The 131,186-nt window shown below is 46.5% G+C and overlaps 2 protein-coding genes, 1 long non-coding RNA gene and 1 pseudogene across 3 annotated transcripts; 2 read left to right on the top strand and 2 right to left on the bottom strand.

Annotated features, from left to right (window-relative positions):
• Window positions 1-19,056: 19,056 nt before the first annotated feature.
• Window positions 19,057-92,375, bottom strand: LOC147584915 (uncharacterized). The gene is made up of 52 exons (XM_086715677.1): window positions 92,179-92,375; window positions 90,058-90,198; window positions 89,809-89,955; window positions 87,906-88,032; window positions 87,069-87,208; window positions 85,242-85,445; window positions 84,478-84,627; window positions 84,089-84,268; window positions 83,262-83,378; window positions 82,581-82,730; window positions 82,173-82,388; window positions 81,067-81,171; window positions 80,366-80,507; window positions 79,836-80,050; window positions 79,371-79,589; window positions 77,848-77,954; window positions 76,536-76,689; window positions 76,270-76,369; window positions 75,656-75,822; window positions 73,505-73,625; window positions 72,895-73,094; window positions 71,548-71,772; window positions 70,449-70,598; window positions 69,763-69,866; window positions 68,741-68,952; window positions 67,779-67,999; window positions 60,588-60,734; window positions 59,786-59,950; window positions 59,181-59,332; window positions 58,686-58,854; window positions 56,453-56,561; window positions 54,755-54,891; window positions 54,105-54,230; window positions 53,831-54,001; window positions 53,507-53,731; window positions 53,133-53,259; window positions 52,102-52,301; window positions 51,224-51,436; window positions 44,801-44,946; window positions 44,160-44,287; window positions 43,285-43,429; window positions 42,014-42,146; window positions 41,538-41,699; window positions 39,231-39,357; window positions 38,712-38,923; window positions 34,723-34,883; window positions 34,439-34,604; window positions 32,197-32,312; window positions 31,277-31,395; window positions 27,522-27,651; window positions 20,930-21,067; window positions 19,057-19,567 (listed from the first exon to the last, which is right to left on the bottom strand). The coding sequence occupies exons 1-52, from the start codon at window positions 92,225-92,227 to the stop codon at window positions 19,319-19,321; spliced, it is 8,136 nt and encodes a 2,711-aa protein (XP_086571803.1). The 5' UTR covers window positions 92,228-92,375; the 3' UTR covers window positions 19,057-19,318.
• LOC147584916 (uncharacterized) lies at window positions 71,331-72,654 on the top strand. The gene is made up of 2 exons (XR_015254473.1): window positions 71,331-71,411; window positions 72,447-72,654. It is a non-coding gene; the product is annotated as an uncharacterized LOC147584916 (long non-coding RNA).
• A 462-nt stretch (window positions 92,376-92,837) lies between the features above and the next one.
• On the bottom strand, window positions 92,838-107,531 carry LOC147584917 (uncharacterized). Its single transcript, XM_086715668.1, has 11 exons — window positions 106,707-107,531; window positions 106,058-106,145; window positions 105,167-105,275; window positions 101,666-101,731; window positions 100,634-100,735; window positions 97,691-97,883; window positions 97,183-97,319; window positions 96,611-96,835; window positions 96,131-96,272; window positions 93,587-93,710; window positions 92,838-93,219 (listed from the first exon to the last, which is right to left on the bottom strand). Exons 1-11 carry the CDS (start codon window positions 106,868-106,870, stop codon window positions 92,974-92,976), a joined length of 1,596 nt encoding a protein of 531 aa, XP_086571794.1. The 5' UTR covers window positions 106,871-107,531; the 3' UTR covers window positions 92,838-92,973.
• Window positions 107,532-122,147: 14,616 nt separating this feature from the next.
• Window positions 122,148-122,817, top strand: LOC112861198 (pleckstrin homology domain-containing family B member 2-like; annotated as a pseudogene).
• Window positions 122,818-131,186: the final 8,369 nt, after the last annotated feature.

Raw genomic sequence — 131,186 nt, forward strand, 5'->3', positions numbered from 1 at the left:
TCCAGTTCTATCCATGTTACTGCAAATGGCATGATTTCATTCTTTCTCATTGCCAAGTAGTATTCCATTGCATATATAAACCACATCTTCTTTATCCATTCATCAGTTGATGCACATTTAGTCTTTCCATAATTTGGCTATTGTGGAAAGTGCTGCTATAAACATTGGGGTACATGTGCCCCTATGAGTCAGCACTACCCTTGGGTAGATTCCTAGCAGTGCTATTGCTGGGTCATAGGGAAGATCTATTTTTAATTTTTTGAGGAACCTCCACACTGTTTTCCAGAGCAGCTGCACCAGTTTGCATTCCCACCAACAGTGCAAGTGGGTTCCCGTTTCTCCGCATCTTCGCCAGCATCTGTAGTTTCCTGATTTGTTAATTTTAGCCACTTTGACCAGTATGAGGTATTCTCTATATTTGAATCTATGTTTTTGTTTGTTTCTTTTTTTTCTTTGGTTTGTTTTGTTTCTTAAATTACACATATGAGTTAAATCATATGTTATGCCTTTCTCTGACTGACTTATTTCACTTAGCATTATACCCTCTAGATCCATCCATGTTGTTGCAAATGATAGGATCTCATCCTTTTCAAGACTGTGTAATATTCTATTGTGTATATACCACATTTTCCTTATCCATTTGTCAGTTGATGGACACTTAGGTTGCTTCCATGTCTTGGCTACTGTAAATAATGCTGCAATGAACACAACGGTGCATGTATCTTTTTGAATTAGTGTTTTCGGATTCTTTGGGTAAATGCCCATTAGTAGAATTACTGCATTGTATAGTAATTCTATAATTTTTTAAGGAACATCCATACTGTTTTCCAGAGTGGCTACACCAGTTTGCATTCCCATCAACAGTGCAATAGGGTTCCTTTTTCTCCACATCCTCACCATTACTCGCTGTTTCTTGTATTGTTGATTTTAGCCATTCTTCTAGGTGTGAGGTGAGATTTTGGATTTCTCTGATGATTAGTGATTTTGAGCATTTTTTTATGTGTATGTTGACTACCTGGATGTCTTCTTTGGAGAAATGTTTGTTCACATCTGCCAGTTTGTTAATTGGATTATTTGGTTTTTGGGGGTTAAGTTGTATAAATTCTCTCTCTCTCTCTCTCTCTATATATATCTAGACCTAGATCTAGATATATAGATATATTTTTTTTAATTTAAATTAAATTTAAATTTTAGTTAGTTAACATACTGTGCAACATTGGTTTCAGGAGTAGAATTCGATGATTCATCACTTACGTACAACACCCAATGCTTATCACAACAAGTGGCCTCCTTAATGTTCATCACCCATCTAGTCCATCTCCCAACCACTCCCTCCATCCACCCACAGTTTGTTCTCTATCATTAAGAATCTCTTGCAGTTTGTTTCCTCTCTCTTCTCTTTTCCCCTTCCTTCTCATATGGTCATTTGTTTTGTTTTTTTAATTCCATATGTGTGAAATCATATGGTATTTGTCTTTCTCTGATTTATTTCACTTAGCATGATACATTCTAGCTCCATTCACATTATTGCAAATGGCAAGATTTCATCCTTTTTGATGGCTGAATAATATTTTGTTGTCTATATATACCACACCTTCTTTATCCATTCATCAGTTGATGGATATTTGGGCTCTCTCCATACTTTGGCTATTGTCGGTAAGGCTGCTATAAACATCAGGGTCCATGTACACTTCAAATTTGTATTTTTGTATCATTTGTGTAAATACCTACTAGTGTAATTGCTGGGTTATAGGGTAGGTCTATTTTTAACTTTTTTAGGAACTTCCATACTGTTTTCCAGAGTGGCTGCACCCATTTCGCATTCCCACCAACAGTGTAAGAGGGTTCCCTTTTCTCCACATTCTCGCCAATACCTGTTGTTTCTTGTGTTGTTAATTTAAACCATTCTGACAGGCGTGAGGTGGTATCTCATTGTGGTTTTTATTTGTATTTCGCTGACAATGACTGATGTTGAGCATCTTTTTTACATGTGTCTGTTAGTCATCTGGATGTCTTCTTTGGAAAAGTGTCTATTCATGTCTTCTGTCCATTTCCTCACTGGATTTTTTTTTGTGTGTGTGTGTGTATTGAGTTTGATAAATTCTTTATAGATTTTGAATACTAACCCTTTATCAGATACGTCATTTACAAATATCTTCTCACATTCCATAGGCTGCCTTTTAGTTTTGTTGTTTCCTTCACCATGCAGAAGATTTTTTTAAAAATTTTTTAATGTTTATTTATTTTTGAGACAAAGAGACAGAGCATGAGTGGGGGAGGGGGAGAGAGAGAGGGAAACACAAAATCCGAAGCAGGCCCAGGCTCTGAACTGTCATCACAGAGTCTGATGTGGGGCTTGAACTCACAGACCATGAGATCATGGCCTGAGACAAAGTAAGACACTTAACTGACTGAGCCACCCAGGTGCCCCCATGCAGAAGTTTTTTATATTGATGAAGTCCCAATAGTTCATGTATACATTTGTTTCCCTTGCCTTCAGTGATGTGTCTAATAAGAAGTTGCTCTGGCCAAGGTCAAAGAGGTTTCTATCTGTGTACTCTAAGATTTTGATGGTTTCCTGTCTCACATTTAGGTCTTTCATCCATTTTGAATTTATTTTTGTGTATGCTGTAAGAAAGTGGTCCAGTTTCATTCTTCTGTATGTTGCCATCCAGTCTCCCCAACACCACTTGTTGAAGAAACTGTCTTTTTTCCATTGGATATTCTTTCCAGTTTTGACAAAGATGAGTTGACCATACAGTTGTGGGTTCATTTCTGGGTTTTCTGTTCTGTTCCATTGATCTATGTGTCTGTTTTTGAGCCAGTACCATACTGTCTTGATGACTACAACTTTGTAATATAGCCTGAAATCTGGAATTGTGATGCCTCCAGTTTTGTTTTTCTTTTTCAGGATTGCTTTGCCTATTCAGGGTCTTTTGTGGTTCCATGCAAATTTTAGGATTGTTTAGTCTAGTTCTGTGAAAAATGCTGGTGGTATTTTGACAGTGATTGCATTAAATGTGTAGATTACTTTAGGTAATACATTTTAACAATGTGTGTTCTTTCAATCCATGAGCATAGAATGTTTTTCCATTTACTTATGTCCTCTTCCATTTCTTTTATAAGTGTTCTATAATTTTCAGAGTATAGATATTTTACCTCTTTAGTTAGGTTTATTCCTAGTTATCTTATTGTTTTTGGTGCACTTACAGATGGGATTGATTCCTTGATTTCTATTTCTGCGGCTCCATTATTGGTGTATAGAAATGCAACAGATTTCTGTGTGTTGATTTTATATCCTGCGACTTTGCTGAATTCATGTATTAGTCCTAGTAATTTTTTGGTGGAGTCTTTCAGGTTTTCTATATAGAGTATTATGTCATCTGCAAACAGTGAAGTTTTGGATTATTTTTATTTATTTTTTGTTGTCTGATTACTGAGGTAAAGACTTTCAGTACTATGTTAAATAGTAATGGTGAGAGTGGTCATCCTTGTCTTATTCCTGACTGTAGGGGAAAGGCTCTCGGTTTGTCTTCCTTGAGGATAATATCAACTGTGGGTCTTTCATAGATGGCCTTTATGATGTTGAGGTATGTTCCATCTATCCCTACTTTGTTAAGGGTTTTATCAAGAACAGATACTGTATTTTGTCAAATGCCTTGCCTTTTCTGCATCTATTGAGAGGATCATGTGGTCTTTATCCCTTCTTTTATCAATGTGGAGTATCATGTTGATTGATTTGTGAATATTGAACCAGCTCTGCCACCCAGGAATCAATTCCATTTTATCCTGGTGAATAATTCTTTTAATGTACTGCTGAATTCGATTTGCTAATATCTTGTTGAGAATTTTTGTATCCATGCTCATCAGGGATATTGGCCTGCAATTCTCCTTTTTAGTGGGGTTTTTGTCCCGTTTTGGAATCAAGTTAACACTGGCTTTGTAGAATAAGTTTGGAAATTTTCCTTCCACTTCTGTTTTTTAGAACAGTTTGAGAAGAATAGGTATTAACTCTTTAAATGTCTGGTAGAGTTCTCCTGGGAAGCCATGTGACCCAGGACTTTTGTTTGTTTGGAGATTTTTGATTACTGATTTAATTTCTTTGCTGGTTATGGGTCTGTTCAAATTATCTATTTCTTCCTGTTTAAATTTTGGTAGTTTGTGAGTTACTAGGTATTTGTTCATTTCTTCCAGATTGCCCAGTTTGCTGGCATATGATTTTTTTCTAGTATCCTTTTATAATTGTTTGTATATCTGTGGTGTTGGTTGTGATCTCTTTCATTTGTGATTTTATCTATTTGGGTCCTTTCTCTTTTCTTTTTAATAAATCTGGCTAAGGGTTTATTAATTTTGTTAATTATTTCAAAGCACCAGCTCTTAGTTTTGTCGATCTGTTCTAATATTTTTGTTTGTTTCTATTCTGCTCTTATCTTTATTGTTTCCCTTCTTCTGCAGGCTTTAGGCTTTTTTTTTTTTTTCATTCCTTTTCTAGCTCTTTTAGGTGTATAGTTAGGTTGTATATTTTGGGATCTTTCTTGCTTCTTGAGATAAGTCTGAATTGCAATATGTTTCTCTCTTTGAAATGCCTTTGCTGCATCCCAAAGGTTTTGGACTGTCGTATTTTCATTTTCATTTGCTTTCATGTATTTTTTATTTTTTATTTAATTTCCTGGTTAACATGTTCATTTTTTAGTTGGATGTTCTTTAACGTACATGTATTTGAGGGCTTTCCGAATTTTTTCTTGTGGTTGATTTCAAGTTTCATAGTGTTGTGATCTGAAAATATGCATGTTATGATCTCATTATTTCTGTTCTTGATGGGGGCTGATTTGTGACCCAGTTTGTGATCTATTCTGGAGAATGTTCCATGTGTACTTGAAAAGAATGTATCCTGCTGCTTGAGGAGGAAATGTTCTGAATATATCTGTTAAGTCCATCTGGTCCATTGTGTCATTCAAAGCCTTTGTTTCATTGTTGAGTTTTTTGCTTAATGATATGTCCATTGTTGTAAGTGGGTGTTAAAGTCCCTTACTATTATTTTATTATTTTGTGTATTATTGTTTCTTTATATTTGTTATTAGTTGATTTATATATTTGAGCTCTTCCACATTGGGAGCATAAATATTTACAATTGTTAAAACTTTTTGATAGATAGACCCCTTAATTTTGATATAGTGCCCTGCTTCCTCTCTTGTTATACTCTTTGTTTTAAAATCTAGTTTGTCTGATGTAAGTATGGCTACTCTGGCTTTCTTTTGACTTCCATTAGCATGATAGATGGTTCTCCATTCCCTAACTTTCAATCTGCAGGTGTCTTTATGTCTAAAATAAGTCTCTTGTAGGCAGCATATAGATGATCTTGTTTTTTAATCCATTTTGATACCTGATGTCTTTTGATTGAAGCATTTAATACATTTACATTTGGAGTAATTATTGAAAGATATGAATTTAGTGTCATTGTGCTACCTGTAAAGTTAGTGTTTCTGGTGATGTTCTCTGATCCTTTCTAGTCTCTGTTACTTTTGGTCTATAAATTCTTTATGTATTTTGGATACTTGCCCCTTATCGGATATGTCATTTGCTATCCTCTCCAATTTAGTAGGTTGTCTTTTTGTTTTGTTGGTTGTTCCTTTTGTTGTACAGGATTTTTTTTATTTTGGTATAGTCCCAATAGTTTATTTTTGCTTTTGTTTCCCTTGCCTCAGCAAACATACCTAGAAAAAATATTGCTATGGCCGATATCAGAAATTACTGTGTTGTTTTCCTCTAGGAGTTTTGTGGTTTCAGGTCTTACATGTAGGTCTTTAATCCATTTTGAGTTTATTTTTATGTATGGTGTAAGAAAGCGGTCCAGTTTCATTCTTTTGCATATAGCTATCCTGTTTTCCTAACACCATTTATTGAAGAGATTGTCATTTTCCCATTGCATATTCTTGCCTCCTTTGTCATAGATTAATTGACCATATAAGGGTGGCTTTATTTCTGTTCTCTCAATTCTGTTCTGTTGATCTATGTGTGTATTTTTATGTCAGTGCCATACTGTCTGTCTGGGAATTTTTATCCCTTGGCAACTCCCTCAAGCTGCTTACTTTTCTATTACTTCTTCATTTCTTCATTTCCCCCACAAATTCTCTGCACACACTAAGCTTTTCAAGAATAGCTTGAATAACAACCAAGCAGGGAAACTATGGCATTTGGTAAGTTGGTGCTGGGAGAGAACACAGCATGATTTTGACATGAGTTGTTTACACTTTGTTAATTGGCCTTTATGTCTTAGATCAACATTGCAGCTCCAGTCTTAAAACTTATTTATGTAGATGTAGATGAGTCAAGATTCACAATCTTTCACAGGAAACTGATCTACTGATGCTTTTAGCTGGTTTGAAAAAATATAAAGGGTTTTAGAAGTCCACCAGCAATTTCAGCAAATCCCTGCCTCTAGAAAAGTTCCAAAAGGCAGTTAGTGGGCTCCTGGTTGACTCAGCTGGAGGAGCATGCGACTCTTGATCTTGGGGTTGTTAGTTTGAGCCCCATGCTTGGTGTAGAGATTGCTTAAAAATAAAATATTAAAAACATTACCAAAAGGCAGTCCAGAATGTTCCATCTTTTATACCTTTTCTCTGTTTAGTGCAGCCATAGAATGAGGCAAATGTCAAGATAAAAGATGAGGGGTCTGGAAATCAATGCTATAGCCAGTGATTTCTAATTAAGAGACACTTCTCACTCTGTCCCAGCAGCTAAGGATGCCCAATACCACCACCACCACTGCTTCTCCTTCCCTTGTCATCATCTTCAGTGTTAGCATCATTGTTTTCAGACCTTTGTGGAGGGATAGAGAGCCAGCTGGATTCAGATAAGCTTGACTAACAGATTTCCACCCAATCCTTTGCTGCCTCTGGGGCCTGTGGCAAGTTATTAAATATCCATGAATTTCAGTGTTTTCATCTTCAGAAATGGGGATGAGAATGACCTCCTTTTTTGTAAATATGAAACAGTGCCTTTCATATTATAGACACAATCGATTTTATTTTCCTCCTTTCACCAAGGAGCTAGGTTGAGAAGATACACACATAAAAATAGAATAAACAAAGCTCATATTGAGTGCCTGATCACTGGTGTAGAGAGGGTCCAGCTGGTGAGGTTTGTTTGCACACCATGGTCTCTTTGGAGCAGCATCTTGGCTGTGTTCTGCTTCAGGTGGGGGGCCCAATATAGGTTCAAGTGGAAGGCATAATTAGGGACAATAATTTGGAAAGTAACCTGATACTATAACCAAAGCCAAAAAGCCACACAAACCTTTTGACCCTAGTAATGCCATCTTAGAAAAACATATTACAATAAAATAATTGAGAAGAAAAAATATTTATTCTTTGTAAAGATATTCATCATAGCACTATTCACAAAAGTAAAACTAGAAAAATCAAATAAAGAATAAAAGGAGAATGGTTCATCAAATTACAATATGTTGCTCTAATACTATATAGGCAAAAAATCAAATTAAGAAGTAACATTCTCCTGTACAGACACAGGGAATGATTATTATAGAAAAAGTAAGTATAAATATCCTTAACCACCTGCACTTTGCCATGAAGGTTCAGAGCTCAGGCAACAAAATCAGCATTCTTATTATCCTCCCTAGGTAAGCAGAGGAGTGGATATTTCCAGACTGATGAAAACTTATTTACAATATAATTTAGAAGTCAAGAGTGGTTTTCTTCAACTTGATGAAAAATAGACTCAGGATGATTGAAATATTGGCCAACTCCAGGTTTGACATGAAGAATACATTCTCATTGTAGTGTAGAAAGCATAATGCACTTTAAAAAAATTTTAACTTCCACTATAGTTAACATACAATGCTTTATTAGTTTCGGGTATACAATACAGTGATTCAACAATTCTATATATTACTCAGTGCTCATCAAGATGAGTGTACTCTTAATCCCCTAGCATAGTGCACTTTTGGTATAAGCAATATAACAGTTTACTTTGGGAAAATGACTTTCTGGTTCCCTTTAGTTTGGTCTGGGCTTCGGCTCATGGCACTGACTCTTCTGGTTTGTTCTAGCTCCTGGTATGAGGATCATACGGTGAATGAGAGGCCTCTCTGGGGAAAGGAATATGCATACGTAGATGCTTACTCTTGGTGATGTTTCCTAGGCTTTTGTCTTCACATATTCCCTAACAGAATTTTGCAAAATTGGTGTGCCTTCCTGGATGTTTAAGTTGATACGTAAACATTTTCATTTTTAGACCTAAATACTTGCGATATATCAATCATCCTATCTTTGAGGAATGTGTGTGCATGTGTGTGTACAATTTGTACATATATAGATTGAAATTATTTTTTCCTGTGACCATAAGCTTCTAAATGATAAAACATTTCTTTTAGATTGATGTATCATTAGAAGCATTTAGGACATATTTGATTGAAACATTAACCTATTGTGGAAGTGCCTTGGTTGGCACCTGGGGTCAGGGTGCAGGAAGACAACAGGACGTCCCCAGGCCTTGCTCTCAGGCAGATGGGATTCAGAACACACTACTTGTGAAGCTTAAGTACCCCCCAAATGGCTCCCCTAAAACTCTCTCTGCCTGTGAGCCTTGAGGTATGTGTGTCTGTGCTGGAGCCTGGGATGTGCATGAGACACCCTTCAGGAGGGATGTGCACTGACTATAAGACTATAAGACTATAAGACTGGGGCAAGTGCAACTCCAGTATTGGCTCCAGCCAACTCCCTAGGCAGCACCTCTATGCCTGAGTGAAGAAGGGGAAGAAGGGAACTCTGTGTGTGACTCTGCTCAGAGCTGGCATCAGTGCTGTTCCTGGCGTCAGTGCTGGTGTCAGTGCTGTTCCATTTTTTCCTCTGCCTAATCCTGGTTCCTGCTCCTCCCCTTCATAATGGTGGTTCCCTAGGAAACATCTTGCACCTTAAACTCTGTCTCAGAGTCTGCTTCTAGAAATGTAGCCTCTGACAATAAAAGTCCCTCTGTGAAGACCCCTGTGGGAAGCCAGGGAGCAGCTTAGAGCACTGGGTCTTAAATAAGAGGCCGAGTCCCCTCCATCCCCTTTCCTGTCCCCATGCCTCCTACACAGGGAATCTGGACAGCCTGATTTTCTGAAACACTTAATGCTTTTGAAGATGTCAGGAACTTATAGCATGACTTATAGATGTCAGGAACAGTATGCTTGTCACATTTAATAAAAATCAAACATCACTTTTTGTGTTGTTCTTTTGGGTGCAATGGGAATAGTGAGGTAGAGTCTCCAGGTAGGACCTCTTCTGTCTCATGTGGGCTGTGGTTAACGTTGTAAGGTGTCCTAAAGAGAGGAGTAGGACTACACTACGACCCAGCAATTGCACTACTAGGTATTTATCCAAGGGATACAGGTGTGCTATTTTGAAGAGACACATGCACCCCAATGTTTATAGCAGCACTATCAACAATAGTCAAAGTATGGAAAGAGCCCAAATTTCCATTGATGGATGAATGGATAAAGAAGATGTGGTATATATATACACAATTGAGTATTACTCAGCAATCAAAAAGAATTAAATCTTGCCATTTGCAACTACGTGGATGGAACTGGAGGGTATTATGCTAAGTGAAATTAGTCAGTCAGAGAAAGACAAATATCATATGACTTCACTCATATGAGGACTTTAAGAGACAAAACAGATGAACATAAGGGAAGGGAAACAAAAATAATATAAAAACAGGGAGGGGGCAAAATATAAGAGACTAATAAATATGGAGAACAAACAGGGTTACTGGAGGGGTTGTGGGAGGGGGGATGGGCTAAACGGGTAAGGGGCACTAAGGAATCTACTCCTGAAATCATTGTTGCACTATATGTTAACTAATTTGGATGTAAATTTAAAAAAATAATAAAATTAAAAAATATATATAGGTATATAAAAGGCAAAGTAAATCCTGAGAAGAGGCAGTAGGACTTGGACAGAGAGATTGGATTCCTTGGGGAGTAATCCATCCCAGGATCTTGAGAAAAGACAGTTTCATCCAGGACAGCTTACTTTGGTACTTTTGGGAGGGAGAGAGGCTTCCCTCTCAACACCCTCTAGAGCTAGCAATCCCGGCACTCCAAAGCTCAGGCCTGAAAGTGGAATCCCTCAATATCAACTGCCACTTTGGTAAGGAGTATCAAGAAGAGAACTTTAAAGTCACTGAAAAAAAAAATTATTGAAACATGAAGTGTCCCAAGCCTCAACTGGGAACCACAAAACTTGGAAAGTTCCTGTGATTCAAAGGAATCCAAGAAAGGGGAACACAGTAAATCTGTCATCTTGTCTAATTCTAAAGCCCAGGCATTACATTTATGAATGAAACTTTTGCTACTTCTCTAGTACTAGGGATACCACTATCAGCTGCTTTACTTTAGACTTCTCCCTTTTTCATACAGGACTAACTCTTTAAGAATATACTCACTAGGCCCCATTCACTGGCCTTTAGGCCATTATAATATTTGGTTAGGTGATTTTAAGCTACTGGAAGAAGAAAGTCCTGTGGGATTCAAAGTGCCAAAAAAAAAAAAAAAAAAAGCTAAAGAAGGGTGTTCTGGCCATTTTGGTCTCAAATTGCCTTGTACAGTAATGGGAACAAATTTATCACAGGAAAGGATCAGGCCACTGAGGGTACACTGAACCCTGCATACTCCCAAAATAACAAGATTTAAATGGCAAACAGATCAGATAGGTCAGGCCTGCAGTTGGTTGAGAGACCTCCAAGAGAATGCAGAAAGCTACCACAAAGTGAGCAGGGCCAAAATAATGTTTGGTACAGGGGACACATTTGGAAGCATCTGCTCCATAATGATCCCCTTCTAACTCTTCTCTGATTTAAAAAGATATAATCCTAGCTTATATTGCATGACATGACCCTAGCCTCCTGGCAAGAGCTAGTTTCTTTAGGTATAGGCAACTGATTCAAGCCGGGTCTATCAGTGCTCAGTTTTCTGTGACTTGGAGATTGGAACTAAGAGAACCAGATATTACCTTTCCATGTGATGGAACTGTAACATATGAACGCAGGAGACAAAGGAGCTAGCTATTGCCCACTGTGTACTTTAATCTGCTAAGAGAGAAGAAACAAGCAGGTATGAACAAGGAAGCAAATATGAGACACATAAAGAAAACCAGCTTGTGTTTCCAACAACTCCCCATTTGCAAAACCCAGTTCATTCCCAAGATCCAGTGACATTTCTGTTGCACTTAAACTAGCTCCCGATGGATCCTGTCCTTTGCAACCAAAGAATAGAAATGAATAAATAAAAATGCCTAATTGGGTAGATGCTGCTCAGTTCCTGGTAAATGTCACCATGCAACAGTATAGGCCCAGTGATGCCATACATTTGAAGTTTTTCATGAAAGCTACATACCTATATTTAACATGAAATCTTCTACCTTTCATATACTGGTAATGAAATCAAATTTTGGAAAAACATGGTCCAAGATAAAGTATAAAAAAAAAAAAGAGGAGAAGGAAACTTGGATTCTGTGTTACCAATGTTATCTTGGCCTGAAGTACATGACAATAATAATGAAATACTATTTTAATAGTGAACACTTCTGAGTACTTGCTATGTGTCAAAGCTCTTCTAAAGACTTTGTGTATGTTTACTGTAGGGGACAAGGACAGTCCACCAAAATGTGCCACTTCGGCATATTGATTATTTTAAATAAAATTTCTTAAGAGACAGCCTGTGCAGGAAGTACACTCAGACCCTCCTCTGCCCCCCTTAAAGCTGGAACTAAATCTCCATGTGAAAGGTGCCCTCTGTGTACCAGGAGATAAGGAGACATCCTTATCACCATAGATAGGAAATTTAGAACCAAGAAGGCTATATAAACAACTCTCCTTACTTTTTACTAATTTATTTCTCCAGCCTAAATTCTGTTTAGAACTCCTTCCTACTTAAGACTCCTGAAGTTGCTTTCTTTGTCCTGTCAATTCCTCATAGATATATTGTCTCTTTGTCTGAAAAGTATCAAAACTGCCTGCCTTGGTTATTTTTTTAGCTCTCAGTTCCATTATTGGGTCTCTGTGCTCTTGTTATAAAACTTTTTTTCTCCTATTGATCTGTCTTATGCAAATGTAATTCTTAGTCTAGCTAGAAGAAGCTTGGCCCAAGGAAAATTTCTTCTTCCCCTTCATGATTCATTTAACCCTCAAAACAACAGCAAGGTAGTTATCCTTAATTGAGAGAACAAGAAATGGAATGACAGAAGCTACTTCGTACTGAATGTTTACTACGTGTGGATCTTCGAGCGCTAAGAAAATAACTTGAAATATTTCATGAGAGAATATTTAATTGAGAGAACAAGAAATGGAATGACAGAAGCTACTTCGTACTGAATGTTTACTACGTGTGGATCTTCGAGTGCTAAGAAAATAACTTGAAATATTTCATGTAATCCTGATGTGACCTAGTGATTTATGTGTTATTATCCCTTTATAGATGGGGAAACTGAAACTTGGAGAGGTCTGTAAGCCTCTGTAAGGCTCTTACAAACTGTAAGAGCCAAGGGCAGGTGTCCCCAAGACAGACCACTGCATCATGAAGATTATTTTGAGTTAAAAGCAGTCAAAAGCCAGCAGTTTCAAGAAAGGCTCTTTAGCTCCCCCTCTACTGCCTAAAAGAATTTTCGGGCGCCTGGGTGGCTCAGTTGGTTAAGCGTCTGACTTCAGCTCAGGTCATGATCTCGCGGTCCGTGAGTTCGAGCCCCGCCTCGGGCTCTGTGCTGACAGCTCGGAGCCTGGAGCCTGTTTCAGATTCTGTATCTCCCTCTCTCTCTGACCCTCCCCAGTTCATGCTTTGTCTCCCTCTGTCTCAAAAATAAATAAACATTAAGAAAAAAAATTAAAAAGAATTTAGATAGAGGACTTGCTCCAGTAAGAGAGCTGTCACCATAGAAAACAACATCGTTATACGACCTAGGTGTAGTAGACAGGGAGAAATGGAACAAGGCCTGTTTGATCAAAGTCCTCTCTATGTCCTATTGTTTCTGGATGGGCCAGACTCTTGTTGACTCTTTATCATCTTCCTGTGAATTGCATTTCTTCCTTTGAATTCCCTATCTCCTTCTTCTTAGTTGAGGATGACACACACATCTCATTTTGTCTGACCATCTTTGGAATTTCCATTTCTGTGTAGATTCCCTGTATGCATGAAATTAAATTTGATTTTCTTCTGTAAATCTGTATTGTGTGAATTTGGTTCTTACTCCAGCTAGAAAGATCTTTAAGGGCAGATGAAATTCTTCCTCCTTGACAACATCCAAAGAGAACAGCTCGTGTATGTGGAGTTGGAGGTTCGAGGTGAGGCCTGTGTCTTGCTGAGGGTTCTCCAAACCCGGACACTTAATCATGAATGGGTGGCAGACACTCGCAAGCCTCTATGCAAATCCTGGGAGGAGTTGAATGTCACCTAAACCCAGCTCCTCCTGACTCTCTCCCTGGCTATGTGGCCCCAAGTTTCATATTAGGAGAAGGATCCTTTAGTTTCTACCGTTGGCAAGGAAAAATTTTCCTCTGCTTGTCCACTGGTCTAAGAATTAAATTGACAGGAGACAGATAAACAGGAGAAAATCAGATTTAATAACGTATGTCCAGGGAATTCACATAGACATGCGATTCTAAAGACAGTCAGGCAAAATCAGGTATATATGTCATCCTGAACTAAGGAAAAGGGTAGGGGCCCTGAGACTTCAAAGGGAAGGAAAGCAACTCACAGAAAGATGAAAAAGAGTAAGCATTTGGTAAACAAATGTTTGGTGGGCCATCCAGAAACAATAGGACCTGGAGAGGACTTTGATACCCCAGGCCTTTCTAGGCTCCTCCTGTCTACCACGCCTGGCTCATAGTATAATCCAGTTTGCTATGGTGACAAGTTCTCTACCTGGAGCAGGTCCTCCTTCTAAATTCTTTCAGATGGTTAGGGGGAAGGTGAAAGTTTCTTCCTGAGTCTTTTGGGACTTGACTGTTTTCAGCTTGAAATAATCTGCAGCAAAAGTGGCACATTCTGGTGTGACTCAGCCTTGGCCCCTACACCACAATCTCAGAACCTCCTCGGAGTGAAAAAGATAAACTAACAAGCTTGCCATCTATAGAATGCCAGCCACACATCAAAAGCTTAATGCATAGTATTTCTAATTCCTGCAGCAACCTGCGTAGCAAGTGCTGCCATCACCCTTGTTTTTCTGCCAGGGAACCTGAAGTACTAAGTTTAAGTAGCTTGCTCATTGTTGCTTTACCAGGAGGTGGCAGAACTGGCCATGAGCAGGGCACCATCCCAGGCTGCGCACTTTGCTGAAGAAGAGGGATCTACAGTTCTCAGTCTCTGTGGGGAGTTTTCATTTGGTCCCAGCTTTAGCTGTCCTGACATGCAGGTGTCTCGCTCATTTGTGCATGGCCCATGTTGGAGCACAATTGTCTTGTGCAACACAGGCCCTTCGAGCTTCTCTCTACTGTAGCAGGTCTTCTCCCTTAGGATAAAGTCACCTGCGGGAGCTGCCGGAGTTGACTACCCCTCCTCCTGAGTTGAGAGTGCTTTGCAGTGATTAAGAAGGTGGTGGAGAGCATGTTCTTGCATCTGTTCTCTGCCCTTACTGATGCACTAGCAGTGCTTGGGAAAGTGGGGGCAGCCTGGGAGGCTGGACTGTCCTTGGCGTGTCAGTGCTAAGCATTATTGCTGTCAACAACATTGGAAGGAAGGAATGCAGGGCGGGATGGGGCAGGGCAATGACCTGAGGCTCTACTGAGTTGTGGGGACCGTCCCTCTCCTGTGGTAGGGACAGACCAGGCTGGTAGTACCGTCCAACACGGAAATGCTGAGGTGTTTTCCCCAGATGCTGCCCACACCAGGGAAATGACAAGCCTTGTTTAATAAAGATGGCTGAGGCCCAGGGCTTCCCCGCCGAGGGGCAGGGTGGGTTACTCTGTCGGAGCTGGGCCCCAGAGCCTCGGGGCTCGGAAGTGACCCACAGGCGCACAGAGGCTCTCTTTCAGTAGGGGAACCTTACTGCCAAAAAAATCTTATGAGGCAGTATATGAAGTAGGAAAAAAAAGAAGGGCCACCTTTTAGTAGTATAAGTTATTTTATAGATTCAAATTGAATAAATTAACTAATTGTAAATTGGTCAATGAAATCAACGAGGCTCTTTGTTTTTGGGGGGGGTGAGTATTCCTCTCCTTTATTTATTTATTTTTTGTTTCTAAAGTCTGTTTTTTTAAATTTTCTATGTATTTTATTTTTTTGTTATTTAGTGAAATTTTTTTCTTTTTCTTTTTAAATTTAAATCCAAGTTAGCTAACATATAGTGTAATAATGGTTTCAGTAGTAGAATTTAGTGATTCATCACTTACATAGAACACCCAGTGCTCCTCCCAAGTGCCCTCCCTAATGCCCATCACCCACTTAGCCCACCCCACACCCCAAATCCCTCCAGCAGCCCTCAGTTTATTCTCTGTATTTAAGAGTCTCTTATGGTTTGCCAACAATGAGTCTTTTCTGACAAATGCAGGCATTATAATGGGAGACATGTATGGCTTTTGCTGACATATATGCAAGCCAGTGTCTCACTTATCTATGTTATTCTATGACATATTATTGAGAAAAATCTGGATTCATACAGATCAGCTGTTACAAATTCCAAAAATTAAAAAATGTCTTGGTTTGCAGTTTCAAGATATTTTAAAATTAAGAGGACAGATTTATTTTTGTAGTCCACATGAAAACACACTAACCTGGCAGTTGAGACTTTGGTGGTTTCCAATGATTTGTATGTTGATGGTGTATCTTTGAATGTATTTTCTTAATTTTTTGTTTTAGAATAGTTAAATTATACTTAAACTAAAAGACCCATATGATTCTGAGGAGCTTGCATTAGATGTCACTGGCCCAGGCAAGTCAAAGATGTCCTTCATTTTGGACTCTGTGGGTATGTGCTTGGTTGTTCATTCCTAACCGCCTGTAGATTTCGGAACCTTCACTGGTGACCCCATGGTTAGGCAGCACTGTAACCTGGTGGTTAGAACATGGGTTTTGTTGTCAGATAGACCAGGGTCTGAATATGAACACTGCCACGTAGTAGTTCGTATAGGTCACTGTTTCTCTGCCCCCCATTTCCTCATCTGTAGAACGGAAGTGGTGTCACCTAAGCAATATGATTCCTGTGAGGATGAAATGAGATTATGTATTTAAAGCTCTTCACCCAGGCGTTGGCATTTAGAAAGTACTTTTGAAGGGACGTGGGGACGACTACTTTGGGTGCGGCTGCCAAGGGCTGAGCGCTGTGCAGGCTGCTGAGTGCTGTGTGGACTCCAGGACATCGGTGTCCTTTGGAGGCTCTCCTGTACGCAGCTCCCCATGTCACCCGAGCTCCAGGCTCATATGTACAGCTTATAGTGGATTTGTGTGTCTAGTAGCAGCTCAAACTCAGGAAAAAACAGAATTTAGGAACTTGTCCCTCCTAACACTGTGTGCCCCCAGATCATATTATTCTCCTGGTTAATGACCTTAAAATAGTATCAACTTTCCTTACCAGGGCCTATGACCTTGGACTCAAAATGAGGTCCACGGACCAGGTGTTTCTCCTGGAGCTTGTTAGAAATGTAGATACTCTGCCCCCTAGGATCAGAAGCTGCTTTTTAACAAGATTCCTGGCAATTTTCCTGCATGTGCAGTTTGAGATGCACTGAACCCACCTCATGCTGACTTCCTCAAGGGTTGTGCTTCTCTCCTGGCAGCACTATAAAAGCCTGGACCCAGTCTCTCTCCAGCTGGATCCCCTTCTGTGAATAAAGGGTAACTAAATGTTTGGCTATTCAGATGGTTGATTTGGCATCCACAAGAGGTGGCTCTGGGCTCAGATCTGGGTAGATAGGCTTCCCACTCCAGTGAATGAACCCTCATGTTGACTTTTTCCAGGCTGATCATACAGACCCATGGGCAGGAACCCTCCCATAGACACATGGCTCACATCTCAGTTTTGAGCCTTGGTCCACCCTGAACCATGTATCCATCAATGAATACTGTCAGACAGACATACATTTGGGCTGTGTTTTGGTGTTTGATGGTGGCAGAAAAGGGATTTTTAGATGCCTCGGGGTCAGCAATATCAATCCCAGAGGCCACATTGGGAAGCAGTTTGAATACATGGATAGCTGCCTGGAGGCCCAGGAGGCAGTGGAAATACAGTATCATTGATGTTTTTACTTTTTTAACCTGAAGTGGGGAGTGACCTTCCTTCTAGCCCAGGGACTTACTGCTACTAAAAGGGACAGCAGTCACTCACCTCTGTAGAGAATGGGATGAATATTTTGGAACCAGCCAGAAAAGCAGAAACCAGCTGGCAGTCAGCAAAGCATCTCCTCTCATCCCATGCTCTAGTGAGGACTTAATAGGGGACTTTGGCTCTTGGGGCAGCTTGTCTCTCCCCGGTGGCCTGGAGCTCTGAACAGTAGGATCTCACAGACAAAAGAGACTTGGAGACTTACATCCTTTATGACAATGGCAGCTCTTGGTGAGGGGATAGTCACCTGAAAAAGCTCCCTCCTGAAGAGTTTGCGGCACAATAGTGCATGGCCACCTTGACAGACCCAGTGAACAGTAGAGGAAGGTCTGCTTCTCCAGCTCCTGTGTGAACATCTGCTTGGGACACCTGGGTTCCCTGCCTGGAACACAGGTCCATGGAGAGGCAGACCCTGAACACATTTGATCAAGTTGACAAGATATTGGAGTCCAGGTATGTCTCCACATAGCTGCTGTGAGGGCTAAGGAACTCAACGCAACACTGGCTGTCAGAAATGGCTAGACACAGTTCTACGGTCTGGCCTGGCAGCCTCAGCCACAGCATGGCTATGGGCCAAAGAGCACTAGCTGAGGATAGGGAGGGGAGCCCCAGGAGTCAGGAATTCCTGGGGCTTAGGACATTCTTTCCACTTCTACTTCCCCCTGTGATTTCCTCTTCCTAAATGGATTCTGTCCTGATTCCATTTGGTCAATACCTTGCATGTTCTTCTCTCTCATGTCTCTCTTTACCAGCCACCTAACCAGGCAGAAATGCTCTCCCTTTTCCAGGTCCCTTACCCACCATCCATGTTTAACACCACTGAACTCTTGGTTCAAGTCCTAGCCCCTCCTTGAACCTATCCCAAGGGCTCCAGTCCTGGACCTCCACTTCTTTGCCTCTGAGTGCCTCCCTCTGTCCTAGTGGTGTTCAGTTTCCCTTATGCTCGTGTGGCCCTGACATGACCATGTGACTTCAGGGTCAGTGGCTTTGTCTGTATAGTCAGTTACACTCATGAAGCATTCCTGGCTCACCTGGTACCCAGTACGTGCAAAGCAGTGTGTGAGTGGTGTTTGTACGTGTACGTGTGTGTGTGTGTGTGTGTGTGACATACTTTGCCTTTAAGGAACTTAAAATCTAGGAGGGAGGATAAATCATGGCACAAATGACTCAAGCGGGAATATGACAAATGGTAGAGATAAGACAACAAGAGGATTCAAAGGAGAGAAAGATTGGGAAGGGGGTTTGGGAAGAGCTGCATTGAGCCAGAGACCTCTGGGGCAGGTCTTGGAGGGTGCAGAGAGCTTCACCTAGAGTGAGCAGATGGAAGTAGGAGGGACCTTCTGGAAAGAGAGCTGCTTGTGCAAAGGCACAGAGGGCAGAAAGCATAGGCTGTCCTGGGGAAGCACAGTTCTCTCTGGACCTGAGGCCCTCATGTGGCACAGGAGGCTGGGGATGGCCAGCACATCCTTGCCTGTCTCTACGTGCTCCAGGAGGTCACCAGAACCAGGCAGGGAATGTGGCCCACTGGGGATCCCCATGAGGAGTTGGCAGTGATGGAGGATCAGCGTGGAAGGTCTGTGCTGTGGCTGCACGTAGGGTCTCATGGTCCCCACCCCAAGTGCTTCTCACCCTTGAAGCCAGGTGCCCCAGTGAAGCTGTTGGGGGCATTCAGCCTGGACCACAGCACCCAGTGGCCAGTGCCCTGAAAAGAGAGTGAGGACAGACTCAGTGATGGGAACACATGTCAATTTTCTTGACTTGTATGACTTTATTTTCCCTCACTCCAAAGGATAGCAGACAGAAATCAGCACAAGCCAAGGTCCAGGCTCTGAAAGAAATTTGGGTGTTGCCCAAAAGAAGCATGTCATAAAACTGAGCACATGTTCCAGGCCCCGTTGGTCCCTGAGACACCCACTCCTTCCTACCAGGAGTGAATGGATTAACCCAGTTGTGTTCTCCGTGGAGAAGGCACTCCTACAGATGGCCACTGCAGCATCCTGTGTGACTCAGCATCTCCCCAAGCTGGGCCTGCTCCCTCTTGTATACACACTGCCATCTGCCACCTGGAGGAGCAGGGACAGCTCCCACTCCAGGTCTTCAATCCTCTGAGCCAGGTGGGCTCTTCTCACTCCCAACATCAGGGCCTCCTCTCTATTCAGGGCCCAGGTCCCCAGATTCTCTCCATCTGGGTCACCTACCTCTGGTGGGTAGGGTCTGTCTTCTTGCCACACATAAGGGAAGATGCTGGGAACCTCCTGAAAAGGACACAAACAGGAAAAGGAAATGTGGCCCCTGAGAGTTCTAAGTTCACTCTTTCCTGTATCCACCACATGATCTTGGCATGACTCTCGTCCCTCTGACAGTCTCTAGGCATTAGCACCCATCCAAATACTTGGGAAGATGCCAACAACTTACCTCCAGGGACTGACTTCACAATTAACTAACAAAGACATAGTGTTCCCTGAGTTTATGTTGCTACATTAAGGCACAACAACTAATTATATCATTACACAATCATCATGGTTAATAATTTGGAATAATTATTGAATAATTAAATATTGCTGTATTTTATAGCCCCTCAGCTCATCCTGTTTTTCCTTCCTTAATACTAGAGATATTTATATAATGTCTCTTCAAGCTTGAAGTTACCATGTTACTTTATCCTCACCAAATCATTTGAGCCCCTTAATGCAGTCAGTGATAGGTCCCTATGCATGGTCCTTCCACAGTGGAACTGATGTCACAGCTTCCTATCTGAAGTAGAGGGTGGCTGCTTAGAGACCCCACAGGTTAGTGTGACTTTTTTTTTTGGAAAATCTCAGAGAAGGCCCTCCTGGGCCCTCACTCCCAGAGACCTTTCTGGTTGTGAAGAGGGGATTCCCCAGAGACACAGGTATTCTGGCACAGATGCCCACTCTGGGAAACCTGGTGAGAGGAGGTATCTCTGCCTGCTTCTCCACCACCCAGGGCATTGCCTGTGTTTAACAATTCAGCAAGGCAGGGATTAGGGTGAGATGAAGGAGGCATTGGCTTGGTGCAAAAGTTAAGAGTATGCCAAAAAACTCAGGTCAAATGAAATGATATTTTAATACAGTATTAAAAATCTCCAAGTATCAAACTAAGGCCCACAAACTGGCTGTCTGCTTTGGTGAATAGAGTTGTATTGAGCTCAGTGCAGATACAACTCAATTATTCCCTTTTGTCTCTTGTCTTTGTCCCCTCCAACCTTTCCTATGTTGATACCTCCAGAGACTCAAATTAGGATGGGGGAGCAATCTAGATGACAGATGAATATCATGGAAAAGTCCTTGTTCCAGAACCATGTACTACTAGTTAGCTACATCTAAACAGCTATTTTTATTGCTCCCTTTTCATACTCTTCCTCAGTCTTTCCGAGCCATCAATTTACTTAGAGACCTGCAAGCCCAAGCTGATTGAGAGGTCCTCCCTGTCTCTAGAAGTATGTGCCAAACCAAACAGGCAAAACCAAACTTTGGTTGGTGGACTTTCTGGTCCCAACCCTTTCTATGGGGTCCTGTGACTCTGTGGGCCCCACACATGAGACCCAGCTATCTGTGGACATCTCAGGAGCTGAGGTGGTAGTCTGCTGGGCTTACCACAAATGTATTGCCTTCACTTGGGGGAAGTTGACCTGGTTTGTCCTTTTCCTTCTGAAGTTCTAGGGCTTGAGCAGTGAGCTGGAAGAACTCCTCATTCAGCTCATCCAAAGTGTTTTCCACCTGCCATATCTTCCTCTAGAAACAAGAGACACATGGTCTTCATTACTTTCACTTTTATTCTAATTTCATTGCAAATCAATTGAGCTCCTGTTCCATGACAGGCAATGGGATTAGCACCAGACATACAGAGTTGAAGTCAGGTCTGCTCTCAAAGAGCTCAAAGGTAAAGGCAAGTAAACTCAGGTGTACAATCCAGTATAATAAAGGCTATGGTGGGGGGGGGGCACAGGAGCAAAAAGCAGGATGCCTAATCCAGGTAGGTATGACCAGGGAGAACTTTGCTAAAGTGGGCACATTTCAGCTAAATGTTATCAATTAACAGGAATTAGCTCGGTAGACAATGGAAGAAGGGCATGCTAGGCAAAGGGAATAGCATGTATGAAAACAGAGATATGAGAGAGAACAGGGAACATTCATCCATCAGTCAGTCCGTCCATCTGACCATCCACTCATAAGTAAAGAAAACTTTATTGATCATTCAGTATGTGTCAAGCCAATGATTAGTCCTATAATTCCGTTAGTGAACTTCCATGGGGTTTACAGTCTATCAAGAATGGTGGACCTAAAAAAAAGAATTATGAGTGAAGAGTATTACCTGTGGGTTGCTGTGGGAAGGTTGCTACGGGAAGTAGTAAAAGTTAAGTTTGGTGGTAGCATGGAATTTGTTTGGAAAAGTGGAAGGAGATGATGCTGGAGAAATGGAGGTAATGTGGGAGCTAGAGACAGTAGTACACAATGAGCCCTGTGTGCTAGTCTCAGCTATGATGGCAGAGACTTTCTTATTAATAGAATTCAATTTGTTGGAAGTGTCAGCCCTGCTGAAAAACAGTTTATTTCAGCCTCTCCTGTAGATTGAGATTACCATATGACCACATTTTGGCCAATGAGATGTTAAAGAAAATTGTTGAAAGAATGAATTGTGGAAAATGTCTTCAAAAGGAGAATTGACTTTAGGGTGCCTGGGTGGTTCAGTCAGTAAGCATCAGACTCTTGATTTCAGGTCTGTCATAATCTCATGATTCGTGGGATCAAGGCCCACACTGGGCTCTGTGCTGACAGCACAGAGCCTTCTTGGGATTCTCTCTCTCCCTCTGTCTCTGCCCCTCCCCTGCTCATGCTCTCCCTCCCCATCCCCCAAATAAATAAATTAATAAACTTAAAAAAACAAATAATAAAAACAAAAAGAGATCTGACTTGGTCAGCCTGTTATCTTCCCCTTTTACCTTCCTGCATGTAGCATGTGGGTATTTTTCCTTAAATACTAAGGTGTTAACTACTACTTTGGGGAGGTGTTGAGGTCATGAGGCAATTTATGGTGGGAATTGGTCCCCGGTTGCCTGAGTAAAGTCTGGACTCAGGAAGTGGCTCTCTATTCTCTGAATTTAAATTAAAAACCTGCATCTTACCTGAGCACATGGCCCATTGCTGAGCAGGCTTGTTGCTCAAGGTTGAGGTTGGAACAGGTTTGATGTGAAGAAATTGGAACCATAAGGCTAAGCACACTATTAGGATGCCAGATGAGAGAGAAAGAGAGCGAGAGTGAGAGTGAGAGCGAGAGTGAGAGAGAGAGAGATTAGGAAGCTAACCTCCCAAGAGAACTGGAAGAAACAAACCCCATAGTATGTAAGTGGAGATAATCACAGTTGCCCCACAGGGAGGCCTGCACAGAGGAAAATTCCCCTGAAGATGACTTGTCGGTGAAAAGGTAGGTAATCCAATGGCACAAGAAACAGCTGACCTGATAAAAATACCCCCAAGAAACTGGACATAACAGTGAGATCTGAGCATGACTGTCATATAAGCATGTGAAGGAAGACAAAATAAAGAATAGAATCCATAAAGCAAGCACAGGAACATTTTAGAGAAAAGTAAATCTAGAAATGAAAACATATGAAGAGAATGACAATGTGATTGATAGCTTACATGTAGACCCAGTTGTAGTGAGTTTGTAGAAACTTGTGAGGAAATCACCTGGAAGTCAGATTGGGATACGTAAATGAGAGGAAAATAGCAAACATAAAGGAGAAATGAAGAAATACAGAGGTAGAAATTTCAAATGTTGCCTAGCAAAATCCATTAATAGATGGTGCTTTTTGCCTATACATCTTTGCAAGTGTCTGTATTGTGTGTTCATTTTGCCATCTTATTGGACACCAAAATGCCTTCCTGAACTGTCAGTTCCTTGAGCAGAGGTTTGGGTTTGTCATGTCTGTGGATCCCCAGCTCCCTCACACTCAGCCTGTCTCCTGTAAATGCTGGTTGAAAAAGATGGGAATCTCCTTCCCTTGCCTCATTTATGTTTCTGAATCAGGTCAGGCAGGATGATACAGAAGAAAAAGCACAAGTTTCTGATGTGGACAGAATGGGATTTGAAACTCTCTTGAACAAAGCTACCTTCCTCTCTGAGGTTCAGTTTCCACAGCTGAAGAATCAGTAGGTCTGTCTCAGAAGGCTGCTGTGAGGTTCACATTGGTGTGTGAAAGTGACCAGCACAGGCCTGGCTCACAGGAAGACACGCTTTCTGTCTGCCCCTCTTGGGCACTGATGTGACTCCTTGTGTATTTGGCAGAGAGAAAATTAATCATGGCTTAGTGCATGGGGATGAAGGGTAAAATCATTACTATCCATTTTGGATACCAATGGTTTCCCATGTCATATAGTTCCATTGTGTCATGGACTGTCACAATATCTGCTATTTCACTTTATGAATAAGGAAAGGACAAAAATTTCCTTCAGTAGAAAGAATTTCCCAGTCTGTCCCCACCCTGGGTTGTATGAGGAAAGAGTTCCAGTGAAATCTATAGGACTTGCTATGCCTCTATACTGGTGTCACTTGTTTTAAGTGACTGAGCAGAAACTGGAGTTTCTGAGAATACTCTATGTACAAAACACTATGTTTCATAGGCTTCTTTCCCACTTCCATTCCCATTACTACCAGATCAGCCCTAGTATCTTTTGATTAAAAAGAAATGAAAAATATATTTGCAAATGACATATTGGATAAAGGGTTAGTATCCAAAATCTATAAGAATTTATTAAACTCAACACCCCAAAAACAATTCAGTGAAGAAATGGGCAGAAGACATGAATAGACACTTTTCCAAAGAGGACATCCAGATGGCAAACAGACACATGAAAAGATGCTCAACATAACTCATCATCAGGGAAATACAAATCAAAACCACACTGAGATAACCACCTCACACCTGCCAGAATGGCTAAAATTAACAATTCAGGAAACAACCGATGTTGGCAAGGATGTGGAAAAAGGGGAATACTTTTGCACCATAGGTAGGAATAAAAACTGGTGAAGCCACTCTGGAAAACAGTATGGAGTTTCCTCAAAAAGTTAAAAATAGACCTACCCTATAACCCAGCAATTGCACTAGTAGGTATTTGCCCAAAGGATACAAAAATACAGATTCGAAGGGGCACATGTACCCCAGTGTTTATAGTAGCACTATCAACAATAGCCAAATTATGGAAAGATCTTGAATGTCCATTTACTGATGAATGGATAAAGAAGATGTAGCATATCTATCTATATCTATATCTATATCTATCTGTCTATATCATCTATATCTATATCTATACAATGGAATATCACTCAGCAATCAAAAAGAATGAAATCTCGCCATTTACAACAATGTGGATGGAACTAGAGTATATTATGCCAAGTGAAATAAGTCCGTCAGAGAAAGACAAATATATGATTTCACTCAAATGTGGAATTACAAAACACAACAGATGAACATAGGGGAGGGGAAGGAAAAATAAGATAAAAGCAGAGAGGGAAGCAAACCAAAAGAGACTCTTAAATACAGAGAACAAACCAAGGGTTGCTGGAAGGGAGTTTTGTAGGGGGTTGGGCTAAATGAGTGATGGGCATTAAGGAGGGCATTTTTTGGGACAAGCACTGGGTGTTATATGTAAGTGATGAATCATTGAGTTCTCCTAAAACTAATATTAATGCACTATATGTTAACTAACTTGAATTTAAATAGTAAAAAAGGAAATAAAAGACAAAAATATGCCAGAACAAAAAAATCTCCCAACTTCTGTTTTTCTCATTGTAAAAGGTATCCCTGGTTCAGTGTAGAATATTAGTAAATATAACATTTAAATATATAAACAGGGGCACCTGGGTGGCTCATTCTGTTCAGAGTCCAACTTCGGCTCAGGTCATGATCTCATGGTTCATGGGTTCATGCCCTGTGTAGGGCTCTATGCTGACAGCTTGAAGCCGGGAGCCTGCTTTGGATTCTGTGTCTCCCCCTCTCTCTGTGCCCCTCCCCAACTTGTGTTCTGTCTCTCTCTCTCTCAGAAATAAACAAACATTAAACGAATTTAAATAATATAAACAAGTACATTAATATCATGATAACCCACTGAGGTGGACTGCATCAAAGGCTCTACTTCTTCCCACCCTTTGGGCCTGGGCCCATTGCCATGCTCTTCTGCAGTGCCCTCCCACAGTGGGTGGGCTTTTTTCTCACAGCTTGAAGCTGAGCTCCACCATCTGACTTCCTTTGGCCATTAAGATAGGCAGAAGTCACCTGATGCTAGTTTTGAGCCTGGGACTCAAGAGGCCTTTTGTGATTCTGCCAACACCTTAAGAAGGACATGTCCAGACTAGCCTGCTGGCTCTGGGAGGAGGAGGAGAGACTTTGGATGCACAGTTGCTCCCAGAGTCTCAAGCAAGCCCAGTCTGGAGCTGGAACTCAGGTGAAATGCAGACACCTTGTCAAGACCCAGAACTGAGGGGTGGGCCCAGACCAGATCAGCTGAGCCCCCAGACATCCACTGCTGGGAATTTGTGTTGTTGGTCCTGCAGCAATAGCTGACTGATACTCAGTAATCATTCTTACATTTCAGGCCTTCACATTTCAGTTCTCTCTCTCTCTCTCTCTCTCTCTCTCTCTCTTCCCCCAAGATAGTTTTACTCCTGCTTTTATGGCTCTCTGTTTCTCATGTGTCTTTTTAACAACATATATACCCACATATGAAATCATGTTACATGTGCAATTCTCTATCTTCATCTTTTACCTTAATAACATTGAAAATTCTCTATAACCTTATTTTTTATAAAGACATTAATATTTTACGACAGAGCTCTACCAGAGCTCTATAACCCTGATATAAAAAATTTCAATGTCCTTGTTTCCTCATATTTGCCTGTATCTAGAAATTTTTCCCCTTAGACAGATTCTTAGGATTGGAGATATTGAGTCAAATGGAATGAATAGTTTAGAGACTTTTGACACAAATTGATGGATTGTTTTCCAGGAAGGTTTTAACTTTTTATCCTCAACCAGCTGGATGTGGGAGTGACTACCTCCTTCATTCTCACAAATAATTAATACTTTAGTTAAATGTTTTAGGTAGATAAAAAAAGGGCATCTAGTTTAACTACTATTTCTCTGATTCTTTGAACATTTTTCATATAATATTATATGTCTGTATTTCCTTTCTCTTAGGGTCATTTACACATTTTTTCCTCATAGAGCAAAAGTATCTGTTGATGGTAAATTTTTACCTAGACTCCTGTTTTATATTATTATGTGACCATAACTATTATTACTTTCATTTGGGATTTTTTACCATTGTTTTGAAGATTCTTTTAAACCTTCACAGGATCCTACCTCTTGCCCTTGTGAATATTATAGATGCAGGGGCCTGGGACAGCACCCCTCCCCTGCCAAGACAGGCCATGTTGGCATGCAGATTATGCCAAGTTTAAAATAGTCAAGGCTCAAAGGACTTGACCTTCTTCCACAACCACCTAAAATAATTTAGATAGAGGACCTGCTCCAGGAAGAGTGATGTCACCATAGAAAACTACATTGTAATATGAGCCAGGTGTGGTAGACAAGGAGGAATGGCGCAAGGCCTGTTTAATCAAAGTCCTCTCTATGTCCTATTGTTTCTGGATGACCCAGTAAACATTTATTGACTGAACATTTACTCTTTTTCATCTTCCTGTGAATTGAATTTCTTACCTTCTTCTTAGTTCAGGACATACCTCATTTTGTCTGACTGACTTTAGAATCTGAGGTCTGTGTGGATTCCCCATACATACAAAATCAAATTTGATTTTTTCCTGTTAATCTGTCTCATGTCAATTTAATTTTTAGTCCAGCTAGAAGAGTCTTGAAAGACAGAGAAAAATGGTTTCCTCCCCTACACGGACAATCAGTGAACACTTAATGAGTGATTTTCTTGGCCAGTATTCTTTAATCCTAATTTCTTTTTCCACAAAGTATCACTTCTACTCATATTTTCTCCACCCCTGTATTTGATTTCTGGGCCCCAGAATCATATACAGTGTGTAGGTAACAAGCAGGGTTGAAAGATGGGACAATTGGACAGCTCAGAATCCTTGGAGGTGACAATGAGAGGTTGGAGGAGATGGTGGCCCATAGCACTCCCCGAGGTGAAGAGGACCTTGGTCACAAAGCCAGGATCCTACCTGCATCTCAGGAAAGGCTCCATGCCTGTGTCCAGCCCCGATGATCCACAACCTAGAGCCTGGGCTCTCGGTGCCTCCTCCTTTGGCAGCACACTGGGGAAGCTGTCCAGGTCCCAGGTCCTGCTGAGAGCTGGGAAAAGGGAATGAGAGACACCCCTTTAGGCCTCTGGTGCCCAATAGTACATCTTCCCAACCAGAAAAAAGAAGACATTGGCCACTCTTAACTCCTCCCTGAGGAGTCTGGGATTAGAGAAGAATGAGATTATTCATGTGACAGAGAAACTGACAGATGCATAGATTCCCTGAAGCTGCACCCACATAGCTGTCCCTGCCTCAGCAGGTGAGTGACTTCTCAGTGACAGGTACAGAATATGTCACCGAGAAATATGCCAACTTGGCATATTGATTATTTTGAGCTGAAGGCAATTGAGAAGAAACAGATATAAGGAAAGATCTCTGCCCTTACCCTATTTTACTAAAAGCGGGACATACATTTTAAAGATGCCCTCCTCCCTCCTTCTCTAGGAAGGGCAGGAGTTAATCCCCAAGGTAACTCTAGATGTTTATCAGCCTGGAATTGGCACCACAGGAATTTACACAAAAACCTTGCTAAAACTAGCCCTTATCCACCACTGGTTCATCCATATATTTACCTTCTGACAATTTGACACCCAAGAAACTCAAAGACCATTTATTTTGTCTTGTAGCCTCTCTAAAAATTTACTGTTATTTTATTAAGATGCTGTGTAAGCCCAAGTTCTCAACACCCTTCCTTCCTTTACTCTTCACTGAGTGCTTTCATGTGTATGTGCCATGTGCATGTTAATGCTCATCTTTTGTTAGTCTAATTTACTGGGCCCTAGCCAAGAACCTAAGATGGGTAGAAGAAAGGAATTTTTTTCTTTCCCTATATCAGGCTGGTTGTGCCCTGTGAGAGCTGTGTCTGTTAGAGCCTCCCTAACTGGTGTTCCATCTGTGGCTCAGTAACTGCTTTGTGCCCTCACCCTTCAGGCCTGGGACAGGGAGATGTTGGCCCAGTTCTGCTTGCTCTAGGGAACTGTGTTAGCCTTTGTGGTAACATGTATCTGCCCACACCTTTATATGTCCTCCTTTATTACATTTCTCTCAAATTTTCCATCTAGAAGGTGCTTGTTTCCTGTTGGGATCCTGGTCAGTACACTGCTATACTCTTCAGACTCCCTTTGGGAAACTCAATTTTTTTTTTTTTTTTTTTTTTTTTTTTAATTTTTTTTTTTTCAACGTTTATTTATTTTTGGGACAGAGAGAGACAGAGCATGAACGGGGGAGGGGCAGAGAGAGAGGGAGACACAGAATCGGAAACAGGCTCCAGGCTCCGAGCCATCAGCCCAGAGCCTGACGCGGGGCTCGAACTCCCGGACCGCGAGATCGTGACCTGGCTGAAGTCGGACGCTTAACCGACTGCGCCACCCAGGCGCCCCGAAACTCAATTTTTAATCTCAGTTTCTGTCCCTTGATATGAGAGGGGTGGACTATCTTCAGTGAGCCTTTAGGCCTCTGGGACTGGTTGCAGTTCATGAGCCATATCTGAGCTTTCTCACCACCATGTTTTTGTCAACACTGTTCTCCTCCAGGAACACCTTTCCTCAATGCCTCTGCCAGTTAGGACCCTACTCTTATTTTAAAGCCTATTTCAAAGAATACTACCATCACAAAAACCTTTCCTGATCCTTGCAGATGTCTTTAAACCTCTATAGCCTTTTATTACAATCACTTGTTCTTCCTGACTCCTTCAGCTCTGTATCAAAGACAGCAATAAATATCTGTTGAGTGAAATTATCCTCAGGTTGTAGGTCATGACACTGGCTGGAAAGCCTGGGTGGCTCAGTCAGTTAAGCATCCAACTCTTGATCTCAGCTCAGGTCTTAATCTCAGGGTTGTGAGTTCAGGCTCCATGTTGGGCTCTGCCCTGGATGTGAAGACTACTTAAATAAATAAATAAATAGGCACTACTTTCAGGGAACAGCCCAGTCTAGCTAGGTCCTGGATTATAAATGTTGGGGAGGAAGAATTTCCTCTGCCCTTCAAGGTCCTTCTAGCTGGACTAAATCAAATTGACATGAGACAGAGTAACAGGAGAAAATCAAATTTAGTTTCACATGTACAGGGAATCCACACAGACATGAGATTCCAAACACAGGGAAAATGAGGTGTATGTGTCATCCTAAACTAAGGAGAAGGGGTAGGGGTCTGGGACTTCAAAGGGAAAGAAAGCAATTCACGGGGAGAATGAGAATAAATGTTTAGTAAACAGATGGTTGCTGGGCCCACAGAAACAATGAGACATAGAAGGTTTTGATCAAACAGGCCTTGCTAGGTTCCTCCCTGTCCACCATACCTCATTCATATTACAATACTATGTACTACATGTACATATTACATGTAGTTATCTATGGTGACAGCTATTTTCCTGGAGCAGGTCCTCTACCCAAATTCTTTTAGGCAGTAGAGGGGGAGAAAAAGAGTTTTTCCTGAGTCTGCTGGATTTTGATTGCTTCTAACTCAAAATGATTTTCATGCCAGAGTGGCCTATCTTGGGCCAGGGGCAGCCCTTGGTCCCTACACTAACTTGCCTTTGTGTGATCCTTCTTTCTGGAGTCCCTGATCCTCTAGGAACCCAGGCCCCATGACTTTAGCAGGAGAGTCAAGATTCCTCTCCCCTTGTCTGCAAGAGACTTCATTTATGTAAGTTTTCTAGGCAACCTAAATAAGGAAATCAATGGAAGAGAAGTTTCTGGGAGGAAAGACTGTCGTAGCTTTGGTGGAAGAATTAACGGGGAGGTTAGTGCAGGGTGGGCTCTGAGACTCAGATCCCTTGCACTGATATCCCAGCTCTATCATAAAGCTTGGCCTTTCTGAAACCTGGTTCTCTCATCTTTAAAATGGAGCTAGGGGTGCCTGGATTAAGTGACTGACTCTTGATTTTGGCTCAGGTCCTGATTTCATAGTTGGTGAGTTTGAGCCTGGTATTGGGTTCTGCACTGGCAGTGTGGAACATGCTTGGGATCCTCTCTCCTTCTCTCTCTGCCCCTCCCCCACCTCTCTCTCTCTCTCCTTTCTCTCTCTCTCTCTGTCAAAATAAACCTAAAAAAATAAAGGTAAAATGGAGCTAGCAATAGTATCTACTTCACAGGGTTATTGCGAGGATTAACTTAGCAGATAAAGTGCTTACCTTAGCACCAGGATATACAAAGCATTCAATATGACTACTACCACTTATGATAATTAAAAGGGGATGAAGGGAGGAACAGAGCATAAATCTAAATGCACGGAGAGAAATCAAGTCTACACAAGCAAATAAATCCATCTTAGCCTCTTGGTCAACTTGGAGGAAGAACACAAGCCCACATGGCTACACCCCAGAAGAGATGATATATCAGAAGAAGGAGCATTGGAAGGAGGTGGGGTGGGGTTATAAAGTCTAGGGTCAGCCAGAGTGAATGTGACCTCATCCTCATGGGTGGGAACAAACCCAGTAAATGACATGAGTTCTGATGAGTTAAATCAGTGACCTCTTGGTAAACCAAAGTAGCTGGGACAATAGGGGAAATTACTATGGGCAGAGCATCCTGAAGCCTTCAGCTGGATTTGAGTGGGTTAAGCTTTAAATGAGGTGTTGGTTATGGAAGATAAGATTCTCAGTACTAGATGCTAAGGGCCACACCCAAAGAATATAGCTGCTGTGTGTAAGCTTTGGTGCTGATGCCTGTCCCCACCTTGTACTTTGGTTCTCCTCATCCGGTGGTGGAGGCTGTGGCTGCAGGGACATGTTACTTGCCAGTTGAGGGTTTTGTTGGTAGGTGCGAAGAGGCTGTTCACCAACCTGAACAGAGGCCTTGGAAGAACAGATAATCCTGTAGCTTTCCTTCAGTTCTGGGCTCAGTAAAGAACAGTAATGGACAAGGGCATCATTGCTGAACCAATATGGACACCCGCACTGATCTGAACTTGGGATTCTGTTTCTTGGTGTGGCCAGGCCACTGACTGCCTAGTGCTCTTGGGGGCCCCAAGTGTCTGCTCAGTAGTAGATAAGACCTGATATGTATCATGGTCTCTCTTTTCTACATCCCTACAGGTGCCTTGGGAACACATGTTGCTGTGATGGATTCTGCCCTATTGCACTGGGGTGTGCCAGCCAGAGACTCCTGAACAGAGGCCCTTTGAGTCTTTCTTCCATTTGACATGCTGCTCTCAGTGTAGGATGCATGAATCGTGCTTCCCTTTTGAGCTCTGTGTAAGAGGCCAGATCAACAAGGGACTGGGGAGATTGTCTCTGACACACATCTTGGTGGAGATAAATAGCTGAAGACAGGGGTTAACCTAGGAGCACAGGCAGCACACTCTGCTTTTCTAGCAGAGTGCAGAGCCACCTGAAGAGTGTGAGGCCTAAGCGCATATGTGCGTGTGGTGTCTGCGCATGTGTGTGTGTGCACGAGTGTGTAAGTATGAATGTGCGCATGTGTGATGTGTGCATGCATGTTTGTGTATGTGAACGGTATTTTGTGTGTGTGTGAATGTGCACGTGTGTGTGTGTTTGTGTGCACACGTGTATGCCAAATGAGTCTCCACGAGGTCAGGGTGACACTGAAGCTGTCTGAATACGCAGGTGCACTCTAGTGCCCTGGGGAGCTTTCACCTTTCTGTTGGCCCCAGCTGGTTGCCCGTGTGCGTGAGAAAGTGCTGATGCCAGTGCCACAATCACTCTGTCAAGTTCCAGCTGAAAGCCCAGGGGTGTGACACTGGGGGTGCGGCCTGGGGAAGGAGAACACAGAGAGTAGCCTGAGACACAATCATCTCGTCTGACCACAGACTCCCCACCTCACACTTCCTTGATTTTTCTCAGTTCTGAAGCCTTTGATGGGAGCCTCTTGCCTTTTTATTCCTTCCACCTTTTATCCCAGAGCCTGCCTGCATCTCCTTCCTTCCTTCAGGCAATCTCTCCAATGTGCTAACTATATGCAGATTGAACCTTGAAAGACACATTGTGGTTTTTTTATGTGTGAGTAGTTAAATTTTTATACATAATCTCTTCCCTTCTTATACATCTTTTTTTCTTTTTTTTGGTTTTCTAGCTTTATTGAGATATCATTAACATAACACTGTGTAAGCTTAAGATGTACCATGTGTTGATTTTATATTCAGAAATGTTCAAAGGTATACCTATCTTTTATCACCATATCTACTCTGTTACTTCTGACTGCTTGAACACTTCTAAGTACTGTGTTTTGCTTGTGCATCCCCTGGGCACTCAGGACACCCACTGCCAAGCCCCATGCTGTGTTGGGGCTCACAGCCAGCAGTCTCCAAGAACTTCACTCTGACTTGCTGAAATAGCCACCCACAGGGAGCCTGATGAGCTACAGGGTAGTTTTGCAAAAGTGTTATTTAATTGCTTTCTTCTTTTTAATTTGCTAAACTTTCATCACATAATTTTTTAGAAAAAAGTGTTCCTTATCAAGAAATAATGGAAGCCTCTGCCTCCAGTTAGCAATAGCTAACTCCTGCATTCAGCTCCCATCAGTGCCTGTGGAGAGGATCTTTGGGACATGGAGTTTTTACAGCTTAGTCCCAGGCAAATTTCAGATTTTGTCTTTCTCCTTCTCATGATCAGTTGGCCAGATATCCCAGCCCAGAAGTTTAAGAAGAGGGAATGGTTTCAGAGAAGGTCAAGGAAAGCTCTTAATAACATTCTCCATCCCCAGGGTCTCATAGACCACACATGCAGCAAGCACACCAGGGAGGGGTGCTAGTGTCTGTTTGACCTGCTCCCCAACTCCTCTCCCCTAGGGCCATTGAGGGCAGATGGCCCTCTTATTCTAGGGCTGCCATCATGGAAAAAGTAAACAAGTGATATAGCCTTGCAGAAAGCAGCCTGGTAGCCCCCTTCTTACCTAGACTGGCATCCACTGGGCACTCACAGGGAGGGAGAGGAGCCAGGAGCAAAGGGGGCAACAGCACTGACCTCTTCTAACATGGAGCCAGGGTCACCCACTGTGGCAGCCAGAGCTGTGTTTTAGTCAGTAGCCCAAACATAGAGACATCAGGGCCATTCAGGGGTAGCTTAGAGACCACACGCCCAGAGCTGCCATCTGCTAGACCCACCCAGGATGATGCTCAGTTTTGGGCTCTCAGATTTCTGAGTGTGGTTCTAAGTCAGAGCAGGTAGTGAGGCCCATGGATGTCCCTCCACACCCCGTTCCTGTCCTGTCACAAGCCCTGTCTGGGGACTCAGAGTCCGGGTGGGAACTGAACACATGCTTCTTTGCAGTGAAGCTCAACACCCAGGTCCTAAAGGAAGAAGGCTTGAGTTTAGACTCTTGCGAGTGGCAGGAGTATTTCAGAGTATGGGCTGTCATGGAAGGGGCTTCCACGGGGTCCACAGAAGAGCAAATGAATACTCACCCACAGACCTGTGAGGCTGCTGAGATTTGGGCTCAAGTGGACTTTAGCTTCCCATTGCTTACTTTTTTGTACTGATGGAACTTTTGTGGGGAGTATGTGTTACTTATGCCCTTTAGAAAAATAGAACTAAAGGTATAAACTAGGGAGACTCTCAAAAGCCTTAGGGCCCTTGTTACCCTGATATCCTACACAAGGCCAGCCCTAAAACACAGGGGTGGATGTGGCCGACAGGAAAGCTGGGCAGACATCACTCTGCCATGTGTTATATGAGTCTCCTTCTCCTCTGGCAAATCACACCGCTCCCTGGGCCCAGGACCATCTTCTGTGGTCAGAAGATGCTGTCCAGTTATGGCACAGGGGTGTTGAACGTCAAGTGAGATGACAAATGTGAAATGCACACTTAGGTGCTATACAGAGTTAATATTATGACTTTCCATCTGCCATCATTGTCCCATCCCTGGGCACCTGCCTCTCACCTAGAGGATGCTGCCAGGGCTCCCTAGGTAGACTTGCAGTGTGGTGGCCCCATGATTCCACACTCTGCTCAGTGTCTGTCCTTGTGGCAGCTGTGGCCTCCATCTCTGGGTCTCCACCCTTGTCCAGAGCTTGCCACTCAGTTGTGCTGAGGTGTTGGAGAAAGTCCTGGAAGAACCAGGGCTGTGTCAGTCTTTAGCAATTTCCAGAAGTGGGTGAGTGGGGCCCCTGTTCTCTGGGGTGGTAGGGATGAGGGTAGCTTGGCTGTTGGGGAGTTGTGGCGGACCTTGAGCCCCTGGAGCTGCTGGCTGGCACCCCTATAGAAGGCCAGTGCCTCGCTCCTGTGCTTGCTCAGCTGGGCGGCCACGTGTAGGCTCTGGTCCTCGAGCTTGTCATAGAGAGTGCGGACACTGAAGTCCTCCAGGGTCTTCAAGGGGAGTGGTTCTCCTGCCGGAAGGAGGCTTAGAGTGAGGCTATGCGATGGAGCCGGAGGTGGGAGCTGTACAGCTCCCGGAGTGGCTGTACAGCTTCCCCTGACAAGTGAGAACAGAGGAAGCCTGCACGGGGGAGGGTTAGCGCTGGGAGGAAAGGCAAGCAAGGAGGCAGGAGACCTTCCCATGCAGGAGGTGGCAGTGGCTGTGGAGAGAACTTCAGTGTGAGTGTGACAGAGAGGGGGTCCTGCAGCCTCTGTCCGTCTGGCTTGGCGTCACACCAGAGTTGGGTGGTGGGCACTGCCTCCCTGTTTTGTTGATGGTGGGTCTCACTGGCCTTGACAAGCCAGCAGCTCCTTGAGGAGGCTGTTTGCTGGGTCGCCCAGGCCACATCTGGCTAAGTAACCTTTGTCCCTTCCCTCCACTTGAACTCATCTCACTGTCCCCATGTCTCCTTAACAACCTTGTGCTCCCCTTTGACAGCTCTTGCCCCACCTGTCCCCACTGCTCTGTGGACTCCTGTTTAGCCCCAGGTGTCCCACAGTATCCGGCAGACAGCAGAGGGTCACTAAGTACTCATCTAGCTGAGGTGTGGAGTGTGGTGTAGGCTTCTGGCTGGAGTGTGACCCGAGCTGAGCCCAGGGGAGTAAACCAGACAACTCCACTGAGGTTGCTGGGCCCCATCGTAGTTCTCTCACACCCTGCAGGAATGTCCCCTTGCCAAGGGTCTTAAGCCCCTTGACCTCCTTCTCCCTCAAGCCCACTCTGCTCTGCTAAGGCACATGTGAGTGAAGCAGGCCCCTTTCTGACAGTCTTTCCCCCATGGAGTTGGGTTTTGAAGGAAGAAGGAAGAAGGAAGAAGAAGGAAGAAGGAAGAAGGAACGGAGGTGGCCATGCTGGCCTGGGGCTCTCTCAGAGACTGGCCTGCAGGAGTGGAATGTGAAGCTGAGTGAGTATCCACTGCCAGGCCATACACTGCTCTTTCCCAGGCCTGGTGGGTGCGTGAGGGGAGAAAGGTAGCCCCATTCATGCTGGCAGAGTGATGTGGGAGTTCTTGTTCTGGGCAACAAATGTAAGCCCGGCCCCTACATGGCCAACTTTGCCTTCCTTTCCTCTCTGCAGCCTGGGTAGGTCTGTCCCTTGAGTTACCAGCCACTCAGGTTGGAAGGCAGTGGGAAGGCAGCTTTCCAGACCTCTTACACCATCAAGCTTCTTCTCTCTGTGCACCCATCACGACCCCCACTATGTAGGGGCACTTCACCCTCCCTTAGAGGCCAGTCCTCTTACCAAAAAAGCCTTGTGCCAACACCTCCTCCTGTGGGAGATCTCAGCAATGAGCCCCCCACCCTCAGCCCTGAGCCTGAATTGAGACTTCCTTTGAGGGTTAAAATCCTGGTTTTTATCCCTGACTCTGTATACCCTTCCCTGTGTCCACATTATACACACTTTTCACAGCCCACCTTGCTGATCACCCCTGAGGGGTGATCCGAGGTGGGGAGGGTAGATTTGTCCTGCACTCAGTCAGTTCCCTCTGCCTGCATCAGGGAGGTACTGTCCTCACTGTCCAGATCTATCACTAGGAAAGAGATAACCAGCCTCTGAGCCCTAGGCAGAGTCATAGTCAGGACTGCACAGAGCTAGGCCTGCCTTGGACAGTGTGTGTGTATGTATGTGTGTGTGTGTGTGTGTGCAATGTGTATATGTGTGGATGCTTGTGGATGTGTGGACGTATGGTGTGAGGAGGGGTGTGTGGTGTGGACCTGTGTTCAGGTTCAAAGCTAGCAAGACTCCAGTGCTGGTCTGGTCCCATGACTGTGTTTTATAACCACTTACTTCACTGCTTCCTCCAGGTCCTTGTGCATTTAATGTACTTCCTGGGGTCTCTGCAACACTGTAGTTAGGGAAAAATGGAGGTAGACTCTAAGCTGTGTGAACCCACATCAAGGAGAGCTTACAGGGCTTTTCCTTTGTCCCTTTGATGTCTGAAGTGAGGCAGTCCAGTTGTTATTCCCAAGCAGGTGAAGGGTGTTGGCAGAGCCTCCTCTCCATGCCCCTCTGCACACACTTCCTCCTCACAGTAGGTACTGGGGGCCAAGTGAGGTTGGGAAGAAAGTGTGGCCCCTCTAGGTCCTCCTGAGAACGAAGGCAATATCCTGTTCTTCAGGTGAGAAGAGGAACTGACAGGGGCAGATGAGTGATCCTGTAAAGGGATTCTGTAGAACAAACTTCATTTTTGCCCCTGTGGTGAGCTAGAGCAAGCTGGCCGTGAGATTGGAGACTTGCCCTTGGGTTCCCAAGAACTCTTGACCAGCACAGCAAAGATTAGAGAGCCCTTGATTCAAGCCCAGAAGCACCTACTCTCTAGCCCTTGTCACTTGGGGATCTGGGGGGATTTCCTTGAGTCTCAATCTATTTGTCATTAAATAGGGATTGTACAACACCTGAAAACATCCACTTCTTGGTGCCATTGTGAGGATCAGATGGAAAGCATGATGTGTCTTCTAAGCTGTCAGTGCTATAGAAATGTGAGATGTTCCCCAGAGTGTACCTGGGGTGCAGGTGGGGGTGGAGGGCAGGTGAAGAAGAGAAGAGGAGTTGCTGTGTATAGGTGTGGTACCTGTACTCCAGGTAATGACTTTCTCCTTGGAATCAGCTCCTTCCCTAGAGCCCCACGGACTGAGTTCTTCATAGGACAGAAGGCTGGAAAGAAGAACCCATACTCAGGTGGCACAGGGCTCACATGGACCAGGAGTGCCAGTGATGAATATCACAGGTCAGCTTAACGTGTTCTTGGGGAACCTGTGTGGTTCAGTTGGTTAAGCATCCAACTTTGGCTCAGGTTATGATCTCATGGCTTGTGCTTTCGAGCCCTGCCTTGGGCTCTGTGCTGACAGCTCAGAGCCTGGAACCTGCTTCGGATTCTGTGTTTCCCTTTCTCTCTGCTCCTCCCCTGCTCATGCTCTGTCTCTGTCTCACTCTCAAAAATAAATAAACATTAAAAAAAAAAAAGAGGACGTTCTTTCCTGAGTCTCCAGAGCCAGCACCAGGATCATGAATGTGGGCAGGGCCATGTGGGGAGTGGCCACACATGCTGTGGCCCCTAGGCTGGGAAAGGAGTGAAGGGTGGAAGGAGACTCACCTGTCCCTGAGCGGCACATACTCAGCAGGCACATGAGACTCCCCAAGGCCCCTCCACTGGGGCCTCCAAGCCCTTACAGGGCAGGCCTGAGCCAGGGAGGGCCTCAACACAAGGCCGAGGCCTGTCAGCAGCACAGTTGCCAAGCCAACAGCCAGCAGCACTCCTGCAAGGTTAGGACAGAGAGGCAGAGGCCACATGATGACCACTCAGAGCCTCTGCAGGCTTTATGCCTCAGCCGCTGCAGGGCTGCTTTCTTCCTGCCCATCTGGGCAAGGGGCCATGACAGCCCCACCGTCTGAGACTCAGCCTGGAAAGCTCAGTGAGATTGCTGACTCATGAAGACAGGAAGGAAAGAAAATGGTTGGAAACACACACAGAAGAGGTTAGAATGAACATCTTGGTGAGCCTATGACTCCACTCAGGGGCGCTGTTGACCACGAGACCCTGTTCACAAGAACAGGTCCCAAAACTGAGGGGCTTGGGAGGTAGGAAGAAAGGGAAGGACCCCAAGAAAGAAATTAAATATTCTCTACCTGGCAAATGAAGTCCTAGTTCAGGGACAAGGTTGTCCTAGTGCCCATCTGAAGTCTTTGGGGCCATGCCTAGAGTTACAGGTAGGGCTGGACATGCACTGAAGGGTCCTGCTGTGCAAGGTTTCTCCCATGCCCCCTCCAGGTCATGGCTACTCTGGCCTGGGGTCAGTACCTGTGATCACTGTCCAGTCTGGGCCCAGGTTTAGCAGCTCGTGCCTGAGGACCCCATGCCTGGCAAGCTGATACGGGGAGGAGGGCTGCACAGGGGATAGGCCGGGATCGCAGGCCACTCCTTTCTTCTTCACCAGCACCACGATGATGCTCTCAGGCAGTCTGTTGTCTCGAAACACATATGTGCCTGGATCTAGGAACTGGTGGGCAAACCTGGGGAACAAAGGGCCAGAATATAGGGAAAGTTAGCTTTGCTGGGCTGCTTATACCAGACTGAGTGTGTGAGCTCCTCCCCATGCACAGGAATAATGTGGTCTAGGGAAGCTGCCCATGACTCCCAAATCGCTGCCCTCCATGCATTCAGGAGGCCTCACCTGTCCTTGGTCTTTTCTGGTCTCACCTCCCACATGGTTGACAGCCTCACATCCTCCTCTGTGTCTTCCTAGTGCCTCCCTAGCTGCGACCTACATGTGAGGAAGCATGGTTCCTCCAAGTTCCCAGGCAGCTCAGCAGAGATTACCTTGAAAAGTTGAGGTGAGTCTCTCGCACGAGGTGGCTGAGTCTCCTGAAGGCCCCAAAGTCCCAGTTGGGGTTGCTGTTGAACAAATGCTGCATCTGGTACACAGGGTAGTGACTGGCTGAGCGATCTGGGGAAAGAAGCCAGGTGGTGCTGGGTTCTAGGGGGCTCCTCAGTGCCAGCTCTGGGCAGCCCACATCCAGGCAGCTCAGGGTCTGTCCTCAAGACCGTGAGGAAACTGAGAAGACATGTTTTCAATGAAATGACATGTTTCATCCTTTCATGTATATGATAACACATTTAACACTCTTGGTGCCAAGGCAGCCTGCAAAGTGAGCACACCAGCCCATTGCAGAGGCCCCCAGTCCCTGATGCCCTTTGTGGGTGAGCACAGCCAGATGCCCTGGTACTCTCAGAGGTGGGACCTGTTCAGCTTTGTACCCCTGACAGGCAGTGTGCATGCAGCAGGCACTCAGTACATGCTGTGGGGTGGCTGGGAGAATGAGCAGCTAAGGGGGTGGATGGGGTGCCTGGCAGAAATCCAGGTGGGCCCAGCCAGGCAATTTGCTCTGCACAGGGGGTCTTTTCCAATGACAGGTATCACTTCTTCCCAAGCACCCCTAACCCCCCTGAAAGATGGGGCTCTGAACTCACCTCCCCCAGCACATGGAGAAGGGGGAACACAACTGCATTCACTTCACAGATGTAAATAGCAAGGCTGAGAGAGGATGCAGGTTGCCCCAGGTCCTGGGGGCTTTATGGGAGACCTGGCCTGGAAACTGGGGCACAAATGTTTGGAGTTCACCTTCTGGGATTTGTTTCCCCTTTTGTTTCGCCTTGGCACTGCTTTGTGGGGAGGAACTTCGGTAGTTATGTGACACATGAAACAAAACACTTCATCTACTTCTTGGGCCAAGTGGCCATCCTCCTGTTTAAATCAGGCTAAAAGTGTGGCTTGTGCCACATACCCAGTGATCCATCTAAGAACAAAGACTGCAGCATAAATTCCAATACCAGATACTGATATCTTCAGCTTTGCCTGAGGGAGCACCTTAATCTTTGAACCTTTATTGTGCTGTTTGTACAGGGCATTCTCTGTACTAATTTATTGTGGTTCTAAAACAATTAGCAAATCAGGCTGCTTTTGCATTTATTTCCTATTCCATACCTCTCTGCTCCATGTTTTTCTCCTCAAAATCTATTCCTTAAAAAATATATCTGTTGGAGGGGGAAAAAAGCCCAACCCACACTGGCCTGGAGCTGGCTGCTCTCTTGCTTCTCTCATGTCTTTTTTTTTTTATTTTTATTTTTTAAGGTTTATTTATTTTTGAGACAGAGAGAGACAGAGCATGAATGGGGGAGGGGCAGAGAGAGAGGGAGACACAGAATCGGAAGCAGGCTCCAGGCTCTGAGCCATCAGCCCAGAGCCCGACGCGGGGCTCGAACTCACGGACCGTGAGATCGTGACCTGAGCTGAAGTCGGACGCTTAATTGACTGAGCCACCCAGGTGCTCATCTTCTCAAGTCTTTAGAGCTGCAGACCTGTGCCTGTTTCTGCCAAGCCAGCTGGTGTCCTGGGACATGTGAGTGGGGCAGCACTGTGACATCTGCCATCTGCATGTGAGCAGGTGGGCTGGGTGTGCAGGGAAGGCCCATCCACTCCACAGCAGCACCCCAGGGAAGTGCCAGGCAGGAGAAAGGGAGGGAATTAAGGTCTACTGAGGGCCCGGACTGTGCACAATGCATGCAAGGTTGATGCTGAACCTGGAGGGATGAGACTTCTTCTCTAAGGGAAGGCTGTCTCATGGAGGAAAAAGTCTTGTTCTGTAAGGTTCCCAGGGGCGGGAGTCACAGGGAGGCAGGCTTCTGCTCATTATAAGGATGACAATCATTGTAAACCAAGGTGTCTCAAGATGGAGGGGGCTACCAGGAGGGGTTGAGAAGTCTGCCTCTGGGGGCTTCAGGCCCTGAAAGGATGACTGTGTGGCACAGAGCAGACATGTGGGAGGGCTGGCTGAGAGCAGAGGTCACTTTGGTGAGTCCCTGCCTCCACCTGAAGCACAAAATCTGACACCCATGGGCTGCAGGGAGCAGTTGCAGAATGTTGGAGCTAGAGCATCTGCTCCAACAAGTGAAGGGAGGCCCACAGTAAGTGACCAATCATGTTGAGAGCAGGGGGACAGCACAGGCTTGTTACTTGCTACTTCAAAGTTGTGGTCTATATGTGATGTCACAGAACAGCCAGGCAGAGGAGGGATGAGAGAGCCAGAGCCCAAGGGAGGGTCTCAGGTACTGAATTAGGGAACTCACTGTGAGGAAGAATGTGAAGCTGGAAAAGAATCACGTCCCCTTCTTCTAGGCAGACCACTGGGTTTGGAATATGGAGATGGATGCCAGGGTCCTGAGGGACAGAGTACTCCAGTCCTGTAGTCCGATGATACCTTTGTAGCCAGGGGCTGGATACAGGTGGTTCTGGGAGAGTTTGGGGAAGGAATGCTGAAGGATCTGGGCTTGTCTGGGGGGGTACACACACCCACCTACTAGCCCTGTCCTGTCTCGATTCCCTTTTAGGAGCAGTTTCAGCACTTCTGGAGCCCTCACCTCCCCAAAGACTGTCTTCCTACATGGCCTTCTGTGGTCCCTGCCTGACTCTCACCTTTTGAACACCAAAACAGGGCTGAGAAGTTTCTGAGGGGCCATCCCTTGCTGAAAGAATGCAGCCATATCCTTTACCCCCTTGCACTCGCTCTGGGAAAGCCTGGGCTTGGTATTCCTCCTCTGCTTACCAAGGAGGAAAGAGTCAAGCATGTCCACTCTGGAGATGACAAAGCCAAAGATGCCACGGGGACCACATTGGACCAGATGGACCCTGGCATTCTCTTGGAAGAACTGGTCTGGGCCCAGAGTGCTTGATACTTCCTGAGAACATACAGCACAGCATTATATACCTGGGGAGGGCCAGAGGGGCAGCGAGGTTTGCAGAGATGGATGGCCAGAAACCCAGACTGAGCCCTTTGGCACAGCCCCTGGTGATGCTGAGTTCAGAGATATCCACTGTCCACATCCCTCAGGATTTGTCTCCTTCCTTACTGAAACTTGCCCAGGGGGACTCCTATGCCCAGGGCTCCTCTTTATCTTCAGCAAACACCCCTGACTCTTGTCCCTGTCCTGGGTCATCAATTGCTCCTTTTCTATTTGCAAAGTCCTACGAACAGAACAACTTCTTCAGAACAATCATCTTACTATCACCCCAAATCTGCTGTCCAGTGTCACACCAGTGATCTCCCCACCCTTTCAGTGGCAAGTAGACACAGCCATCTAGAACCTTCTGGTAGGCCAACATAAGGGTGAGCGGGACCTGCACTGCATCTGGGCCCTGGTCTTCTGCCCCTCCCACCCTGATGAAGCATCGAGACCCTGAAGAAAGCCTCAGCCAACACCATTGTAGCCAAGAGAAGGCCCCGCCTGTGGCCAGAGGTCTGGCCTTTGATAAGAGGCTCAGGCTCAGTTCCAGCAGGGCTCACACCATTTCTGTGACCACAGTGAGTGGTTTCATGCCCCTGGGCTTCACTTAACACTCTATAAAGTCAAGCTGTTGCTTTCTCGGCTCTCTTAGTGGCTTTCAAATTGGATGGTTGACATTATCAACATAAGAAATACCACTTACTTCCTTTCTGCCTTTCCCTCCAGCCTATGGAACAGAAATTCATGCAGATAGCAACAGACTAGGAAAGACTGGTTATCAAGTGGATTTTCCTTTTTTTTTTAAGTTTATTTATTTTGAGAAAGAGAGAGAGAGAGAGGAAGAGAGAGACTCCCCAGCAGGCTCTGAACTGTCAATGCAGAGCCTGATGTGGGGGTCAATCTCATGAGCTATGAGATCATGACCTGAGCTGAAATCAACAGTCAGATGCTTAACCAACTGAGCCACCGAGGTGGTGCTCCCTCTTCTGCTGCCTGGTTTCTGCAGCCAGGGTGCCTGGGAGATTTTTTCCCCCTTGTCCCCAGCAGGCAGAGGCTGCCCTTCTATCCCAGCCCTTCCCCGAGGTGGGCTCACCCTCTGGTCATGGTCTCCAGCCTCGCCCTTCACGCTGAGGACCAGCTCCCTGCTGGAACCCCAGGCCAGGGAGAGTTGGGGGGCCTTTGCCAGACACTGGGCATCACAGAGCTCTTCTGCTGAAACATATTCCTGGCACTGGCAGCTGCAGGAGAGGAGAGGATGGGAGGTCTGTCCTGGTGGGTATGGCGCAGCTGCCCATTCCTGACACCCCTCCACTAGTACAGGCACCTCCAGAAGGATCTGAACTGTCTATTCTTCCAAAGCAGTGACTGCACTTTCAATGGAGGTCCATGATGACTCATTAAAAAGTGCTCTCTCTCTGGCCCCTGCTTCTGCACTAGCTTCCAGAATGGGAGCAGTGCCTGGGACAAATCCTAGTTGACAAGCTCAGCATTTTTGTTTTGGGCATCCTGCTGAGGCAAGAGTGAGGAGAGAGAGTTGTTCAGCCTGGAATACTCTATTCAGCGGACCTTCTAGCACAATGGTTCCCTGGCCCTGCCTTCTGGGGGATACCATTCAGTCCACAGGCTAGGGGGAGGACTGGAGAGCCAGACAAAATCAGAGCCCTTCTCGGCTTGGCATCTAGCCAGGGTCACTCCTAACAGTTGGCTCAGGGACCTGGGGTATGGCACTCACTCTGCCTTGCTGCCAGTACCTCCTCAGCTCTGGCTGCTTGCTTTGGCTGGTGTTGGCCTGATTCCCCTTCTTGGGAAATGCTGACATGGCAGCTTCTGGAAGGAGCTTGTATTTGGCTCAGTCTCCCATCAGAGCTGGGTCCTGCTCAACCTTTCTGGAGGGACTTTCTGGGGACAGTCAGGACCTGTCTGGAGACGATGAATTCATTCTGTTCTCAGCAGGTTTTTGTCACTCACATGCCCAGTTCAGCGCTGAGCTTCCCATCCACTGGGTGGCAGAAAGAGGAGCAGTTGTGCAGCTGGGGGGACACACACTTGCGGGTGGCAGCCAGACGTACTTCTCCAGCTGAGCAGCGCTCAGCGACCTGAAGGAGGATGTGGGAGAAGAGTTCTGGCTCTGGAACCCCCTGCAGGCCCAGGATGAGGGCACTCTCAGCATCAGAGAACATTCCAGGGACATGGTGGGGCCTCTGGGGAACCAGGCTCCCTGAGAGGTCATTTAGTCAGCACCCTAAGACTAAGGTTAGGCTTGAGGGTAGAGGGAACCTACAATAGTAATAGAAGACAAGTTTGCTGCTTGGAAGAGGTAACTGGGAGGTCCAGCTCTAGGGAGACTGGGTGGAGTGATCAAATTACTCTCCTAAGATCCTTTATAATGAATGCTGAAATTTGTGGGTCTATGATAAGGAGAAATATGTCTTATCATGCGAGCTTTCTAAAGTGTTCTCATTTGTATAGGAGGTAATCCATCCAGCACAAATGACTACACATTAACCCAACAGACAATGAAAAGCGGCTGGCATGCAGAGGGACCCATAAATGCTACCTCTCCTCACTCTCCTCAAGCCTTCCTTTCCTAAGGCTGAGTGAGGTGTTACCTGGGGCTGACAGTCCTCATCACTGTCGCTCTCCTCACTTTCCAGGCCCCTCCTGCTGTAGGACTCATGTCCTGCCTGGCAGATGCAGGAACCATCTGACTTCTGGAAGACCCTGTTAAGGCCCCGACACGTGCAGTGGGAGGCACCTGGAGATAGAGAAGCCCTATGGCCCATCACAGGTGCCTAACAGTGAACCATGATATGAGCAAGCTCTCTTTCCCTGTCCACAGTCAGGTACCTGATTAGGGTTAGAGTTAGGGTTAGGGTTAGGGTTAGGGAGATCAGATACCCACATTTGCCAGAGTCTGACCTTAGGAGTCTTTGTGGGGATTGAATGAAATCTTCTAAGTCAATGATTCTCAGCCCTGACTTTTAATTAGATTCATCTGAGAAGCTTTAAAAAACATGGATGTCCAAGTTCCCTTTAGGCAAATTTAATAAAAACCTCTGAAGTGAAGCCAGAACATCTACTTTTCCAAAAGGCCCTTGAGTGCTTTAATGTGTAGCTGGGGCTGCAAATTACTGATATTATTGAAAGCACTTGACACCTCATGGAAAGTGTTGTTCCTATTCTCCACTACACAAAGCCTTGTGGGCCTGTTCTGAAGGACTAGCACGGGCCTCTGTCTCTAGACAATAGAAAGAGAGGGAGCTGGAGAGACTGAAGGTCTCTGAAGGAATTTGAAGGATGGTCTAGATTGGATAGACAGAGCCAAGAGAACAGGGATTCTCAGCAGAGGATAAAGTGATGAGTGGGGAAGTTCATATTTTATATGGGAGACCAAAGGAGTCTAGGTGAATGTTCTTCTGGGAGAACAATTTGGGAGAGAGGTAGAGATTGGGACCTTGTAGCTGACTAGGGTTCTTTGCAAATCCAGCTTGTTTGCCCCTGTTGGGACTGTCATCTGCTCAGGAAGAATGAAAAACTCATTTAAAGTTTAGCACATGTCAACTTCCTGAAGATAATCACTCATACACTGTGCATAGTAGCCCAAAGGCCCTCAGCAGAACTTGTTGAATGGATTGAAAGTTGACTTTTTTTGTGTGTGTGGACTTTGTCATATTCTTTCCCCAAATTAATTTAGGGACCACTGACAAGAGAAATAATTGTTTATACTGTAGAGAAGGAAGGGAATTACTCAATTCTGAAGTGACACAGAGAACTCTCACCAGTGAGGTTATAGATGGTCAAGCCCTCTCTAATATCCTGAACTTTAGTATGTTCTTTGGCTCATTTGGACCAGGTCCCTGCTGACACCCTGGGCACTCTCAGATCGGGTCCAGGAGTCTTTCGTGTCTCATTGTCCAACTGGGCTTCCACTTGGTTTTGTGGGACCTGTAGTTCCACAGGAGAGCCTTGGGGACTTCTTGGGTGAAGGAGTGACTCAATGGGAGCAGTTGTGAGAGCTTGTCCTTTGTTGAATATGGGTTACTCTGCTTTTGCATTGCTTCACATTAATTTCCTAAATAAACATTATTTTGAAAAACTCTTGGCCTGGCATCTATGACTATAGAAATAATCATGGATCTATATTAAAAGAATCATTGTTTAATATCTTTCCCCAGCAATCTCAACTCAACAAGATTTTACTCATTCTCAAGTTCCTGTTTAAATACAATCTTTCCCATAAGTTTCCCTGATCCTTCAGTTCTTCCCATTTTGAACTATCCAGCCTTCCTTGTTTTTTTCTTTCTTGTGGCACTTGATGCTTCTGCCAATTTCTTATATATTTTCTTTCTTCCTATTTTATTTGTCTTCATATCTTCCATAGTGTCTTTGTGGCACTAACAACAATAATTGGAACTTGGCATTTGTGAGCTAACCTCTAAAATAAGTTAACTAAAAAGCCCCTACCTCATCCCCAAAGGGAAAATGGCAGTTTACAAAAGTGCATATACTTACAAGATTTTTTCTACCTTTGACAATGGCAGAGTATCTTCCTATGACATATAACTAGAAAGGTCAGAAAAAATATGGAAAACATCTGTTTGAAGGAATGAAGAACTTAACTGGGAACTTAAGGGGAAAACAATTTTGGAGAGAATGAAAATCCAGAGGGGTGCGCCCCACATTTGGCACCCCGTTTTCCTGAAAGGCATTTACCACTTCAAAGGTACCATTAAGAAGCTGAGATGAGCATAGCTTTAGGATGTCTCATAAGGCTAAGGGGACAAAAATTGGGCCCACCAAGAATAAGGATCTCTGGTAAACATCATAGGCTTTCAGTTTGGGCCACTGAAGGGCTACACCCTAGTGTGGACTGACTGTAAGGAAACCAACTTTATCAAAACCTGGAACCTAGCCCTGATTTTCTGAATCCCTGATGAAGTGAAATGATTTATTCCTACTGTAAATGCTTTCCAGAATGAAAGTAATCTTCTATGGAGGAATGTCACAACATCCAGAATTTCAGATTTTCTCTATAGTTTTCACTCACAATATGCAGCAATTTAAAAAAAACAAAACAAAAGAAACAAAAAAAAATAGGCATGAGAAAAAAGAATTTTTAAGAAATCAAAGGAGAGAGAGAGAACAACAAAAAACGCTAGTTGATAGCTACAAGCTCTCAAGAGGTCCAAATATTGGAGTTTTAAGACGCAAAATGTACTTTAAACTGTTATAAGTATGTTTGATAAATCAAAGGACAAGATTAAAGGAGAATTTCAACAGGGAAATATAAAAGACTATAAATTCCAGATTTGAAAGATTCAATAGCAAAAAATAAAATAAAATAAAATATTGATAGATGCACTTAATAGCATATTGTATGGAGCTGAAGACAAAATTAATGAAGTGGGATATAGATCTGAAAAAACTATCAGACTGGATCTCAGAAAGAAAATGAAAGATGAGAAATGCAGAAAAAGGTGCAAGAGACATGTGTGTGGTAAAAAGTGATAACATATGTGTAATTGGAGAGTCCAAAAGGAAAGAAGAGCGTAGACCAGGAAAAATGTTAAAACTATAATGGCCAAGAATTTCACACATTGATGAAGTGCCCAAAACACAGATACAAGAAGTGCTAAAGAAATTCAAAGAAGATAAATACAAAGAAAAGCTATAGGAAGAGAACTGTAGTTATATTCCTAAAAAATGAAAGATAATGAAGAAATCTTAGAAGCACCAGAGAAAAGGATTTTTACCTCCTAAAAGCAAATATGAGACTTATGTGACACTTCTCAACAAAAATAATGAAAGACAGAGGCCATGGAAGTCTATTTTGGAAATGCTAAAAGAAAACAACTATCAAGCTATAATTCTCTGTTTAGCTAAAATACGTTTCAAGGATAAGCTGAAAAAAGAAATTTTAGACAAATAACACACTGGAAGATGAAATTTGAAAAACCTAATAGCATTTACAAAAACCTCAAAATATGTTAACTTCAGGCATATCTTGGAGATAATGTGGGTTCTGTTCTAGACCACTGCAATAAAGCAAATATTGCAATAAAGCAATTCAAATGTATTTTTTGGTTTCCCAGTGCATATAAAAGTTATGTTCAGGGGTGCCTGGATGGCTCAGTCAGTTAAACATCTGACTCTTGATTTTGGCTCAGGTCATGATCCCAGGGTCGTGAGATTGAGCCCCTTGTTGGGATCTGTGCTCAATGTGGAGACTGCTTAAGATGCTCTCTCTCTCTCGCTCTCTCTCTCTCTCCCTCTTCCCTCCCCCTGCTCCTCTGCCAGCTCATGCTCTGTTTCTCTTTCTCTAAAAAATGTTATGTTTATACTATACTGTAGTCTATTAAGTGTCACTAGCATTGTCTAAAAAATGTATATACAGTATATGCCCTAATTAAAAATATTTTATTGCTAAAATATGCTAATCATAATCTGAGCTTTCAGCAGGTCATAATCACTGATCACAGATCATAACAAATATAATATTAATTAAAAATCTTGAAATATTGAGAGAATTAGCAAAATGTGACCCAGAGATACAAAGTGAGCAAACACTGTTGGAAAAATGGCACCAATAGATTTTCTCAACGCAGGGTTGCCACAAACTTCAATTTGTTAAAAAAAAATTCCCTACCGAGAAATAAAAATGAAATAAAAATCTTAGAAGAGTAAAGGAGACATAAATAAAAGGAAAGCTAAGCCATGTTCAAGGACTAGAAAACTGAAGATAATAAAGATGTCATTTCTCTCCCAAAGGATTTGTTGTTTCTATGCAACCCAATAGAAATTCCAGCAAGTACCTCTGTGGATATGATCTGATTATATGGAAATCAAAGGCTACAAGAGCTAAGACAGTCTTAAAAAGAACAGAGTTGGAAGACATAGACTATTGATATCAAAGTTTACCATATTTATATAAGGATAGGATAAAAGACCACTGGAACAGAATAGAGATTCCCAAACAAACCCACATGTATATGGGATGTCTGATTAATGACAAACATGAATGATCTTTCAATAAATGTGTCATTCCCTTCCAAGTAGTAACCAGGCCTGACCCAGCTTAGCTTCCAAGATCTGATGAGATAGGGCGCGTTTGGGGTGGTATGGCCGTAGACAATAAAGGTCCTATTCCAATTGAATATTTGTTTCGGGAAAATGAATATTGATTCCTAACTCATACCTTATGTGATAAAGAAACACAACTTTTAGAAAATAAAAGGGGAGAATATATTAACTGGAGTAAGACTTCCTCTTGTAGAAGTTGAGAAGGTTAATCAGAACATAAGCCTGAAGAGAATGTTGGCTTACTCCAATATTCGACCTAGAGGTGATCAAGGCCCCTGTTATGTACTCAGTTGTGTCCCCCCAAATTCTTATGCTGAAGTCTGAACTCCCAGTATCTCAGAATGTGACTGTACTTGGGGATGGGGCCTTTAAAAGGTGATTACGTTAAAATGCAGCCATAGGGTGGCATATTTATAGGAAGAGGAAATTTGGACACACAAGAGAGATACTAGGGATGCTTGCATACAGAGGAAAGGCCATGTGAGGACACAGAAAGAGAGGTCTGAAAACCAAGAAGAGAGACCTCAAAAGAAGCCAAATCTGCCAAAACCTTAATCTTGGACTCCTAATTCTGGAACTGTGAGAAAATAAAATTTTATTTAAGTCACCAACTCTGTGTATTTTGCTATGGCAGCCTAAGAAGACTAAGATAGCCCCAGGGTTCTATGTCACAGAGAACAGCTGCAATAACTTCAGCCTGAAAAAAATTTAAGTAGTGTGACCTAAAGGTCATCTCTACCGCAAAAATTATAATCACATGCCCATAGAAGGTGTAACTCTAATCCCATCATGATCACTCCAAGATAAACCAGTTAAAATATATTTCTCAATAACTAAAGAAACAGGCTGTACTAGATTGCTATGTAGAAGCCAATGAAATGCAATTTGGACAACACAACCACTGGGACTTGCTTCACTCAGCCCCTGATCTCCAGGTCCTGAGGGATCACTGGATTCAGGGCTCTGTCACCTAGGAGATAGAATCCCAGAGACAAGAAGTGATGGTAGAATCCCTGGAAACCTCAAATCACACCATTTGAAAGTGGAATAGCATGGTGGTTAAGAGTAGGAATGTGGGAGTCAGCTAGACTGGGTTCAAATCCTGGTTCTGCCACTACCTGACTGTGGGCAAGTTATTTAAACTCTCTGCAGTTTAGTTGACATGTTTGCAAAACAAGAATGATAGTAACTGCACCTATTTAATAGAGTTGGTATGAGGATTGGTATTAGGGCGGCACTTACAATGGTACCAATGGTACCTGGCATCTGTGGAGATCTGGGGTCAGCCCTGAGGCTAAATATATATGATTCTGATGACCTTAATTTCCTGCTATTGGATTATCTGGTTACTTATCCTGCTTGTACTATGGATCATGCACAAGTGGTTCACACACAAAAACCATGTGAAGACCACCTATGTGAAATGAGGAAAGGTGACAGGTATCAGCAAGGAGCCAGTGGCCACGGTTGAGTGCTGTGCTTATGTCTCTGGGCCTGATCCTGCCACATAGATGCTAAGACAAGGGTCGGCTTGAGAGAGCTGGATGTGGCTGCCCCTACCTTTAAGCACATGCAGCAGCATTGGAACCAACTGGCCAGTCTCAGCCCAGGGTCCTGGCTCCTCCATTAGCCGAATCATCTGGGGCAAGTTGCTTGACCTCTCTGAGCTTGTTCCCTCACATTCATTCACTTGCTTGTTGAAGTCTTTGCACAGACTTATTTTATCCACGTACACACACCACACTGGGACAGTGAGAGTCACAGGGTCACCCATTCTCTCACTTACTTCAGCTTTTGTAGAACAACCATATTTGGTGATAATGTGGTTTTCTGAAAGCTTACACTGCTGACCCTCAAAACTTCAGGGGACAGGAGAAATGGTGTATTTGGGACCCATATCTGGAGACCAGGGCAATTAGCCAGTTAGAGAGTGGGCATGGGTGGAGACTCACCAGGTGGAGAGAAAGAAGAGCTCCCACAGGGGAGGCAGCCGACCTGGCCAGGATGGGCACTGAAGGTGCCTGCGGGGCATGGCAGGCACTCTCCAACTGCCCCTGCCTGGCTGCTGTTTCCAAAGGTTCCTGAGGGGCAGGGCCTGGGGCTGTGAGTCTTGGCTGGACAGTAATGCCCCACTGGGCATGGCTGGCTCTGGTAACTCTCTGTTCCTGGAGGGAAATGGAGGGGAAATTCTGAGCCATGGACTCCAGCTCAGGTGGGGACTAAGAAATGGCAGAGTCCAGGGGAAGAATGAACTTGGGGTATGGGTGGGGTGGAAAGTGGGAGGGAGATAGCAAAGCAAATACTGTTGAGGGCAGATCTAGATTGTAGGGAGGACAGTGGAGGCTCTGTGCTTTATTGTATCTACCCCCCCCCCCCCCGCCGAAAACAGTCCTCCTTGACTTTTGGGGCACCACAGAATGCACTTCCATCCCTCTAGCAAACAGAGCAGAATGCCCAGCATTGCTGACACACTGGGCAGTGGTTGTCCTGTTTTTCAGAGCACTTGGACCACTCGCTCCAGTATGCTAATTTGTACGATGTGATGTACAGTCTGTAATTTTTAGGTCTTTTAAAAACTAACATCAAGACAGTTGTGGTACCTACTTTCTCTGAATCTTCCTTCACCTGTGTCCTCCCCATGTTCTTGGGTCTTTCTCATCAGGTGGCTGGTCTAGCTGAGAAAAACTAGCCCCTGTTCCTCTGCCTGCTCCCAGGGGTTCTGTGGGTCCTCCCTACCTGCCACCTGCATCTTCCTCACCGGGCTCTGCCCAATTCTGACTCGAGGCCCCAGCCCCCCTCTCTTGCTCACATCCAGGCTTCCCAAACTCACCCTGGTGGCAGCTGAATCCAGGGGGGCAGGGCTGGCAGGCTTGGGCATCCAGAGCCAGGCTGCGGTAGGTGCCTGCTTCACAGAGGTGGCAGCAAGTCTCCTCTGAGACCCTGAGGCCACTCCTGTTCAGTGCCTCGGAGCCCCCAGGGCACTCGCGTGGATGGGCACTGCCCAGGGGACAGTAATAGGGAAACAAACAGCTGCACAGAGACACAGAGCCCAAGACTCTAGTTTCATGTTGATAAGGGGCTGTGTGTGCTATTGGCTCTCATCTCGCTAGCAGGGTTCCCCTCAACTCCCCCATCGACATTCCCCATGCTTAACCCTTAAGCTGCCTGGGGGAGGGGCAGCTCTGATATTATCCCAGACAGGGGGTCATGGGCTGGGCTTTGTGTCCAGTGAGGACTAAGTAGGTCCAGGTGTCTTCCTGGAGGAGGGAGCCACATCCATTGGCCAGGTCATTGGGCAGTGGCCAGACCTGTGCTCCCTGCCCACTTCACCCTGGGCAAAGGAATGAGTGGAACAAATCTGACTGGCTCTGGATGGGGGGACACAGTGGGAGTGCTGGGAGTGTCAGTCCTGGACACAGGATTGGGGTTGCCAAATGAAATACAGTGCATCCAGTCGTATTTGAATTTCAGATAAACAGTGGTAATTAACAATGAATAAACAATGAGTATAAGTACTCTCACATATTGCATGGGCCATACTTATACTAGAAATTTGTTGTTTACTTAAAATTCATACTCAACTGGGTTTTCCTGTATTTTTATTTGCTAAATCTGGCTGCCCCACACAAAATGGCCCTGGAAACTAATGAAGGGCATCTCAGTGGGATTTGCTTCCTCACCCTCCCTTCCTTTTTAAGGCCAGAGGCAGGGACTGAGGCATGTGAACACTGTAGCTGGGAAGTCCAAGCAAAGGGTTGCCCAGTACTTGTCTTGGGGTCCTGAATCCTTTGGGACTCAGGGGTTTGACTCTTCTCTGGAGATCCCTGAGGCTGAGACACACAGGCAGGGGAGGGTACTCACAGCTGCCCTGGGCCAGTGTAGGTGGAGGAGCCAGCAGGGCAGGCATAGCCCCCAGGACAAAGTGGGGGGATCCCTGTCTGGGTCTCGCAGTAAGAGCCAGCTCTACAAGTGACCTCAGCCACAGCACCTGAGGGAGACAGGAACAGACCAGTGCACCTTGGTCTTGAGGGTATCCAGGTGGCACAGATCCAACCAAGACTGAGTGGGCCATGGGGGGCTGGGCAAACAGCTTGCTAGGACAAGCAGGTGGCCATGCCTTGCCTGCATGACGCGCTGATAAGACTTGCCTGAGCACCTGGCCTAAGCCTCGGGGGTGAGAGTACAAGGGATGGGAGCAGTGGCTGGGGAGGGAGGGACAGGCCAGGCAGTCTCACCTGCAGGGCATTCAAATCCAGCTCTGCAGGGGATCACAAACACATTTGCATGATCCCTCAGCTCGGCCTGGGGGCAGTAGTGGCCAGGGGGACAGAGCTCACAGTCTTCTTTTGATGATGCCCCTGGTTTTGTCCGGAAGGTGCCAGGTGGGCAGAGAAAGGCACCCTGATCACCTGGACACCAGTAGCCTGGAGGACAAAGGCGGCTTTCAAGGGAGGAGAGACCTGGGGGCAAAAACAGCAGGCATGGCCATGGGACCCCTGATGGCCTCTTATCTCTCCTCCACAGAGGTCTCAGTCTCTGGCCTACAGGTAGCCTCTCACCTGGGGATACACAGAGGTATCCAGGAGGGCAGGGGAGGCACTCTGCCAGACTCTGGCCTCCTTCTGCAGGCAGATAGGTGTGTTCAGGGCAGGCCTGAGGGGTTCCTGGGCTGGTCTCACTCCCTCCAGGGCAGTAGTGGCCGGCAGGGCAGGGGTGGGTGGCCGGGTCCCCTGGAGAGCAAAGGTTGTGATCACTTTCTGTCCTCTCTTCCTGCCCAGCGGGCCTCCCTCTGCCCTTCTCACGACCAGTGCACTCCTGGTAAAGGTATCTCACCAGCTTTGCACCAGCGCCCAGCAGGGCAAGGCCCACATTCCTCTCGCTGCTTGGCTCCGGGGGCAGCCGCCATGGTGTGAGGTGGACACAAGGTGGGTTCTCCACTGCCCTCTGGGCAGTAAAAACCTGGAGCACATGGGGTCACACCAGATCTTGTGGAAGGCAGGGAGGCTGCTCCACCATGGCAGGTTGGCAACAGCATGTATCCAGGGGTGGCCTGGGGGATTCTACTGGCCCAGGAGTTGAGAGGCCTGGATGCCAGTCCTGGCTCCACATAAGATGTTTGTCAAATCACTAACCATCTGAATTACATTAGGTGCCTATCATATGACATACATATGATGTATGCAATTACATACACATGCATATGCAGATACATATTAGATGTATAACAATGGGGTCCACTACTTTTTATGATTTTTTAAAGTAACCTCTATGACCAACATGGGGCTTGAACTCATGACCCTGAAATCAAGAGTTGCATGCATGCTCTGCTGACTGAGATAGGCAGGTGTGGGTGTCAACTATTTTTAGAATTTGTTTTTGGCTAAAAAAAAAAAATCCTTTCCCTGAGTGGGTCTGGTGGTGACAGCTAAGCAACCTTGTTCTCTGCCTCTTTCACACCCCAAGGAAAAGAAATGGGTTGTTACCTGGTGGGCACTGCTTGGCACACAGCTGTCCTTGGGGACACGAGGTCTGAGACTCCCTGGGACCTTGTGTTATCAGTTCGGAGGACCCAGGGGGGCAGTAATAACCAGCAGGACATTTCCCCCACACCTGTCCACCTCTAACAGTACAGAGAGGGGGAGAAGAGTGAGATCAGGGTAGAAGGGGTGATCCGAGCCCAGTGCCCCAGAACCAGAGGAGACCCAGGCCCTTGTTTCAGACAGTTTCATGCTGACCCAGAGTGTGAAATGCTTCTGACCTCTGCCCCAGGACAACACATGACTATACCCACGTATATGATAGAAACAGGATGTGATACTTCATTCAGCAACAAAACAGGGCACGAGGGTCAGACCCAGGGGTGCTGGGCCCAGTGCAGGGTTCGAAGAACCTCTGCACATCCTTCAGGAAAAGATGGATTCCTGGGTGTCTCTTCTCCACTGAGTTTGTGGAGCCCAGTGGATAAAGACGAGGACCCAGGGCTGCGACAGCAGGACAAGTTCCCCCTGGAGGATTTTTGTGGCCTTGTCACATTCACTGTGGAGTGAGGAGGGAGAAGACTGGCAGGTGTTCTAGCTGCTTCCTGCATTGCCCCCAGTGAGTGCCTGGGGCCTGCCAGGTCCCGAGGCCTGAGCTTTGACAGCCACCAGTCTGATCTCCAACTCTTCAGCAGAGTGCAGGCTAGATCAAAGGACGAACTTCCTGAGTATAGGGAGATGATCCTCCAGAAAGAGCATCTGAGGAACTCTCCACTTTCACTTTTCAGGAGAAAACAATCTGCTCTGAAGCAGGTTCACCTCTGCATGAAATGGAGCAGCTCTTCTTTCGAAAACCCTTCTTTCCAGTCTCAGGAAATTGGGAGTTACATGCTTTCAGAGAAAGCTGGGAGCTTCCTCTGGATCAGATATCCCCAGTGTGCTTTCCTTTAGTCTGGCTACTCTGGGAGATTTGGGCCGAGGGCCACTTTGAGAGGCTAGGACTGTCTCCAAGGCCTCAGGGGAGACTGGGGAACCCTTATCCAGCCCTGGAGGTTGTGAGTCTCTGAATCCCAAGTACAGAGTTCTTCCAGTGGCTTCTCCTGCTACAGGGAGAATGTCCCCATTGCACAAATTACATACATAACAAGTAAGTATAGGACATTCAGGCAGAATTTGGGCATCCTGAGGCCTGCTCTCTGATTATTCTGTTTATGGGTACCATTTATTGTCTTTCTAGCCCTAATGATTATAAAAGCTATTCACATTGTGGAAAATTCAGAGATAGAGGTAAAAGGAAGGATTGTTCATCTTTTCCCCTGAGTGTATGTGTATTACCTACAGGCACATAGAATTTTGCCTATAAGGAAATTCCCCATGTTTTTAGGCAGGACTGAGCAGAGCTATGTTCATTTCATACTGACCCTCGCTCAATTTGAATGTATTTATTATTTTTTAAAGAAAATCTAGGTCTGTGCCCATTGTCCTGGCTCTCTTCACCTAATTGTCGGGTTTGACTCCCTGTTCAGACCTGTGTGGCCAGGTGGGGCTATAGTCTTACAGCTGGCCCTGGCCCCTCACACTTTAACTGCCCCACAAATAGCGTGGGGGCCTTGAGGAAGGCCAGGGGGCCCAGTGGGTCTTTTCACCCAGAGGATAGAATTTGATGGCAGCACAGGAGGTGAATAACCGTGGACTATCACTGACCTGCAGTAGTTACCGGGGGGACAGACGGAGCAGTCACCCTCTTCCCGGAGGCCTGATGCATCTTGGGGAGTGAAGGTCCCTGGAGGACATGGAAGAGGGGACCACGTTCCTGGAGAGGGTAGGGTAGCTGGTGAAGATGGGCAGCTGAGGGCTCAGGTTACATGAGGGTCTGTGGACCCACCTCCTCCACACCTGGAGTAATTAGTGACTGGGCCCCCCACCTGTCAGTATCCCACAGTCCCCATGGTGTTGAGTTTTTCTCCTTGCTTTCTCAGAGTCTTCAAAGTGCTGAAATGGCTGTGACTTTAGTCTCTCCCCCTAGGATTATTGTCCTCTTAAAAAGAGTAACTCCCTAGGGAAGAATTTCCAGATAGCAGTGAAGCTTATTTGAGGGTGAGGGGCTATTAATCTAGCCAATGGGCTCAGGGAGTTGCCTTCTCTGTATCAGACACTGGGCTCTCTGGGACTGAGCTGGAACCAGTCAGTCCATACTAAGTACATCTCTCTTGGGAGCTGCCTTCCCCTCCTAGCCACCACCTCCACAGTGCCTTACTGCCTGGCCTGCTCGGTTGTGGTTCTCTTCTCTCTAACCTGGGTCACCCCCCAACCCCACTACATCAGTGGCCCTTGTAGTGGCCTGGAGGCCATCCTCTGGCTTTGCTGACCTCAGCATTGTCTTGTGTATGTGGGCTGTGGTGCTTTGTGTCAGGCGCACCCCAGTATACACCTGGGATGGAAAATAAGAGAAGTCCCCCAGCAGGGAAAAAGTTTGAAGAGAGCAGCTGGATATACTGAAAAAAAATTCCTGACCAACAGAAGTAAGAAGCTGAAAGGTGTGAGTTTACTTAGGGAAGGTTAAAGAGAGTCAGGACTTCAGCAAGATTGGGCTGAGGGTCTGGGTAGCCAGGTGAACAGTGCTTCCCAGAGGGCACCTGTACTTCCTGTGTGTGTGTGTGTGTGTGTGTGTGTGTGTGTGTGTGTGACTAATACAACCTGTAATTGTGGGGACAAAAGGCCAAGTTCTTTGAACTTGAAATGTTGTAAATATTCTGGGGTAAGAGGTCACTCATTTGAAAGGGGTACATATACCTTTCACAACATAGTCACAAGAAGAACAAAGGTAGGGGTGTCTGGGTGGCTCAGTTGGTTAAGCGTCTGACTCTTGATTTCAGCTCAGGTCATGATCTCATGGTTCATGAGACTGAGCCCTGCATTGGGCTCTGCGCTGACAGTGTGGAGCCTGCTTGGGATCCTCACTCCCATTCTCTCTGCCCCTCCCCCGCTTGTGCTCATTCTTTTTCTCTCTCTCAAAATAAATAAACATTAAATATATATATGAAAGGAAGAACAAATGTATGCATTAACTGTGGATCAAATACTTGCAAAGGTAACATACAACTCCTAAAATTTTCAGGAAGATTTTCCCCAAATTTATGTAAGACATGGCAAAGATTATGAACTTTTGTGGATACGTGCTTGTCTGCCAGGCTGCCTGGGACAACACATGTATGTTTGTATGCATTTGTGTGTGTGAATTTGCATGTGTCTGCATACACTGTGTGTGCATCTGTACATGTGTGCACACATGTGAGTTTGTATGTGTGCACTATGAGCCTGTGTATGTATACTTGTGCATGAGTGTATGTATTCACATGTGCATGCAAACGTTTGGGTGAGCATGGGCTAATTCACAGTGTGTTCAGGGTGACTGGACTCAGACTTGAGGAGAGCGAACTCATGGTCACTGGGACATTGCCTTCTGATCTTCAGATTCCACTTCCTGCACCCCAACACCACCACAGAGCCCTTCTCCATGTGGTGCTCAGGAAGCTGCTCCCAGATTGTTGGCCCAGACCTGGCACAGGTTATGACATCTGTTTGCCATCATCCTGATCCAGGTGCTCACCCTGGGTCCCCAGGCTGAGTGTAAGAAAGAGGCAGGACATTGAGCATGGGTGCGTCATGCTGAAGAGAAGAAAAGAAATGGGGGGGCGGTCAGGATGGGCATGGGTAGGAGTGAGGGGAGGATGGAAGTTGTGCAGGTGCTCTTCCCCATTGGCACTCCTAGTGCAATGGCATGCAGTAGGCACTCCACGGAGTTTGAATGAATGGAAGGAAGGAAGGAAGGAAGGAAGGAAGGAAGGAAGGAAGGAAAGAAGGAAGGAAGATGAGCATTTCGGGGAGAAAGATAAAGGCCTGGGATGCATGGGGACTTGAGGGTTCCTGGGCATACCGGCTGGGCAGTAGGCATGTGCTGGGCAGAGCCTGGGCATTCTGGTGCCGGGATGCGGGCAGTGAAAGCCAGGTGGGCACAGGAGGCAGGAGTCTGAACCTAGGGATGGCTGGTACTCCCCTTGGTGGCACAGGACAGGCCAAGCAGACCCTGGTTGGCAGAAGTGACCCTGGGCATTGGACACAAAATGGCACCTCTGAGAGCCAGGTTGGGTATGGCTGAGTGCTCAGGGGCTCAGGAAGGTCATGGAGTTATCCTTCATTCTAGGTGGTTCAGGTCATGGTGACTGGAGTGCAGGAAGCCAGGAGGCTGGGTGGGCCAGTTGGAGAAAGAACTGGGGCCTGGGAGATGGGAGTGTTGAGGTCCCTCCTACAAGGCACCAAGAGCTGGCCTAAGGCCCACAGTTGGAGGGCTCCAGCCTGAATCCTGGGTGGGGACCCCTGGTTTCCCAAGCCTTGGGGACTGGGCTCCCTTCTGCAGCTCCTGGGGAAGTACCTGAGGACAGAGGACGGCCATGGGGCTGGAGGTCCTGAGGTCCCAGGGGCATTCAGAGCCAGCCACACAGGAGCTGATAGGAGAGCTAAGGCCCAGGCCAGGGCAGAAGGAGCCAGCTGGGCAGGGCCCGCAGCTCCCCTTGGAGGTGCCACCTGGATAAGGAGGTTGAACTTCATGGGCTCTGTCCCCATGCTGGAATATCAAGTCCTGAAGACAGGACATTTTCCCTGCTTGGCTTGCTGCCACATCCCAGTGCCTAGCACAATATGTGTTGGATGAAGTAGCCACTGATCAAAGCCTCGCTTAGGGCATCTCTGCCTTGGTTGGCCAAAAGAACAGCCCTGCATTTTGCAGACAAAGCCCTCCATTGGGCATGGTCTAAAGGGTGGAGGAGTGGGCCTTGTCCTGGGTGAGAAGCCCTAACATCCACACTTAGGCACAGGCCTGTCTCCCAGCCTCATGTCCACCCTAGTGGGAGCCCCAGAAACCCTGACAAACAGATGCTTCTGTTGTGCTGTTTGTGTCTACGGTGCTAACACTGGGATTTTGAAGAAGGAGGGGCCCACAGCTGGGAGGGGGTGGGAAAGTACAAGTCAGATGCTCACCTGGGCTCCTCCTTGTTGTCCCCATCGGGCAGGGCACAGGGTACAGAGTCCCCTGGGGGCAGTAGTGGCCTCGGGGACAGGGTCCATTGAGGGGGAAGGCAGAGTTTCTCTGGGGAGTGGGGCTGGAAGCTCCCCCCTCACAGTAGTAACCAGCTGAGCAGGGTCCTTGGATACAGAAAGACTAGAATTTTAGGGCAGCGTCAGAAGCCTTACCAGCTGCCTGTGCTGTGGAAGGCCCTTTTCTTGCCTCCTCCCTGGTCCCTGCCTGCTATCCCAAACCCCAGAGAATCATGGAAATTAAAGCAAGAGGAAGGAAAAGTCAGGGAAACAAGGGATTACTGAGCACCTATGGTGTCCATGGCCCTGAGCTGGTGGCTTCCACTTGGAATCTAGGGTGAGGTGTAGCTATAGGAGATGACAGCTGTGGGCACTTATTGTGCACTAGGCACTGTTCTGAGCTCCTGTTTGTAGGGACCACACTCCCCATAGCAACTGTGGAAGGTGGGTACAGTTATCACCCCATTTTACAGGGGAGGAGACAGAGGTCAGAGGGGTTAAGTGACTTGTCCAAGGTCACACCTGCACTAAGTTCAGAGCTAGAATAAGAACCTGCTCTTGGCCACAAGGCTGAGGACTTTTGGGGGAGAGAGGGAGGAGCAGGGCCCAAGGGAGGAAGTGGCAGGAGGTCACAGCGAGGTAGGCAGCCAGACCCAGACGTATGCTGTGGCCCTGCCAAGAAGTGCACTGCGGGCAGTTCTGCAGTGGGGCTGGGACATAGCTCTTCTGGGTCGCTGGTACTTACCCTCAGTCTGCCCGTTGCCCTCACCAGGGCAGTATCTTCCTGCAGGACAGGACTGACAGGCCCTGGGGGAGAGAGCACCTTCCCGTAGGTTCAGGGTTCCCTCCGGGCAGGGAAGAGCAGAGGGTGTCCCTCCTGGGCAATAGTGACCTGTGGGGAAGATATGAGTAAGTGGACACCAAGTGTCCCAACCCCATAGCTACTCCCTGGGCCTTACAACCTCATCATTTATGGCAGAGAAGTGAGGGAAGCCCTGAGAGGGATGCAGAGAGCACAGCTGAAGGACAGGGAAGAGGACGCTGGCCTAGGTGGTGGGAGAAGGCGGGGAGGGTTAGAATCCAGGCTAGGAGGGTGGGGGCTTTAAGGGGTCTGTGCAGGCAGCAGAGGTGTGCCTGTGTGCATGTGTGTGGGCATGCATGTGCATGTGTGCGTGGGGACGTCAGCACTGAGGTTTCTGGAGTCATTACATAGTAAGAATGAGTAATAGGTCTGGTCTGGCTTGATAGGCCTGGGAGAGAGAGTTTCTTGTGTTAGAGAAAGTGGGGTCATGTGTACCTCAAACAACCCCTCAGTATTCCCACTCAAGAAATAGCTGCCCTGATAGGGAGAAGGCAGATGGCGGCGTAGGAGGACGCTGGGCTCACCGCGCGTCCTGCTGATCACTTAGATTCCACCTACACCTGCCTAAATAACCCAGAAAACCGCCAGAGGATTAGCAGAACAGAGTCGCCGGAGCCAAGCGCAGACGAGAGGCCCACGGAAGAGGGTAGGAAGGGCGGCGAGGCGGTGCGCGCTCCACGGACTGGCGGGAGGGAGCCGGGGCGGAGGGGCGGCTCGCCGGCCAAGCAGAGCCCCCGAGTCTGGCTTGCAAAAAGCGGAGGGGCCTGACGGACTGTGTTCCGACAGCAAGCGCGACTTAGCGTCTGGGAGGTCATAAGCTAACAGCTCTGCTCAGAAAGCGGGAAGGCTGGAGGACAAAGGGAAGGAGAGCTGCTGAGCCCCCGGACGACAGAGCTCAGTTTGGTGGGGAACAAAAGCGCTCGCCAGCGCCATCTCCCCCGCCCATCCCCCAGCCAAAATCCCAAACAGAACCAGTTCCTGCCAGGGAACTTGCTCGCTCCGCGCAAACACCCAACTCTGCGCTTCTGCGGAGCCAAACCTCCGGCAGCGGATCTGACTCCCTCCTGCTGCCACAGGGCCCCTCCTGAAGTGGATCACCTAAGGAGAAGCAAGCTAAGCCTGCCCCTCCTGCCCCTGTGCACCTTGCCTACCCACCCCAGCTAAGATGCCAGATCCCCAGCATCACAAGCCTGGCAGTGTGCAAGTAGCCCAGACAGGCCACCCCACCCCACAGTGAATCCCGCCCCTAGGAGAGGGGAAGAGAAGGCAGGCACCAGTCTGACTGTGGCCCCAGCGGTGGGCTGGGGGCAGACATCAGGTCTGACTGCGGCTCCGCCCACCAACTCCAGTTATACACCACAGCACAGGGGAAGTGCCCTGCAGGTCCTCACCACGCCAGGGGCTATCCAAAATGACCAAGCGGAAGAATTCCCCTCAGAAGAATCTCCAGGAAATAACAACAGCTAATGAGCTGATCAAAAAGGATTTAAATAATATAACAGAAAATGAATTTAGAATAATAGTCATAAAATTAATCGCTGGGCTTGAAAACAGTATAGCTGACAGCAGAGAATCTCTTGCTACAGAGATCAAGGGACTAAGGAACAGTCACGAGGAGCTGAAAAACGCTTTAAACGAAATGCATAACAAAATGGAAACCACCACGGCTCGGACTGAAGAGGCAGAGGAGAGAATAGGTGAACTAGAAGATAAAGTTATGGAAAAAGAGGAAGCTGAGAAAAAGAGAGATAAAAAAATCCAGGAGTATGAGCGGAAAATTAGAGAACTAAGTGATACACTAAAAAGAAATAATCTACGCATAATTGGTATCCCAGAGGAGGAAGAGAGAGGGAAAGGTGCTGAAGGGGTACTTGAAGAAATAATAGCTGAGAACTTCCCTGAAGTGGGGAAGGAAAAAGGCATTGAAATCCAAGAGGCACAGAGAACTCCCTTCAGACGTAACTTGAATCGATCTTCTGCACGACATATCATAGTGAAACTGGCAAAATACAAGGATAAAGAGAAAATTCTGAAAGCAGCAAGGGGTAAACGTGCCCTCACATATAAAGGGAGACCTATAAGACTCTTGACTGATCTCTCTTTTGAAACTTGGCAGGCCAGAAAGAATTGGCACGAGATTTTCAGGGTGCTAGACAGAAAAAATATGCAGCCGAGAATCCTTTATCCAGCAAGTCTGTCATTTAGAATAGAAGGAGAGATAAAGGTCTTCCCAAACAAACAAAAACTGAAGGAATTTGTCACCACTAAACCAGCCCTACAAGAGATCCTAAGGGGGACCCTGTGAGACAAAGTACCAGAGACATCACTACAAGCATAAAACATACAGACATCACAATGACTCTAAACCCATATCTTTCTATAATAACACTGAATGTAAATGGATTAAATGCGCCAACCAAAAGACATAGGGTATCAGAATGGATAAAAAAACAAGACCCATCTATTTGCTGTCTACAAGAGACTCATTTTAGACCTGAGGACACCTTTAGATTGAGAGTGAGGGGATGGAGAACTATTTATCATGCTACTGGAAGCCAAAAGAAAGCTGGAGTAGCCATACTTATATCAGACAAGCTAGACTTTAAATTAAAGGCTGTAACAAGAGATGAAGAAGGACATTATATAATAGTGACAGGGTCTATCCATCAGGAAGAGCTAACAATTATAAATGTCTATGCGCCGAATACCAGAGCGCCCAAATATATAAAACAATTACTCATAAACATAAGCAACCTTATTGAGAAGAATGTGGTAATTGCAGGGGACTTTAACACCCCACTTACAGAAATGGATAGATCATCTAGACACACGGTCAATAAAGAAACAAGGGCCCTGAATGAGACATTGGATCAGATGGACTTGACAGATATATTTAGAACTCTGCATCCCAAAGCAACAGAATATACTTTCTTCTCGAGTGCACATGGAACATTCTCCAAGATAGATCATATACTGGGTCACAAAACAGCCCTTCATAAGTTTACAAGAATTGAAATCATACCATGCATACTTTCAGACCACAATGCTATGAAGCTTGAAATCAACCACAGAAAAACGTCTGGAAAACCTCCAAAAGCATGGAGGTTAAAGAACACCCTACTAACGAATGAGTGGGTCAACCAGGCAATTAGAGAAGAAATTAAAAAATATATGGAAACAAACGAAAATGAAAATACAACAATCCAAACGCTTTGGGACGCAGCGAAGGCAGTCCTGAGAGGAAAATACATTGCAATCCAGGCCTATCTCAAGAAACAAGAAAAATCCCAAATACAAAATCTAACAGCACACCTAAAGGAAATAGAAGCAGAACAGCAAAGGCAGCCTAAACCCAGCAGAAGAAGAGAAATAATAAAGATCAGAGCAGAAATAAACAATATAGAATCTAAAAAAACTGTAGAGCAGATAAACGAAACCAAGAGTTGGTTTTTTGAAAAAATAAACAAAATTGACAAACCTCTAGCCAGGCTTCTCAAAAAGAAAAGGGAGATGACCCAAATAGATAAAATCATGAATGAAAATGGAATTATTACAACCAATCCCTCAGAGATACAAACAATTATCAGGGAATACTATGAAAAATTATATGCCAACAAATTGGACAACCTGGAAGAAATGGACAAATTCCTGAACACCCACACTCTTCCAAAACTCAATCAGGAGGAAGTAGAAAGCTTGAACAGACCCATCACCAGCGAAGAAATTGAATCGGTTATCAAAAATCTCCCAACAAATAAGAGTCCAGGACCAGATGGCTTCCCAGGGGAGTTCTACCAGACGTTTAAAGCAGAGATAATACCTATCCTTCTCAAGCTATTCCAAGAAATAGAAAGGGAAGGAAAACTTCCAGACTCATTCTATGAAGCCAGTATTACTTTGATTCCTAAACCAGACAGAGACCCAGTAAAAAAAGAGAACTACAGGCCAATATCCCTGATGAATATGGATGCAAAAATTCTCAATAAGATACTAGCAAATCGAATTCAACGGCATATAAAAGGAATTATTCACCATGATCAAGTGGGATTCATTCCTGGGATGCAGGGCTGGTTCAACATTCGCAAATCAATCAACGTGATACATCACATTAACAAAAAAAAAAGAGAAAAACCATATGATCCTGTCAATCGATGCAGAAAAGGCCTTTGACAAAATCCAGCACCCTTTCTTAATAAAAACCCTTGAGAAAGTCGGGATAGAAGGAACATACTTAAAGATCATAAAAGCCATTTATGAAAAGCCCACAGCTAACATCATCCTCAACGGGGAAAAACTGAGAGCTTTTTCCCTGAGATCAGGAACACGACAGGGATGCCCACTCTCACCGCTGTTGTTTAACATAGTGCTGGAAGTTCTAGCATCAGCAATCAGACAACAAAAGGAAATCAAAGGCATCAAAATTGGCAAAGATGAAGTCAAGCTTTCGCTTTTTGCAGATGACATGATATTATACATGGAAAATCCGATAGACTCCACCAAAAGTCTGCTAGAACTGATACATGAATTCAGCAAAGTTGCAGGATACAAAATCAATGTACAGAAATCAGTTGCATTCTTATACACTAACAATGAAGCAACAGAAAGACAAGTAAAGAAACTGATCCCATTCACAATTGCACCAAGAAGCATAAAATACCTAGGAATCAATCTAACCAAAGATGTAAAGGATCTGTATGCTGAAAACTATAGAAAGCTTATGAAGGTAATTGAAGAAGATTTAAAGAAATGGAAAGACATTCCCTGCTCATGGATTGGAAGAATAAATATTGTCAAAATGTCAATACTACCCAAAGCTATCTACACATTCAATGCAATCCCAATCAAAATTGCACCAGCATTCTTCTCGAAACTAGAACAAGCAATCCTAAAATTCATATGGAACCACAAAAGGCCCCGAATAGCCAAAGTAATTTTGAAGAAGAAGACCAAAGCAGGAGGCATCACAATCCCAGACTTTAGCCTCTACTACAAAGCTGTCATCATCAAGACAGCATGGTATTGGCACCAAAACAGACACATAGACCAATGGAATAGAATAGAAACCCCAGAACTAGACCCACAAACGTATGGCCAACTCATCTTTGACAAAGCAGGAAAGAACATCCAATGGAAAAAAGACAGTCTCTTTCACAAATGGTGCTGGGAGAACTGGACAGCAACATGCAGAAGGTTGAAACTAGACCACTTTCTCACACCATTCACAAAAATAAACTCAAAATGGATAAAGGACCTGAATGTGAGACAGGAAACCATCAAAACCTTCGAGGAGAAAGCAGGAAAAGACCTCTCTGACCTCAGCCGTAGCAATCTCTTCCTCGACACATCCCCAAAGGCAAGGGAATTAAAAGCAAAAGTGAATTACTGGGACCTTATGAAGATAAAAAGCTTCTGCACAGCAAAGGAAACAACCAACAAAACTAAAAGGCAACCAACGGAATGGGAAAAGATATTTGCAAATGACATATCGGACAAAGGGCTAGTATCCAAAATCTATAAAGAGCTCACCAAATTCCACACCCGAAAAGCAAATAACCCAGTGAAGAAATGGGCAGAAAACATGAATAGACACTTCTCTAAAGAAGACATCCGGATGGCCAACAGGCACATGAAAAGATGTTCAGCGTCGCTCCTTATCAGGGAAATACAAATCAAAACCACACTCAGGTATCACCTCACGCCAGTCAGAGTGGCCAAAATGAACAAATCAGGAGACTATAGATGCTGGAGAGGATGTGGAGAAACGGGAACCCTCTTGCACTGTTGGTGGGAATGCAAATTGGTGCAGCCGCTCTGGAAAGCAGTGTGGAGGTTCCTCAGAAAATTAAAAATAGACCTACCCTATGACCCAGCAATAGCACTGTTAGGAATTTATCCAAGGGATACAGGAGTACTGATGCATAGGGGCACTTGTACCCCAATGTTCATAGCAGCACTCTCAACAATAGCCAAATTATGGAAAGAGCCTAAATGTCCATCAACTGATGAATGGATAAAGAAATTGTGGTTTATATACACTATGGAATACTACGTGGCAATGAGAAAAAATGAAATATGGCCTTTTGTAGCAACGTGGATGGAACTGGAGAGTGTGATGCTAAGTGAAATAAGCCATACCGAGAAAGACAGATACCAATATGGTTTCACTCTTATGTGGATCCTGAGAAACTTAACAGGAACCCATGGGGGAGGGGAAGGAAAAAAAAGAGGTTAGAGTGGGAGAGAGCCAAAGCATAAGAGACTGTTGAGAACTGAGAGCAAACTGAGGGTTGATGGGGGGTGGGAGGGAGGAGAGGGTGGGTGATGGGTATTGAGGAGGGCACCTTTTGGGATGAGCACTGGGTGTTGTATGGAAACCAATTTGACAATAAATTTCATATATAAAAATAAATAAATAAAAAAAAAATAAATAAATAAATAATGACATTATACAATAAAAAAAAAAAAAAAAAAAAAAGAAATAGCTGCCCTAGAAGCATTCCAACAGGCAACCTGGTTAAGAGTCTCACAAGAGACATGCTGTAGTCTTCTCTGGGGGCATTTACTCAACTCTTTCAGGGTGGGGTTCTCAAAATCCTCTGGTTTCACTCTGCAGACAGGTGGTGGCTGTCCAAGGACAGCAGCACCTTAGGATCAGGATGGGACTGACCAGAATTTCCAGCCTCTCAGATCTGTGTTCCTCCTTCCATAGAATATGCACACTTACCTTCTGGGCACCCTGGAAACCTGCGGTGATAGGGAGGTATGAATATATGAGGCTGGTCACAGACTGTGTGAGGGAGGCCCTGGCAGTCCTCAGCAACCTTCACCCTGTGTCCTCCTTATGCAGCATAATTAGCCCCATTTTATAAGTCAGAGACTGTCCTGGCAGTCTCTGACTGCCAGGGAGGGCTGAGGTTTTGCCATCGAGCATTCAGTGCCAGGACAGAGTCGAGCTTTGGGAGCCGGGGGCGCCAACTACAGTGAACCCTGAGGTGCGCTGTCCATTGCAGTCATGTCTAATGTCCCTCTACCCCTGAGAGTGATGGAAGAGGCTGATCTGAGGGCATTCGTTACCTTTGGGGCAGGTGGTGGGCTCCACGGTAGCAACATTTTGGCAGTAGGTGCCTCCTGGGCAAGGCAGGCAGGTGTCAGCCCCAGGCAATGGGCTGAAGGTGCCAGGTTCACAGGGCTGCTCACTGTGAGCCCCTGAGGGACAGTGGAAGCCAGGAGGACATCTGTATCCATGGGTTCCATCAGAAGGTGAGGGCACAGCACTGCCTCCCAGGCAGATATACCTGAGGAAATGAAGAATTGTGGCTGAACCACTTCTAGCATGATGATGGGGTCCTGGCCAAGCAAAAGGTGAGAGAAAGGGGTAGCCTTTGGAGCCCCAGGCTATCAGAGTTGTGCTGAGGACAAGCTCAGTATGGCCACAGCCAAGTGTCATCCCTGGGATGGAAGGAGGTCCTCTGGTCCTCAACTCTAAAACATGTCTCTGCCCCTGTGATAGGAAACTATACAGTAGGGGCTCAGGCACAGTTCTGGGAAGTGTCAGACATTTTCCAGGATAAGCATGGCTTCCCTCTCCAAGATTTTTCTGTCCTGTGAACCGATGGAACAGGACTTCCTTCTTACTGGTGGCCAGTCTCCAGCCCTTTCAACAGTGAGGAGAAAATGTACCTGTCAGGAATCTCAGACACAGGTTGGCCATTGGCCAATGAGGAAAAGACCAAGGCCTGGTAGTGGAGGGTGTGGAGGCTGCCCTGAGACTTAGTGGGACCATAGGGCTGTCCTGGCACACTGGCATTCCTTGGATCTTGGAAGGTCAGTGCTGGGAGGGTGGGATCAGTTCAGTCCTATATCAAAGGGACAACACATCAGAGGCCTACATCCTAGGCGACAGTTACCCTGGCTCAGGCTCCTTACAGGGACTGGGGAGAGACCATGGGATCTGTAACTTGGGGCCCTATCAGGCCTGACCTAGGGACCCTCCTCCTTCTTTGCACCTGAGGAGTTCAGGGTCAGGGCCCCCTCACCCTGCATCGCAGAGTTCTGCCTCTGGGACATGGGAGAGCCCAGGGTTGCTGCAGTAGTGCCCTGGAGGACACGGCTGGCACTGGTCCTCGCTGGCCAGGCCTGGGGCAGAGGAGTAAGACCCAGGCAGGCATGGCATTGGGGAGCCTGTTCCCCTGGGGCAGAAGAAGCCGGGAGGGCAGATATCATTCCCAGAAAGTCCTGGGGCCTCCACCTGTCAGTCAGAGAGAAGGAAGAAAGGCCTTTATATTAGAGCTGTGGTCTCAGGTTGCAAACACCTCTGCTGGCACCTGGGGGTGGGGAGACCTCAAATAAGAGCATTACATGCAAAATCATCCCATTACTATGTGCTTCCAACTGTGTCAGTCAAAGGCCTATGGAGGATGAACTAGGAGGTCTGGGAAGTGTTTCTTACTTCCTAAATATAGTATTGACCTCCTCCCCCTCTCTTCCTCATTCCCTGACCTTGTCTCTTCTCTGTGGCATCAATGTAGGATTGGGGCAGTCTATGTTCTAAAATGGAAGTTAGGGTAAGGGGCAGGTATGTCCAAGGTCACAACACAAGTCAGTAACAAAATGAGAATCAGAGACAATCAGCTAACACACCAATACACATCTGTCCATCTGTCTGTCCAACATGAGTCCATGAGTCCATCCACACAACTGATTCTCCACTACCCTACTCTACAGTATAATGATCTAATATACTGATGGTCACCTTCTCACCATGTGGCTTTGAGAACATCCATTACTCCACATGCTTCTCCGTTTCTTCATGTCTAAAGTGGGGTAACCCTGGGGCCTCCCACAGGGCCATTGCGAGGACTGCTGAGTCAATGTGTATGTGACACATGAACATTGCCCAGTACCAACTAAAGGCTCTATTTATGTTACTGCTATTATTGTCACATGCCATCAAACCCAAGATGTCACACAAGAAGGCAAATGCTTTAAAATAAAACAAGTCACTGTTCAGGGTGGACTCAAGACACATGTCTGGGGGCACGTGCCTAGTGTTACATACCTTGTGTTTGAGGGGGGTGGGAGACACCGCACCTCCTGTGCAGTAGTGGGCTGAGTGGCAGAGCCCTGATGGCTGGGACAGCCCTTCTGATGAGCAGAACATCCCTATAAGAAGCAGACCCAAGGGGCAGGTGACAGAAGGACCCCTCCCACCTCCCTCTGGCTCTGGCACCAGCCCTGCCTCTCTTAGGCTATGCCCCACATGCTCCTCCCCTCCCCAGGCTCTCAGACTAGCACAGGGTGTTGGCATGATGGCCAGGCAGAGTCACGAGTGAGGGGCAGAATGAGCTAGAGACACATGGAGCTGCCTTGCCCAGGGCAGTGCTTTTTTCCAGCCATACCTGGTCTCTGAAGAAGACATGGGGGTTGGTCTCACCCTGAGCCCTAGAGGTACATGTGGGGTAGGCTGGAGCACAGGCTATGAAGAGGCCTGGAGAATCCAAAGGATGGTGGGGACTATGGGCCTACAGGAGATCAATGGGGCTCTGACCCATGCTTGGACTTGACTTTGCTTACCTTGACCCAGCTGTTAGGCATATGAGGGGCTGCCATGGCAATATGGGCACAGGGGACCAAGGCACATTCCCTAATGGATTTGTTTGCCTGTCCTCCTTCTACTTTTCCTTATTCTCTCCTCAGCCCTTTAGTCTAGGCTTTCTAATGGCTCATTGTCCAGAGTCCACAAACCTGCTGGGCACAGCTCACAGTCCAGTTCTGCACTGGCCCCTCGCCTGGGCCCGAATGTCCCCCGAGGGCATGGGTGGGCAGTGGCTGAGTGGGAGCCAGGGGGACAGAAGTAGCCCTGGAGGCACAGGCTGGGGCCACCAGCTGTGAGACCTAGGGTGCAATGGCAGGGTCAGCCTGAGCTTGCAGTAAGAGCCCTACCTTCTGAGCATCCTGGTCAGAGACTTGGGACCCCCCTCCCCCCAGCTCCAAGGCTGCCCTGGCCCAGCCCCTCAGTCAAGGTGCTTTATTCTTTGTCTAATTCCCGGGCATATTGGGTGGGAGAGGGACCCTCAACGGCTGTCCATCTGTCATCGTGGCAGAAGGTGTATTGCCCAAGAAACCTCTGTAGCCTTGTGAGATCTCTAGCCTTGAGGCTGACTCTTGAGCATAAAACTCCGTTTCTCTATAAGGTGGCACTTGCCCATGCTGGGCACACTAGGTCCACCACCCATGCAGTGGTCTGAAGACTCCACTTCTTTGCTCCTGGGCTCTGCTGGGTCAGTAGCCACCTGTGTATCTCTAAATAGGAACAAGACCATATCATGATCTTGAGTGTGGACACCGAGTCGGGCCACAGCCAACTAGATCCTAGGGTCCTAGACCTCAGATTTTTCTGTCCTGCATGTAGTGCCTACCATCCTGAGCTGGGCACTGGACATCCTGGTGAGTCACCATGCAATCCCTCCTCCCAGCTTAAGTCCCTAACTTGTCTTTACCTCGTACCTGGACTGTTTCAGGGTCCCCTTCCCTCCGCTTTGCTGCCAGTTGTCATAAGCTGCATGTGGATCATAACACTATGACTATGACAACCAAGATTCTGGCATAAGAACTCCTGAGATACATTCTAAAGCCAAACCTAAATGAATGCATAAGGGAGGATACCAGGGGTCTCTTGTACGGAGCCGATTTACTGTGCCACCTCAGGTTAGTCCCTCCCCTCTCTCTTGAACAAGGGAGGGGACCTCCTGCTCATCAGGCATCACTCTTACAGGGGCTCAAACTACTGGAACCTTCCCCTGGGACCCAGCACCATATGGGGACCTTGTGTTCATCAGCTCACCTGTGCCTGATGCTTCACAGTAGAATCCTGCAGGGCAGGGCTCACAAGACCCCTTGGCCTCCTGGGGCTGGAATGTTCCATTCTCACAGGCCCTTGGCTGGGGAGATCCCTCTGGACAGTAGAAGCCACGGGGACACCGGAAAGATGTAGGGGTGGCTGAGGTCTGGCCAGGAGGACAGTAATAACCTGCTGAGCATGGCCCATCTGGGAAGGGTTTCCCGGATCCTATGGAGAGGGGGTGGAGATAGGCTGAGTCTATGACAGTGAGCCTGGCTTTAAATGAGAAGGAAAGGGAAAAAAGGGACCTGGAAGAGCACCTGGAACTGTGCCTAAGCTGGGAAGTGTGGTGTGTCCTGAAGCTCAAGGTACCAGGCTTTGCAGCCAGACTCTGCATCCCCTCCCAGCTCTGCTGCTCACTCCCTGTGCAGGAGGCCACTTTCAACTCAGGTTTGTCATCTGTAAAATGGCATCTCTATTGTGACGATAAATGAGCTTAAAAGGCCTGTCTGGTCACATGCCATAGGATCATATAGAGCCAAAATGAATGAGTGCTCACTTAGGAACCTAGAAATACAGGCCCTGCTGTGGTAGTTGTAGATGTGCAGGGCTTTGCCACCCTGGCTGCAGGTGATGGGCCAATGCCTCACACCCCTAGTCTTACTCTGGTGTGACACACCCATGCTCCTATGGGGATCCCCAGGGGACCATCTGTGGGAATCCACACCTCCCTTCTTCTGCTTCTTAGTACCGTGCACTATTCTGTTTACTGCCCTACTGTATCTAGTTCTAGATGATCTATACATAAATGGAGTAGTCAGCTAAAACTGACAAATGCACACCATACTGTCTTCCTCCTCTTTGCAACATGGTTACTGCTATGTCTACTCTCTCATCCTCAGGCTCAGTCCTGGCAGGGTCTCCCTGAAGTCCTGCCCCCTGCTGCTCTGGACGGAAACCCCTGACTCCTGAACAGGGCCATTACCTTCAAAGCCCATAGCAAGCACTCCATGAAGCCTCCACCCCTGTGGGATCGATGTCCCTCTCCTGCCCAGGACATCCAGAACATCTTGTCTGCCAGAAATCAGCATGCTTGGGCTGTAACATTCATGTTCTTGTCTCTTTCCATCCCCTTCCCCACTGTGAATTCTTAGGGGTCAGAACCAGGTCGCCTTTGCCTTCCTATCCCATACCCATGTTCAGACCTCAGGTAGCATCCCCTATATAGGGCCACAGGTCATATGTGATGGGAGGAGACCTAGGATGTCACCTTCAGACAGGTTAAGTGCCTCTGGGACAAATGGATCACAAAAGGACCCCTCAGAATCCCAGAGAGATGGCTCTTGTCACCTGAATCTGAACAGAATTGTCCTGCAGGACAAGGTCTACAATCCGTAGCACTGCGTGCACCAGGCCACTCTCGGAAGGTTCCCCTTGGACATGGGTGCTGGGTGGGGGTCCAGGTACCCAGAGGGCAATAGTGGCCAGCAGGACAGTCCATTGGCCAAATAGGCCTGGCGCCTGGCCTCTGAGTCCCAAAGGAACAGAACCTGCGGAAACAGCCAGTAGGTGGTCAAGAATGAAGGAGTCAGGGCTTTCTACATCCCTAGGTTTTCTAGGCATTGAGGATCCTCTAGAGGAAGAAAGCTCCTGGAGCATGATGGATTTGGGCAGAAGTGAACCCCCCCAGGACCATCTGAGGTCAGAGGAAATGAGCATCAAGGAGGACAATGGCCTCCTGTCCTATGAGTCTTGTACACAAAGTCTGCAGCCCTCCAAAGCCCCTGCATTGGCGTTAGGGCTTTATTTACATTGGGTTCTGCAAGGTAAGGGTGCATGCAGTGCCCATGGTCACTGGTCCCTGAAACATGTATGAGCCCCTCTACTCTCAGAGAGGGCAGGAAAGGTCAGGTGTCACCCAGATAAAGGAGGAACCCTAGTCCCGGCAACAGCTCCTCACTTTCCAGCAGGGCATGTCTTGCAGAGACTCTGTCCAGGTTCATCCTGATACTGCCCTGGGGGGCAGAGCTGGGGCTCCAGGCTGCCTGGGGGGCATGAGTGCCCAGTGGGGCAGAGAGTGCCTAGAAAAGCCATGGGAGACAATCATTCCCTCTTGGGAGACTCCACATCTCCTTCCAGCCAGAGCCCAGAATGATTCTTACTCCCTCCATGTGAGTGTGGCTGAGTGGATGGGGCATGTGATTCATGGTACTTATGATGTACGACACTCCCAGGCCTGGCTTCTTATACCTTGGTCCTATATATGCGTAAAGGGGAGGGTCCAGCTGAAAACCAGCCCTGTGTGGAAGGCCTGTAGGAACCTCCTAGTGGTCCCTTGGTGGGAAGGAACCAGGTCTACAGTGACGGGACTGAGAGGGGTGGAAAGACAGTGCTCTCCACAGGATGGGAGTTAGAACTGGGAACCTCACAAGGTACCTGAGGCAGCCCCAGGCTTCCAGGTCAGAGCATCTCTCACTGAAGTTGTTTCCAGGGGTCCTTGTCCTGTCAGATGTTTCTTAAAACATGGACATGTGAGTTTGGGAAATGCTGTGTCAAATGCAGTGTCCTCCAGAGAACAGAGGACCTAGAAGACAGAACTGTGCAGGCTCTGCTAAGGAGAGCTCTAATGCATCCTTGTCCTAGGGGTCTGACCTTCTCCCTCTTCTCTGCTGGACCCCAGGTAGTACATGAGGGGTGAAGGCCCTTCCTTTGCTCTCACTAGAGTGTCTTATATAGCTCTAGAGTATTTTTATTCCCTCCCCCAAAGCACAGGATTATCCATCTTTGATTGATTTTTTAAAAAGTCTTGTTTCTTCCTTTTCTTATCACTCATCCCAAGTGTCTCCCTTCTCCCTTTCTGTGCTCTGGGTGCATGAGGAGCCTTGCTAACACCTGGTGTCATCAGCTCCTTCCATGGCAGGTTCCAGGTCACAAGGGCCTGTCTCACTGCATTTGGGCCACAGGAGCCTGAGACCACAGGCATGTCTCCTTCTAAGCCAGCCCACTGAGGGTCCCATAACATCCTCCCCCCTTACCCAAATGGTGAGGAGGCTGCACCCTTACCTGGACTATGCCCAGAGACAGAGGCCCTGGGGCAGAACCAGCCTCCTTCGCATGGGGCCTCTGGGAAGCTCAGGCCGGCTCTGGAGCAGAACCAGCCAGCTGGGCACGGCTGGCAGTCCTCCCGTGACATGGCCCCAGGGATGGGCAGGAGAGAGCCTGCAGGTATATACTCCATGGCTACCACCAGGGGGCCTCTCTCCCACATGGAGACTCAAGGTGGCGCCTCTCAAACCGAGTGGTGATCCTGCTCTGCCTGCTAGGCCTCACAGACCAGTGGCTGAAGGGCTCCCCAGCCTCCTGGGCTGCCTCATCTCCTGGAGGTCTGAGCCCTGACAGCTGAGGTTCATCTCATCCCCCCATCTGTGCTGCAAGGCATCACTCACTTCTTGTTGTGCCTCTGCCATACACCCTTCCATGTTCAAGCCTCCCCCAGCGAGCCAAGGTCCAAGCTCTTAACCACCTCATTCATCATTCTACCCCCAAGTCCCATGCTATGTGCATTCAGGATGGACATTGCTCTTTGAGTATAGTTTAGGGGTTTCTTCTGTGCCCTTCCCAAGATGTCTCCCCAAGGCTGGACCCTCATTCCTTCCCCCTCTCAAGGGTCCAGAGCAGACCTGTGCACTGCTGGTTACTAACCCCACCCCATCGGTAACTCACCTGGGGGGCATGGAGTGGGCTTGGGGCTACCCTTGGGACAAAAGTGGCCTGGTGGACAGAGGTCTCCTGTGATCCCATCAGTGGGATTTGGGACAGCCGCTGCCTGAGTACAGTGGAACCCTGCACTACAAGGCCCAGACACGGCCACTAGCCCAGGTAGGAGGCAGTAGGAACCTGTAGGAGAGAGGGAAAGACAGGACGCTCAGGCATGGGGAGCAGAGGGATTGGGGTACCTCCACCCCAGCCAGCGAATGTGGGCTGACCTAGTGTGCACCATGGGCTATGGCCAAAGCATCCCCGTCTGAGACAGGCCTGAGTCCTGCCCTCACTGGTCAGGGAGGATGTGGCCTAACATGGTAGGATTGGGGATATGTACCTATCCCCTTACCTGGTTCACAGGGTGTGCAGTCTGACTGCTGGGCACCCCCTCTCTGTGGCTTGTAGGTGCCCCTGGGGCAGGGGAATTGAGAAGCAAAGGATGTGGAAGCAGGGCAGTAATGGCCAGCTGGACACTTGTTTCCCACCACCGAGGAGGTGTTTGCCGGGCAGAAGAAACTACAGAAAAGACAAGTGGGGATGAGGGGGCTCACAGGGCTGGGAAGCCCCAGCTTCGTGACGTGGGGCAGAGATGGCTGCCTGGGCTGGCCTTCCATCACTGGCCTCAGGAGTTATTGCCCACCTGGCGATATCATAGCTCTATTACAGCTAAGGCACAGGGGGCTGGGGGGGGGGGTCGGGTGGGACTTAAATGGCTTAAATTGCAGCAAAAAAGACCTAGGTTTGAAATTAGGAATGACTCAGTGATACCCAATAAAGAGATCAAGAGTTATAAAGAAAGGTGACTAGAAGGTGTGGAAGTTCTTCAGTGACTTCTTGAAGTCACAGAAAACTCAGGTTGAAAGAGATCTTAGCTAGCATCTGGTCCAGCCGCTTTCTGTAGCAGGAATGCAAACTCTGCCCAACTGGACACGTGAGCCCCTAGGACGGCCTCTTAGCACTCACCCCTCAGGACAAGACTCACAGTGGCCCTGCGAGGCCAGGCTGTTGTAGGTGCCTGCTGGGCATGGCCTCGGGGTAACAGTGCCTGGGGGGCAAAAGTGCCCTGAAAGGGAAACAGATCCAACAGGTCAGGGCCACAGGAAACCCCATCCTAAGCCCAGTTCCTGCAGAGCCCAGGGGACTGTTGGCCCCTGTCTGAGTGGCAGCCTTGGAGCTTGCTCCCTTCCCATCTCCCTAGGTTCCTCTTCAGACCAGTCCCCAGGGGGTACCTGCAGGGCAAGGGCCACCAGTCCCATCTTCCAGGGAGCCATTGGGTACGATGGCTCCATGGCGGCAGAAGAAGCCTGTGCTGCAGGGCCCAGAAGGGCTGGTGAGGCCTGCAGAGCCGCAGTAGTGGCCAGGCGGGCATGGGGAGCAGGCAGCCTGTGGGAGATGTCCCCACTAAGATGCCAACTCCCAGCTCTGGCCAAGGCAGGGGGGCAGAGACCACACCAGAAGGCCTTAAAGGGGCCTCAGGTCAGAGAACATCTTGTCTTGGTTCACCTTCCTTCATCTACAGCACCCCTGATAGGACCTTGCTCCATTCTGCTTGCACATTCTCCAGGTGGGGCACAAACTCCCTATGATAGTCAAGGCTTAACACTCCAAAACTACTCTATCAGCATGTTGTTCTGCTTGCTTTCTTTTTTTCCTCTTTACTTCCATGTTCTTTTGTAGTTTGACCAATAACAACAGGAGAAGCCTGTTCTTCTGATCTACCTTCAGGGAAGACCTCTCTGCTCATTTGAGTGAGGAGGACCAAGCACTCTAGAGAGCTGGCATTCCTGGACCTTTTGACAAGCCAGGAATATTTCTCTAACAGCAGGAGGGTCTGTGAATGGTGAACTACAAACCACAATTTGGAGTGGCTTGTGAAGAGAGCCAGATATTAAAATTACTTTTGGAACCTAGCAATTAAAATAGAATTTTGTGCATCCCATGGTGGTGTTTTGTAAGTTATATATTAATATGTATTATAAAGTAATGTCTCATGTCACTCCTCTGCTCAAACCCTACTTTGGCCTCTATCTCCCTCAGGTAGCAGTCCTCAAGGTGAGCACCAGGTGCTGTATAGCTGGCCTCTCACTCCCTCTCCGACCTCCCTCCTTGTGCTCCCTGCAACCCCCAACATGCACCTGCCACAAGGGGGTTGCTGCTGCCTCTGAGGTTCCTAAGTCAGCTTGTACAGTCATTCATGCAGCCAACAAGTACATGCTGGGAGCCAGCTATGGGCCAGGCACTATTCCAACTATAGAGTAGTGAGCAAAAGACAAAACTCCCTAGCTTTGTGGTGCTTATATTTTGGTGGGGAATATAGAAAATAAACAAGGCCAGTAAGTAAAATGCTATGGTAGAGTAAGATATGTGGTAAGGAGGGCCAGGGAAGATCTCCCTGGGTAAACGACTTTTGCGTACAGACCTGAAGGATGGAAGAGACGGCCAGGTGCCCTGTTCTCCAGTCCCCCTTGACCTCAAGGTTTGGCTAGATCCAAACAGTGCTCTTCCCATACCGAGCCTCCTCCCAGGCTGGAGTTTCCCTACCTCTGAGCTGAGCTTGATCCGTGTGCTGAAGGTGCCAGGTGGGCAGGGCTGGGGTATGGCTGAACCCCTGGGGCAGTAGTGTCCCTGAGGACATGGGCCAGCCTCCTCTGGAACCAAGAAACAAGTCAGCCTGACCCCTGGGAAGTGGTGAGGAGCAGGTACTCCAAACAACTCCTTCTGCATTGCTGGTATAGGCTCTGGGCCCTGGAATTGGGCTGTGGGTGCCGCACCCCCACTGGTCACACCCTCTGCACCTGGTTATTCCACCATAGCCCGATGCTGCTGTTACAGAAGGGAAGAGATCGGGGGAAACTTGTCCTGACATGGGATGGTGGCATCTGGAAGGGGCTCTTGAAGGAAGCAGGGCATCTGAGGGAGGCAGGGCCTCTCTGGAAGGTTCAAGCCCTGGGGTCTAGGGGTGGACAGACAGCATTTGAGACTGAGGCAGGGTTTCCATCACCCATTCCAGCTCTTACTGTAGAGGCCTTTGTAGACCTTCTCATGCTGATTGGTATTTTAACATTTTTTCCTAGTTTCTGGAGGTGCTTATCTGTGTCTTCTCTCCTCTCCCTCAACCCACATGGGCCCTGCTCCAAGAGGCCTGCCACCAGGGCTGCCTGCTGACTGAAGATGGAAACCAGCTAGTTCTGGGCTGTTGCTGAGTAGACAGGGGTGTTGTAGCTGGAGGATCAGGAGCTGGTGGGATGAGCTGTGCATCAATGTCCTCACCAGAGTCTAGGCCTCCATAAGAATGTGTGACTTTTAGGCCCAAGGGCAGCTGCAGAGTGATAGAAAGCTAGACCGGGGTCAGTGGGCCTAAGCACTCAAGTTGGCTACTGACTGTGTGCCCTTAGGCAAAGCAGACTGTTTTTCTGAGCCTCACTTTCCCTTCTGCCAGAGATAGGGATTGGACTGAATCATGGGATTTTGCCCTATGGTCCCTGGATTCCAAAGAGGACTTGAGCCCCAAAAGATCAAAACCACTGGAACAATCCCTCAGCTATACAATGAGAACCACTTGGGAGGATTAACATATTGACCATGCCTGGGATGGGTCCCACCCCCAATATTCAGATTTGATGACCTGGCTCTCCCCCAACCTCAGTATCATTATGTACCAGCTGACTCAAATGCATGGGCTCAGCTGAAGAGTACTTCTCCATGACCCATAAGGTAAGCTTCCTCAGGTCTGCCCTGGTGTTTGCCCTCAGCCTGGTCTGTGTGGGATACAGGAGTTCTTGGGCTGTCCTGCTCAGGAGGGACAGTAGGTAGTGGAGACAAACACCAACTCACTGTTTATGCTGGGCACCCATGTCCTGCCTGCGCTGTCCCCCACCCTCCACCACGAGTGAGAGCCCAGGTAGCCCATGATAGGCACCCAAGGTCTCTTGGAGAGAACAGGCTCATCAGTCTCTTTGGGTTGATGGAATGGATGAAGGGCTCTGAATATGTTCCCTACCTCCCATTTGGGGGGGTTAGAAAATGGGGTAGGGGATCAGTGTCCAACAGGGAGGGCCTGGTACCTTCAGTGTCGGCCTCTGGGTTGGGCCGGGTGGACCCTCTGGAGCAGAAGAAGCCTTCCCAGCACTGTCCACCAGCCTCCGTAGCATTGGCACTTGGGCAGAACCTGCCCCTATCACAGGCTTGACATTCTGGCAGGCTGCTCAGTCCCTGCACAGGGCCATAGGTGCCTGGAGGGCAGGGCTGCCAGTCAAGCCCTGTCCCTTCAGGGCAGTAGAAACCTGGGAAGGGAGATGGGCCAAGATTAGGGACTGAGGAGGCAGGGGATGGGGAGGAAGCTGACAGAGGGCAGGCTCTGGGCTGGTGTCCAGCATGGAGGCCCGGCATCTCTGCTGCAGGGCTCCTGCCCAGGAAATAGAAATGCTCTGTAAATCCCGGAGTTACCACCTTGTTATTAGAATGTATAGGCCAGGCCTTTGAGGGAAGTGGAGAAAGGTTGTCAGCTGGGCTATTGGCAGGACACTCACCTCTTGGACACAGCTGAGGCCTCAGCCCTGGAACACAGTAGTGGCCACTGGGACAGATGTAACATTTTGTTGTGTGGGTGCCAGGGGTGTAGGAGCCAGGAGGACACGAAGTGGGGTCAACCATTCCCAGAGGACAGACGTGCCCAGGGGGGCAGGATCTCCCAGAGAGGCCCTCCATGGGGGTGGCAGGGGCAGTTCCTCCAGTGCAGGAAACACTGGAAAAATGTGAGCCAAGCAAAAGGGCCTCAGCCAAGGACAATTGCTGAGGAGCATGCAGCCACAGGCAGTGCATGGACATTTAGCATGGGCCTGGGACCCTTCCTAGGCTGTTGCTTCTTGAATTCTGGCATGACTTAACCTCTGCATGTCTGCAAGTGGCCCACAGGCTTCACAGGCCAGTGGGGGTGGCTTCTTCCTGACTGTAGGGATTTCCTCCCCCTTGCTCTCTGGCTGAATCAATCCTGGAATGGAACTGCCTCCTTACTTTGTGGACACTGTTCCCTCAAATCTATGTGGGTGTGTTTGCCTACCCTAGGTGGCAAGGTGCTGGCCAGATTGTCAGGTGGCCGCTAGAGCAGAGTCTCCCTCCAGAGCAATCTTGACATCCTTCTGGGGTTTTGTTCCCTTCCTCAGACCAGGTACCAGGTGGGCATTGAGTGGGGACAGGAGCTCCTGCAAAAGTCAGAGTGACAGAGGGAAGAGGCCCCCAGTGGCCCAGAGGGAAACATTGGACTGAGTTAGGATTCTATCCCTTGGATTTCTCCCTCTGAGCAGACCAGGATGGAAATGCTTCCCCTTCTCAGCTTCTAGGGGGAGGGCAGGGACCAGTTCAGCTTTGGAGTCCTTGAGTCAACTTTATTGAATGAAGGGAAGATTCTTGCCATTCTGCAAGAATGGGGGAGGAATAACCAGGCCCCTGAAAGCATCCTCAGGGCAAAGGAGGAAGGTCAGTTGCTCAAGTGAGGTTTCCTGAGGGCCAGGTTAGAGGAGGGTTCCCAGGGAGGGGAAAGGTGAGGACTGTTGAGCAGAATCAGGAGGGCATGTTGGGGAGAAGGGACCTGTACTCAGCCCTGCACAGCTTAGCACTGCCCTCCACTGAGGGCCATGGCTCATGTGCTGGGAGAAAGGCTCAAAACCTGTAGAGACCTGCCTTCAACAGCAGGAGGCTGGAAGGGCCTTGACCTCCTCCCACCCTGCCACCATTGAAGTAGACTTAGAGGTGGTGAGGTACCCTCAAGGCAGTAGTGCCCAGCAGGGCAGAGGAGTCCCCGTGCCCCATCCGTGGGGTCCTTGCTAGTGGCTCCTCCCTTGCACCAGTGCCCTGCAGCACAGTCTCCTAGAAGAAAGGACATCTTGTCAGCTGTTCCCACAGTACCCCTTGCTGGAGAACACACCACAAGGCACAGGGCTGCTCATGCTGTCCCCAGACCCTCCCCCACTATGGCCATAGACTATACATGTCCTGACCCAAAGCCAGCCCAAGCCACCCTGTTCCTCGGATGAGCAGGGTCCTGAATCTCTTCCAGGTTCAGTCAGTGCAAGTTCCCAGGTCAAAGTGGTTGTGGGGTCTGGGCCAGTTTGAGATTTGCCCTCCTTAGAGACTGCCAACTGCCAGGACTATATTTTCCTTATTGATCAAAACATTTCCAGCCATTTCACAGGGAAGCCACCCAAGCTAATGGGGTGTGGGGGGCAGGGGCTGAGATGTTAAAGGCCCTCTAGAAGAACCCCTGAACCCTGTGCTGATGGCAGACAGCCGGGGGTGGTTCTACTTTGAGGCAGGTATACTGTGATGAAGGGACTCCCAATTCTTGGTGGTAGATCACTGGAAAGTTTTAATGTTTTTATTTTTATTTTTAATTTTTTTTAAACATTTATTTATTTTTGAGAGAGAGAGAGCAAGTGGGGGAGGGGCAGAGAGAGAGGGAGACAGAGAATCCAAAACAGGCTCCAGGCTCTGACCTGTCAGCACAGAGCCCGAAATGGGGCTTGAACTCAGGAACCGTGAGACATGACCTAAGCCAAAGTCAGACACAAATCACTGAGCCACCCAGGTGCCCTATCACCTGGGAAGCTTTTTAAAACTAGACACTGAGGTCTGACCCCATACCTCCTGACTTTCTGGGGTGGGATGTGGGGACACAGTGTTTCTGATGTAAGGGGTCTTGGGAAGGCGGTGGAATATTTGCCCAACACCCTGCTGCTCTGTCCCCCATCTTTACCAGTGATCCAGGTCCATATAGTTTTCCCCTGAAGCATCTCCTCCTCAGCCTGCTCTGGGACCCACCAATCAAGCCCACCCTGTGCCGAAGTCCTTTTCTGCCCTCCAGGACATACCTGTTGGTGCCGCGAGCCCTGCCAGTGCACAGAATTTCCCAGCAGGGCACAGCTGGCATTCAGCGATGCTCCTTAGCCCTCTCCGAGGGCCGTATGTACCTACTGGGCACCTGTGGTGTGTGGCCATGGCTGTGCCCAGGGGGCAGTAATAGCCTTGAGGACAAGGATATAGGCTGAAGTCCTTGATGGGCCCAGCACTAGAGTCGCAGTAATAACCTGGCCAGGAGGGAGGGACACTTAGGAGGACTCTCCTCTCCCTGAGACATTTAGACATAACAGGGTCTCTTGCCACAAGGGCCTTGAGAGCTGTGCTGTGGAGCCCAGGACCCAGACAGCTGCCCTTGGGGCGCTCTCCCCCCCAGACCTTGTCCCCCTTCCCTGCACCTGAAGATCTTTGCTGCCTCTCACCTGCTGGGCAAGGCCCACTGGGGGCCTGTAGACCAGCCTCCTTGCAGTAGAAGCTTCGTGGGCAGGTCTGGCATGCAGAGGGCATGGTCTGCTCTGCGAGGCCGGAGAAGGTGCCAGCGGGACATGGTGTTGGCCTGTGTGATGCTGCAGCTGAGGACACAGGGAGGCAGCAAAGCCATGGCCTGGCTGAGGGGAGGCCTCAGGTCCAGGGGGTAGGCTCCTTACGGGCAACAGGTGTGGGCCCAGCCTCAGAGATGGGGCAGGACCCATGGTGACCTTGCCTGTAAGACCCATCTCTGCCAACCTCCCTGAAGCCCAGCTCCCTGGCCCCTCCACATCACATGGAGAGACTCAAGCCCTTCACCTGCTGCTGGAGGATCATCATGTGGGCTCATACACTGACAGCTAATGAGACTCCTGATGCGACAAGGCCACTGCTGTCGGTTCTCAGCTGTCCACATCAAACAACTCAAATCACAGCAAACATCCCAAGTGACTTTAACTACTCCCCACTGCAACATTCCTTGGCCTTGGGATGGACCATCTACGGCATCCCCTTTCCCTCTGGCTTCTTCCCAATTGCCCCAGGGTCCAGACACAAACTGAGAAGTAAGATCTGTCAGCAGCCTTCTGGGCAGGAGGCCGAGTAGGGCTGAGAGTGGGGCCCATGGAGACACTCACGGCAGAAGGTTCCTGGGGGACAGGGGGCCCCTGTCAGCCCATCCTCTGGAGCTGGGGACACTGCTCCTTTGGCACAGAAGTAGCCAGCCTGGCAGGGCCCACTGGGTGTGGACAGGCCTGGGGGCGAGAGGGGGTGCCAGGCTGGGGCTGAGTAGCCTCCTTATGCAGACAGACAGGGGTCCTTGTGCAGTGTCTGGCCCCGGAGGACTGGGAGTTGCATGAGTGGCTGAGCCTATGCCCAGCGCTTTGTCTCTTTCTCTCCTCTACCCAACCCTGTGACAGGGGTACCACTTTCATCTCACAGAGGGCCTGAGGCATTGTCAGTAGTAGCAGACAGAGCTGAGATCTGAGCCGAGGCTGGGGTCTTGGCCTCACTATGCTCTACCATTTGAGGGTGGCCAGAGGCTGGGGCAGGAAGAGTCTAGTTCATATCTGGGTCCTCAGTGACTGGGAGTGTTTGGTCACAGCAGGTGCTCAGGACATCACTCAGTCACGGGGATTCGTGAGAGGGCATAAGTGAGGGGCCACCGAGCTCCTTCCTCTGCAGAGAGACTTGCCCTCCCTTGGTATTCTGCAATGACCCACCTGTGTTCACTCAACCATGATGGCAGCAAGTTTATGTTAGCACAGACCTTCCTGTAGGCTTGCCAAGCACACCACCTGACCAGGCAGGTACAGACATCAGTTCTCAGTTTATAGAGGGAAATATTGGTTCATGCCTGAAGCCACACAGCTGGTAAGAGCAAGGTGGGTTCCTACCATTTCTCTCAATCGTCTCCAAGCCTGGGTCATAGCACAGTGGCCAGAGAGGGCTCCTGGGTCCTTACCAGAGGTGGCGCAGAAAGAGCCTGGTGGGCAGGGCATGGGTTCTGAGCTGCCCTCAGGGCAGAAGGATCCAGCTGGACACTTCCCCCCTGTGGCCGTGGCTGGACACAGGCAATTGGTGCTGGTGTAGTTGTCCAGGTCAAAGGGGCGGGCGGTCCAGGCTGCTGAGACGCAGAACCAGCCTGGGGTGGAGATCAGCACAGAAAGGCAGGCAGTGGGGCAAGAGGACTGTTGGGGACCCCAGGGGTCAAAAGCTGTGCTCACCCAGGCTGCAGGCCTACTCCTCCCAGTAGCTGTTCCAGGAGATAGTTCAGGTCACCCCAGGTCCAGGGACAGCAGTAGGAAGCACGGGGATAGGTGGGAGTTTCTTAGGGTGCTTTGGGAAGCGCACCTGCATCACATGGTCCAGAGGCCTGGGTCAGATTCTCCTGCCCACAGTAGTGGCCTGGGGGACAAGGCAGGCAGCTGTCCAGGCTCTGGGTCATTGGGTCTGGGTTGTAGTAGCCCCGAGGGCAGGGGAACTGGGTGGCATATTTGGTGCCTGAAAAGCAAAGTTCAGAGGAGGGAGTCCAGCTGGGCTCAAGGCTAAGGAGAGAGACCATGCCACTCACTGCTCCTGGTGCCATCTCGTAGGACCTGTCCTGGCAAATTCCTGGCCTGAGCCACAGGAGCCACTGCCTCACCAATAGCTTATGTTTGGCTTTCCAGTCTGTGTGGTCCCGGGCCCAGGGTCCACAAAGCCATAGAGTTTGCAGGAATCATTTTCCTGGTGGTGAACTTTGCTGAAAAGCATGTGGCCCCAAATTTGTAACATACTGGTAAAGTAATCTTAAATCTTTAGTTTTTAGCCAATGGGATTATGTTATAGAGTAGAAAGTAAAACTCTCATGAATTTTAAAGGTAAAGCAAAACGCTTGTATGAAATTTGCTGCTCAAGGCCTCTTTCTTTGGGCTCAGCCTCTGTGAAAGGTCCAGTCCTTCCCTGGGCCTTTGGGACAGGTGGTGGGACAGTCTCAGCAGTGAACATCTGTGTGATCCTTGGTTGCCGCTGCAGTTTACAGAGCAGCAAGCACCAAGCCCCACCCCTACCCTTGCCACCTATACTAGCCCCTGCTGCTCAGCCTTGCCTCTGGGAGTTGTGGCCCAGGCACTCACCTCTGGGGCAGTAGAAGCCAGTGGGGCAGGGGTGCCCACTGTAAGTGGTGATGTTCTCAGGGCAGTAATAGCCAGCAGGGCAGGGGAAGCAGGATGCTTGGCCAGTCAGGTTGCTGTAGGAGCCAGCAGGGCAAGGATGGGGAAGGCTGGTCCCACTGGGGCAGAAGTGGCCTTGGGGACAGGGCCCCCCGTGCTCTGCGTGGCCTGAAGAAAGGAAGGAAGCTAAGTGAGGAGTGCAAGCCCAGTCACTGTTGAGCATAACGGAGCCTGGGGTGACTTGTGCCACCAAGACCAAATGTGGACTTGGGTTTGGGGCAGAGGCTCAAGGGTTTTAGAAATAAATAATGCTGATAATTAACATTTATATAGCATCTTCCAGATCAAAGAATATATGCTTTATATATATGTTATACATTTATGCATGTGTATTTGAGCCTCAGAAAATCCCCCTTTCGGGTTGCCTGGGTAGCTCAGTTGGTTGAGTGTCTGACTCTTGACTTTGGATCAGGTCATGATCCCAGGGTCAGGGGAAGAAAGAAGGAAAGAAGGAAAGGAAAGGAAAGGAAAGAAAGAAAGAAAGAAAGAAAGAAAGAAAGAAGGAAAGGAAAGAAAGAAAGAAAGAAAGAAAGAAAGAAAGAAAGAAAGAAAGAAAAGAAGGAAAGGAAAGAAAGAAAGGAAGAAAGGAAGAAAGAAAGAAAGAAAGAAAGAAAGAAAGAAAGAAAGAAAGAAAGAAAGAAAGAAAGAAAGAAAGAAAAAAGAAAAAGAAAATCCCCCTTTCGTAGGTGGGCAGGAATAATGACCCATTTTTAGTGGGGATGGCATCCTGGAATGGTAACTGATTTTTGTGACCAGCATCTCTCCGTGCTTCGCCCAGACTCAAAGCCTGTTTTTTTTAATATTCCCTCTTGTGTTCTTCTGAGGACACACAACGTGAGTGTTTATTTAAAAAAAAAAAAAAATGGATTTAGAAAGCATTGCTTTCGTGTGTGGTTGTGAGCAGAACCCTGTGCCTCCTATAACCGCCCCCCCCCCAAGTCCCTACACTGGGGTCATGACTCCTGCTCTCTTGCTGCCCACCCGACTCCCCAGAACTTCACTTTCCATCCTGGAACTGGGTTTTTGCCTCAAATGTTTTTTGGACAAATGGAAGTTCTTGAGAAGAGGGACTTTAAGGCCCTGGCCTAGGTTCAATGGCCCTCACCAAAGTTGTAGCTCAGTGCTGTGTGTACCATCCCCCTCTCCCTTCAGAAGTTCCCAAGGAATAAAGGGCATCCTCTGAGAACATGGGTGCAGAGGGTCTTCCCTGTGAGCTTACCTTGTGCTCCACCTCCCCACGGGTGCTGTCTCTGGCCCTCATGGGAGACGAGGTCCACACTCAGCTCACCTCTGGGTTCCTCAAAGGGTACCATTCTGGAACCTGCTGGCTGGTCTCTGGAAGCCCCCAGGTTCTCCCTGCCCACATTCTTGAAAATATATGGCGTTTCCATCTTTGGGTCAGTGGGGCTCTGATTTAGGAGGTTGGGTGGGGCTGAGGTGGGCTCAGAACCACAGATGTGACAAGAGCCCAATGACCACAGTCCAGAGGGCAGTGAGCCAACCATGAGAAATACTGCTACAGGCACAGGACAGGAGGCCAGTGGGTCCAGGAATAGCAGTCAGACTTCTAAACACTCCGGCCAAGGATCTTCTCCAGGCCCACTTGTTCACACCCTTCCCCTTTGTCCTCAAACTGCCCCGCACCCAGTCACCTCCCATAATCAGAGTGCCCATCTACCTCTGGGCGTTGGGCCAGTGCAGGGCCCACACCAGTCCTAAGAGACCCCTTACCTGCTGGGGTTGGGGAGGAGACTCCTTCCATACAGAAGTAGCCAGGTGAACAGGGTCCAGAGGGGGCAGTGAGGCCAGATGCACCACAGAAATGGCCAAAGGGGCAGGACAGGCACTCCGATGACATGGTGAGAAACATCCTGGAGAGACAGAGAGAAACCTGGGCATCAGTGGGACCAGGTGGAGTAGCCATGTCCTGGCAAGGGACCATGCATTTCTGGAGCTGCCTTTCCATTTCTCCTCTTTTAGGTTCCCTGGGATTCTTCCTGCTTACAAGGCAGGTGGTTTCATTCTGGAAGATGCCTGGAGGAGAGCTCAACAGGGCTCTCTTTCTCTTTCTCCCCCTGCTGCTCCCCAAGACAGCTGTCTGGGTATAGTTGTCCTTTTCCATCTTAATCTTAATTCAAACTCAGTTGTCTAGGGCCACAGACCTTTTCGTCTGGCAGCAATAGGCAGAACATCCACCAGCCCTTCAACCATTGGCTCCGCAGCTGTCCCCTTGCCCTGAGTACCTTCTCTTGGGGGCTGGGATGCTCCTAAACATGGGAAGATGGGACTCTACTCTCAAATTAGACTCAGGCAGATGCACAGAATACCTGATAGCCTTTCTTTCTCGGGTATGAATGTTCTCAAGCTCCCAGCAGCCCATATTGCCTGCCCTTATTCTGATAAGAAAACTCCCTTTACCTATAATGCTGGTCACAGGTCAAGTGGAAGCCCTGCTCTGAGGCTGATGTCCTTCTGTGGTGGAGGGATGCTGCCAGTGAGATGGTCCATGTGGACAGAAGACCAGGAGGAAGACAGCTCTGAGCTTACCCCCATGGGCTTCTCACTCACCGATCTGAGAAGGTACCCACAGGGCAAGGCAGGGGCACTGCTGTGCCCACTGGACAGAAGTGGCCTGGAGGGCAGGGGCCCCCTGCCATGGCATGGATGCCTCCGTCAGGTTGGGTGACTTCAGCTCCTGCCCAAAGTCAGAAATAGGTGGGATCACAAAATAGCCCCTCCCACACCCAAACCAATCACTCAGTAGTCCCAGTCTTGCCCACCCTCTGCAGAGGACATTTTCTGAAATACAGTAGCAGAGATTAAAAACTGGAGTGACATCACCCTTGACTGCCCAGGCAGCTCCAGTCCAGGGTCCTGTCCAGTCCTGGCTCATCACAGGGACAGTGGGTGGGGCCCCAGGTGTGGGGGTGGGGCACAGAGATGTAATCAGAAATTATCTGGGCAGACTGCAAAGGTGAGGAGAAAGTACAGGGGTGCCAGCATTTGGCCTATTCTGGAGAAAGGTGGGCACAGGACAGACCAGGAGGACTGGGGGCTCCACACCCAGCTTGAGAAGCAGAGTCTGAGCCACTGAATGAAGGCCTCTGGGACACTTGTTTTGGAAGCCTGTTCCCTTCTTGGCCAAGTTTGTTATTTCTATTTGCAGCATTATGACCCTTTATTAGCTCATGGAGCACATAATCTATGGGTAATAAACTCTAAGAAGAAGAAGGATAGGAGAAGTTAGGAGAAGAGAAAAAAAAGTGTGTGTGATCCTGGTTTTGTCACTGCCCCCAAGCTGGCAGGTTTACCTGTGGAAGCATGATGTGTACACATCTGCGGGCATGTGTGAGCATAGGAAACACGTGCAGTGCATGTTGTACCAGCAACAGGCAGGTGAAGGAGGAAGACAGAGTAACAGAGTTTTAAACATCTGTGGTCTTACAGTTTGCATGAGAGTTGTCTCCACACCCCTAAGGACACTGATGTCACAAGGGGGAGGATAAACAGTGGCTGCTCTTTGTGGGCTGTCCTTGGACAAGGGAGGTCTGGGGTTGGGAGATGGTCCATAATCTCACCCCTGGGGCACCCCTGAGCCGGTGGGGGTGGGGGGTAGAGGTGCTGTCTGGCAGGGGCTGCCGGGCTGGTGCTCATCCCACAGCACAGTCCTAGAGTGCTGCCCATGAGCTCCGTGCTGGCCCTGGCCACAGAGAACCTGCACGGGTGGCAGTGAGGTCACGATGGCAGGGTCTTGGGAGACACAAAACCTCAGTGGGGTCACCAGCCAGGCCCAATCTTGTCACTGGAGGAAGGACAGGGAAGGAAGTCCTGTTCCCTGAGGCTCCCCCAGCCCAGAGGTTCCATGATTTGCGATCTCATAGCTGCCCTTATCTAACCCCACACTTAACTCACTCTGCCGGAAGGTCTCTTGATGCTGCCCTGGGGAGTGAAGTACAGCCAAGGTCAGGCCTGCAATGCTCCCAACACTCCCACCCTTTGAAGCAGGGTGTTGGATGGAGCCACTGCTCAGCCTGCCCTGCAAGAAGCCCAGTCCCATGCTGTCACTTCTGGGCCAATGACATGAGTGTCACTGAGTACACATCCTCACTTACCCAGGACCATGCCAAGCCCTTTGTCTCCTCCATGGAACCTGTTCTTCTGTATTATGGCCACTTCTTTGCCTTATTTACTGTCGTATCTAATTTTTACCTCAATAATACAAATTCCCATATTCTGTATTCTTATTGGGCACATGAGAAACTGAGTTAAGTGATTTCCCACAGCAAGGAATAGTGCCACTGGACTTCTGCCCAGTCCAAAGGCCCTGTCCTTGACCACTGTTCCCAGGGCCTCCTGTACCCTAGGCCATCAGAGAGAGGTTTCCAGTGACCTGCTGCTCCCCAGGCCCCAAAACACAGTTTTGACCTGACTCTCCAGGAGAAACCCCAACTGCTCCCTTCTGTTTCCTCACCTGCAAAACATAGCCAACAGCTCTGGGCTGGGCTTTGGCCCTTCCATGGACTGGACATGTCCTGAGGGCAAGGAAAGGGGATGTGGCCAGTGCCCTGGGGACAGTAATGACTCGGAGGGCAGGTCCTCTCCTGGTGGCTCTCTTGGCCTGGAAAGTAAAGCATCTGTGTCAGTTTGTGGCCTTGCCCACCCTGTGTCGTAGATGGTTTCTATAGCAACTCTGGTCTGCCTTCTGAGCCAGCCCAAGTACCTGAGCCATTGCTGTGATGCCCATCTGTCTGGGATGTGGCCACCTGTGAGCTTTCAGGGCAGATGTGGCCCACAGAGCCACCATCTCCCCATGGGCCACTGAGAGGTGTCGGGGTCCACGCCCCTCCTGGGCAGTAATATCCTAGAAGAAGAGAAGGCATTCAGGCTGGTCTATTTTTTGGTGCTGGAGCTGTGCTACTTGCCTTCCCATCCATAAGGGTCCTGCCACACTAATAACAGCTTTGATGGCAACATGCTCTGTGGATATCCCAGATGAGCTATTAACTAGGTCCCTTTGAATGTACATCTTCAAATACGTGTTCACCATTTAGTCAAAGGGAGGCTGAGGTGGGTGGCAGGATGGTGGAGCAGAGTGGCTGCGTCTCATCCATCTGAACCTAAATTTCACTCCCCAGTGAACCCATGGATATTCTGTTGTACATGGACCCCCCCCCCCCCCCAATCCAGAGGCCCTTGGGGGAAGGTCAAAGTGTTGTCCCAATCACAGACAAGGTGATGGGCCTTCCCGGGCCAAGCAGGCAGAAGACTCTTCCTTAGCCTTTGGAACACCACTGTCCTTCCTCATCCCTGGCCCTTCTTTTCCTTCTCCTTCCCCTTCATCTAGGCCTCAGGACTTGGAACCATCCATTTAGAAGGGGCACCTAGTAGCTTCCAGCCTGCCTCCCAAGGCCAACCCGAGCCTCACTGACCTGGGAACACTTCCCCTAAGCTCTCACTAACATGTCTCTACCTCAGGAGCTGAGGGTCCTAGGGCCAGAGCCCAGGTGGCAGACCTGACCATCCTCTGCTTGGTGCTTTTCCTGCCAGGTCATCGGGGGAGATATGGATGCCCTCACCTGGTGCACACGGGCCCCTGGGGGCAGCCTGGCCTGCTGCAGCACAGAAAAACCCAGGTGGGCAGGGCAGGCACCAGCTCACATCCTGTGCCCCTCTCTCTGCATTCCAGGTGCCAACTGGGCAGGGCCTCTGCCTGGCATCCTTGGTGCCAGCAGGGCAGAAATGGCCAGCAGGGCAGAGGTCACCAAAGGGGAGTCCCTCCTAGAGGAAGAGGGTCCGGTTGAGTTTTAAAAGTTGAGAACAAGAGGGTTCTCTCCACTGGGCTCCCTCATAGTCCTTCTGAACCCCTCTGTGAGGAGGCCTGCCTCAGTCAGCCAGTAGTGCACTCCTGCTCATTTACACGCATCAACCTGACTTACACCCCCCTCTGGGAAATGCTCTGGGAGTTTAACTTTTCAGAAAAATGAAATAAATTTTAATGTTGAGTAGCCTAAACAATCCCACTTCTCTGCCTATTTGCTGAAAGTGCTGCTACACTTGTGGTAAGGCACATCTGTCTGTCGGTCTTATCTTTCTCACTCTTACCTATGTATCATCATCTTTCAGTCATCTATGTATCGACAGTATACCTACCTGTCATTGTTAACTGTCACCTATTATCCAGCTGGATGGTATTCCATATCTGTGCTTAGATATTTTCCTATTACTGGGCCTTTGTGTTGTTTTGTGTTGTGTTTTTGCTGTTAAAATGTGTCGTGTTTTGAACATCTTTAACATATTTAAATGAATGACATTTTTTTCCCTTTTATGTTCTTTCCCACATGAGTATTGGATCAAAGGGTACAAACTGCCTTGAGGCTCTTGTCAACATGTTTCACGATTGTTGTCCGGCAGCCTGGGCCCAGGTGCGGCCCACTGGAAATGGACTCTATCCCTCAGCAGTGTCTTCTTAGGGCCTCAGCAACTGTGTTTACTTTTGATGATTAGTAGATGCATATTGTACAGAAATGGCTTTGGTTCATGTGTCTTAATTGTCAGCTCTGTTGTGCTTTTTCCTAACTGATGACTTATTTGTATTTGGTGGCTTTTTAGGTAAAAGCTGGAAACTGATATTAAATACTTTGGCCCTTCCACATTTTTATTGGCCATGTTTAATGGTTGCAGTTTTACTGGCTCTGTCTCTGCAACGTCCCACCATTTTTGCTCTGTTACCCCAAGAGGCCGTGAGCCCTAAAGGTAGGTACTGGTGTCCCCTGACTCCAGCCCAGTCCTCTGAGCTCAGGCCAGCCTTGCCTCCCTTAGGCCCAGGAGGGCCTGCACTCACCGGAGAGGAGGTGTTGGAACCAGGCCCACAGTGGTGCCCAGGACTGCATAGCCCCTGGGGCTCAGTCAGGCCTGTTCTGCCACAGAAGGCCCCAGGGCGGCACAGCTGGCAGTCTTCCACACGTGCTGCCCCAGGGGCCTCTCGGAAAGTGCCCTGAACAGAGAACGTTGAACTGACATCAAGGACCTGGAGGCCAGAATGGGGCTCCAGGCCCGGGTAGCCTGGCTGCTCTGCTAGGAAGGGAACAGAGCGGGGCCCCTCCACCCTCACCCTGGACACGGCAGGGCTGGGGAGGAGGAAATGGCCTGCTTGAAGAATGAGCCTCCAGAACACACACACGAATGAGAGAGACTTACTTTTTGATAGACCAACAGTGTTTGATGGCAAAACACCCACCCAGTGAGGAATGTGATTAATTCATAGCAGATTTCAAAAGCAGGCAGGAAGAGAGAATAGAGGACATCAGATCATTTGAAGAGGTGCGTATATCTTGGGGAGAAGAAGCCATGGCTACAGTGGGGGGTGGAGGAGATTGGAGGGTTCTGGAGCCTGGAGAACAAAGGCTGCCCCCCCCAGCCCCCCCCTGCTGGCAGCTCCACCTGAGTCTCTATCTTTCAGCTCCCGAGCCTCTCCCTCCCTCTCCCTGCATCCCTCCCTCTTCCACAAGCCTGGGTTGCTTTGCCCCTTGTGACCTCTGGTCTAACACCACTATCAGAAATCAGCTTTGAGAAAGGGAGTGGTCCAGTGCTCCTCATCAGAGTGGGGCAGGAGGCAGAGGGCTGGCATGTGGCCGTGTCACAGTGAAGGAGTGTCCTCCACCCCAACCACCGGTACAGGGCTGATGGCTCCAGAGCCTTTGCAGGCACAGGTGAAGAGATGCCAGGAGGGCTGAGGGGATCTTCTTACCATGGGACAAGGGATGGTCAGCAGGCCTGGGGCTGGGCAGTAGTGCCCAGGTGGACATGCTATGGGGCGGGCCAGTTTTGTCTGATTGCAGAGCTTTCCTCCTGAGCACTTTTGGCACCAGAGATGGCCTGGACCCTGGAAGGAGGATTGGCAATAAGGTTGGTTTCTTTCCACTCCTCTAACATTTGGGCCAAGGCTGGCACATTGTAGGCATTCAGAATACATGTGGAATTGAACTGAGAATGCTGCTGGCTGGGACCCCAGGCTATTGTGTACATCTCCTTCTGAGGAGGGCAGGGCATGGGAGGGGCTCAGAGCAGGGCAGATGCCAGTAAAACTGAGGTACTCTCTGAGCACCTGCCCTGGTCCACAGGTTTCCAACGCCTGGAGGAAAGGGGCTCAGGATGGAGGCTGCACCTAGCCACCTCCCCACTTCCCTGACTGTAGGATCCTCCCCCTTCTGAGCCCTCTAAGGGATGGAGTCTGTTCTGGGAACACTTACAGAGAAGCTTCCAGCACCACAGGGCTGTGGAGTAGCAGTGCCTGGCTCAGGGCAGTGATGACCTGCAGGGCAAAGCACACAGGCCACAGCCAGCCTTGCACCCAGACTCTGGTGGGAGGTTCCCCTGGAAAAGAAGCAGAGAGCAAGGAGTGTGGGTGCCCACAGCCTTCTTGGGGAGGAGCCGTGACAGCCACATGGGATCACCATTGATGGAGGGCAGGAGACCACCACTGTCTCCAGCCTCACCCTCCGGATTTAAAGGCCAAGTCCCACCCTGGCTGTAAACCCCTGGGTTATGCTGAGGATGTGGTAGGTGTGGCCCTAAATGTGGCCTAGATGGGACAGCGTATCGAGAGAGGTTTTAAAACCAGGCTTATAGGCTGATCGTCCTTCTATTAAAAGTTTGCACATGACATATCTGATAAAAGGTTAGTATCCAAAATAAATAAAGAACTTATAAAACTCAACACCTGAAACAACAAATAATCCAACTAAGAAATGGGCAGAAGACATGAATAGACTCTTTTCCAAAGAAGACATACAAATGGCCAACCGATACATGAAAAGATGCTCAACATCACTGATCATCAGGGAAATACAAATCAAAACTGTAATGAGATACCACCTCACAGCTGTTAGAATGGCTAAAATCAACAACACAAGAAATGACAGTTGTTGGTGAGGATGTGGAGAAAAAGGAACCCCCTTGCACTGTTAGTGGGAATGCAAATTGGGGCAACTAGTCTGGAAAACAGCATGGAGGTTCTTCGAAAAGTTAAAAGTAGAACTACCCTATGATCCAGCAATTGCACTACTAGGTATTTATCCAAAGAATACAAAAATACTACTTTGAAGGAACACATATACTCTGATGTTATAAATATTATCTACATAGCCAAATTATAGAAATAGCCCAAGTGTCCATTAACACTTGTAAATATGTATATATATATGAATATTACTCCATATTTATTCAATATTTACTTCACAAAAATATTACTCAATACTTACTTCATAAAAAATAATGAAATCTTGCCATTTGCTACAACATGGATGGAGCTAGAGAGTATTATGTTAAGCAAAATAAGTCAGTCAGAGAAAGACAAATAACATATTATTTTACTCATATATGGAATTTAAGAAACAAAACAAATGAGCAAAGGAGAAAAAAGAGAGGCAAACCAAGAAACAGACTCTTAACTATAGAGAACAAACTAATGGTTACCAGAGAGGAGGTGGGGAGGGGGAGGGGGAGGGGGAGGGGGCTAACAGGTGCTGGGAATTAAAGAGAGCATTTGTCATGATGAGCACTGAGGGATGTATGGAATTGCTGAATCACTGTATGGTGCACCTGAAACTAATATTACACCGAATGTTAACTACTTGGAATTTAAATAAATTAAAACACAACCAAACAAAAAGTTGTCTGTTCCTCTACTTTGTTTATGTTTTTATGTTGGTGTGGTCTATCGTTGGTCTGTCTGTCTGTCTCTCTCTGTCTTATTGTAAGTGATTTGTAATGGCCCTTATATAATAAGGCAGTAAGTAGATGGATGCTTGGCCTGACGTTCATATTGAAAACATCTCCCTGCTTGGTTGTTTGCCTTTTAACTTTGTTCATGATGCTGTTGAACAGAAGCTTGAAATAACTACCTTCAGATCCTGTGGTCTTTCCTCAATTATTTCTGCCTTTCATGTCATGCTTCTTTTCCACATTCTCTCTGGTTGTAAATACTTATTTTAAAAAGTTTTAAAAATATTTATTTATTTTTAAGAGAGAGAGAAAGAGCATGAGCAGGGGAGGGTCAGAGAGAGAGAGAGAGAGACACAGTATCTGAGGCAGACTACATGGTTCTGAGCTGTCAGCACAGAGCCCGATGTGGGGCTTGAACTCAGGAACCGCGAGATCATGACTGGGCTGAAGTCGGATGCTTTACAAACTGAGCCACCCAGGCACCCCTACAGTTTTGTTTTTTACATGGAAATCTATATTTGGTCTGAAATTTATTTTGGTTACTACTGTTTTCACTTTTTACGTGAAGAATATGTATCACTTTTTCAAAATAAGAAAAATTCTTAAAGTTTACTCCATGACCAGAGGAATAAGGGGCACATCTTCATAAACCAGTCAAATCAACAGAGAGAATTCCAGAGCGCCAAATGATCGTTGCTAAGATGTCAGCCAGAATTAGCTTCCAGAGTGCGTGGCCTTGGGGTGTGTTGCTCTTGAAGCAGCTTCTCTACTGGGGTGTGGGCACCTTACCCATTGACTCCAGCCCAGAGTGAGTTCTCTCCCTTTCAACATCTAGGGCCATGAGGGTGGGGGTGGGTCCCACTCCAATTTGCCACCCTGCATCTCAGCCCTGGCCCTTGCCTTTTCAGTTCCTATGTCTTATCTTAACAAAGCTATCAGGTCCTAAGGCAGCCCAGACCCTCATCTCTCTTTATAAATCCCTCGATGCCTGGCATAGTGCCAGGCTTCGGCCTGTACTTAATAAACATGTGGTAACTTTGAGGATGGCCATACCCTTCAGCCTCCCTTACCGTGGGCAGAGCACGGGCTTGGGGGCACCACTGGGGCAGAAGGCCCCTGGGGGACATGGCAGACAGTCTTCCATCTGGCTGTTGCCTGCTTGAGAGCTGTAGGTGCCTGCTGGGCAAGGGAACTGGGTGCTCCACATTGTACCTGTTTCAGAAAGAAGGAGGGGTCTCAGGAGGGAAGAGGGGGGCCAGGGCTGCATTATGCAGGTACAGTAGCTTCTCACCCTAGTGCCTGGGGACAGTTCCTCAACAGAGGCCACTGGGGAAGGGGCAGGGAGCAGGGGGTGCCACTCACCTAGGACCAGCCTTGTCTGGACTCATACCCTGGGAATCCCCATTCAGGATGTTCAGCAGCTGAGCAGTCTTGGCCCTACTCTCAGGAAGGTTCTCTTGAAATCTAACCTTAGTATGGCAGGCTGGCTCGTGGCTTTCTCTTCTGGCACTCACCTGTGACCTTGCAGAGCAGACCCTGGCCCCACTCACCTTGTGGGCAGTAATGCCCAGCTTTGCATGTCCCTGAGGGAAGCTGGGCTCCAGTGACACAGAACCAGCCCCTGGGACAAGGTACACACTCCTCGACTGCTGTTAGTCCAGTCTGGTTACTCCAGGTGCCTGGGGGACACTGGAACTGGGTCGGCTGTTTGGTGCCCAGAGGGCAATAATGGCCAGCTGGACAGGGGATAGGGGGCCAGTTTGGACTTCCAGTTCCTGCAAACACAATCTTGAATTAGACCCGGAGGAGCAGCACCCCCTCCAGCTACATCCCTCTGGTAAGTGGCAGGGACATGGGCTGGGGCCTGGCATTGGTGAAAGGGGCATCTAGGTCAGCAGCGGCCCAAGGCTACCTGAGGCAGCATGGTGGGAACGCAGTGATCTTCATGGTCCCATCCTCGGACACCCTAAGTGAGGTGAACCATGATCTTTGTGCGAAAACAAAGGGTTATGGGTCAGGGTCTATTTTGCTGGCCTTCCTTGCCTAGGAGTGGAGACGGTTCTTCACCCAAAAAGGCAGGGTCCAATAGGCAGCAAGGCTGCCTTTCCCCCTTTTCACTCACCCCTAGGACAGGCTACTCCCGAGGGGCAGACCTCACACTGTGACAGGTCGGAGAGGTTGTTGCGGCTGCTAAATGTCCCGGGTGGGCAGGCATGGGTGGGAGCATTGGGGCTGGAAGAGCCCACAGGGCACACATACCTACGACAACCAAGGAGCACCCATCAGCCTGGGTAGTCGCAGGGAAATCCCATTGTGCCTGCTGGCCTCTGTGGCTTTGTTGCAGTAACCTCCCTGTGCCCCTTTCTCCCCGTGGGAAAGACAGGAGTTACCTAGCTGCCTCCAGCTCATGTTCAGGCCCCGGTGCTCCTGGGGAGGGTCCTGGAGCCTGGGGCTGGAGTGACACTGAGCCTTGATTGGGAGGCAGGGGCCCTCCCAGGACACGGAGGTGGGTGGATGTTTGCTGAATCCCCACCTGAATCTGAGGGTATGACTCCTGAACGATGGTAGGGGGAGGACACTGAGCCCCCATCCAGTCACCTCTATATCATTAAGAAATCAAAGTTCCTTACCCCGGTGTGCACTCTGCATCTGGCTGAGTCAGCCCAGCCTGGGTACAGGCCTTGCCTGCTGGGCATGGAACACAGTCTGTGGTTTCATCCTGGCCTGGATTCGGGCTAAATGTGCCTGGCTGGCATGGGATGGGTTGGGTGGCTTGGTTGGGGCAGAAGTATCCCGCTGGGCACTGCAGACACTGGCTGAGAACTGGGGAGAGAACAGCCCACATCACTGCAGTTCTCTCCGAAGGACCTGCGTTGCTGGCCTCAAAAGGAAAACAATGAATGCTTCCCAGGCCTTGGTGGGTCTGATCCTCCTGTGGGCCTGGGAGTGCAGGGAGGAGGGTTGCCATCGGCATTTACCAAGGTGCAGAGTGGGGGGGGGGGGTCCTTTCTTCTCCATGCAGAGACCAGTGGCTTCCTTGCTCTCTCAGTGCTGCAGGTTTCAGGGGGCTCCCACTGCCTTAGCAGCACAGCCCACAGACGACTATGACAGGGAGTCTCCTAGCTTCTCAAACTCCCATCTTCCTTTCTATAAAATGGGATTACAACAACACAGCTTCCCAGGCTTGCTGTGACAACACTGTGCAATGTGACAGAGCCCCTGTGCAGGACTGGGCACCTGGCAAGTCTTCGTGAGTCCTAGTTTCAACATCGCAGCATCACAGTTCCAACACCCTGGGGAGAAAGGAAACTTTCCGGCTTCTGTGGCTCACACCAGACCTATCTTCACTTTCTTGGAGGCTGGGTCACTTTCCTAGTTTTGCTGTTTCTGTTGCTCTGTCTCAGTGTGGGACAGCCTCTGCCCTCACTCTGTCCTCACATGGGAACTGGGGTTCCTAGTAGGGGAGTTAATGTGTGACCACGGGTGATGCTGCTGGACACTTTGCTCCTCACTCTCCAACTCCTGGGACCTGCAGAGGAAATGACTCCTTCCTACTCAGCTATCTCACCTGAGTGCCCACTTTGGCCCTATCCTCCAGGGGCTGGTTCTGGTGGGGGCTGGTCTTGGCTCTGGGCTGCAGAGGAAGCATCACACTTTCCTCCATGGCTCCGAGGAATGGCCCAGGGAGTTGGTGGCTTCAGAACTTCACAGAAAAGTAGCTGAGAGGCTCCGTCACAGAAATCTGTTTCCTTGAACCACTTACCAGGGATCGAGCCCTGTCTCCAGTTAACAGCCTCAGAATTGGGCAAAATGGAGGCTGTGAGGAATTTGTCCCTGCCTCTTTTTCTTCCTTTCAAAACCATCCAACATCCATCCATGTGGACTTCGGGGCATTCTTGGGGTGTTACAAAGTAATGAGACAGATGTGGGTTTGCACTGTGACCTCACTCTATGTGACCCAAGCCACTTAATTGACCTCTGAAGTTCAGAGGGGATTATGAGCCCCAGATCATAATCGATGGTGTTCGATGGTGTTATGTGAGCTAACACATGTGAGAACACTTAGTGCAGAGTCTGACACCCAAGAGGTGCTCCAGCCCCACCCCACTATGCTTGGGCCTTTCCTCCCCTGCCAGGTCAAACCTGTACTGTGTTCCATGAGTCACAGACTCAGGATGTCAGAGCTTGGAGGGGCCTCGAGTGTCACCCAGCCCATGGCAAGTAAACTGGTGCTCAGAACTGTTGCAGAGTTGTGACAAATGGGAAGCAGGAAGATGTTTGTGGCCGTTTATATTTTTCTGGAGAAATCCTGTATTGGCCTTTGGAGACAGCACTAAAAGAATAAGCAGTGGAGAGCTTACAGGCAAGGGGAGAGAACTGTTTGGGCTAGGGGACAGGCAAGCGGGCAGTGAGACCTATTGTGTGCAGGGAGCAGTGGCCTAGGGCCCATGATGTGGTGGGTCTCTTGGGTATTCAGGGCCCCCCAACACCACACACCATTTTCGCTGATGGCAGTGGCCCTGTCCAAAGGCCAGCAGCTGGATTGGCAGGTGCCCTCCTATCCCATACAGCACTGTGTGTGGGGCTGAAGTTCAGGAGCCTCAACCCTGCCCAGGCTTGCAGGGGAGGGCATCAGCCCTGTGTTGTCTTGACACCTGGGTTCTGGTCCTGGCTTCGCTGCCAAAATTAGATGATCCTGGGGAGCGAGTGAGCTTCCTGAGCCCCCAAATCGTTACATCCCCAGGGTGGTCACAAGCTCTCCTCAACCACTACTGGCTGTCACAAGCACTTACATGACAGTGCGTTGGGATCTGTGGTGGTGCATCTGGTAGTGCTGGGGCAGGAGAGGGGGAATATTCCCTCAGGACACTGAGTGGTCTGACGTGATAAATACTCCTTCTCTGCCCCCAGACTCATTCTTCCAAGGTAATAGGGGAAGTTGTTGATGGCGGTGATTATGAGATCAGAAGCAACTCTTTCCTGAGCACTCAATATGTGCTAGGTTCAGTGCAAGGTCCTTTATATAGATGTCTTGTCCGATGCCCACAGAAGCCTTATAAGGCAAATATTACTACTGAGGCTTAGAGAGGTCAAGGAACTTACTGATAGCCCATCAATAGCAGATCTGGATGTGTCCCAATTCCCACATGGTGTTCTCTGTCTGGGCTCCTGACCACTCCTCCCTTGTGCCTACCAGCACTTTCATTCTTCACTTTTAAACTGTTCGTTTCTTTTCTCCATGTGCTCAGTGTGAGTGGTTCCCAGCCACATGACCCCTCTGTCTTTAAACTCTATGTTGAACAATTTGGGCTGCCTTGAACTTCCTGCACATGTCCTGATTTTCCCAGCTGAGCAAAGACAACATGGGGCTCCCAGACCTGGTAGCCTGCTGGGGCCTGCTGCATCCTGAGTGGGGCTTTCCTGGTGTTCACCTCTACCAGGGCCTGGAGATGCTGCTGGCTATAGTCAGCATCATGAAGTATGTATGGTAGACTTTGGATGAGCACCTAATCAGCAAAGTCAGCAACTCACTCTTCCCATTGTACAAACAGCAGACAAAATTCAGAACTGACCTGCTGAGCAGAAGCTGGTGTTGGGGTGGGGTGTCTCCCTCCTGCTTTCAAAGGTCCTGGCCAGGCATGGCATGGTGATGGCACCATCTGGGCAGAAGTGGCCTGTGAAGGGAAGCCATATGGGTGGGTCCCACCAGGACTCAAGGCTTCATCATGGGAGGAGTCTGCAGGCCCTAGGGTGGTGAGTTGGGGGCCCAAGACCAGGCTGGCCTCTGTGGCAATCTATAGCCCAGAGCCCTGGGGTGGCATCACTGCCAGGGAGAAGATCAGAGCAGCAAAGTCTCTGCTCTCTGCTTCTCCAAAAAGCTACTTCCTCTGCTTGAAGGGTTCTCCCTGCCCTCCGTGACTGACTGACTGAGCCTGTGCACTTTCTGGGCCTGACTCCCATGTCTATTGCTCCAAGAAGCCTCCTGGGTCCCTTGCCAAAAAGACTGCCAGTACCTTTGTCTGAGCTTCGATGGCTTTGTCCTTACTTTGATTCAATACTCTCCACACTATAGTTTAGGAGGTTCCTGTGTCTGTCTGTCTTCTAACAGTGAGCTCCAGGGACCCTAACACTGGCCCAGTGGCTGGTACGTGCAGGTGCTCAAGAAGAGTGTGTGAGGCAGAACATGGGTGGGCAGAGGGCTGGCAAGAGGTCCACGTCAGCTGTGTTCCTTTTCCCACTGTGCCTTTCTAGTCCTCCTGTCACTGCAGTGCAATCTATGGTCCCTCTCCAGGCAGCCAGACACTTCACTGAGGTCCTTGCCTGCCTCTAGTCCAGCCATGTGTTTCCCTAGGCTGCTTCACACTGATGGATGGGCAAGCCCTCTTAGTTCCCCTGGGAGTGGCTCTGTCTCCTAAGTGTCCCATGAATTCAGTGGGCTCCCCCACAGCCTGGCCCTGCCCCACAATATACATCAAAGAGCAGGTGGATAAGAGGCTGGGTGACCTTGAGGTAGGGGCAGTATCCTTACAGAGGGGAAGGGATAAAGATGAGAAACCGCTCCTGCTCACGCAGGTGTCAGCACCCTCAGTGTCAGCCTTGTTTACCTTCTGCCCGCAGGTGCAGGGGCTCTCCCTCCATTCCTCTTCCACTGCTGTCCTTTGGCCAGTGCCCTGGAAATACAAATACACTTCATTTTCAACCTGAAGAGAATTAAGGAGGGAAATACTGCTGAAAACAAAACCATATACAGTCTTAAAGTTAACAAAAGTAAAAATGATGTATGCCTTGAGATACTCCCTTCTTGATCTTTAGAACCTCACTTGTCTTGTGGCCCTGTGCATGCTGCTGATGGGAGTAGGGATCCACCTTGGATCCAGCTCCTGGTTCCATTGTTCTGGCCTCCCCACTCTTGGAAGCCTGGTTGTTAGGGCCTTGGCACTCTCTTGTGTACGCTATTTCTCCCTATCTTCTTTTCCCTCAGGCGCCCTCTATGTCTCATGTTCTTTGTCACTCCAAACCACCCTTGCACAGTGATAGCATCATCTGTGCACAGCTGAGTGGGATAGGGTCCTCTGAGCATCCTCTCTCTCTCTCTCTCTCTCTCTCTCTCTCTCTCTCTCTCATGCTCATTTCAATCCTAAATGTCTTTGTGGATGGGAGACAAAAGGATTGCAGGAGTTAGCGGTGGGATGGGTAGGTAGCTGGACAAGAAGACCTCTCTATCCCTTTCCACTTGACATTTATGGGTTCTGGAATGAAGTATGGCCCCACACAGGCCTCTCCCCTGCTTGCTCTGTCTGCCTTTCTTGCTCCCACTAAGAACTCAGGCAATTATGGGGCTTGTAGAACATTCAGAAGCTGGACAGGGAGGGAGAACAGGGGACTGCATGTGTATGTGGCCAACCAGAGGAGCCTCCTTACTGATGGGCAGCAGAGCCAGTTGGGCAGTGACAGAGCTCTTGTCTCTGAGATGAGGTGCCAGAGTCCCCACCGCTCATGTGAGGAACAACTTGTTTCTGAGTATGGTGGCTACCATTTACTGAGTCTTTACTTAGAACTTTCTACATATGACTTTACTTAGCAGGCATATTTAGTCACCATTATTATCAACTCCATTTTTAGAAATAAGGAAAGAGAGGTTTAAGGAAAACTTAAATAACCTTCTCAGACTCATACATATGACCATAAGAAAGGTCTCAATAGATTTCAAAAGATTGAAATATCAGAGAGTATGTTTTCTGACTACTATGGAATTAAAATAGAAATTTGTAAGACATCTAAAAAAGCCCCAAATATTTGTAAATTAAACAACACACTTCTAAATAATCTTCTGGTCAGAAAATATCAGAAGGAAATTAGAAAACTTTTTAACTTTAATGATAATAAAAACCCCACATCATGAAATTCGTGAGATATAGCTAAAGCAGTGCATAGATACAAATTTTAGGTTTAAATGCCTGTAAACTAAATGCTTATATCAGAAAACAATAAAGGTGGAAAATCAATTATCTGTTTTTACCTTAGGAAGCTGGAAAAAGGATATCATTAAAATCAAAGCAAGTAAAAGGAAGGATATGATAATCAATGAAATAGAAAAATAAAGAAAATCAATAAAACCAAAACCTAGTTATTTGAGAAGATAAATAAAATTTATAAAGCTCTAACTAGACCAATCAATAAAAAAAGAAAAAGAAAGAACACAAAGTACCAATATTAGGAATGAAACAGAATCATTGCAGATGATATGTTAAAAGGTTAGTAAGGGGATAGTATGAAAAACTCTATGACAATAAGTCTACAACATAAACAGATAAATTCCATGAAAGACTTAAATTACCAAATTGTCACAATGAGAAACAGAAAATCTGAATAGCCTTAAATTTATTAAAATTTTGAATTTGTAATTAAAGACCTTTCCATTAAGAAAACTCTAGGCCCTGTGGCTTTACTGAGTTCTATACAACACTTAAGAAATAACTCATACCAAATCTACATAAACTCGTTCATAAAATAGAGGAGTAGGTACTAACTGGAAGTTAATTTTATAAGGCTAGTATTACTTTGATATCAAATCCAGACAAAAATCAGAAAAGAAAAATACAGACTAATATCTCTCATGAACATAGATGCAAAAATTCTTACAAAATATCAGCAAATCAAATTCAATCATAGGTAGAAAGGATAAAATATCAGAGCTATGTGGAGTTTATCTCAGGAATGCAAGGTTAATTTAACATTCAAAAAACAATGATACTCATCATCTTATCAGAACAAAGGAGAAAAACCATATGCTCATCTCAATCAGTGCAGAAAAAGACAGGACAAGATTAAATACCCATCCATGATAACAACTCTCAGAAAACTAGAAATAGAAGAGGATTTCCTCAACCCAATTAAGATTTAGAACAGAGAAAAGATGTCCAATTCTATTCAAACTAGTACTAGAATTCATAGACCGCATGATAAGACAAGAAAAGGTAATAAAAAGGCATGTGGCTTGAAAAGATAGAAGTTAAAAAGTCTTTATTCAAAGATAAAATATTGCATGAAGAGAAAATATTATGAAATCTACACACAAAATAGTTACTCTAACAAATAAATGAAGCAGGTAAGATTGAAGGATGCAAGGTCAATATAAAAAAAGTCAATACTAGCTGGGGTCCCAAAGACATATCTGTACACCCATGTTCATAGCATTATTCACAGTAGCGAAAATGTTAGAGCAACTCAGGTGTCCATCAATAGAATGAAAAATCAAAATTTGGTGTATATATATATATATATATATATATATATATATATAGTCTTTTAAAAGAAGGAAATTCTGATCTAATGGTATACCATGGATGAACCCTGGAAATGCTATGCTAAGTAAAATAAGCCAGTCACACAAAAAGCAAATACGGTATGATTCCACTTACATGAGATACTTACAGTAGTCAAAATCATAGACAGAAAGTAGAATGGTGGTTGCCAAGGGCTAGGGGTACAGGGGAATGGGGATTATTGTTTAATCAGTATAGAGCTTCAATTTTACAAAATGAAAAGAGCTATGTAGATGGATGGTGGTGATAGTTGGACAACATTATGAATGTATTTAATACCACTAAGCTGAACACTAAAAACCAGTTAAGATGCTAAATTTTATGTTACATGTATTTTGTCACAAATAAAAAGCAAATTGAAAAAAAAAACTAGCTACCAACACTTGGAAATTGAAATAAAAGATACGATTCCTTTTATAATAGCATCCCAAAACATGAAATACTTAGGGATAAGTTTAACAAACTGTGCAGATGCTGTACATTAAGAACTGTAAAACTCTGCCAAGATCATACATCTAGTAAGGAACAGAGTTAGTACTTGAACTGTCTTCCAAAGTCCATGCTCCTCACCACTCTGCAAACTTCCTGTTTTCTGTGTTGCCTCATTTCACTCTCCCCAAGCCATATGAGTGCATGTTCGGGGCCCAGGAGTAGCCAGACTTTGTCCCTCAGAAACCACCTGGGCTTCCAGGGGATGTAGTTCAAGCAGAAAACCCTTCGATCCCATCCTGTGCCAGTCCTTCCCCAGTGGCATCAGGGCCCCAGCCCATTCTCACCTACCTGTGGGGCGAGGCTGGCAGCTAAGGACTCTGTCTATGAAGAAGTAGCCCAGAGGGCAGAAGACATGGGCAGTGCGCTTTGCTTTTGGCTCTTGCCTGGGCAGGTAACACTGAGAGAACACAAGGAAACACAAGTTGAGAAGGCAGGTAGGTCATGACTAACACCTGTACCTGGAGGCTGTTGAGAGTTGGGATCTCAGTTCAGGTGCTTACTTTGCCAAGGGTCTTTACAGATCCCCTAACTTTTCTGCCCCTCCAATTTTCTCTGTAAAAGAAAATTACCACCAACATTACCTCCATATGTCATGGTGAGGCGGAATTAATTATTGTGATCCATGGTTGAAGGGAGGTTTTCAAGTACTCCTTGTCTAACTTTTGGTGGATGCTGCAGCTCCAGAGCTAAACTTCTTGAGCTGTAGTTGTTGCTATGATTCAGTTCTCAGGGGACAGAGGTCTGCCTTGACTCTTGTCCTCTACCCAGTGGTGCACACAGTAGGTGCCTGGTTGACACCCACTAAGTGAGTGAGGTGCAATGTGGCTGCTGTGGGCATTTGTGCCCCAGCTCCAAAGTTTCTATGTTAATTGCATGTCACATGGAAGCAGTGACTCTGAACCTCCCAGCACTTCACAGGTATCATCTCATTTAATCCCCACAGTAGAGGTGTGTTATATTTGTTTTTGTATTGAACTGGCTGGGCAAGTCCCCGGGCACTGGGTCAGAAGTGAGCAAGGAGTGTTGGGCGTCTCCCCAAGGAGAGCATCACCATCTTACTTTTGACATGTTTGTTTTGATCCTGAGAAATTTAGCCTCTTCTGGGGACTTCTTGATAACCACCATGCCCCCTCCCACAGGAATGGTTGAGACAAGGAGCTGCCCTTCCCCCGGGGTCACCTGGTAGTCTTTGCTTTCTCTGAGTCTTGGGAGCCGGCTGCAGATTCTGGTGAGGCACGGCTGCTGAGCTGTCCTGCCACCATGGTAGCTGCAAAAGCCAAAGGAATCTGAGCAACTGAGGAGAGTCCCTGCAGGTTTGGGAGCCAGGGAGCAGTTGGGCCTTAATGGCAGTGCAGATGGCATTGAGGCCCTTCACACCTGGCCTTGGTACATTTGGGTCTGCTGCCATCTGGTCTGAGGAGAAGCTGCAAGCAGCCAGAGCTGCTAACAGTGAATGTGGGAAGATAGATCATATGATGGCCAGCCTCACTTCCCAAGTGAGGATTCACCAGGTTATAGGGCAGGAGAGAAACAGTGCCTGTCTAGAGCCCACGTCTTCTGGTACCTGTCCTGCACCTTGGCTGTGATTGAAGTTAGAAATCCAGGGACTGTGTCCTGGGCAGGCTCCAGGGGATCAACCACCAGGCTACTGGACTCATGCCCCTGGGAGCTCTTCACACTCAGGGCCACCATTGAAGGGACCTGTACAGGACCACTTTCTTCCAGGGAGAAGGAAGCCCTGGTCTCTCCCAACCAGTCGCCCTGCTGCTTTGTCCTTCCTGCCCTTTCCCTCCTCTCTTCCTGGGGCACGAGGGTGTCCACTCCTTACTGAAAGTCCTTGGAGCACTGCAGGCAGCTCCCAGCCATGGAGTCCTGGCCTGGCAGGCAGGCAATGAGGCACAGGAGGTAGCAGAGGGCCCCACTGCGGTGACAGAGGGCAGCTGTCCCTGTGAAAAGCAAAAGAGAGGAGAGACAGGCTTGGTGTGAGGGCATTGCTCCCCTTTTGCCTCTAGAGAGTCCTTCTGCTCTGGGCCTTCTCCTGTGATGATGTTACTTGAACAAAAGTCTGCAATTACTGAGAAACTGTCATAACAAATGGGTCTTCCCTGAGGACATGGGGTGCCATGGCTGGTGCTGAGGATGATAGTTCTTTTGGACACATGGCCAACCTGAGACATAGGAAGAGAAAAGCACAGATGTAACAGGGACACCAGGTTGGCTGAGAGCCCCCCACCCAAGGCCTCAGAAATCTGATGCTTTGATGAAGCCTAGTGACTTTTTTGTCACCCTTACCTTCTAGAATTTCAGGCACTTGAAGTGCCCTGAGGCTCTATTATCATAAGATAATAGAGCTGACATTTCATCTGGTCAACCCTCTCAATTTACATGTGGGGAAGTGGGGATTCAGAGAGATCACATGACTGGCCAGAGTCACCCTGAGGCCCTGGTGAAAGGGCTGGCACAGGCAGGGGTCATGGTATGGCAGGGCTCCTGTCTGGGGCCCCCTTGCAGTTCATGAGGCCTGATATGCAGCCCCTCCTTAGTGCTGGGATGCCAACCCTCTATCCCTGAAAACTGATGCACTGTAGACCCAAGGAAGAGCTGCATGAGCTTTACCTCAGAACTGCTCAGCAAATCCTTGTGGGTGACCCCAAGAGACTCCGGGTTCTCAAGGGAAATCCACAGGCTTTGGGGACAGACAGACCTGGGTCAGATCCCAGGTCTTCCACCCACTACCAGTTGGTAACTTCTGTCCACCTCAGTTTGATCATGTTTTATTGGGGCATGAAACCTACCTCGGAGAATTGTGAACAACAAATGAAAAACAATAATGAAAACAATAAATGAAAAATTGTGAACAATAAATGAATTTATATATTAAATATATATTAAACAAATATATAAATGCATATATTTATGTATGCTATAGGTATGCTATAAGATTATATAAGATTTATATAATTTTCATTTGACAAAGCCAACTATAAGTACTTGCTTTACATGAGGCCCAGAGAGGCAGACAATTCAGAGAGAAACAATACCCACTAGGACATACAAAACCACTCAGACTGCATGTGATTCCAGGGCCAAGACAAGGGGCAGAGTATAAGGATGAGGGGACAAGAAAGGGAGTGATCACTGAGAACTTGGGGGGGAAAGGCTGTGTACAAAAGGCAGCTTCACTTGGGTAAGGGAGAGAGTGAAAACATGCAGATGGAGGGAGGGGACACACACACACATACACAGAGGAGTGTAGGTTAGAGAAACCCAGAAGAGGAAGGCCAGCGGTGTGTGCCCCAGATGCTTCCTTTAGGGCAGTGACCCAGCAGTGATGAAGGCCAGGCGCTGGGTTCATACCTGGACCTGATACTTACAGACAGCATGCCCTTGGCCAAGTGATTTACTCTCTGAACCCCAGTGTCCTCATTTGAAAAGCGAGGTTAGTTGTACGTATGCAGAGTTGACAAGAGGTCTAACAGAGAATGCAGGTAGAGGCCCAGGTCCCAACACACAGCATGAACCCAGATGTGATGGCTGTTATTTCATTGATCTTGCTATTGGCTCACCTGCACTGAGGGCACCTAGCAGAGGGGCCAGGGCCATCCAGAGTCCAGGCTGCAGCATGCTGGAGCAGTGACAGGTAAAGGCTGAGTGCAGATAATGTGCCAGATCCTAGCCTCTCTAGGCTGGAACATGTGACCTACATTGCTGTAACCTGGCCTCTGTAGCTGCCTAGGACCAGACCCAGTACACCCCCCACCAAGGTTTCCTGGGAAACGTGCCATCCCTGAGTGCATCAGAGGAAGACAGGAGGGATGTGTTCTTTGTCCAGCTCTCCTGTCCTTCCAGATGGCCTCTGAGAAGATCCAGATTGCCAGGTTCTGATGCACTCATGAAACTTACTAGCTGCAGGATCCTGCATATAACTTACTATTTTTCTGTCTCAATTTCCTCATCTTTAAAACTGAGGTGACAAGACTACATATTTCCTGGGATTGTGGGAGAGCTAACGGAGTTTCAGGCATCTTCAGAGCAGTGCCTGCACACACATGCTTAGCAGCATTACTAATTTGTGTTTTAATTTATTGAGCACTCACAGTTTGTGTGGCAGCATACAATGGGCAGAAGAGTAAAAGTCCTGGCACATGTCCTTAGAGCTTAGCTTAAAGGTTATGAGACTAGCCCTCAGGTAGCAATTCCAAACACCATCATCATAAACCAGTTAGCACTATGTGGCCTTACTGTGGGGCCAGCTTTCATTTACTTTTTCAGGAGCTCTGTAAGAGGTGGAATTTTACCGGTGCAGTAGGAAGAGTGACTTGCTTGAGGTGGCCCACTATGTAAGTGATAGAAGCCAGTCTGTGTTAGCCAGAGTCCATGCTGACTCAGCTCTCTTCCCATGGTAATGTCTGTGGTTCTCATGGCCCTGGGGAACCATCCAGACATGGATGATGATACACCTTTATTTACCCAGAGCTGGCTCCTCCAAGGGACAGGGACACTAGTGACTAGGTGTCTGAAGCTCGGGTTTGGCCTTGGAGGATGCACCTCAGGTTTAAAGTGTTGTGAGGTCAGTAATCTTGGTGGATGTGATGTTGCCTATAATTGCTGATTTGTAAAAGCTATCGTATTTTAGAGGGACTCAGAGCCATCCGTGCACTGGACATGCCCACCCATACTGCCTCAGTTGTATGACTTTCCCTCATCCCTGTGCCCAGTCACAAGGCCATCTTTCTGTTCCTCACACACTTAAGGACTGTTTCAGATTTCTGCTTAAGTGTTTCCTCTTTATTGTCTGATTCCCCACACTGCCTTGTTTTAATTCTCTTGCTTGCACTAAGTACCATTGATGTTTATCTTGTTTGTTCACAGATTGTTGGTCTCTCCTCAGTGGACTCTAAGGCCATGAGAGCAATGACCTGGTTGAACTCTCCTCCTCTGTGGCCCTGGTGCTTAGCATAATACCTGGCATGTAGTGGGTACCTAACTCGTAAGTCCTTGAGAAAGGGTAAAGAAGTGAGAGGTGCCCAACAGTGTCTCTGTTAACTGCAGAAGTTTATTTTTCAACCTTATACAGGTGCCCAGCAAACAAAGCAGATAAGAGCTCTGGTTGGTTTAAAGGGAGGTGATGGTGGGGCAGGGGGAATCCAGAGGCCCCTTTTCTCTCCAGCTTGTCCCATAGGCAGCCCCTGAGGCTCCCTGTACAAACTGCTTACCTCAAAGAGCAGTTTAAGAACTACTAATCTGGTCCAACTTCCTTATTTCCTGGAGGATAAAGGCACAGAGAGGTGAGGAGATGTGCCCAAGTCCACACAGTGAGATGCAGGCCTGTAAGAAAGCTGAGTTCCCTGACCTTGACCGGAGACACTTTCTGTTCTCCTCAATCACAAACCCAGATTGATGTTGCCCACCTTCATCTTAGACAAGCCATCTGGTCTGGGGCCACCTTTGTGTCAGCTATACCCACACCTGTCCCAGTCTCCAGTTCTCAGACAGAAGCCTGAGATAAGACCCAACCCCAGCCTTCTCTGGAAATATGCTCCAAAGTGCATCCTTGGTGAAGAATAATGATTCAGGAGAAATACTGTCTGCACTGTGAGCCCCACAGAAGGCTTTATTTCTGCCCAGATGATCAGTGTGGCCCTGTCTATTATACTGAGCCAAGCTGACTGTTCCCAAAAGAACCTCAGCGCATCCATTTCCTTCTACTTCACAAAAAATTTCCAGGAACTTGTGTAACTCTTATTTCAGGTAACAATTGCCAATTTAAATTCAATCAGCATTAGTGCAAAGGGGGCTTAACACCAAGTTTGTCAGTCACATCTACCAAGGTGTGAACACATGAAGGTTATGGGGTTTCACCAAGGAGCAAGACCTCAAGATAGAAAAAACAAAACAAAACAAAACAAAACAAAAACAAAAACAAAAACAACGAAAACAAAAACAAAAAAACCCAACCAGCTTTCCCATAAGAATCTCAAAGCTAGGGAGATTTTCAGGCTTTTATTTCTGAAACTCAGACCTGTTCTATCACTCAGGTCTCTCCCAGATTCCAGAGGAGAGCAGCTGGGGCTGTAGGCAGCCAGCTAAGTGCATCTTCAATTTCCCTTTTAGTCTCTCTCAGTTGCTGGCTTCATTGTTAGCAGCAATGAGATCTGGCTCCCACTCCACACATAGGGAGAGAAGTGGTGAACTTTTGGCAGAGGTTCTAGGATGGATGACTTTTTATTATGATAACTGATCTATTGAATCATGAGCCTCTGAACTTGGTGGATCTAGTAAGTGTCAGTCCAGCTTCTTTCGGTGTTCCTGATGGTTGGGCCCTGATGCCAGAGAGTGACAGTGAAAATAAGAGAAGGATCTTGATCATTTCAAGTCACAGTGCCATGATGATGATGGTGATAATTATATGATAGTAATGATGGTGATGGTGATGATAATGAAAGTGATTATCATGGTGGTGATGGTAGTGATGGTCATGGTGATCATGATGGTAATGATGATAATGATGGTGATAATGGTAATGGTGATTATGATAGTGATGATGATAGTGGTGATGCTGCTGCTGACCATTTCTTGGGGACTTGATTTTTTCTAGACATTGTATGAACATTATTTCATCTGACCCATCAATAATTCTGTGAAGTATCTGTTATTATTAACTCAATAGATAGGGAGATTGAAGCTATAACAGACCTAATTTCCCAAAGTTATTCTTCTATTAAGACACCGAGATGTGATTTAAATTCAGGCCCATCTAAAGGCTGTGACTTCTTTCTTTCTTTCCTTCCTTCCTTCCTTCCTTCCTTCCTTCCTTCCTTCCTTCCTTTTTCTTTCTTTCTTTCTTTCTTTCTTTCTTTCTTTCTTTCTTTCTTTCTTTCTTTCTCTTAAATTTTCTTTAAATCCAAGTTTGTTAACATATAGTGTAATAATGGTTTCAGGAATAGAATGTAGTAATTCATCATTTACATACAACACTCAGCACTCATCCCAACAAGCACCCTCCTTAATGCCCATCCCCCATTTAGCCCATCCCCCCAACCAAGACCCCTCCAGCAACCCTCATTGTGTTCCCTGTATTTAGAAGTCTCTAATGATATACCTCTCTCTCTGTTTTTATCTTATTTTTCCTTCTCTTCCCTTATGTTCATGTTTTGTTTCTAAAATTCCACACTTGAGTGAAATCATATGATATTTGTCTTTGACTGACTTATTTAGATTCTAGTTCCATCCACTTTGTTGCAAATGGCAAAAATTCATTCTTTTTGATCACCAAGTAATATTCCATTGAATATATATGCCACATCTTCTTTATCCATTCAGCAGTCAATGGACATTTAGGCTCTTTCCATAATTTGGCTATTATTGATAGTGCTGCTATAAACTGGGGTGCATGTGCCCCTTTGAATCAGCATTTTTGTATCCTTTGGATAAATTCCTAGTAGTGCAAGTGCTAGGTCATAGAGTAGCTCTATTTTTAATTTTTAGAAGAACCTCCATACTGTTTTCCATAGTGGCTGTACCAATTTGCATTCCCACCAACAGTGCAAAAGTATTTCCCTTCCTCTGCCTCCTTGCCAATATCTGTTGTTTCCTGAGTTGTTCCTTTAAGCCATTCTGAAAGGTGCGAAGTGGTACCTCATTATGGTTTTGATCTGTATTTCCCTGATGATAAGTGATGTTGAGCATCTTTTCATGTGTCTGTTGGTTATCTAGATGTCTTCTTTTTAAAAGTGTCCATGTCTTCACAGGATACAAAATTAATGTACAGAAATCAGTTGAATTTTTATACACCAATAATGAAGCAACAGAAAGGCAAATAAAGAAACTGATCCCATTCACAATTGCACCAAGAAGCATAAAATACCTAGGAATAAACCTAACCAAAGATGTAAAGGATCTGTATGCTGAAAACTATAGAAAGCTTATGAAGGAAATTGAAGAAGATTTAAAGAAATGGAAAAACATTCTGTGCTCATTGATTGGAAGAATAAATATTGTTAAAATGTCAATACTATCCAAAGCTATATACACATTCAATGCAATCCCAATCAAAATTGCACAGCATTCTTCTTCAGGCTAGAACAAGCAATCCTAAAATTTGTATGGAGCCACAAAAGACCCCGAATAACCAAAGGAATATTGAAGAAGAAGACCAAAGCTGGAGGCATCACAATTCCAGTCTTTAGTCTCTACTACGAAGCTGTAATCATCAAGACAGTATGGTATTAGCACAAAAACAGACACATAGACCAATGCAATAGAATAGAGACTCCAGAATTGGACCCACAAAAGTATGGCAAACTAATCTTTGACAAAGCAGGATGGAATATCCAATGGAAAAAAGACAGTCTCTTTAACAAATGGTGCTGGGAGAACTGGACAGCAACATGCAGAAGGATGAACCTACACCACTTTCTGACACCACACACAAAAATAAACTCAAAATGGATGAAGAACCAGAATGGGAGACAGGAAACAATCAAAACCCTAGAGGAGAAAGCAGGAAAAAAACCTCTCTGACCTCAGCTGCAGCAATTTCTTACTTGACACATCTCCAAAAGCAAGGGAATTAAAAGCAAAAATGAACTATTGGGACCTCATGAAGATAAAAAACTTCTGCACAGCAAAGTAAACTAAAAGGCAGCTGATGGGATGGGAAAAGATATTTGCAAATGACATTTTGGATAAAGGGCTAGTATCCAAAATCTATAAAGAACTCACCAAACTCCACACCCGAAAAACAAATAATCCAGTGAAGAAATGGGCAGAATACATGAATAGACACTTTTCTAAAGAAGACATCCAGATGGCCAACAGGCACATGAAAAGATACTCAATGTCACTCCTCATCAGGGAAATACAAATCAAAACCACATTGAGATACCACGTCATGCCAGTCAGAGAGGCTAAAATGAACAAATCAGGAGACTATAGATGCTGGAGAGGATGTGGAGAAATGGGAACCCTCTTGCACTGTTGGTGAGAATGCAAACTGGTGCAGCCACTCTGGAAAACAGTGTGGAGGTTCCTCAAAAAATTAAAAATAGATCTACCCTATGACCCAGCAATAGCTCTGCTAGGAATTTACCCAAGGAATACAGGAGTGCTGATGCATAGGGGCACTTATACCCCAATGTTTATAGCAGCACTTTCAACAATAGCCAAATTATGGAAAGAACCTAAATGTCCATCAACTGACGAATGGATAAAGAAGGTGTGGTTTATATATACTATGGAATACTACTTGGCAATGAGAAAGAATGAAATCTTGCCATTTGCAGCAATGTGGATGGAACTGGAGAGTATTATGCTAAGTGAAATAAGCCATACAGAGAAAGACAGATATCATATGTTTTCACTCTTATGTGGATCCCGAGAAACTTAACAGAAGACTGGGGTGGGGTGGGGGAGGAAGGGGGGAAAAGTTACAGAGAGGGAAGGAGGCAAACCATAAGAGACTCTTAAATACTGAGAACAAACTAAGGGTTGATGGGGGGTGGGGGAGAGGGGAAAGTGGTTGATGGGCATGGAGGAGGACACCTGTTGGGATAAACACTGGGTGTTGTATGGAAACCAATTTGACAATAAATTATATATATATATATATATATATATATACATATATATATATATATATATATAAATTAAAAAAATAAAAGTGTCCATGTCTTTTGCCCATTTCTTCACCGGATTATTTGTTTTTTGGGGTGTTGAGTTTGATAAATTCTTAATAGATTTTGAATACTAAACCTTTATCAGATATGTAATTAGCAAATATCTTCTCCCATTCCATTGGTTTCCTTTTAGTTTTGTTGATTGTTTCATTTGCTGTGCAGATGCTTTTTGTCTTGATGAGGTCCCATCAGTTCATTTTTGCTTTTGTTTCCCTTTTCTCCAGAGACATGTCTGGTAAGAAGGTGCTGCAGCCAAGGTCAAAAAGATTGATGCCTGTTCTCTCCCGTAGGATTTTGATGGCTTCCTGTCTTACATTTAGGTCTTTCATTAATTTTGAGTTTATTTTTGTGTGTGGTGTAAGAAAGTGGTGTAGGTTCATTCTTCTGCATGTTGCTGTCCAGTTTTTTCAACACCATTTGCTAAAGAGACTGTCTTTTTTCCATTGGATATTCTTTCCTGCTTTGTTGAAGATTAGTTGGCCATACGTTTGTGGGTCCATTTCTGGGTTCTATATCTGTTCCATTGATCTATGTGTATGTTTTTGTGCCAGTACCATAGTGTCTTGATGATTACAGCTTAAAATTTGTTTAATGTTTATTTGTTTTTGAGGGGGAGGGGGAAGGGCAGACCACAGAATCCAAAGCAGGCTCCATGCTCCAAGCTGTCAGCACAGACCCCAGTGTGGGGTTCAAACTCACAAACCATGAGATCATGACCCGAGCTGAAGTCAGACATTTAACCTACTGAGCCACCCAGACACCCCTGATTACGGCTTTATAATACAGATTGGAGTCTGGAACTGTGATGCGTCCAGCTTTGGTTTTCTTTTTCAGGATTGCTTTGGCTATTCAGATGTTTTGCAGTTCCATACACATTTTAGAATTGTTTGTTATTGCTTGGTGAAGAATGCTGGTGTTATATTTTAGGGATTGCATTGAATGTGTAGATTGCTTTAGGTAGTATCGACATTTTAACAATATTTGTTCTTCTGATCCATAAGCATGGAATGTTTTTCCATTTCTCTGTGCTTCTTCCACTTCTTTCTATGTAATTTGATCTATCCCACATCTCTGCCTTGTCTTTGTCTCAGAAACCACCTAGGAGGTGGACTGTGCAAGAGTGTGTGTCCAGGGTCTCTTTCCATTGTTTTCATGCAGTGGCTTGAAATCATTTTGGAGCTACTTGCTATATTTAAGCCTTAATGAAACGTGGACCCATTTTTCCTGAAAACAGCAGCAACAATAATAAAAAAAAACATACACATGAAGCCAACACTGTATATCCAATTTGGGGAACAATGCAGGCAGCAATCACGTCTCCAGTTTACATTCCTGATCATAGGCATGCTCACAGTTCCCATCCATCTTGTTACTTCCAGCATCAAAGAGGCAAAATCAAATGTGTTCACCCACCCCATAAACACAAACTTGTCTTGAATGTGCCAAGAGGCAAATCTGCCTACAAAAGCCACAACCAGACAGCTGGGGGTGGGGCTCATGCAGATAGGTGTATTGATTGGACACAATTTGGAGAATGCTTCTCATGCAGAGGGGCACCATGTTCTGATTAGAGCACCACTTTGAAGTGCCCTGTTGAGGATGGGCCATATCCCTCAGGGGTTTTCCCTATCCTGACAATGCTAGGTAGGATCCAGGAAGGGAAGGCCATTGGCAGAGGATTTGGGGCAGGCAGTCACAGGCCACATCCCTGTGGTCTGCCTCCCCTCCTTACATCCTGCCTTCCTGGAAGTGAGTGACGACACTAGGACGTCTGTATACTGTTGGCTGAAAGCTGCCTTGCAGTGCTTCTAACATCTGGGTTATAGAATGTTACCAGGTAGACATGATTTTATTAAAATACTCTGCCCTCCTATAAGCATATTTATTTCATTTCAGCTTATAGGAGCAGGTTTCCTGTTGTTTTGCTTCTGAGACAGAGAAGGCTTCTGGAAACAGGGTCTTGTTTTATATTAAACACAATGGCTGCCAGAGTTGCTGGGCCTGCCAAGTTGACCCAGCATCAGTTTGATGTCGGAAGCCACGTTTCTTGCATTTCTCAGGAGAACACAGGCGACCCCATGGCTTAAAGTTCATCCTTACCTTGGACTCTGTGGGGATTAAGAGGGATAGAGGCTTCAAAACCTGATGTGGGTACTTCAGGAATTGGGGAGAGAGGAGATGTATGGGATGAGACACATCCTGTGCTGGATGCTGAGCACCTGGAGGACCAGCATTTTGCATTTCAGCACTTTGCATAATGAAAGAAACACAGTACTATCCAACAACTGTGAATACATGAAGCTCTTTTCTGTGGTATAGTCCTTTAAGCCTTGGTGTTCCCACAGAGACTGCCAAAGGGCTTCCTGGCTAGGGCAGCTCTAGGGAAAGAGAAGAGGATGCCTGACCTATATATGAGTTCTGTGTCCATGCTGGGGCTTACAGCTTGATCCCAGACCACTTTCTTTATATCTAATTTTCAGCTGAAGTAAGGCAAGGTTATTAAAATTTATGAATTGTTCTAGAGTCTAGAGCCACCAGAGCTTCTCAGAACTGCCACTTATCATGTGAAAACTTGTCTAGTAAAAGCAGGCTTCTCACGGAAAAACCTTACTCCTCAGTGATCCAGATTCACAGCCCACCTGCCTGGGAAAGGAGCTTATGTTACAGTTGGCAAGGCTATTTCCTATAAGATGAACACCAATCAGCCACCCACTCTGTCTAGAGTCAGAGGAGGAGTTGTGGGGTGTGAAGTGGCAGCCCTCCACTGCTCTATCCCCGGAACATCAGCCAGGTGGGATGAATGTTGGGACCTGGTGACAAGATGAAGGCGATCTTTGACCTCCAAGTTCTTCATGCAAGAACTTAACAGGCTTGGTGACAGATGAGAAGAGATTGCTGATGTTTCAACTATTGACATCATCTTGGATCTCTTGCAGGCTACTGTCATTTATGTCTTATGTGCATTCTTTGTAAAAAAAATTTTTAACGTTTATTTATTATTGATAGAGAGACACAGATTGTGAGCAGGGGAGGGGTAGAGAGAGGGGGAAACATAGAATCCAAAGTAGGCTCCAGGCTCTGTGTGTCAGCACAGAGTCCGACGCGGGGCTTGAACTCACAAACTGCGAGATCGTGACCTGGGCCGAAGTTGGTTGCTTAACCAACTAAGCCACCCAGGCTCATTCTGAATTTGCATCGCTGAGATATCTCCCTCAGGATCAGCAATGTCTGTTAGAGGTTGGAGCTGTCCTCTTCACTATGGAGCTGCCTGTCCCAGAACAGGTAGAGGATGGGGTTTGATACACACTACACCTCACTGCCTTGGGGGAGGGCCCTGTACGCTGAGCATGGTGCACATTGAGCAATGGAAGGACATTCAGGTTTAGGACAGCAGAATACCCCAACATTCTTAACAGAAGAGTTCATGGGGCCATATCCTCCATCCTAGGTCTGCTTAAGGACAAATAAATAAATAAATAAATAAAGCTGTCCAAAATAAATACATTTCATTTAAATTTACCCAGCATAGAGAGAGGGAAGGAGGAGCAGAAATAGACTGAAGTCAGAGGGGCAACCCAGGCCAGACGGTATACAGCCTTGCAGTCACTTGAAGTTGAGACCTGAGATTAGCTTATTTTGCCATAGAATTACAAGGGAATTTCTTTTTGATTTCCTTCATGCCTTCCATCTAGGGCTTCAGTTCTGGAAGCAGAGAACAGGCACCCCCTTTGGGTTCCACAGTGTGTGAGACTAAAGGGCGTGAATAAATGGCCGAGGTCTTCAGAGTTCCAGAGTTGTGGCAGCTGATGACAAGCTCAGAGTCATAAATCCATGGCCTGGAACAGATTTTAAAGGGTGGAGAAAGCAGACTGACTTTAGAGTTAGAATGCCTGGGTTGATGCCTTGGCATTGTTGGGCACCAGCTGTGTAACACCAGGCAAATTGCTTAGCCTCTCTGAGTCATAGATTTCCCAACAATAAAATTAAAATAGTAATACCAGCCTTCTTCAACAGGTTTCTTGAGAGGATCAAATAGAATTAATGTATATGTGCTTAGATACTTTAAAGGGTTAAAATATTCTAAAATATTGTCACTACTTTTCAAGTCCCAGGCTCCTGAAACCCAACATTTTAAAGCCTCTTTTGGACTGCCTGAACAAAAGAAAACTTTCCTGAAACTGGCATACTGAATCTGGCAGGAAGAGGCTGACAGTGGCTGGGCAAGTTTCAGCACATTTCAGTTGACACATGGGGTCTTGTATGTAGGAAGATGCTCAATGCCTGCTTTTAGACTCCACTGAGGATAGAACTGGAGGAAACAGATTAAAATTACAGGAGGGAGTATGTGGGATAAACAATTATAATACAGCATTGTCAATAAAGGTGTGAACATAAGAGAGCTGATCCAGGAGCTTGTGGAGCTTTTCTTGTGTGTCTGTAAAAGGGAGAAAGCAATTTCCTTGGAAGTAGAAAAAGATAAATGACTACCCACTGTCCACATTTCAGCCAAGGATTCCTGAAGCAGAGGAAGGTGCTTAATGAGAAACAAATGATTTAGTTGTTTGCAAGGCTTATTTTAACTCATTGTATTCAAATTTACTTTGCTTTCTTTTCAAAGGTAACTTATGGTCACCCAGTTTCATTGATTCACATCTTTAGGTCAATAAATTATTCCAAAGTTCTAGTCCAGTGATTTTCAGTCTTGGTGATGCAACAGAATCACCTAAGCAAATAGATGATAGATAGATAGACAATAGATCAATAGGCGGATAAATAGATATTTGCATGGCATCCCCAGACCTCTTGAGTCAGAATCTTCTAGAATCTGGGCTCAAGTATCAACATATTCCTAAAGCTCCACAGGTCACCCTGAAACATGGCTCAAGTTGAGGACAACAATGCCCTTCAAATCCTTCATTCTGCAATGCCAACATTGTAACCCTTGAACTCAGTTGTTTTAGAATTGTGTACTGCATTTTTGAACTGACTTTAAATACTGTTTTGGGGGGAAAGGCATGCACTCTTTCAAAGCAAGACTTGATTCTAAACTTGATTCTATAAATTTTATCAGGGGTGCCTGGGTGGCTCAGTCGGTTGTGTGTCTGACTTTGGCTCAGATCATGATCTCACAGCTCGTGAGTTCAAGCCCCACACCGGGCTCTGTGCAGACAGCTCAGACTATGGAGCCTGTTTTGGATTCTGTGTCTCCCTCTCTCTGCCCCTTCCCCACTCATGCTCTGTCTCTCTCTCCCTCTCAAAAATGAATAAACGTTAAATTTTTTTTAATTTTATCAAAAAACCCATCTAATTTCATGGCGATTCTATATAACTGATGGATAAGGGAAGATCTTGTATTTGGAGGAAGAAAACCCTTCTGACTGTAAAGGACTGTTATGAAGAAGTCATTTCACTCCCTCTGTGTTCCAGCCTGGGGCACATGTGGGGGTTAGAGCTGGGTGGTGAAGATATCTGTGTCTTTTGGCTTGAAATTCACTGGGTAGAAGCCAGTTTCCACTTATGTAGATGACAGCCAAAAGAGATGAAAGGAATGAAGAAAGCTGAGAAGTCTAATGGGAAGAACAGAAAAAGATGCTGGAGTTTCATCTCTGACAAGCTTTAAGTTAAAAGTCTCTTCAAAAAGGTCTTGGGGAAGTTGTAATTAGGGCTCCTCATACCAAGCTGTCAGGAGCTTCACCTTACTCTTCTCTGGGGTTCTATATGGACTCCCAGGAGGTTTGCATGCCCAAGACAACATTGCAGGTGAATGCATACTTTTTCTACCATGCAAAAAGGACTCACTGGTAACAGTTCAAGATTGTAAGAAAATTTTTTATTGTTCCTCAGGTTTTGTATACCACTTTCCACATAATAACTAGGTAAGACTTGAAATTACTTTTTAAGGATAATTTTTTCCTATATAAAAAGGAAACATTTTCCTGAGAGTTTGTGTTACACACATATGCTCACATTCTTGAAAGCTGACATTGTGTGGCATTCCCAAACCAAGCCTGTGAGATGATGGTAGAGCTCCAGGGTTCGTGTACTCTTGAGTGCAGGTTTTTGGTGCCCAACCTAGGGGGTGCCACTCATACACCCAATGTCAATACATGTCCTACGGTTGCACACTGCCTAATACGCGCAACTGTAGGCATGCGCGGAGGTGCTGAAACTCCAGGGCAGAATAGGGGCATAGGGCTGGAATCAAGAAGGACAACGCACAGCAATCTTACCCAGACAGAGTGCTGTGTAAGAGTAAGTTCTGACCTTGCTGCTTTGAACCCTGGTCATGAAAGTCATCTATAGAAAGAGGGACATCTGGAATGATGTCAGCATTATGGCAGTGTAAGTCATTTTTCTTTTCTTTCCCCCTTTTAAGCAACTAAGTAGATAATCACTATGAACTCAAAACCCTCAACATCTATGCCAAAGGACCTGGGAGGACTCCTGCCCACCTATGCATTGAAAAATAAACAAAGAAGACCTCAGCAAGGGTTGCAGATCCAAGGGAGTCAGGGAAACTTCCCCACCCTCACTCACCAAAGTGGGGCAGGGGTGGGGCGTGGGGAAACCTGGAAAGTGCTGACCTGGGCAGATACTCACTGGTGAGACAGAATTTGTGGAGGTACAGCCTGTCTGAGGGGGAGATTCAAGCAAGATAGAGATGAGTTTGGATGCAGAGGAGAGGCAAGAACTCCAGAGCCACTCTCCTCCCCAGGATGACACTGCACAGGGCTAAGCTGTCCTTCTGTGGAGGAGGTGGAAAGCAGGGAATGAATGCCTGGGTATTCCAGTTGTGGGGGTTGCAGCTGGAGAAACCCCATTTTTATCTTCAGAAGTATCCTGATTTCTGAGGTAGGACCCTTATGACTTGGGAGAGGGAGAAAAGGAAGGAAATATCTTAAATACCAAAAGGTATTAAAGGAACTTGGTTCCTGCTGTCTGCTTCAGAACTTCAGCAGGAAGTCTTCCACAGGAAAACTGCACTTGAGGATCTCTCCATCAAGTCCACAGGCACACCCAATGCCCTGAGTGCTAAATCCACGTCTCCCCCCGTTGTTTGGCCAGCTGTCTGTATGCACTCTTGAGTGTGGCAGTGAAAACACGTTGGGTAATTGGATTTTCTTAGGAAAAATGGACCACTACCTGTGGGCAAAGTAAAAACCACAAACTAGAGTTATAGTGCCACCTCTTGGAAAACGAGAGGTTTCCTGCAGCCAGCCTGATGAATTATAGGAAGAAGAAAAAAAAACACAAAGTTTAAGGATTTGGCCACAAAAGAGATCAAAAGAAGTGGAACACGTTTATCCATAATAAGCCTAGGAAACCCCAGAAAAGCAACACCAAGGAACAGTACCCCATCTGAATATAACCAGTAAAGATACTTCAAATGTGAAAGCAGCAATGCAGAAATACAAGGAACTTTAAAAATCTAGAAAGCAAGCCATTGCCAAAAGATACAAATAATTCTCTAACAATCGAGCCCAAAGACACTTTAATAAAGATCTAGCTAATAAAGAATTCAAAATAGTGTATTGAAGAAACTCAACAGGCTATAAGAAAACTTAGAAATACAGCTCAATGGCCCAGCCCTGCTTCAATGCTCCGCAGCTGCAGCCGGATAGTTTGCAGGTAGAAAGATGGTGTTTGTAAAGAGCGGATGGTTGCTGCGACAGAGTACTATTTTGAAGCATTGGAAGAAGAATTGGTTTGACCTGTGGTCAGATGGTTACCTGATCTATTATGATAACTAAACTTGGCAAAGTGTTGAAGACAAGGTCCACATGCCAGTGGACTTTATCAACATCTGCATGGGGCATGAGTGTCAGGATACTCAGCCTCCAGATGGGAAACCAAAAGACTGTACGCTGAAGATTGTTTGCTGAGATGGGAAAACCATGCGTCTTTGTGCAGAAAGCACAGAGGATTGTTTGGCCTGGAAATTTACACTCCAGGATTCCAGGACAAACACAGCTTATGTTGGCTCAGAAATCCTGTATGATAAGACAGCCGTGACTTCTTCCTCTCCTCCTCACACAGCCTATGGGACACCAACCTCTGAGGCATATGGTTATGGTCCATAGAGTGGTGCATAGCCTCCAGGAACTCAAGCTATCTATTGTTCTGTATCCTGCCAATACCCACATGAAGGACTTTATGGACAACAGCCTGCCAACCAAGTCATCATTCGGGAGTGGTATCGAGACAGTGACAGTGATCTGGCACTGGACATGGTGGCCAGAGCTGCCACTGGCATGGCCTTAGGCTCTCTGGTCTGGGTCTTCTAGAGTCCTTCAGATCTGGATGTGCATAGCTTCTGATACCCTGTGTGCAATAATATAATTTGCAGGGCATTTCTGTTGGTGATAAATGTTTTTAATAATAGTTTAATTGTTCTTTTGAAAGTGATGACATCATAGTTCTAACTAATCCATACACGTACTGTAGAGAAGGCTTCTGACTTGTGTTTAGCTAAAACATGGACTCTCTGGGGCACTGGCTCGTTCCAGGAGTTTCTTTCTAGAACTCTTGGAATACCTTATTTTGGCTACACCTGTTTAGAATGGCATTTTCTTTTGAGTTAGGTATAGTGCTTAAGGGATAATTTAGTGTTCTGTTAATATATGGTGACACATGTGTGAGTGGTATGGCAAGGAGGACTACAGCTTCTTTCTGTTGAACATTGAACTTTGAAATCTCGGATCAGAGCTGGCTGCATGTAACTTCAGGAGTTGTGGGCTGGTAAGCAACCAGGAACTTCCCTGAGGCAGTGGGGTGGTATCCCCAGGACCTCTGGGGCCAGCAAGGCTGACTACTCAGGATGATGGGGGAGGGTCAGCCCCCCTCCCCGCACCCCCTGCCCTGCCTCCTCTTAGAATGATGCTTCTTCATTTTATTCTTTGTTTTTTTGGTAGCAATCCTTGGAAAATATCCCACATTAGGAATTGGCTTGAGCCTCAAAGTTTTATCCTTTAAAACTTGAAGAACGCAAAACAGTTTCAAGTATGTGGAGGTAGATGTGCTTTATTCAGAGATGACTCTATGTTTTTAGTGTCTGCTTTGAGTATTTTTGTTGCCACATCAGCCTACTTATAGCTTTTTTTTTCTACTTGTTGAGAAAGTGATATTAAAAGAGTGGTGAGGAAATGGAATGAGAGCCATAGTTATAGTGTTACTGTGTCAGGCCTCTAGAGATTGCACTGTGCAGAGGGTGCTCTTTTCCTCTCTTCTGTCCTTCTGAAGAGCAGGTGTCCTTCTTTGTGCAGGACTGGGGCGCTGTCACTCTCCCCCAAGCACTGGGGTTCATGGAGCCCTGGTGGTGGCACAGTGGGGGCCCTTGGAACCATGGCTGTGGGGGAGACTCAGGCTATAGATGGGAAATGATGCCTAAGGACATGAATGGCCTTCTGTCAAGATATTACTAAACTTGACCAGGACACGGGCTTTGTTTTTATTCCTGATACAGAAGCTTAAACCATGTAATTTTGAGCCCCAGCTATGTGTGAAACTCTAGAAAACCAATAATCCTGCACTTCTGTTATTTCCTTATGCGAATTTGTAAAGCCCATAATTAGTTCGGTCTTCTGTCCCGCGGGCTTTAAACAATGTACTTCTACCAAGGCAGCTTAGCACAGTAATAGTTCCTGACCCAACATCCCAAAATACATTCTCTACTAGCACAAGTTCTGTTTTTATTTTCTGTGGCCAATTTTATAGGTCAACTGACTCCATCTCTGAGCAGACTTAAAGAGATCTCCATATGAAGCCATATGCCAAATGACCCTGATGGTGACCACAGTCAGGTCTGTTTTCCTGGGCAGTTCTGCTGAACTTACTGACACTGTAGAGTCTGTTTCTAGTTGAAAGGATGTGCACTTGACTATCATCCTTTGGGATATTTGAGATGTTGGAAAATTGCCAGATGTGCTGTGTGACAATATTGGTTTTGATGGTAAAAAATGTTGCTTTAATGATTTTACATCCTGTAGAGTAAGAATGGCTTTGTTTATATGATAGTCATTATTAGAGCTGTATACTTTACTAACAAAATATTAAACAGTGTTTAATGTGGCATTAGGGTATTAATTTTGAACTTGGAGTTATTGGAACTACAGAGTACTTAGTTATGTCACTGAAATGCCTGGGAAGCAGAGTTCCCCTCTGACGGAAGGGAGAGGTATGAACTGAGTCTTGGGCACACATGTGTGCACTCTGTTGGCCAGCCCTATTGGGCAGACATAGTTGAACCTGGAAATTCAGTGTTGCCGGTGACTTGATGCTGATAGGAAATGCATAGTAGGTATAAAGATGGGCTGAGAGATTTCATTTCCTTGGTCCAATTTCTGTAGATGCCAGCTTTGTAATCACCTCAATTTAGGTAATCCTAAATCAAGAAGTTAGTTGAGGTGGAAGAAACTTGTTCAGGTTTGAGTAAGCGTTTCACTTTCATGTGTACTTCAATATAATGTGCCTGGAAGAAGTTGGCCACTGACATTGCACACATGCCAGGCTGATTGGTTTTTTTAGTTACTGGAGTGAACTTCAGGATCCTAGATTGTAAAGAGAAGGGAAAGACCAGTGGCTGTGTTTCAGATGATCATCCTGAAACAGGCCAGACCTGGACCCAAGACCTGGATCATAAGAAGAAGTTCCTACAGTTGAAATGAACGGCCCAAGTTTATTTTCTACATCAGTTACGATCCTGTTTCATTTTTCTTTCTCCTTCCCAAGTTAATATAGACACAGCCACAGAATGCAGTTTTATTTCCCACCTCCCCCAGAATTGATTTTCTGATTGCTTTCCTCTCATGTTCTCTAGTGCCCACAGAACCTATTTTTTCCTGTATATGCAAATTGTATGTTTAGAAGTGAAAATGTTAATACATTAAATGATTAACCTAAAAAAAAGAAATACAGCGCAATGAGATTAGGAAAAAGATACATGAACAAAATGAACTCTTTACAAAAGAGATTAAATAACCATTAAAAAACCAAACAGAAATCCTGAGGCTGAAGAATTCAATGAATGAGATGAAGAATGCAGTAGAGAGCCTCTGAGGTAGAGTAGAGCAGATGGAAGATAGAATAAGTGACTTGGAAGAAGAAATTTTGAAATAACACACAAGAAAAAGAAGAGAAAAGAATAAGGATGAGGGGTGCCTGGGTGACTCAGTCGGTTAAGTGTCTGATTCTTGATTTTTGACTCAGGTCATATTCTCATGGTTCATGAGATTGAGCCCCTCATCAGGCTCTACCGTGACAGTGCAGGAACTGATTGGGATTCTCTCTCTCCCCCTCCTTCTCTGCTCCTCCCCTGATCATACTCTCTTTCCCTCTCTTTCTATAAGTAAGTAAATTTAAAAAAAGGATAAGAATGAGCAAATGCCTTCCCCCACAAAACCTGTGTGATCAATGAGACTCAATCAAAAAGGCAAACATTTGAATAATTGGGATTCCAGAAGAAGAAGAGAGGGAGAAGAGAGCAGAACATTTATTTAAAGAAATAATAGCTGAAAACTTCCCTGGGGAAAGAGTGAAACATCGAAGTTCAAAAAGCTAATAGGTCAAACACAGGTAGCAAATTCCTTGACCTCAGCAGGGGCAACTTCTTACTAGGCATGTCACCAAAGGCAAGGGAAACAAAAGCAAACATGAACTATTGGGACTTCATCAAGATAAAAAGCTTCTACACAGTGGAAGAAACAATCAGCAAAACTAAAAGGCAGCCTATGGAATGGGAGAAGATTTTTGCAAATGACATATATGATAAAGGGTTAGTATCCAAAATTTATAAAGAACTTATAAAACTCAACACCCCCCCAAAAAAACCCAGTTAAGAAATGGGCAGAAGACATGAACAGACATTTTTACAAAGAAGCATCCAGATGGCTAAGAGACATAGGAGAAGATGCTCAACATCACTCATCATCAGAGAAATAGAAATCAAGACCACAATGAAATACCACCTCTCACTGGTCACAAAGGCTAAAATTAACCACTTGGCAAACAACAGATATTGACAAGGATGTGGAGAAAGGGGAACCCTATTGCACTGTTGGTAGGAATGCAAACTGGTGCAGCCATTATGGAAGTTCCTCAAAAAATTAAAAATAGAACTACCTTATGACCCATCAATTGCACTACTAGGAATTTATCCAAAGGATACAAAAATTCTGTTTCAAAGGGGCACATGCACCCCAATGTTTATAGCAGTGCTGTCAACAATAGCCAAATTATGGAAAGATCCAAAATGTTAATTGTCTGATGAATGTATAAAAAAGATGTGGTATACACACACGCGCACGTGCACATGCACACACACACACACACATACACAGTGTAATACTACTCAGTGATGAAAAAAATGAAATCTTGCCATTTGCAACAACGTGGGTGGAACTGGAGGTATGCTAAGTGAAATAAGTCAGTCAGAGAAAGACAAATATCATATGATTTAACTCGTATGTGGAATTTGAGAAATTCAACAGGTGAACATAGAGTAAGTGAAGGAACAATAATATAAAAACAGAGAGGGAGGCAAACAGTACATTAACATAATTCTTTTAATGTACTGTTGAATTTGATTTGCTTGAGATCTTGAGATCTTGAGATCTTGTTGAGAAATTCTGCACCCATGTTCATCAGGGATATTGGCCTGTAATTCTTTTTAAAGTGGGGTCTTTGCCTGGTTTTGGAACCAAGGCAAATCTGGCTTTGTAGAATGAGTTTGGAAGTTTTCCTTCTATTTCTGTTTTTTGGAACAGTTTGAGAATAGGTATTAAGTCTTCTTTAAATGTCTGGTAGAATTCCCCTGGGAAGTCATCTGGCCCAGGACTCTGGTTTCTTGGGCGATTTTTGACTACTGATTCAATTTCTTTGCCAGTTATGGAGTTTGTTCAAATTTTCTATTTCTCCCAGTTTCAATTTTGGTAGATTGTGAGTTTCTAGGAATTTGTCCATTTCTTCCATATTGCCTAGTTTGTTGGCATATAATTTTTCATAGTATTCTCTTATAATTGTTTGTATATCTGTCATGTTGATTATGATCTCTCCTCTTTCATTCATGATTTTATCTCTTTGGGTCCTTTTTCTTCACTCTTTGGTAAGTCTGGCTAGGGGGTTATCAATTTTGTTCATTCTTTCAAAGAACCAGCTCTTAGTTTAACTGATATCTTCTACTTTTTTTTGTTTATATATCATTTTTTTTCCTGCTCTAATCTTTATTATTTCCCTTCTTCTGCTGGCTTTATGCTTTGTTTGCTGTTCCTTATCTAGCTCCTTTATGCGTAAGGTTAGGTTGTGTATTTGGGATCTTTCTTGCTTCTTGAGATAGTCCTGAATTACAATATATTCCCTTGGGATGCCCAGGTGGCTCAGTCTGTTAAGCATCTGACTTCAGCTCAGGTCATGGTCTCGTTGTTCACGAATTCGAGCCCTGTGCTGGATTCTGTGCTGATAGTCTGCTTCAGATTTTGTGTCTGCCTCTCTCTCTGCCCCTACCCCACTCATGCTCTGGCTCTCTCTCTCTTTCTGAAAAATAAACAAACATTAAAAAAAATTATACAATATATTTCTGTCTTAGGATTGCCTTTGCTGCATCCCAAAGGGTTTAGACTGTCGTGTTTTCATTTTCATTTGCTTCCATGTATTTTTAAAAATTTCTTTAATTTCCTGGGTAACCAATTCATTATTTAGTAGGATGTTCTTTAACCTCCATGTATTTGTGGACTTCCCAAATGTTTTCTTGTGGACTTCAAGTTTCATAGTGTTATGATCTGAAAATATGAATGGTATGATCTTGGTCTTTTTGTATTTGATAAGGGCTGATTTGTAACCCAATATGTGATCTATTCTGGAGAATGTTCCATGTGCTCTTGAGAAGAATGTGTATTCTGCTGCTTTAGGATGAAATGTTTTGAATATATCTACTAAGTCCATCTATTCCAGTGTGTGATTCAAAGTCATTGTTTCCTTGATTTTCTGCTCAGATGATCCATTCCTTGTTGTAAGTGGGTGTTAAAAGTCCCCTAATACTCTGGTATTATGATGAATGAGGTTCTTTATGTTTGTTACTAATTGATTTATATATTTAGTTCTGCCAAGTTGGGGGCATAAATATTTACAATTGTCAGATCTTCTTGATGGATAGACCCCTCAATTATGATGTAATGCCCTTCTTGTTAAAATCTTTGTTTCAAAATCTAGTTTTCTAATGTAAGTATGGTTACTCTGGCTTTCTTTTTATGTCTATCAGCATGATAGATGGTTCTCCATCCCTTCACTTTATATCTGCAGGTCTCTTTAGGTCTAAAGTGAGTCTTTTTTAGGTATACTATAGATGGGTATTGCTTTTTTTTATCCATTGTGATACCCTATGTCTTTTGATTAGAGCTTTTATTCCATTTACATTCAGAGTTATTAGTGAAAGATATGAATTTGGTGCCATTGTGTTAACCTATAGAGTTGGTGTTTCTGGTGATGCTCTCTGGCCCTTTATAGTCTTTGTTGCTTTGGTCTTTTTTTAATTTTTTCTTCACTCAAAGAGTTCCCCTGAAAATTTCTTTCAGGCCTGGTTTAGTGTTCACAAATTCCCTTAGTTTTTGTTTGTCTGGGAAACTCTTTACCTCTCCTTCTATTCTGAATGGCAGCCTTGTTGGATAAAGAATTCTTGTCTGCATATTTTTCCTTTTCAGAACATTGAATATTTCCTGGCAATCCCTTCTGGCCTGCCAAGTTTCAGTGGACAGGTCTACTGCTGACCATATGTCTACTCTACTCTTGTTGGTTAAGGACATTTTGTCCCTAGCTGCTTTCAGAATTCTCTTTATCTTTGTGTTTTGTAAGGTTTCCTGTGATATGTTTTGGTGTAGACCTGCTTTTGTTGCTTTTGAGGGGATTTCCCTGTAATTCTTGGACTTCAATGCTTTTTTCCTTCCACAGATTAAGGAGGTTCAAATAAACCTGCTTCTTTTCCCAGCTCTTCCTCTGGGACTCTTATGCTGTAGATATTATTGTGCTTTATGTAATAGCTGGGTTCTACCTTCATGATCTAATAGTTTTTGTTCCGCCTTCTTTTCAGCTTCATTATTTTCCATAATTTTATGTTCTATCACCCATTCTCTTCTCTGCTTCTTCAATCCTTGTTGTGACTGTATATCCAGTAAGCTTTGCATTTCAGTGATAGCTTTTTTTTTTTTTATTTCGGCCTGACTAGTTTTTAGGTCTTTTATCTCTACAGCAAAGGTTTCTCTAGTGTCTTCTATGCCTTTCTCAAGCCCAGCTAGTATTCTTATGACTGCTGTTGTAAATTTTTGTTCAGATATATTGCTTATGTATGTCTTGAGCAAATCCTTGGCTGTGATTTCTTCTTGACCTTTCTTTTGGGGAGAATTCCTCTGTCTTATCATTTTGGCTGTTTCTGTCTTTTGTGTGTTTTAAAAGCTTGTTATGTTTCCTGAATCTGAGAGTACTGCTATATTAAAAGGGGCCATACACTGCCCAGGGCCTGGTACTTCAGGAAAGTGTTTCTGGTGTATGTTGTGTGCACTTTGCTGTTGTGTTTTGGCTGCTCTTTCCCACTGGTCAGTCCTCTGCAGAGCTCCTCCAAGCTTGCAGTGGGGAGTATTTGGAACTTTAATTAGGTATGTTTTAATTTGTTTGTTAAAATAAGCCTAGAAAAAAAGGCCTGATTTCCCCACTAAAAAAAAAAAGAAAAAAATAAGGAAAGGAATGAAAAAAAAACCTAAACAGACAATTAAAAAAAAAAAAAAAACAGGTATAAACCTGATTCCAAAGAAAAAGTAAGGGAAAGAAAAAGAAAAGAAAACAGAACAGAAAGAAAAAAGAGAAAAGGGAAAAAAAGAGAAAAAAGGAAAAAAAAGAGAAAAGGAAATGAACAAACAAAAAACTGTAAGCCTGGTTTCAAAGGGGAAAAAAAAGAAGTAGAAGAAAAGAAAAAAATTAAGCCTTGTCCTATTTCCACAAGAACCGCAGGTGATGCTTTGAAGCACTCTATGGTAGTAGACTTGGTGCATGCAGGGTGCTGCCTGTGCTGATCTTCTGGAGAAGTCTGCTGCACTGGCTAAGAGTCAGACCTGCCCCAGTAAATACGCAGTTGCCAGGCACAGGGGTTTGGGATTTGGTGTCAGCAGTTCCCACCTCCACTGAAGGCTGCTCTGTTGCTCTCTAAAGTCCCATGATGTTGGTAGTAAGGGGGGGAAATGGCTCCACCTACTCTCTTGTCCTTGGACAGAGGATCTCACACCCATTCTGTTCAGTAAGCCCTCACAGAATAGCAAGGGCAGTCAGTGTGTCCTGGTCCACATATTCAGCATGGAGCTGGGATTCAAAACTTGAAATCTTTACCTGGCACCATTTGGACCCACCCCCTGCTCCAGAGTAGAGCCTCCCCACAATGCGTCTGATGTCCTTTGTCCAAGAAAAATGATCCCATGCCTGTGCAGTGCACGGAATCTATGGTGTAGCACAGCAAAAAGCAGAAACCAGGTTATCTGCCCTCTGCATGCCCCTCTGTCCCCTGCAGATGAAAGGCCTTTGGCTGGTGCCTGCAGGGTCTTTTGGCCTTGGAGAGGCAGTATAACCACTTCCAAAGGTACTCCAGGAAGGGAGTGCTA

Source organism: Puma concolor, chromosome A1 (assembly GCF_028749965.1).
Source record: "Puma concolor isolate L17-30 chromosome A1, mPumCon1.1.hap2, whole genome shotgun sequence".
Lineage (NCBI taxonomy): Eukaryota > Metazoa > Chordata > Mammalia > Carnivora > Felidae > Puma > Puma concolor.

Excerpts from the sequence above, each read along its gene's own strand:
- LOC147584915 (XM_086715677.1), bottom strand. The coding sequence starts at position 92,227 with ATGCAGTCCTGGGCACCACTGTGGGCCTGGTTCCAACACCTCCTCTCC. Across the intron at positions 70,599-71,547 it reads CTGTGAAGCATCAGGCACAG|GTCTCACAGCTGGTGGCCCC; the intron begins GTGAGCTGATGA and ends ATTGCACCCTAG. Across the intron at positions 58,855-59,180 it reads TGGCCGTCCTCTGTCCTCAG|GGTCACTTCTGCCAACCAGG; the intron begins GTACTTCCCCAG and ends TCCAATGCCCAG.
- LOC147584917 (XM_086715668.1), bottom strand. The coding sequence starts at position 106,870 with ATGCCCTCACACCAAGCCTGTCTCTCCTCTCTTTTGCTTTTCACAGGG. Across the intron at positions 101,732-105,166 it reads CTGCCAGCCTCGCCCCACAG|GGCACTGGCCAAAGGACAGC; the intron begins GTAGGTGAGAAT and ends TTGTATTTCCAG. Across the intron at positions 93,711-96,130 it reads AAGCCCGTGCTCTGCCCACG|GGGAACCTCCCACCAGAGTC; the intron begins GTAAGGGAGGCT and ends CTTCTTTTCCAG.